The sequence below is a fragment of the Pseudophryne corroboree genome, unplaced genomic scaffold, assembly GCF_028390025.1.
Source record: "Pseudophryne corroboree isolate aPseCor3 unplaced genomic scaffold, aPseCor3.hap2 scaffold_874, whole genome shotgun sequence".
NCBI classification, from domain to species: Eukaryota; Metazoa; Chordata; class Amphibia; order Anura; family Myobatrachidae; genus Pseudophryne; species Pseudophryne corroboree.
Genome location: NW_026970453.1, coordinates 133,540 through 257,803, shown reverse-complemented (window position 1 = coordinate 257,803; position 124,264 = coordinate 133,540). Strand labels below are relative to the sequence as shown.

General features: G+C 42.2%; 1 protein-coding gene across 1 annotated transcript; it reads right to left on the bottom strand.

Annotated features, from left to right (window-relative positions):
• Nucleotides 1-4,533: 4,533 nt before the first annotated feature.
• Nucleotides 4,534-80,205, bottom strand: LOC135043679 (vomeronasal type-2 receptor 26-like). The gene is made up of 7 exons (XM_063955145.1): nucleotides 79,980-80,205; nucleotides 57,663-57,804; nucleotides 37,470-37,761; nucleotides 26,626-27,414; nucleotides 24,876-25,091; nucleotides 21,428-21,551; nucleotides 4,534-5,438 (listed from the first exon to the last, which is right to left on the bottom strand). The coding sequence occupies exons 1-7, from the start codon at nucleotides 80,203-80,205 to the stop codon at nucleotides 4,534-4,536; spliced, it is 2,694 nt and encodes an 897-aa protein (XP_063811215.1).
• Nucleotides 80,206-124,264: the final 44,059 nt, after the last annotated feature.

Genomic DNA, 124,264 nt, shown 5'->3' with positions numbered 1-124,264 from the left:
TTATGAATCATCTGAATCTTATGATCCTGGAAATGGACTTAAAATATGGGAGAGACTTCATGGACCGTATTATGGGCACCTGTTTCATTATCAATGTCCAATGTGTTGTGGAAAAAATGTGAAATTATATCATTTTGTGTATGTTAGGTTTAATTTTTTGAGAGAAATAATGTTTTTCACTGGCGTAATAGATGTAGTACATGGATTCAAGTGATTGGACTGCTCTAGATGTCAATAATGTGGAGCTGGGTGGAGTTTCACATTATTGAAACTTCCTTTCCCCTTTTTGTATAGAAGATAAGGACAGGATGTCCTGGTTCCTTCACATTCTCTCCGCAGCGGGTATCCTGGGTGCCGGCAAATACGGACGCGCACTTCCGGTATAGCCGGAAGTGACGCGAGTCACAGGAAGTACGCTATGACCCGCACTCGGACGGGGATGGAACGCACTAATCGTTCCACACCATCCGGAGCCTTTTAACATTTAAAAAACTAATCATCCAAACACTTGAATCATGGCTTGTATATGGGGGTGACTCCATATGAAAAGTTATATGTTAAAGTGGTTTGAACCATTATATTGGCGATACCGGAAGTCTTTATATGTTTTTACTTCCGGGTCAACGGGGAACTCTCTGGAATAACTCTTTCAACTGTATGTTTTTTAAGAGATTTATATGTGGGACATGTTCATTGGCTATTGTACAATAATATGATGAGCCAATAGTGGGGTTATTATTAAATCTGAAGGGGTGAAAATCAATTAGAAGGTCACTTCCTGGTTTGATATGATTGGTCACCTACCAGTTAAATACCATTTGTGTGCACAGTGCCAATATGTCTTGACAAAGGCTCCATAAAGAGCCGAAACGCGTTGACAGATCTTGGTACTGTGACTTTGGAACATCTTTTTATCTATTCCGGGGACCAGAAGGTATTGTTATCACCGTCTATACATTTGGGGGTCCGGACTTCCCCTTTGTCCGGATGGTGGCTTATCTTTCCTTCTTGGGGAACCGTTTTTATTTTTGAAATATCTTAATGTTTGGAACACTGTTTTTTTTATTATCTGGACGTCTGTATTGAGTGTATTTTTATGGGATGTATACCAATACTTTTTAAAAATAATAACAAATTATAAAGAGACTTTTTTTCAACCATTGTGGATTGGTTTCCTTGGAAAGGGACATTACATATGGTTAATGGTCGGATCTTGTATACTTGGGGATCATAACAGTGGAACCCACAGAGGAAAAGAAACCCAGATAAGAGGGATATCTCCATTCACATGTGTGAGTAAGGGTACGCATCATCTTTAACAAGATAAAAGAAACCTTTATTAGGATTGCAAATATCTTGTTCACAAGTGAGTTGGGTACGCACACCTCCCATATACATTTAGTGGATGTCACACTGGGTTCCACAGTAAAGAAACCGTTTTATACACGTGGTGGGAACAAACACTGTGAGTTGGGTACGCTCCACACACTTCCTCCAATTTTCTGAGTGGGATTTTTTGAGGGATGAATGATATACGGTCATAAAACAACGCTACACATTGTATGTCAAATTCTCTTTCCCACATACTCATGAGGATTAAGCACTTCGGGAGGAATAGAAGGAGCAAGTTGGGTTCAAGTAAAGATACCTTTTGAGGCTTGTCCCCACCTCCCTCTCAAGTGAGTTGGGTACGCATCTTTTCAAAAACACGTTGGATAATTGCCCTATGTGAGACCACCACCTAAAATATATCTTGGAAGACACCAGTGTGGGTCCGGGATCCTTTGGTGAAGGGCACACGAGGTTTGGGATAAAGAACCTGTTACGTGCACGGTGTAGAATACTCCATTGTGAGTCGTGGTACGAACCCCAGATTCTCTGAGTTTCTCCTCTCACGGGTTCTGCGGGCTATATATATCAGAATAGACTTTAAACAATTCTACACATTTTGTGTTTTTTCTGTTTTTCATGCATTGGGACCTGAGTGGAGTTAATTGCTACCTCGACACTGAAGTGAGAGAAATAAAGAACATCATTGTGGATATAAAAGGAATGTATAATCCATTTCTCCTCTTTTAAACGCTTATACGAGTATTTTTTCCAGTTAAAATTGTTTTATTGTGTCTTGTCTGGGTGTGGTGACACCCTTTAGGGGAATTATATACGTTAAAGCTGTTTCTTTTTTGCGCATATCTCTAAGATAACTTCCTTCTGTGTTTTAATAAATCTAGTGCCCAGTACAGTTTGCCCACCACCATAATAGGCAGTGGAACATTGCGGCAGAAGTCCATGCGTTCCACCATGCGGCAGGTGGAATGCATGGCGGAAGTGAACCGTTCCTTTGGAAATAAACTATATGACTTATTCTTTGATGACTCCCTTTACTTATGAATTAATTTTAACCTGTATTTGAATGGTAGACTTTATTATTATTAGTGCAGTATCCATTTATTCCATTAATTCTCATAGACCAATCAGTAGGTCAAAGGAAGCGAGGTAACACCTATATGGGTATAAATAGACTAGATCCTCACTCTCCAGTTCACTTGACATTCAGGAGAGGAGGTAGCCATACAGGTCCAGAATTCTGTATTGTAAGTAATTACCATTGACTCCTAATTCTAAAGTACTTCTTCCATTTCTATTTAATTAATATAAACCTATACTTAATTTTTCAGTTGGATATTACCTATCCCTCTGGACTTTTTGTTTGGTGTAATTGACTTGGTTTTATTAAAAGTAAGTTGTCATTATAACCTTTGATATAGTTTAAATTTGGAATACCAGCTTATCCAGTTTTTATTTAATTTATTTAGATATTTTCCGGTATTTCCTTAATCTTGGAAGACAATTCATAATCTGTTATTGTCATTCCTAGAATTAAGATGTGAGTATTATGATATATAATAAAAGATGGTCAAATTACAAAGTAAATAGATCTTCATATAGATATATTCATTTCCCTTAGATACTTTCACTATACCTAATCTAAAAAGACTTCTGATTTTCAACAAGAGAAGTCTTCCAAATCTAATGTGAGTGACAAATTTTACTATTCATTATATATTTTGTTTAGGTTCAAATTAGATCGCAAATTGAATAAGATTTCTTTTCTTCTCAGAATTGTCTACTTCACAATATCCTAATCTAGAGTGAGAATTTCATATGGTCATAGGGGATCATCTTAAATTATATCCATAGTAAGTAGTTACCCTTACAAACCACATCGACAGAATTATAATCATCATTATGATCATAGAGAAAATCTATTTTTTCGCAATGTCTCATTTCTAATGTCTTCTGAAGGGTTGGAGATTCTCTTCATACATGATTGTTATCTTCTGAACTGTAGTAGTTTTTCATCTTTTGGATTCCATTTGCTCAATAACAGAATGATTATTTGTGCTCTTCCATTGCTGTTAAAAAAAAATGTTTAATTGAAATGTTAAAAAGAAATGTGTTATGTGATACCAATTGATGTTCTCTTCTTCTACTCTTTTGTTCTCTCTCATTTTCCTCCATCTACATCACCAGCTACGATCCGTACCCCTGATGAAGTCCATAAGGGAAGAAACGCGTTGGGTTTTATGAAAATATTTATGAAGTACTATGTTTCTGTGCAAACAAACAATGTACTTATAAATTATTGTACAATTGTATGATTTTCATTTATTGTTTTATTAAAATCATTGTTCTTTGGATCACGCTGGTTTTTAATACATTGAGTTAATAGTTGTGCACCCTCTGAATATTGTATGTGTATATATATATATATATATATATATATAGTATATATATATTTATACACGCTAGCATGCACAAGTCTGGTCAAAGGTTATGTTTACTCATATTACTTTTTCTTGATGAATATAAACTTTGGTTGCTCCCTAAAATCATTATCATGATTAGAACAAGACTTTTGGACTTTATTTCAAATGTATTATACTGTAGTTATTTTATCATATTACTTGTAAACACAAGAACATTTCATTTTCACTGCAGTCTCAATAGTTTATTGATATGCTTATGTACAGCATTTAGAGCTGGTTATTAATAATCTGGTATGTATGTTAATTATTTTTGTTCAATAATGTTTTTAGATAATATATATTTATTAATTGAATATTATGTCTTCCTTTTTTAAATATGAATTTCCTTTTTATAGTGTTAAAATCAATAATAATAATAATAATAATAATAATAATAATAACAACCATAACTTTGTCCGAGCCCTGGAAAGGCATACTGTAACTTTTAAAACTTTAGAAAAGTTGGCGACTAGAATGACCAAATTATGTTTAGCAGGAAAATATACCAAAGGAGGACACACTGATGAAAGCCAATTTAATCTGAAATGTACTGTATGTTATACTATAAAATTATAAATTATTTTGATAATGTTAAGGTACAATATCATGTGAAACATTATTTTGAATAAATATAATATATTTTTATTACATCACTACATTACTTCTTTATTTATTATTATTTTCCTTGGCCAAAGACTTTGGCACGCTAGTGTATATATATTTCTTATGGTTTGGTCTTTCCCAGCATCATTTTCCTGGAGTTCAAGTCAGTTCTGAAAAGTAGAATAACGAGCTTTGGGAAAAATATACAGCCCAGAACTCCAGCACATGAGGCCAGTATAGCGAATATCTCCACAGCCACTGCATATTTCCCTTTGGTGCTCAGATAGGCTGGGATCATTGCAATCCAGACACTGCAGAACACAAGCATGCTGAAGGTGATGTACTTGGCCTCATTATAGCTGTCTGGTAATGTCCTCACCATGAAAGCCAGAACAAAGCTCACAGTGGCCAAGATCCCCATGTAACCCAACATAGAGTATAACCCAATCACTGACCCCTCATTGCACTGAATGATGATCATTCCCTTATATGAGTGATGGTCATGCTCCTGGTAGGGAGGAGAAACAGACAGCCAGACACTACAGATCAGAACTTGGACAGAAGAGCAAACAATGACCACATAATTAGACACTTTGAGTGTGACCCACTTCCTCCAGGGACTGGGTTTGGTGGCTTTGAAAGCAATGCAGACAGTGATGGTCTTGGCCAGTACAGAAGAGACAGCTGTGGAGAAGAGTATTCCAAATGACATCTGTCTCAGCCTGCAGGTTATATCCACCGGCTGACCGAGGAACAAGAACACACAGAGGAAGCTCAGCAAGATTGAGACTAGGAGAATGAAGCTCATAGCCCGGTTATTGGCTTTCACAATTGGAGTGTTCCAGTAATAAATAAAAATCCCTAATATAAACAATGTTATAGCAGAGAAAGATAAAGCTGTTACTGTAGATATTTTCCCCACAATGTCCTGTTCATATGTCAGAAAGTCATATTTTTTGGGAACACATCTCACTCTTCTCTCATCCGACCACTCTTCATTGGAACATCTATGGCAGGTCTCACTGTCTAAAATGTAATAAAAATAGCATATTATCTGTGTGGCCAATACATTTTTCAACATAAAACAATTATAGAATATCCATCTTAAAATTCTAAATAAAACATCCAATTCACTGGAAATATTGATGTGCTTCTACCAAAAAATTTTCATCAGTTATAGTATTTGATTCACTGAGGAGCAGTTGTGTTAGTGTGGCGGTACACTCAGGTATGGCTTACCACTAAGAATCTGGCTGATGGTACACCAGCTCACACCCCCGGTCACTGTATAGCCACTGTTAGCAGCTAGATCTGTTCATTTCTGCCAACGAGCACCAAGGACTTGCTCGGTGGCTCCTCCTCTATTTTCGGGCTGCTGGGAGCGTGAAGGTCACATAATCACGCTCCTGCAACTGTAACGCTAAGGACCCTGTGGGCTGGCTGGCTTTGTGCATCCTTCTCAGTGGCAGATTCAGCGGGGGGAGGGTGTTATTTTACAACCTGTCCAGCGGCGGAATAGGGAGCCAAGGGAGGTTCTTAATCACCTGCCGATGCATTGCCCCAGGGGCCCCGCGCTTCCTCCATTACTAACAGCCTGGGGATATGGGAGAACACACACATGCCAGGGTATGGGCTGCCAGAAGCGGCCAGTCCTTGCCCTCTCACATGCCCTTTGGATGTAGGTATAGCGGGCAATCTCTGGGTCACACCCCGTTCCAGAGAGGCAGCCCTCACTACAACATGTGCCTGTAATGCAAATCACCCAGAGGAGGAAAGTACCAGCAGCAGCACAGGGGCCACTGCTCTCTTAGGCCACCCATGCACTTCCAGGTAAAAGGTAAGGAGGTATGAGGCACTCTGCAACTCAACCCACACTAACCAGCCCCATACTATTTCCCAGTGCAGTGTAGCTGTTTTGAGCAGGCATATTTAATAACATATGTAATAATTGCTAAATTATAAATACACAGTGTGGCCACAATAAAGTTATAATGCGTGTAGTTACAGTAGCCGTGTGTGAGGTTAGCATTACGTGATGTGTGTTGCTATGAACGTAGAGTATTTCTGATCATGTAACATCCATGTACCATACAGTATATTGCCACATAAATTGGTGGTGTGTTATGTGCCATTGGTAGCTTGTAAGCCACCCCACACCTGGCCATAGTTTCATCAGCACAGGCTCTCTCTGCAATTCTCCCACTAAGTGCAAATCATGGTGTCCCCCTGTCATTTCAGTCTGGATCTGCCCCTGATCCTTATATTCGGTTTGCAGCCACATCTCCTCCTTGCTGGCCTGGCAGGCAGGCAAACTGGAAACAGTGACAATGCCTGTCTGGGGCTAGGGGTGATTAATGCAAATGGTTAGGTCCCCCTCCTCACAAGCAAGGTGCAGTGAGTGTATAACTCTGTCTGTGTATAGGACATATACACATACGGAGTGTGGGGTTGGCTCTTCATTTCCAACCCTGAGGCACAGGCTGAGAGTCACAGAGTGAAGGAGGGGGGGTGCAGGTTGAGAGACACAGAGTGAAAGAGGGGGGGGTGCAGGCTGAGAGACACAGAGTGAAGGATAGGGGATGCAGGCTGAGAGATACTGAGTGAAAGAGGGGGGATGCATGCTGAGAGACACAGAGTAAAAGAGGGGAGATGCAGGCAGAGAGACACAGAGTGAAGGAGGGGGGATGCAGGCTGAAAGACAGTGAAGGAGGAGGGACTCATGTTGGGAGACAGAGTAAAAGAGGGGGTCAAGCTGAGAGATGCTGAGTGAATGGGGGGAGGCTGAGAGACACAGAATTAATGGGGGCAGGCTGAGAGACAGATTGGAAGGGGGCAGGCTGAGAGTAGCAGGGGGAAGATGATGGTGTGGCTGAGAGACGCTGGGGGGAGATGACAGTGTGGCTGAGAGATGCTGGGGAGATGACAGTGTGGTTGAGAGATGCTGGGTGAGATGATGTTATGGCTGAGAGATAATGAATGAAATGACAGTGTGGCTGAGAGATGTTGGGGGTGATGACGGTGTGGCTGAGAGATGCTGGGGGAGATGACGATTTGGCTGAGAGATGATAAAGGGAGATGATGGTGTGGCTGAGAGATATTGTGGGGAGATGATGGTGTGGTTGAGAGATGCCGGGGGGAGATGATGGTGTGGCTGAGAGATGCAGGGGGGAGATAGATGATGGTGTATATTGGAGATGCAGGCGGAAAGATAATGGTGTGGCTGGGAGATGCAGGCAGTGGAAGGTGACACAGGTGGCATAAGTCTGGTTGAAACTCTGTTGTATGACAATGACTTTGGTTATATTCTTACACAAGCAGGCATCTTCCGGACAATGTGATTTCTTACATGAATAGTGAATACCAACTGAAGACTGTGTTTGACCAGTGAGTATATATTTCTTCAGAGGTTGACCTTTGTTAGAAACCACCATGTAGGTAAGATGCATATCGAATGGAAAAGAATGTTCTCAGAGTGATGAGAAATGGGCTGTGTGTCATGTTGACATGCCCCATTTTCATTGGCCACACACATTTTTGTGGCACACAGTACCTCTAAGAAATGTTTTGTACTTGCACCACTGCTGAGGAGTATTATGGTTTGATTGAGATGGGATGTTCATAGGAGCAATAGGGCAACTGCATCCTGTACTGGACCCTTTAAAGGCTTTATGTTCTAATGATTTCTGACTACAAAGCAGTTTATATTCAAATAATAAGCTAAACTACACTGAAGATAAGCAGGGCAGGAGAGGATGAGTGTTGAGCAATGGGGGGGGGGGGGCTACATGAAACTGGTCTGCAATAGATGTAATAAGGGCTCCAGAGTTGCATTTACTCCTATACAACTACTCTTATTTGTCACAAGATAAATACAAAATTGTGTGACACTTTATGTATGATCCTATGTGGATGAATTTGTGTCAGTTAGAGACTGAGACTCTGTATGTGTGACTATGTGTGTATCTGTGTGGCCAAACTCTGTGCTCTTTTCTTGTTGGCCGCCAGCACATGAGTAGTGATAGCAAAATCTGTGACCATCTCTGAATGACCCCTCAGTAAGAAATATAAATCAGAAAGTCTTTATTATGTACTCATGGAAATACTGGAATTGGGTTAGTCTTGGCTGAACTGGAACAGGTGACTTCTTGAACAGAAGACAATAGGATCTGACTTAAACCAGACTGGAACTGGTGGAAACTGGAACTTGAGTCAATTTAGGAACTGACTGTTACTTGAACCGGACTGGAATCTGTGAGGACTGGAACTGGAGTCAGGTTATGAACTGACTAGCACTTAGACCATACTGGAACTCATGAGGACTGGATCTGGAGTCCATCTGGAAACTTACTGATACTTGATTCGGATTGGAACTGGTGAGAACTGGAACTGGAGTCAGCTTAGGAACTGACTAGCACTTAGACCAGACTGGAACCCCTGAGAACTGGATCCTGAGTCCATCTGGAAATTTACTGATACTTGAACTGGACTGGAACTGGTGAGGACTGGAACTGGAGTCAGTCTGGAAACTGACTTGGGAACAGATGTCAGCAGCACACTTAATTAGCAGATTGGATAGAGTTTGTAGTTTGCTGGAATCACAGTGCTGGAACAAAACATGTATTACTGAAGAGCAAAGCAGAGCTTCTGGAACAGATACTGAACTCAGGAGTCTGGAGCTGAGACAGCAGTGTTGTTCTGAGTCATTTGCTAGATCTCCCAGCAGTTATCCCCCTTGCCGGTCAGTGATTGGACAGTGAGTCATCTGACCGGACTGAGGCTTGCAGTTGGGCGGGGTGGAGATCAGGTTACTGCAAGTGTCATGGTGACACCTGTAGTGCCCAGGCTTATAACGGACTGGGCATTATTAAAATTTGTATTATTATGATTGATGTTTCGATGTACCAATGTATTATACCAGTTAAATGTCTTTGCATGATGAATGGTAGAAACTTAATTTATCTTCTGGTATTTCATTATAGCCACAGAACTTCAGAGACAAGATGCTAATTAGCACTAAGATCCTGTGCATGAGACATGAAGCTGTGTATAAACACCACAGTGGTCCACCCTGCAGCCTAGTAAAGAGACACTGGCTAACTTCCTTCCTTTCTTATTTTAAGAACGGTTCAGAATATTTACAAAGGCCTCATAATACAGCTGTAAAGAAAGCCATAAAGATGAAACACCCAGGTCAGGCACATTACCTGACCAGCTCTCTAAGCATCAAACATGCAATAAGAGATAAGAGCATCAGCCCCTGCTAGAAGAGCCCAGATGCCCAGTAAAAGCTGAGACTCAACTCATGCTGGTTTTGGGAGGGTTGAAGGAATCCCAGGATGGATGAGCTGCAGTATGTGTTAAATATGATAAACTCTTGCTGCAAATTGTCATTATATTGAGGTGGCATCCAGTTAAAGAATGGAGTGTATAATGTCTAGGATATACAAAGAGATCTCACTCATCAAGCATTTGATTCTACAGGTGATCTGAGCGTTGGCCCGTTTTCCTCACTTATTTTTATTTCTTGAGATTGTAATTACTTGTGTGACTATTAAAACTATTATATTCTTGTAACCTTTTTTTCTGTAACAATAAACTTTGAAGTTTTGACTTGGATTGAAAATCTTAATTTTAGTTCAGGAATTTGTGTTTCCACACCCAAAACCTCGAGAGGCTCATTTTTTTTAAATGTATTAATGATTTTGTGTGCGGGTGGGAGCAGAAGCTCACCCTGGGCGTGGTCCCTCATGGTCGCTTGGCCTGACTGGCGCAGCGACCGGTACTTCTGCTGGTGGGAGTTACCATGTGGATTTACCACACGTGCTGAGGTAATCAGTAAGGTGTCACGGGCAGCATTCTCAGATTGGCGTATCTGGAGAATAACCACACAGGAATTGTGACAGCACCCAATAACAAGGGATGGTTGAAACTCCACAGGGCACACACTGGAGAGAACCGCATGCAGTGAGGACAGCAGCAGGTACTGTAGAACTGAGAGCAGGAGAGCCTGCATGATCTTTGCAGACAAGCACACAGACACTTAGTAGTTGGTCTGTGATCATCTGCTCAAAAGAACTCACAGGTGAATAATCAGCCTGCACAGAGACTCAGCAATTAGTAACAGTCTCTTGCTCAGACTGAAGGTATTGCAGCTTTGAAACTTGTAAGCTCAGCAGATACTGGAGTCAGTGAACAAGGGCATATCTGTATAGAATTTTGAAGCAAGGCTGAGTGACACTCTGGGGATACTGCAGGATATCCTGCCAGTTAGGACAGGAGGCTGAGGTAAGTCGCAGGACAGGTTACTTGAACATCGGAGAATTATGTCAGAACCATGACAGGTGAGTGTGTATTGACCTGTGATATTGTAAGCTGTATAATTAGGGAGGTCTACAGGTACAGTCCATAGAAAAGCTCCATCCAGTGCTTGTCACTTCCTGTTGCTACATATGTTACCATGCTCATCCAGCCTGTGGATTGGCTGCACAGGCACATGCACCATGCCAAAGCACTTAGTATGCCAAGCTGCTACTCAGTACACTGCCCATGCATTCCTATGGTTGCATATCCTTAGATGTACACGCGCATCCTAGACACGGGGACACTTATAGATCACAGATTGCTGCAAATATGGCAAACTGCAGGCCAGATGAGCATGACTACATTTGTAGTTAAAGCAAAGCGTATCTGCTTACTATTGCTAGTCAGAGAGAAGGCAGCATGTGGCAACTTATCCTAAAGACTGAGAGCCAGCAATGCCTGGGACTGGGTGAGTATTAGTGGCACATTTAGCTGATCACAGTGTTACACTGGTTACTGGTCCTCTCTGCATACAGCGGTGATAACAAGAGATTACATTAATCAGGCCAATGGTGACTAATATGTATCATGTTACTGCTACATGTACCAGGTTCAACTGTCTCCATTCAGCAATACTGACATGAACCCAGAGCAGAAGAGGAGAGTGCAGACTGCCTGAGATGACTTACCTCCTTCCCAGCTTGTAGTATAGGTAGAACCCAGAGCAGAAGAGGAGAGTGCAGACTGCCAGAGATGCCTTACCTCCTTCCCAGCTTGTAGTATAGGTAGAACCCAGAGCAGAAGAGGAGAGTGCAGACTGCCCAGAGATGACTTACCTCCTTCCCAGCTTGTAGTATAGGTAGAACCCAGAGCAGAAGAGGAGAGTGCAGACTGCCCAGAGATGACTTACCTCCTTCCCAGCTTGTAGTATAGGTAGAACCCAGAGCAGAAAAGGAGAGAGCAGACTGCCCAGAGATGACTTACCTCCTTCCCAGCTTGTAGTATAGGTAGTTTCTGCTTTACATCTTTATATTCCTCCATCTGTCTCCCCATGTGTGCCGCCTCTCACCCACATGCACTCCTCTACACACACACCCCTCTACACACATAGCTCCAGTGGTGACTCCAACTCACTGAAAGAGAAGGGCTGCCGCAGGCGATTCTCCGGGTCTCCACCACTTTCTAGATGCCACTGTTGCCTGGGTCCCGGAACCTGCACTATGTATTTCACAGATGCCAGGACCCAGCGCATGTGCAGTAGCAGCAACGGCACTTCACATGTGAAAAACCACAGCTTCTATGGACTGCGCCAGCTGCAGTCCATAGACGTTGGCTAGGGCTGATGAGGCAGGGAGCGGACTTCCAACAGGAAGCCAGCTCTCTGCCTTTTGCAGCCAAGTCTGGCAGTCTTAGAGGGAGGAAACACCTCCCAGTGGGAATGACTGTGTGTCTGTGACTGGCTGGTAGGACTTCCAATAGGAAGTCACTGCCAGTTACAGCGAAGCCTGTGCAGTCTCATGGACTGTATCTGGCTCTTCACTGACAGTGGATTAAGGTGGCAGATTTTAACTGGGGGACTGCAGTCCTGTAACCCATAGGTAAAAACAGACATGGCAGACCTCCCAATTTTGTACCTGCAATAACATCATAATCAGGAGAGTAGGCAGGTACAGTATGTGCATGCTTTGATTATATGAATGTATGTTATATATGCTCTACTATGGCCATCTGTGGGATCTCTCTGTCTCCCCAAATGTTTCCTTCTCCCCAATGCATATTTTATCACAGTCACTGCATATAAAGACACAGCTGCTGCGCCTTTACTGAAAATCTTTGAATCAGGTCAAGAATACAGTTCTGTCCTGTCTATATTATATTACCCAGACTTATGTCTAATAACACAAACATGTATTTGCTGTATGTATATTGGGATATTTGGTGACTGTTAGTGGTGGTGAATATGGATGTGTGTCAGAAGTGACGCTGTAGATGCCGTCACTGATGGTGGTAAAGAGTAGAGCTGAGCGGGATCGGTTCTTTGAGAACGAAACCATACCAAACACCACATCCCGAGCCCGGATCGAAGTCCAGATCAGGTTTTCCCACCAGACTTAGAAACCAGAACGAGGCAAAACGTCATCATTCCGCTGTCGGATTCTCATGGGTTTTGAAATCCATATAAGGAGCTGCGCGTTGCCGCCATTTTCACTCCAGTCCTGGAGAGTGTAGCGAGAGGATGTGCCTCCTCAGTGTCTGTGTGGGAAAGTGGCATGGTGCATTGGGTGGCGACCTGCTCTTATGTGTCATTCCAGTGCTGTCTTGTGCTGCATCAGTCCAATGGTGGTGTCTTGTGCTGCATCAGTCCAGTCACAGTGGTGGTGTCCTGTGCTGCCATAAGTCCAGTGCTGCTGTATAAGTCCAGTCTAGAGAAAGAGTGGTGTCCTGTGCTGCCATCAGTCCAGTGGTGGTGTCCTGTGCTGCCATAAGTCCAGTGGTGGTGTCCTGTGCTGCCATAAGTCCAGTGCTGCTGTATAAGTCCAGTCTAGAGAAAGAGTGGTGTCCTGTGCTGCATCAGTCCAGTGGTGGTGTCCTGTGCTGTCATAAGTCCAGTGCTGCTGTATAAGTCCAGTCTAGAGAAAGAGTGGTGTCCTGTGCTGCATCAGTGCAGTGGTGGTGTCCTGTGCTGTCATAAGTCCAGTGCTGCTGTATAAGTCCAGTCTAGAGAAAGAGTGGTGTCCTGTGCTGCATCAGTCCAGTGGTGGTGTCCTGTGCTGCCATAAGCCCAGTGGTGGTGTTCTGTGCTGCCATACATCCTGTGGTGTTGTCCTGTGCTGCCATAAGTCCAGTGGTACTGCCATATAAGTCCAGTGGTACTGCCATATAAGTCCAGTGGTACTGCCATATAAGTCCAGTGGTACTGCCGTATAAGTCCAGTCCAGTAGTGCAGCCGTACAAGTTCAGGGGAACTGCCATATAAGTCCAGTGGTACTGCCATATAGATTCAGTGGCACTGCCATATAAGTCCAGTCCAGTGGTAATGCTGTATAAGTCCAGTGGTACTGCCATATAAGTCCCGTGGTACTGCTGTGTAAGTCCAGAAGTACTGCCATATATGTCCAGGGGTACTGCCATATAAGTCCAGTGATACTGCCGTATAAGTCCAGTAGTACTGCCGTTTAAGTCCAGTCCAGTAATACTGCAGTATAAATCCAGTCATACTGCCATATAAGACCAATGCTACTGCCGTATAAGTCCAGTCCAGTGGTACTGCCATAAAAGTCCAGTGGTACTGCCGTATTATCCAGTGGTACTGCCATATAAGTCCATTCCAGTGGTACTGCCATATAATTCTAGTGGTGCTGTCCTGTGCAGTATATTATTTTCTCCAAATAAAGGGGTTATTAATATTTAATCCAAATAAGTTTTACAGGGTTTGCCCTGTGTCATGTAGGGGTGCACTGTCCTGTGCTGCATACTGTAATATATCTCCAGAAAAATAATGAAGAACAAAAATTTGGAGGATAAAATAGGGAAAGATCAAGAACCACTTCCTCCTAGTGCTGAAGCTGCTGCCACTAGTCACGACATAGATGATGAAATGCCATCAGCGTCGTCTGCCAAGGCCGATGCCCAATGTGATAGTAGAGGGCATGTAAAATCCAAAAAGACAAACTTCAGTAAAATGGCCCAAAAAATAAATTTAAATGGTCTGAGGAAAAACGTAAACTTTCCAATATGCCATTTACAACACGGAGTAGCAAGGAATGGCTAGGGACCAGGCCTGTGTTCATGATTAGTGGTTCAGCTTCACGATGGAAGCCCTCATCCTTCCACTAGAAAAATGAAAAGATGTAAGCTGGCAAAAGCACAACAAAGAATTGTGCATTCTAAGATGGTATCACAAATCCACAAGCTGAGTCCAAGTGTGTCGGTGTTGCGATGCCTGACCTTCCCAACACTGGACGGGAAGAGGTGGCTCCTTCCACCATTTGCATGCCCTCTGCAAGTGCTGGAAGGAGCACCCACAGTCCAGTTTATGATATTCAACTTGAAGATGTCACTGTTGAAGTACACCAGGATGAGGATATGGGTGTTGCTGGTGCTGAGGAGGAAGTTGACGAGGAGGATTTGATGGTGATGTGGTTTTTTTTTTTAAAATCAGGCACCGGGGGAGACAGTTGTCCATGGGATGAATAAGCCCATTGTCATGCCTGGGCAAAATACCAAAAAAGCCACCTCTTCAATGTGGAATTATTTCTCCACAAATCCGTACAACAGGTGTCAAGCCATTTGTTGCCTTTGTCAATCCGTAATAAGTAGGGGAGAGGACGCTAACCACCTAGGAACATCCTCCCTTATACATCACCTGCAGCACATTTATTAGAAGTTATTGTCAAGTCCAGAAACTTTGGGTGAGAGCGTAAGCAGTCCACTGACACCTAAATCCCTTCTTCCTCTTGTACCCAAGCTCCTGCAAGCCACACCACCAACTCCCTCAATGTCAATTTCCTCCTCAGTCAGGAACGTCAGTAGTCCTGCAGGCCTTGTCACTGGCATGACTGATGAGTCCTCTCCTAACCGGGATTCATCCGGTGGATCCTTGAGTGGTATGCCTACTGCTGCTGCTAATGCTGCTGCTGTTGTTGCTGCTGGAAGTCTATTTTCATCCCAGAGGGAAAGTCGGAAGACCACATGTACTACTTCAATGAAGCAATTGACTGTACAACAGTCCTTTGTGAGAAAGATGATATATGACAGCAGTCATCCTCTTGCAAAGCGGATAACTGAGGCCTTGACTGCTATGTTGGTGTTAGACGTGCATCCGGGTATCCCTTATTGGTGCAGTGGGATTTAGACAATTGATGGAGGTAGTGTGTCCCTGGTACCAAATCCCATCTAGTGTCCGCTTCACTAGGAAAGCGATTCCCAGACTATACAGTGACATTAAAGAAAAGTGTCCTCAGTGTCCTACAAAATGTGGTTGTACCCAGTGTCCATTTAACCACGGACATGTGGACAAGTGGAGCAGGGCAAACTAAGGACTACATGACTTTGACAGCCCACTGGGTAGATGTATTTCTTCCCGCAGAAACAACAGCAGTGCCACCAGTAGCAGCATCTCACAAATGCCAGCTCATTACGAGGCATGCTACACTGTGTATCACCGGTTTCCATAAGAGACACACCACTGAAAATCTCTTATGGAAACTGAGGGACATCATCACACAATGGCTTACCACACTTAGACTCTCCTGGGGATTTGTGATATCGGACAACGAGACCAATATTGTGCATGCATTACATCTGGGCAAATTCCAGCACATCCCATGTTTTGAACATACTGTACAAGGACTCCCTGACGAAGACCCATATGGGTCGATACGCGTAGGAGCAACACAGATCAACTCAGTGGTTAACACATTCACTGTTCAACTTGACAGCTGTATTATCCACTCCACACAGCCCAGCACTTCTGGCATGCAAGTGACTCCGGAGGCGCACAGAGACAAGAACGTAGCTCGGAGTCACGTGACCGCAAGTCCTGACAACCAGGAAGGAGATTCAGCACGAGGAGACGGAGGACGCACGGTGAAGCAGAGTGGAGACGGACACCAGGACACGATCACAGGAGACACAGGTAAAAGCTCTGGTAAAAGGGGGGAGTACACGGCGGACAGTCCCGTTTCGGGTCTCCAAGCCGGTGTTACTTTCCCCCTCAGAGACATGACCGCGTCCCTCCGATCAGGCTGGTGGACAGCGTCTGTATAAACAGGCGTTTTTCCACTATTCCAGACGGAGGTCAGACAGCGGCCAGTCCGGAGCCATTCATTACCAATCCCTCTGAGATTCCCCCCGTTTACCCACCGGGGGTACCCCCTTTCACCTCAACGCTGCTGGATTAAAGAATCCCATAAAGGACATTTGCTCAGTATCACTGCTTGCAATAGACTCACACTTAACACAGAGGAACATCAATTCACTGTGGAGCATATATTAAATCAGTACTGTGTGGAGGAATACAGTTACAGACAATTTCTCAAACATCAAGTGTGTTAATAAAGAGGTGGGACGCCACGCTCTTTTCTAGCACAACACTTGGACGATATACTTGATTCCACTATATTTTGTGTATGCACGCATATACAAAACATTTTCAAAGTTTTTTGTTTTTGTAAGTTTTGTTAGCATAGTTGTCCATCATCCCTGCTAGATCACTAATATTATAATTATTATTTTTCTTCTTTCATTTTTTTCTTCTTTTTCTTTTTTCTTTTTCTTTTCTCATTTTTCTCATTATTAGAGTCAATAATTGTGTTTGCATTAACATTATGTAGCTTATCTTGATTATTTAATAAAACAGGTACATTACCAAACATTGCAAATTCATATACTTTCCAGGCGCAGTTGCAAAACCCCTTTTTCTTGTCATTGTATTGTAAGGTTGTGGGTTCAGCCTTATTTGCAATCTTGCTGCCACAACCGATACCCAAGGAAGGTGAGCGCAGGATATTACCATAATCGTATACTGTACAATTAATTTGGTGGTGCAGATTTTTTTGAAAAACGACAGGGACGTGCAGGAGATGCTGTCGGTGGCCTGAAAAATTGCGGGCCACTTTCGGCATTCAGCCACCGCATGCCGAAGACTGGTGCACCAGAAAACACTCCTGAACCTGCCCCGCCATCACCTGAAGCAAGAGATGGTAACGTGGTGGAATTCAACACTCTATATGCTTCAGAGGATGGAGGAGCAACAAAAGGCCATTCAAGCATATACATCCACCTACGATATAGGCAAAGGACGGGGAATGCACCTGATTCAAGCACAGAAAATGATTTCCGTGTTGCGCAAGGTTCTCCAACCCTTCGAACTTGCCACATGTGAAGTCAGTTCAGATACTGCCAGCTTGAGTCAGGTCATTCCCCTCATCAGGCTTTTTCCCTCTGAAGAAACAACCAGTGCCTTTTGGTTGAGAAACGCGTCAGGGTTCAGGCTTCGGGACTCCTGTAGCTGCCACGGATATCATCTGTTACTGAACTGCATTGCACCGCACTGAGATCTTGGATTTCAAGCCACCTGCAAGTGGCCTCCTTTTCCAAATGGGGGCCGTGGCCGACATCCACGAGTGAGCAGCGTTAAACAGCCAGCGCACGGGGACGCCCAGCACCACCGGTCTCATACTCACTAGGAAGCGGTAAGCATTCATCATTACCGCTAAACTAACATATGGAGAGTGGTTGACGGAGCCGCTGCAGTGCCGAGAATTTCTCTGTCTCACTGAGTGAATTAACTGTTGCCTACTAAATTTGGAAATTAACAGCACAGCTAATGGTATAAGAACTAGTTGATATTTATGTGCCTAATGGTCATCTGGATTTCCTTAAGGAACTTTGAGCAACAATAGTTCTAAAGAAGCAGCTTTATCTAATGATCTCCAAGTATAGGACTTAACACAATGCCTTGTTAAAAGTTAAAGAAATATCTATTCAAGCATATAATCCTATATGTGCCTAGCTTCTTAGGATAATATCGTGGAATCAGCAAGGAGTGTCCTGTTTTCATATTTATGTGATTTAATTTGTGGTTCATATGTGTGTATACTTATTCATCAATTATTGGACCTATTAGTCCTGGTTTTATTAATAAATATTTTAATCCATTTAGTCTGTTTGCACTCTCTGTGTGTCCTTTTGCAGAAGCAGCTGGAGAAATTGAAGGAGGAGCTAAGACAGAGCGATTCCGCTAAGTATGTGGGACTTGTGGATGGAGCCCTTCATTCGCTTTGCCAGTATTCAAGGGTGGTCAATCTGTTGAAATCAGAGCAGTACATTTTTGTACATAGCAACCACACCACACACACACACATTCACATTGCATACACGTGCATACTGTAGCACACCGCACACACATACATACTGTGTACATAGCACACCACACATACATACATACATACATACATACTGTAACACACCACACACATTGCATACATACACATACATGGAACACACACACATATACATTATATGGCACATTACACACACACACACACACACACACACACATATTGCAAGCATGCATACACATGAGTATACATAACATATCACAAACATATTATCCACACACATACTGTATCCATAGGACACCAAACACACATACATATCATACTACACATAGTACCCTACACATATAATACACATTGCAAAAGCATACATAGCATACCACACACACATACTGTACATACACATAAATAGCACACCACACACACATAGCTCAGCACACACATTGCACACACATACATAATACACCACACACATAATACACATTGCAAACTCATACATAGTATAACACACACATACTGTACATACACACACATAAAAACATATTTACCTGGAGGCCCCTGCATTTCAGATTGTGCAGACAAAGGAGCAACTGTGGAATGAGCATGTGCAGCAACTCCCCACCTCTCCGGTCCATGACATTCTGTTCTGAGGGTCAAAGCTTGCTGTCGCGATTGCAGATGCGATCGCAGTTTATTTTGAGATGAAGACACAGCTGTCTCCATCTCTGGAAAAAAAATCTGATCCATCAGGAGGGATTTCTGGGTACTCAGAACCATCACCCCCCATGTGCGCCACTGAGCTCCTCGTTCATTTTCTCCCGCAACTGGGGCTGCGAGGAAAAGGATAAAATTTCTGACGGTGGTGATGCAGGGCAGTCAGGAGCAAGTGTTGACATCTGGTCCGGACTGAAGGACCTGCCAACAATTACTGACATGTCTACTGTCACTGCATAAGATGCTGTCACCATTTAAAGAATGGTGAAGGATTATGTGGGTGACATCATCTATGTAGGCATGTCAGACAGTCCGTATGTATACTGGCAGGAAAAAGAGGCAATTTGGAGGCCCTTGCACAAACTGACTTTAGTTTACCTCTGTTGCCCCCCCTCCAGTGTGTACTCTGAAAGAGTGTTTAGTGCAGCCGGTAACCTTGTCAGCGATCGGCGTAGGAGGTTACTTCCACAAAATGCCGAGAAGATGATGTTCATCAAAAAGAATTATAGATTCCTCTGGGAAGACCTTTACCAGCAATTGCTAACAGAAAGTACACAGGGACCTGTGATAGTGGATTCCAGTGGGAATGAATTAATACTCTGTGAGGAGGAGGATGTACACAGTGAAAGGTGTGAGGAATCAGAGGATGAGGATGAGGACGACATCTTGCTCTGTAGAGCCAGTTTGTGCAAGGAGAGATGAATTGCTTCATTTTTTGTGGGGGGATTAATTGCTTCTTTTTTGTGTTGGCCCAAACAAACCAATTATTTCAGCTACAGTCATGTGGCAGAGCCTGTTGCTGAAATGATTGGTTTGTAAAAAAATGCATTTACCATACTCTACTGTCTCCTGAGTGCATTTACCATACTCTACTGTCTCCTGAGTACATTTACCATACTCTACTATCTCCTGAGTGCATTTACCATACTCTGCTGTCTCCTGGGTCCATTTACCATACTCTACTGTCTCCTGAGTGCATTTACCATACTCTACTGTCTCCTGAATGCATTTACCATACTCTACTGTATCCTGAGTGCATTTACCATACGCTACTGTCTCCTGAGTGCATTTACCACACTCTTCTATATCCTGAGTGCATTTACCATACTCTACTGTATCCTGAGTGCATTTACCATACTCTACTGTCTCCTGAGTACATTTACCATACTTTACTGTCTCCTGAGTACATTTACCATACTATACTATCTCCTGAGAGCATTTACCATACTCTACTATCTCCTGAGTGCATTTACCATACTCTACTGTCTCCTGAGTGCATTTACCATACTCTACTGTCTCCTGAATGCATTTACCATACTCTACTGTATCCTGAGTGCATTTACCATACGCTACTGTCTCCTGAGTGCATTTACCATAATCTACTATCTTCTGAGTGCATTTACAATACTCTACTGTCTCCTGAGTGCATTTACCATACTCTACTGTCTCCTGCGTGCATTTACCATACTCTACTGTCTCCTGAATGCATTTACCATACTCTACTGTATCCTGAGTGCATTTACCATACGCTACTGTCTCCTGAGTGCATTTACCATACTCTCCTGTCTCCTGAGTGCATTTACCATATTCTACTGTCTCCTGAGTGCATTTACCATACTCTTTTGTCTCCTGAGTGCATGTACAATACTCTACTGTCTCCTGAGTGCATTTACCATATTCTACTGTCTCCTGAGTGCATTTACCATACTCTTTTGTCTCCTGAGTGCATGTACAATACTCTACTGTCTCCTGAGTGCATTTACCATACTCTACTGTCTCCTGAGTGCATTTACCATACTCTCCTGTCTCCTGAGTGCATTTACCACACTCTACTATCTCCTGAGTGCATTTACCATATTCTATTGTCTCCTGAGTGCATGTACAATACTCTACTGTCTCCTGAGTGCATTTACCATACTCTACTGTCTCCTGAGTGCATTTACCATACTCTACTGTCTCCTGAGTGCATTTATCATACTCTGCTGTCTCCTGAGTGCATTTACCATACTCTACTGTCTCCTGAGTGCATTTACCATACTCTGTCACCTGAGTGCATTTAGCATACTCTACTCACTCCTGAGTGCATTTACCATACTGTACTCTCTCCTGAGTGTATTTACCATAGCAATTGTATACTCAATTACTCTCATACATCCCTACCTGTAACATTGGACATTTCTCCCTCAGAGCATGGAACGCAGTCATAGCAGCAGACATGAAATCCTCCTTTAGAGGCTTTTCTGTATCCAGGGGAACATTTGTCATTGCACCGAGATTTGGGGATCTGATACATGGAGAAATAAGTGAATCATTAATGAAATTAGAGATATAAATAACTTAGTACATACTGTATAATTGTCACAGAGTTTTGTACTAACTATCTAATGTATACGGCATTATTGAGCCTGGTTTCACACATCTGTCAACTTTGCATGCAATGAAACCTATTGTTTAGTTAATGTGACCTCATAATAAGTATGTTTGTGCCTTGGGTGGCTGATTTTATGCAGGTTGTTATAAGATGAAGGTCTACCTTAAAGCAGATGTCACTATCCTTACTTCACGGTGCCCAATTTGGAACAAAGGATCTGCTCACATGCCATCACTGCACAGAACATGAAGAAGTCATCAATGAGACACTCTGGTTGTAATTCAGACCTGAACACTGTGCTGCTAATTTTGCTGTCCTGCAATCAATAGTCACAGCCCAGAGGGAGTGTAAATTCACCCCGTGCAAGTGTGCGATTACGTGTGTATGCTGTGCGAAAATTCCCCTCATTCAGCGGACAGCTGCAAATCCGTTCACAACTCACACACCATCAAATGGTTTCTCCAGTGTGTGCAGTGTGTGCAGTGTGTGCGCATCCCAGGACTTACTCCTGCAGTGCGATGAGAACAGGCTGATCGGGGCCGGAGCTGACGTCACACACTCTCCTAGAAAACGCTTGGGTACGCCTGCGTTTATCTTTACACAGCCTGTAAACAGTTAGTTACCGCCCACAAATGGCCTCTTTCTGTCAATCAACTTGCGTACGCCCATGTGACCAAAATTTTTGCACTATCCTTTCGCTGTTTGGTGACGTTCATGCGCATTGTGGTACATACACATGCGCAGTACATCAATAATCGCCTGCTGTGTGAAAACGTACAGCAGCAATCAGATCTGAATCGGGCCCTCTATTCTAAATTCAGAAACATTCTGATTACAATGATTTCTATTCAACTACAGGACGATCTCAGTCCTCTGATTGTCTCTGATATACCGTCTATCTGATAAATGCTCATTTACCTTATGCATCAGTGGCTCTGGCTATATAAAATATTGATGTGTTTATCTCTCCTCCAGTCTGAGAGAAGAGGTGTTGTCCGGGCTCATAATTCTACAAGAGAGCCACCACTTGTCTGACCTGATGCAATATTTTACCTATGCATCACTTGTTATAAAACCTTGCCATATGTTCATTGTAGAACAAGTCTGAGTCTGTCAGTGTGTACCCACAAATAATTTTTCTGCTTATTATATGATTACGCTACAATTGTCACCAGGTGATGGATATTTAAACCAGATCTTTTTAAAATGTATTTTTTGGTATTCTCTGCTTTACACATACTGTATCTGAAAAATACTTTTCTTTTACAGTATGGTTACTGATTCCTGACCTAAGGAATAGATAAGAGATCTTATTACTTACGGTGCATACACATGGTGAGATATTGACTATCTCCGACTTTGCAATTTCTCTTAAACTCCTCCAGAACCCAGAAGCACCAATTTTGACTACGATATATGTAGCTTCAATTTTGACTAACTGCCAATTTTGAGTATACTTTATACTAGATAGTACACTATATAGTCAAGATTGACTTACCTGCACAGTGTATCCGACCCCGCAGGAGTGAGCATCATTATCAATGCCTAACAATGCGATTTACATTAACTTTCCCTGTGATCACAAGGCTAAATCTCACCATGGGGGTGATTCCGAGTTGTTCGCTCGCTAGCTGCTTTTAGCAGCATTGCACACGCTAGGCCGCCGCCCTCTGGGAGTGTATCTTCGCTTAGCAGAATTGTGAACGAAAGATTAGTAGAATTGCAAATAGAAAATTCTTAGCAGTTTCTGAGTAGCTCAAGACTTACTCCTACACTGCAATCAGCTCAGCCCGTTCGTTCCTGGTTTGACATCACAAATACGCCCTGCGTTCGGACAGCCACTCCCCCGTTTCTCCAGACACTCCCGCGTTTTATCTGGCACGCCTGCGTTTTTCCGCACACTCCCAGTAAACGGTCAGTTTTTCTGCCCAGAAACACCAACTTCCTGTCAATCACACTCCGATCACTTCAACAATGAAAATTCTTCATTTGGACGTGAGTAAATCTACTAAATTTTGAGCTAAAATACTTAGCACAGGTGCACTGTGTACCATGCACATGTGCATTTTCGCATTAATCGCTCCGTTGCGAAAATCGTCAACGAGCGAACAACTCGGAATGACCCCCCATGTGTACACACCTTTACAAAGAAATGTCTTCCTTCCAGTAGTCATACATACAGTATGTGCTGTATGTACATACAGATGTGTATATACATATCTGACCTAAGCAATATATGTGAGATCATGTTAATTATGGGCAGATATATGGTTATTATTAGCTTCTGACCCACAAAGAAATTTCCTAACATTGTGTCTCTGCTAATGGTCAGACATATGATCATTGCTGCACAGCCTCAACCCATTTAGGAGTGGGTTAGGTGAGATAATTGTCAATTGAGTAATTATAATCAGCAATATGATCACCTGACTAATTGGCTGTCCATCATGGGCATTATAAGACAGGAGGGAACCCGTGTAACCTCTGTTGTGGACCCCTCCTTTCTGACAGAAAGAATTCTCTGACATAAAACCAGAATCTACTACGCATGCGCAGGCCTCCCAAAACATAGCGCCCACACTTTATTCCCCCATCTCCAGTGCACATGCGCATATCACTCAGAAATGTTCAAGGCGGCCATTTTCCAAGTGATTTGTGCCCGCGTGCAGGACGCTGCTGGGGAATTCCGGAGGGGTAAGAATGTCTTTCTATGTTTTTCTGTTGTTGTTTTGTGTGACACGTGAGGTACTCTGTGTTTTTTAATGGAGAAATAAAAGTTAAAGTGACATTTTTACTAGTAGTATCCCTCATTTTCGGTGGCTTACTGCCCTAACAAAGAGAGTACTTTTCTATAAATCTGTACTATGGGCCTAATTCACACCTGATCGCATCAGCAAATTTGTTAGCTAATGGGCAGACACATGTGATGGTTGGGATCTCTCTGTATCATTGATATTCAGAGATCTCTGGGGGGCTTTATTTGCTTGAATCCATCCACATTAGGGACATAATCTTTATGTGAGAGTGGCCCACCTCTTGTACATGTAGCTGATGGGCAGCACTGATGGAGTAGTGGTTAGCATTACTGTCTCACAGCACTGAGGTCATGGGTTCAATTCCCACTATGGCCCGACTGTACCAACCAATATTAATATACACAAATCATTATTTTGTCAGAATCCTTCTATCAAACATGAACTGAGCAATAAGTGTGTGATCTTCCTGATATTCCCTTACCGTGCCTTTTTTCCATGTGATTTTTCCTGGTTCCAGATGGTAAACCTGGTCATCTTCAAAAGTGGTCAGGTGTTTTACATTAAACTCATAATAAAGGCCATTCTTGTATATAACCCAGTTTGCTAAAGACCACTTAGAGGGCAGATCTCCTCTCTCATTAAATATCATCTCTTCTCCAGTGGGATCTGTGTAATGGAGATTTTTCATGTAGTGTCGCTTTATAGGAAAACAAGAAAGAGGATGATAAATTAATAACATATACGTTGGTGGAGATAACTACATATGCACTTGCTTTGCTTGCAGCAGACATTGGGCTATAAACTGTAACACGTAATGATAATATTTCATGTAGTATAATAGTTGTTCTAACTATAAATGCAGAATTTGTGAGATATTGTGTCTTTCCTTTAGGGCCAGGAATGGTGTGTAATATATTATGTCCATTATTGGTAAATAGAGAGAACCAAGTGAGCTAAAAGCTACAATAAAGTAATCTCCATATTATTAAACTGTACTTACAGTTTAGGACACCACAAGTGGTAAAACAATAGATTTAAAAGTTGTAAAACAAGAGGGTAAAACAATAAGACAGTACTGGATATAACAATACAATATAATACAATAGACAAGTAACACATACAATAACACTACAAATCTCAACACAACCATAGATGCAAGGGGTGCTATGGTAATATTCAATGTAAGTTGAAACTTGTGCCTATTAATGTGGTCAGATAACAGGTCTAGATTACGTGAAGAAAAGAAAACAATGAAGGAGGTGGGTTTGGAGGAAGAAAGAACCAGGATGAGGTGTACAGTGTAATTGGTGAGCAAGAGACAGGAATCACGAATGGGAGAGTTGGAGAGTGCAATAGGGTATAGTAGACTAGATGGTGACATGGTGGACAAATATGCTTTTTATGAACTGGTGGGTTTTCGGCGCTTGCTTATAGCTAACCATGCTGGGGGATCGTCTGATCGAATGAAGGAGATTATTTTAATGGTATGGGCTGCATGGGAAAAATCTTGGATTCTAGATTGAGATGTGATATCCAGAGGGGAGGAAATGCAGTGATCATTGGATGACAGGAGAGGGCAAGAGGAAGTGTGTTAGGAGAAGAGGTTGGAGATGTAGGGAACAGTGAAGTTGGAAAGGGCCTTGTACATGATAGTGAGGCGTTTGAAGAGGATGCTGTATAGTAAGGGAAGCCAGTGAAGAGCTTGGCAGAGAGGTGAGGCAGATACCTATGGGAAGGCAGGAGAGATAAATAAGTCTAGCAGTAGCATTGAATATAAATTGGAGAGGAGCAAGATAGGTGCAGGGGAGTCCAGTTAGGAGAAGGTTGTAGTAGTGAAGGTGTATATGTACATGTATAATATGGGTGAGAAAGGGATGGGGAATGTACTGCTACTCAGGATGTGTTGATATACCAAGTAATTTTACTTATTTGTTGCCTTTATACAGATGTCTCCCACTTTGTTGTAGCTGCAGATGGCAGATTCATAGTGCTGCAATTGCATTCATCCGCAGCTGTCCGGCCCTTACTGAAAGTGAGTGGATAGTGGGTGTGGGCATATGGACACTCCTGCTATCCTATGAGTCACATGCTGCAACGCAACAATAGAGGGGGACACATCTGTATGTTATTGTCCACGGAAATTGAAAAAACAAAATTCCAGAGCAAATGGACGAAGTATAAGTCACAACCAAAAATCCCATCTTCATGCTGTTACTGTAGAGACAACTTACTATTTGTCTTATAGCAGACATATCAGATCTTCTCTTCCATTGTTTCATCTTCTGCACAGCGTGGGCCAGAGCATATACTGCCACATAGGAATAGTAAGGCTTTGTTTTCTTCATACCATGATATGATGGTAAAATAAGTCTTTTACCTGAACAGTTCACTGCAGAAAAATGATATACAAATTGATAATAATCATTTTTTATTGTATTTGAGGAAAGACAACGGAAAATCCAGAGCCAGATATCTTCCAATAGTGGATCATTTGGATGAGTAGATGGTACAATGTTGTTAATATTCTCATTAATGAGGGACATCTTTTTAGGGGACAATATGAAAATTAAACTACAATTTACTGGTTTAATGATGGCACGTTCCATATATATAATATCAGTCCCTGATTCATGCAGGATAAGAGTGATATTTTCATTTAAATTTTCTGATGCGTCAAAGAACTTTCCGAAATTCATAGAGAATAGGCCACAAATTATTATAACTCTAGCAGTTTGCTTCTCAATCTCAGTCATTTTCCTTCTGTTAATGTTGTCATCATTAGTTAGTTTGATGAGGAACTCAATGCAGATCCCATGTTTTGCCATCATTGTACTCAGCACCTGTAATTCCATGTCCCCGCTACCATCACCTGGTGTAATCACTCCAACCCAATTCCATCCGTAATGTAGCAGACACCTAACAATAGCTGTATAACGAACCCGATCATCTGGGACAATCCGGTAAAAGTTTGGATATAACTGTCTCTCATTTAGCACAGGGTCGGTGGTTCCATAATTTATCTGGGGAAACATAATATACTGGAAAATATTGTAAATGTATTTCAGATTTTATAAATTGCAAAAGTAAATGTGATGAGTGGAAAATGTTTAATAGAGTTCACACGTAGTGATTTACAGAATTACTACTTACCACCAAGAGGAGGTAATCATGGGGCAGTTTAAGGGACCCATTTATAAATTATTAGATCCCAGACCGGATAATTAGAATTTCTTCTCACAGCTATCACAACAATAAGAATCTCTATACTGCAGGGATGTATTTAGAAATACACCCAGGGACAGCGTCTCCATTACTGCGTGGCCCCAGTTTCCTACTCTACATTCCCGGTCATCAGATCATGCTTTCATGAGTGGCTATTACCATGGAGATCCCTCTCTCAGTAAAACCTGCAATATGTAGCTTATGGTCTACAATGGCTAATGCCATCTACAGAAGTACAAGCTCCAGAACGCTTCACATTGCAGAGTGTTATGATTCCCGTACTCCAGACCAGAGGAGATCTTATGGCAGAGGTCTGAGTACTGGGAAGATATGCTGGTTGTGGGAGCAGGAGAGCCTAGTAACCCCTGGCGCCCTAACTCCGTTGTCTCGCCCGTGTTATCAGAAATCCCCTGCGAGACTATGGTTGCTTGAGCCCATGGCAGCCGCGTTCGAAGGGCGGATTATGTCTGCCCAACCCCGATGCCCCCGCAGGTCTTAATGGGAGACAAAGGGAAATCCGAGACAGGGCGATAACAAGGGGCCCTCTGACTAAGCAACCAGGCCAGGGGTTACAAGCTAACTAACTTAAACCAAAGGTATGTGCGGACTAGCCGCCAGGGAAAAGGACAACCAAGGATCCACTGATCCGTTACTCCTATCCAGCACCGCTGGATACCAGAGTGGATCTGTGGGAGCGGAATCCTCCGCAAAAGCTCCAGAACACCAATAAACTAAATCATAAACAGTAAGCGGACAAGCCGCAACACACGGCTGCGCCGCGACTCACGAACACCACAGGATGTTAAAGGTGCTCGGTCAGACTCCAGGAAAAGATGACAAACTTCCGAGTACAGGATCACTGAGGACAGGAACAACCGGATTGAGCAGGACCGGAAACTCTCTGTAGCTGACACAGGCAAACAGGAAGCTATCACCGGCGTCTGTAAGAAGTCCTGAGAGTGCCTTTATTCAGGAACCCTCCAATCAGGACCCAGACAAGGTAATCTCAGGTAATGCCGTGCAGCTTGCATGCTGCACGGCCAGCACACCACAATGTAATTAGAACAGACCCAGCAACGGGGAACGCGGCCGAACGTGGCGTCCCCGTTGCTAATGTCAGAGCGGCTCCGTGCGCCCGGCGTCTAGCATTGCCAGGGAGCCGGCGGCTGTACGCGCACGGCGTCCCTGGTTGCTAGGCGCCGGGCCGCACCGACGAGCGGACCCCGGCGCCTAACACAGAGCTGGATAAACTGATACATTGCAGCTAACGCATTTGGAACCTGCAACAGATATCTGTTTACTCTAATGTACATCCTACTATAGAGTCTAATCCGGTAAAGTTATTCCCCAGAACTTGCTGTGACGCATGATGGAGATTGTTGCTTTACTGACCAAGATCACAGATCCTTTGGTAGGTTTTTGACATAGACAATGTGAGAAGTTAAATGCAAAATGATAACACAATGATTATGATAAAATGAGACATAAAAGCAAACACAGTGCACACCAATACCCCAGTATAATCCACCTAACAGAAACTAAACAGATGGAAACCTTATGTACAGTATCTGGGCTAACCTGCAGTCACAGCTCACTGGATCCTGCTTCTTACGTTATTGTCCTTCTGGCCCTGGCCCAGTGGGGTTGTGGTGCTCTGTTCACAAGAGAGTACCGGCCAGCATCTGCCTCTCCTGCTGCTGCAGGGACCATTGGTATCTCTTATTCCCTAGCTGCTACTACTGTGGCTCTGCTCTTGGTGACAGGCTGCCACAGCTCCTATAGGGACACATGCATCACTCCGTCTCTGAGTCACAGGACCATGTGCAGTAGTGTACTTATAATGGGTTCAGTGTGTGTGTTGCAGCCACAGGCCCCTGGGGTCATTGGGGCACACACTGCACACCCTGCACTCTTGTTTGTCAATATATATCCTCCAGAGTACTATGTCAGCAGCAGCACCACAGTAATCACTAGGAAAATGGAGCGACAGCCATTTTCCCAACATTTCAAGCATGTGCAGTAAGAAAATCTCTTGGAAAATGGCCGCCATGCCATTTTCCTGTAGACCTGCACATGCTCACTAGACTCTGGGACAGCGCTGGGGGCACAAGACAGAACCTGCACACAGGCCTCCTCTTCTCTTAATATCCCCCTGACCATGTGTAACAAATGTGACATCATGTTTGGCGGCAGAATCCAACACCCCTTTTTATAAAAGGAATTCTCTGATCACTGTATTTGTATTACAGTATGTTATAAGTACTTACCCAGCTCAGACAAGACAGGTTCCCAATCATTCTCATCTGGTTAAAGCTCAAATTTAATGTTCTCTCTTGAAGATAGCTAATCTGGAGCCTAGTGAACAACAGGACTACAATATACCTCTTGGAAATGTATAAATAAGTGACTACTGTACATAATGCTATAGTTTCCAAATAAAATACTGAGGATATCTTAGACATCTTAGATATATAATAGAATACTTAATAATGTTTTAACTATTTGATAGTAGAACCATCAATATTTGAATGATCTTTAAAATAGGATTATGATGACATACCAGATACTGAAAGCAAAGGTTCACATACTTTTTCCACTCACAGATATGTGATATTGGATCATTTTTTTCCCCTCAATAAAAATTTACCAGTGTCTACATTTGTATCTCATTTGTTTTATTTGGTTCTCTTTATCTACTTTTAGGACTTTAGAAAATTCAGAAGAGTTCACAATCATTCAAGCACCACTGTTTATAGGAAACAATGGGACTATTTATCGGACTTTAGAGCCGTATATCAATTCTTCTAATGTTTAAATGCATTCCCTGGATTTTTATTTTTTTTCTGCTTTTTATTGAAACATATGCATCAACACAAAATATTCAACCAGTAAATAATCCACATGCGTATCTGAGAATAAGGACAATGGATATTACAGTATATCTGAGGACTCATGCAGAGATGTAGCCATGCTCATCGTGCCTACATCTGCGTGGTGACAAGAAGCCCATCTAGGTCATATGTGCATCATAGACATGCACGTGCCAAATTTACATAAATGGGAGCATGTCTCTATGCTGGCGGGGCTAGGCGCCGGATCACCAAGCCATGCCATGAGTGCCCGCCTGCGATGTAGACGTGCTAGATGAGTGTGGCTACATCTGTAGTTCAACAAATAACAAAAGGCAAAAAATATAAAACATTACAGCAGAAATTTAGATAGAGGACAAACAATGGAAAAATTCTACCTAGCATGAGATGGAACTAAATGTAAACAAGCATTTAACACTCAGTGATAGAAAGATGCTCTGTTTCTTACACCATTCATTTATATCATTTTACTAAACATACAGTAACCTAGAGAAAGAAAGTTGTGTCTGCAGACTATGTTCTAAGAATAAACTGAGCAGTATTGTTAAATGCTAGAAAATGTGAGGATACAGTAAGTGTAAATTTATTATTAGAACAAGAAAATAGGAACAGGGTGCATAAAAACAAACATAAAGCATCTCTAAAATAACATAGTAACATAGTAACATAGAGATATATTTAATTGAAGTTGAAAGCTACCGTCTGTAGATGGCAGTTTTCGACATTTTAAGGTCGAATCGTGATTCGACCTACTCAATACAACCCAATTTTTTTTTAATTTGACTTGTTGAAAAGCACGTGGATCGGCAGAATAGCTGCCAATCCATGTGCTTGTGTCAAAAATGGGGCCAAAATTGACAGGATTTGGCCCCCTTTTCGACCATCTCAATCTGACATAAAAAAATGTTGGACTGAGATGTGAGACCCAGAGGAGGAGAGGGGGAGAGCCGCAGGGAGATGGGGGACAGCAGCGGGCATATAGGGGAGATCAGCGCTACCGCACAGCGCTGCAGCAGGATGTCACACAGCCGCGCAGCTCACGGTAGCTTCCACCCAGCTCCAACAAGTGAGGTCATGCTTGCTGGAGCTGGGTGGACACTGCCGTGAGGTTGAGTGGCTGTGTGACATCCTCCTGCAGCGCTACTGTATCGCTAATCTCCTCCGTCTGCCCACGGCGGTCCCCGCTGGTCTCCCCACGGCTCCCCATCCCCTCCTCCTCTGGGTCCCTCATCTCAATTCAACTTGAAAAAGTCGAATTGAGATGAGATTTGAATAGGAGTTGTCGGATCCATTCCGACAAATGCATGTCGGGATGGTTCCGACGCTAATTGAATATACCCCATAGTTTCTAAGGTTGAAAAAAAGACAATTGTCCATCGAGTTCAACCTATTTGTAGTCTCCTATGCAGGATTATTTGGGGCTAAAATTTTGGCTGATGCTGATGTCTGCTGTTGCGTTTTTATCCCTCTTTTTATAGTAACTATAGTGCGTGACTATGAACATAACCCTGAATATCCTTATCCATTAGGAATTTATCTAACCCATTCTTAGAGGTGTTGACTGAGTCCGCCATTACAACTCCCTCAGGCAGGGATTTCCAAGCACGTATTGTCCTTACCGTGAAAAAGCCTTTACGCCTTATTGTGCAGAATCTCCTCTCCTCTAACCTGAGCGGGTGTCTACGAGTCCTCTGTGCTGATCTAACCAAAAACAGGTCCCGTGCAAGCTCTGTGTATTGTCCCCTTATATATTTGTAGATGTTGATCATGTCCCCTCTTAGTCTCCTCTTTTCCAGTGTAAACATGCCTAGTCTTGCAAGCCTTTCCTCATATTCCAGCATCTCCATGCCCTTAATTAGTTTGGTCACCCGCCTCTGAACCTTTTCTAGCTCCAGGATATCCTTTTTGTAGTATGGTGCCCAGAATTGTACACAGTATTCAAGGTGTGGCCTCACTAGTGATTTATATAACGGGAGTATAACACTCTCGTGCCTTGCATCAATTCCCCATTTTATGCATGCTAATATCTTATTAGCATTCTTTGCTGCAATCCTACTTTGGGTACTGATGCTTAGTTTTATAACAATATTAAGGTGCCTTATACTGAAAAGAATAGTATAAAAGAGAATGGACAACAAAGCCTAATGCAGGACATGCACTGGCAGAAAAAAGTGTCAGACCTACAGACAAATTTTCTGACAGCATCAGATTTCTTGGCCATACACTGACTGATATTTCATTACAACACGCAGGTTTTTTTTGTCTGAATATCTACTGTCCTGTTGTGTTATTATTCCCTCAAAGGTAAAGGAAGATAGGGGGTAATTCCAAGTTGATCGCAGCAGGAAGTTTTTTAGCAGTTGGGCAAAACCATGTGCACTGCAGGGGGGGCAGATATAACATTTGCAGATAGAGTTAATTTGGGTGGGTTATTTTGTTTCTGTGCAGGGTAAATACTGGCTGCTTTATTTTTTGCCATGCGATTTAGATTTCAGTTTGAATACACCCCACCCAAATCTAATTCTCTCTGCACATGTTAAATCGGCCTCCCCTGCAGTGCACATGGTTTTGCCCAACTGCTAAAAAAAAACCTACTGCGATCAACTTGGAATTACCCCCATAGTGTTTGCATAAAAGCCTGGACTACAAAAGGGAAGTACTCCGTAGATGTGGATGAGTTTCAGCATGCTGCAAACACAATGGGCTCAATCCAAATAGATTCAAGACTGTGAATGTTTCTTGAAACTTTCAGACTTTGCATGAATGCACACACCCGAGAAATGAAAGATCTAAATTAGAAATTCCTCCGGGCAAGGGGGTGCAAATTTTCTACAAAATGCGATCTTGGGGACGGTCATGATAAAGTCGGGAGACCTTTCTGGACCCTAAAAAAGTTACTTAATTACCAGAATCATATAGAAGGCTGTTAGTGGGCATTAAGAAAGTACTGGAAGCTTTTAAAGAGTAAAATGGCTGATTTGTGCATTTTTATAAGTAAAAAAAAAAACATAAAAAGACTGCAAGTTTAATTTAATTATAAGGAAATTAATCTAAAAATGCAAAAAGGTGCTTTGAGGGTAATTTGAGATGATGGCTTGAAATGTAAAAAAAAATTGTAAACAAATTCTGAAAATCTATTATTTTTTGCAGAAATTACTTCCTTTAATTACATTTAGGGAACATTATATAATGAAAAAAATGGAGATATTTTGAGAATTTGAGCCCATTAATTTTTTTAGATTCCAATAATGACATGTAATTATTGGCACAATTGAGATAATTGAAACCGTCCAAATGCCTAATTAGTCAAAGGGGAAGGGGGTTGTCCAAGGGGGTCCTGAAGCAAGTCCCCAATATTTACCCTAACAGATACTGAGCTCACATGACAAACTTGTTACTTTATTATTGCAGTTTATCTGAGATTTGTAATTATTATCTTTGTGATTCACATATGTATAATAATAGAATTGCCTCCACATAATAATTATTATGAATAATTTTGAAGTGTGGCTTGATTCATTATTTTAGTAAAATACTACAGCTGTTAGTGATCTGCAATTAGGATCCTAGTGTAAATACTAGAAATGTTACAGAGCACTACACATTTACATCTGAGATTGCTGAGGGATAATACAACTAACTAGAAAATAACAGTGACATTTGGACCTCTTAGAATTTACATACACCAGTTACAGATATCCACATCTGCCAATTCTGTAAGGACATCTTGCTTAACATACTGTAACTGCATGGACTCATTTTCCAAGGACTGGTTCTATAAACTTCCTTTCAGTTAGTGAACTTGGGCTGAATATATTTTCATCTGTGTCTCACTTTGAGATTGCAAACACTTCTATTGGAGACTTTAGTATCTAGAAGTGCTATATTTGGATGCAGAACATCCACTTTGTCTATCTGTTGCTTTTTTGTTTTATGTGCTCACAATTGTGACAACCTTTTAAATTAATTAAATTTACTTTGTATATTTTTATCCATATAATAAGTGAGAAAGTGTGTGTCTGTTTGTTTGTCCTTTATGCCTGGCCAGAGTTTTGTACTTAGCTCCACCAAATTTGGTATTGGGGTGTAGTTTTACAGGATTAGATTTTGCCAAGGTATGAACATCGTCATATATACTATACAAACACTGTCACATCATCATGCATAAAACGAAAAGTTTAAAAGGGTGTTGGTAGCACCACCAACAGAATTATTAAACCAGTCACTAGCTACAGTAATAATTACAGAGGCCTGGAAAAGAAAAAACGTAGTACCACTGCACAAAAGTGGAAGCAAGGAAGAGGCAAGCAACTACCATCCACTAAGCCTTAAAATGGCCATACACTATACACTTATCTGGCAGATAATCTGTGTTTGGAATGAAAACCTGGTAATATATGAAAGCAACTGACAATCGACCATTTTCTACCAGACACTGAAAAATAGACAAAACCTGTTTGTGATTTAACCAATTTGTATAAATGACAGGTTTTGTCCATTTTCCAGTATTTAGGAGCAAATGATCGATTGTCAGTTGCTCTCATCCATTACCAGGTTTTCATTCCAACCACAGATTATCTGACAGATAATTGTGAAGTGTATGCCCCCCTTTACATCAGTAGTAGGGACATTGATAGAAACACTCCTAAAAGAAAGTTGTAGATTATCTCAAATCCAGCAATGTTAAGGATCACACACAGTATGGTTTTACTGGGAAGGTGATCATGTCAAACAAACCTAATTGACTTGTTTTACTAGATGAGTAATAGATAAAGGGGGACATAGATAATGTATGCGGTCAATAGATCCACAGTGTTTAGTTACATAGTCAATAGATGGACACCAAATGGTCGACATGCATTAGGACAACATTGTAAAAAAGGTAGATATGGTCATTAGACCAACCTATGATGGGCCAACAGTGTTTATTGATAGCTACGAAAAGTCGACAGGTTTATAGGGTTGACTTGACAAAAGTCAACACACATATGGTCAACATGATTTTTTTAAATTAATTCACTTTTTTCATCTTTTTCATACTTTAACATCCAAGTGGACTACAATTGGGAATAGTAACATGTGCCGAGCACAGCAGTAGTGGAGCAGGGCCACTTGCCCCATGCATGGTGAGCAAAAGAGCCATGCAAGGGGATGTGGTACACTAATTGGGGGTCCATGTGCTTAGACAGCAAAAATAGTGCCCAAAAAACAAGATTTTTCATGTAGACCTTCTAATGTGTCGAGCTTTTGTACCTATTGACCTTTTCTAGTATTAAATTTTCATAGGTCGACCATAAGATGTCGACCTAATGATTGTAGACCTTGTTACTGTAGATCTATTGATCCATAACCGTAGATGTAGCTTATCTAGACTTTAGTAAGGCTTCTGACACGTCTCCACATCACAGAATGCCTGGGATTGGAAACTAAAATGGTAAAATGGATAAGATCTTGGTTGCAGGATAGAAAGCAGAGTTTTAGTAAATTTAGTGCATGTACAGGAGAAATGTTACTAGTGGAGTACCCCAGGAATCTTCTTTCTCAAACACTTAATTAAACTGCAGCTGTTAATTCTGGGAACTGCAGAACAGCTGTTCTGTAAACTAGCACAATTCCACAATTCCATAATCCAAATCCAGAAAACAAACAGCACTTTTATAATTTCAGTTATATGCATCTTTAGTGGAATTTGTAATTCCATTCCTCCCAACATGACCCTCTCCAGGAGGGACAGAATGCTCTGCTCCTGGACTTCCCTCATAATTTATGATTGCCATCACCTGTGCTGAAACACCTTTCTTATCCATTAAACTGTTCAACACAGGTGCAGACAATCATAAATTAAGAGAAAAGTCCAGAAGCAGAGCATTGTGTCCCTCCTGGAGAGGGTCATGTTGTGAGGTATGTAATTTCCTTATATAATTTTAAAATATATAGCAATGTTTCTCTGCACAACTCTTAGAAAGTGTGGTATGTCCCAGGATTATTTGTATTCCAATATGCTCCAGACGTGAATCATAAAAAAACAAAGTAATTTATTAAAACAGCATAGTCTTTTTCAAAATGTAAAAAGGACAAAAGAACTTCTGTCCAACAATAAACAGAGTTCTGCGGTAATTGCTTCATATAGAAAATTATCTCAAGTTTACACATGTGTGCCTATATCATCATCATCTTATGTAAATAATAAAATATAAAGCCATATTTACACAAAGCACAGAAAATGGTGTTTGGACTCAGTATTGCAATTAGGGTACTGGTTTCCTTATATTAATATATTATCCATGTTAATATAATTTAGTAGAGATATGCTGTATCATTTTATCACTTGTTTTACTTATAAATATATTTTGATAATGTATCTGGATTAGATTTCTATATATATATACAATCTTTACATGTTTGTTGTTTGTAAAATCTCAGCAGCAGTTAAGAAATATACTGACATCTAGAGCTGTGAAAGGGAACTGCATGCAGCCATCATGATCATCCCTTTCTTTGACCGTCCTTTTACTACAGTACATTCCAATAACATCATATTTTAAGCAAAAAAGAAGTTTAGTGTGGGTTAGTCCACAGGACCTGGCATGCAAGATAGGCAATCTGGTGTTACTGAGGCAATGACTCGTCCTCGCATGTCCACCCTCAGACAATATATTCTCAGAAATGTGATGGTCAGGTACAGTGCCAAATTCCACTCTGCATAGCTGTGACACAATTATTAAATGGCAATTTTCATTTTGAAATTTTATTTGCACTCATTTTTTCCACTTTTGAAATATAATTACTGGCTTGCTGTCCATCTGTTATATTTGCAGTATTTATTTTGATTTAATGTACAGCTCCACCTGACTACCTATTCCAATTACTATCCTAATAATGTCCCTATGATAAGTACAAGGTGAGCTAGGGTTTTATGTCCAGGGTCCCATGCATACAATGCATATCTCTGGGCATAGTGAGAATGCTGGGAGGCCACTTACCTGTGGGTACTGGTACAGGCTCAGTAACTGCGCCATCGCATGACTTGTATGGAAACCGGAATCACCTATAAATCCAGCTACTTCCCCGTGTTCCATACATGAGTAATTAGGAGCCTCCATTGTTTCTCCAGACATTATCTGCAGGACATATTGTAAGGTATTCTTTGGATCCCCACAAGTGTTATATATGTGATACCCCAGAGTCACATTGGGGAGAAGATCGGGGTCATTGTTAATTTCATCAACAGCAAAGAGAAATGCCAGGATGTTTCTGTACTCCTCAAGGCTAATTCTGCAAGATGTTCAGAATGTGCTTCATTTAATAAATAATTATCTAATTTCATTATATTATTTCTTATGTTGAGTTGTGAAACTACAGTATGCAGTAAATAGAAACTGTATAATAGTCAGAACCACATAGGATGATAAATGAAAGAAATCAGGTGAAACATCATATTCAGCTGCGAGAAGAATGTGAGTGACCTAACAGAAAGATGGTCACTATGATGATATACACAGATCACCTGACTGCGCATGTATTTCACCTGGTATTAATCAGCCACTGAACGTGTGTTACCCATAGGTGTCCCGGATTATAGGTATGTTATGGCAAGCCTAGCCCTACAGGTTGTCCCTGCCAGTGTGAGAACACCTACTGCTTACTGTTACAGGACTCTGTGCTAGGAGACCACCCATCACTGATGGATGGCAGCCTCATTTGGGAGATGAAACATAAAAGGTATTGAGTGCATTATATGGCTTGGGAGCATTGGTGTATGTATAATGGGTGCACAGTCTGCGGTGCATACGGGCCCCTAGGATCCCAGTAAGCCCACACGGCACACCCCGTACCCATTTTTTTCAGTACTTACCCACCAGACTCCCATGCAGGAATCACCAGGAAATGTGTGTTTTATCCTATGGCATCATTGTCTGGTGTGGAAACTGCACTGCTAGTGAGTGGGGTGTGTTAGAGATCTCTTGGCCCAGATGCCAGAAGAATCATTATTTGCAGCTGACAACCATTCATTAATGCTATTATATAAGAGTTTTAAAAAGAGTAAGAGACATTTTATCCGACCTTGTCATCCTTCGTATAGTTTATTTATAAATGACTGTCCCAGAGGAGGTTTAGGGCAATGACGGCACGTACAGTACTGGCCGATTGTTTGATAGTTTCTTTCCATATGCTAAATGGTGAGAATGTACTAACTTATTTGTGTTTTAATTATGTATTTCTCTAAATATGTTTGTATTACTGTGATTGCTGTTACTGCACTAGTATGCCTTGTAGATAGAGAATACATTGTCAAATTCTTTGTGTTTTTAGTGATGGTAATAAATAAATTGCATGTGCACTAGACTCTAGGACAGCGATAAAGTAACCTAGTAACATACAGTACATAGTAATAAAGGGCCTCAGTCAGATCTGATTGCAGCTGAAAATGTGTTAGCAGATGGGCAAAACCATGTGCACTGCAAGTGGGGCAGATGTAACATGTGCAGAGAGAGTTAGATTTGGGTGGGGTGTGTTCAAACTGAAATTTAAATTGCAGGGTAAATATAAAGCAGCAGTATTTATCCTGCACAGAAACAATATAACCCACCCAAATCTAACTCTCTCTGCACATGTTACATCTGCCCCACCTGCACTGCACATGGTTTTGCCCATTTGCTAAAATATTTGCCGCTGCGATCAGATCTGAATCAGGCTCATAGTTGATGAGGTTGAAAAAAGTCAAATTGCCCATCGAGTTCAACCTGTATTATAATGCTTACCATATTCTGTATATAGCTAAAGCTTACTATAATGTCCCAACCTGTATTATAATGCTTACCATATTCTGTATACAGCTAAAGCTTACTATAATGTCCCAACCTGTATTATAATGCTTACCATATTCTGTATATAGCTAAAGCTTACTATAATGTCCCAACCTGTATTATAATGCTTACCATATTCTGTATATAGCTAAAGCTTACTATAATGTCCCAACCTGTATTATAATGCTTACCATATTCTGTATATAGCTAAAGCTTACTATAATGTCCCAACCTGTATTATAATGCTTACCATATTCTGTATATAGCTAAAGCTTACTATAATGTCCCAACCTGTATTATAATGCTTACCATATTCTGTATATAGCTAAAGCTTACTATAATGTCCCAACCTGTATTATAATGCTTACCATATTCTGTATATAGCTAAAGCTTACTATAATGTCCCAACCTGTATTATAATGCTTACCATATTCTGTATACAGCTAAAGCTTACTATAATGTCCCAACCTGTATTATAATGCTTACCATATTCTGTATACAGCTAAAGCTTACTATAATGTCCCAACCTGTATTATAATGCTTACCATATTCTGTATACAGCTAACGCTTACTATAATGTCCCAACCTGTATTATAATGCTTACCATATTCTGTATACAGCTAAAGCTTTCTATAATGTCCCAACCTGTATTATAATGCTTACCATATTCTGTATACAGCTAAAGCTTTCTATAATGTCCCAACCTGTAATATAATGCTTACCCTATTCTGTATTTAGCTAAAGCTTACTATAATGTCCCAACCTGTATTATAATGCTTACCATATTCTGTATACAGCTAAAGCTTACTATAATGTCCCAACCTGTATTATAATGCTTACCATATTCTGTATACAGCTAAAGCTTACTATAATGTCCCAACCTGTATTATAATGCTTACCATATTCTGTATACAGCTAAAGCTTACTATAATGTCCCAACCTGTATTATAATGCTTACCATATTCTGTATATAGCTAAAGCTTACTATAATGTCCCAACCTGTATTATAATGCTTACCATATTCTGTATATAGCTAAAGCTTACTATAATGTCCCAACTGAAGTGATGTTTTAATACTAATTAACAACTATAATTAGTGCTCTTCCTAAAATATAATTATTTTAAATGCTATATCCTTTGATATAATTTTCAGTTACATATTTGTCTAAACCATTTTTAAATGTATTTACCGAGTCCACCATTACCACCTTCTCTGGCAAAGAGCACCAAATCCTTATGGTCCTTCCTGTGATAACCCCTTTCTTCATTGGTCCTCTAGTGACGCTGCTGCCCAGAGCTACTCCGCTGCTAGCTAGAGAGGAGGGGGCCCAGACGGACCCTGCACACAGACCACCTCTATAGATAGGCTCCTGATTGGGTGACTGCATATCTTATACTAAGTGACACACTCTCCCTACATTGTTTCTATGGACACAGTGTAAATGAAAGATACTCTGTGATCGCTGTTGGCTACATATACTAATACATTGTCTCCAATCTCTATGGCTTTCTGTGATTATACAATATTAGCTGCCCGCTAGCCTGCAATACAGATACATTGTCTGACCACTAGGGGATAACTACGGGATCTCTCTGTTCTGCTGTCACTCAGACTAACCTCTAAAAATACTGTCCAGAGGGAAAGTTGCTAATAGTTATATTCCGCAGAATCTGAGCCTTTCTGGGATCATTTATTGGGTGATTGGAGAACAATAAAAAACATAATATTTGAGATGGGTTCTGCTAAATTCTAATACCAGCTGTTGGTTCTCTTCTCTGTAATAACAATATTATACTGGAAATTTTTTAGCAGTTGGCCAAAACCATGTACACTGCATGGGAGGCAGATATAACATGTGCAGAGAGAGTTAGATTTGGGTGGGTTATTTTGTTTCTGTGCAGGGTAAATACTGGCTGCTTTATTTGTACACTGCAAATTAGATTGCAGATTGAACACACCACACCCAAATCTAACTCTCTCTGCACATGTTAAATCGGCCCCCCCTGCAGTGCACATGGTTTTGCCCAACTGCTAAAAATTTTCCTGCTGCGATCAACTTGGAATTACCCCCTATGTAGAGTGCTGTTATTCCCCACATTGCTATCTGCAGACAAGTTACACTGTGTGTAGTATAATGCACCTTCCTGTATTTCCTGTACTTTATGTAGAGTGCTGGTATTCCCCACATTGTTATCTGCAGACAAGTTACACTGTGTGTAGTATAATGCACCTTCCTGTATTTCCTGTACTTTATGTAGAGTGCTGTTATTCCCCACATTGGTATCTGCAGACAAGTTACACTGTGTGTAGTATAATGCATCTTCCTGTATTTCCTGTACTTTATGTAGAGTGCTGGTATTCCCCACATTGTTATCTGCAGACAAGTTACACTGTGTGTAGTATAATGCACCTTCCTGTATTTCCTGTACTTTATGTAGAGTGCTGGTATTCCCCACATTGGTATCTGCAGACAAGTTACACTGTGTGTAGTATAATGCACCTTCCTGTATTTCCTGTATGTTATGTAGAGTGCTGGTATTCCCCACATTGGTATCTGCAGACAAGTTACACTGTGTGTAGTATAATGCACCTTCCTGTATTTCCTGTACTTTATGTAGAGTGCTGTTATTCCCCACATTGGTATCTGCAGACAAGTTACACTGTGTGTAGTATAATGCTCCTTCCTGTATTTCCTGTACTTTATGTAGAGTGCTGGTTTTCCCCACATTGGTATCTGCAGACAAGTTACACTGTGTGTAGTATAATGCACCTTCCTGTATTTCCTGTACTTTATGTAGAGTGCTGGTATTCCCCACATTGCTATCTGCAGACAAGTTACACTGTGTGTAGTATAATGCACCTTCCAGTATTTCCTGTACTTTATGTAGAGTGCTGGGATTCCCCACATTGCTATCTGCAGACAAGTTACACTGTGTGTAGTATAATGCATCTTCCTGTATTTCCTGTACTTTATGTAGAGTGCTGGTATTCCCCACATTGTTATCTGCAGACAAGTTACACTGTGTGTAGTATAATGCACCTTCCTGTATTTCCTGTACTTTATGTAGAGTGCTGGGATTCCCCACATTGCTATCTGCAGACAAGTTACACTGTGTGTAGTATAATGCACCTTCCTGTATTTCCTGTACTTTATGTAGAGTGCTGGGATTCCCCACATTGGTATCTGCAGACAAGTTACACTGTGTGTAGTATAATGCACCTTCCTGTATTTCCTGTACTTTATGTAGAGTGCTGGTATTCCCCACATTGCTATCTGCAGACAAGTTACACTGTGTGTAGTATAATGCACCTTCCTGTATTTCCTGTACTTTATGTAGAGTGCTGGTATTCCCCACATTGGTATCTGCAGACAAGTTACACTGTGTGTAGTATAATGCACCTTCCTGTATTTCCTGTACTTTATGTAGAGTGCTGGGATTCCCCACATTGCTATCTGCAGACAAGTTACACTGTGTGTAGTATAATGCACCTTCCTGTATTTCCTGTACTTTATGTAGAGTGCTGGTATTCCCCACATTGGTATCTGCAGACAAGTTACACTGTGTGTAGTATAATGCACCTTCCAGTATTTCCTGTACTTTATGTAGAGTGCTGGTATTCCCCACATTGGTATCTGCAGACAAGTTACACTGTGTGTAGTATAATGCACCTTCCTGTATTTGCTGTACTTTATGTAGAGTGCTGTTATTCCCCACATTGGTATCTGCAGACAAGTTACACTGTGTGTAGTATAATGCACCTTCCTGTATTTCCTGTACTTTATGTAGAGTGCTGGTATTCTCCACATTGGTATCTGCAGACAAGTTACACTGTGTGTAGTATAATGCACCTTCCTGTATTTCCTGTACTTTATGTAGAGTGCTGGGATTCCCCACATTGCTATCTGCAGACAAGTTACACTGTGTGTAGTATAATGCACCTTCCTGTATTTCCTGTACTTTATGTAGAGTGCTGGTATTCCCCACATTGGTATCTGCAGACAAGTTACACTGTGTGTAGTATAATGCACCTTCCTGTATTTCCTGTACTTTATGTAGAGTGCTGGTATTCACCATATTGTTATCTGCAGACAAGTTACACTGTGTGTAGTATAATGCACCTTCCTGTATTTCCTTTACTTTATGTAGAGTGCTGGGATTCCCCACATTGCTATCTGCAGACAAGTTACACTGTGTGTAGTATAATGCACCTTCCTGTATTTCCTGTACTTTATGTAGAGTGCTGGTATTCCCCACATTGCTATCTGCAGACAAGTTACACTGTGTGTAGTATAATGCACCTTCCTGTATTTCCTGTACTTTATGTAGAGTGCTGTTATTCCCCACATTGCTATCTGCAGACAAGTTACACTGTGTGTAGTATAATGCACCTTCCTGTATTTCCTGTACTGTATGTAGAGTGCTGGGATTCCCCACATTGCTATCTGCAGACAAGTTACACTGTGTGTAGTATAATGCACCTTCCTGTATTTCCTGTACTTTATGTAGAGTGCTGTTATTCCCCACATTGTTATCTGCAGACAAGTTACACTGAGTGTAGTATTGTGATATTGTGGTCAGCTAGTCACATAGGAGGATAGCGCTAGATTTCATTGTTTGGCTGTTTTTTCTCTATTTCCTAAATGTATTTTAACACATTTTCCATAGGAAACAAAACACATGTCTGTATTCTAAACACACAATATAATATATATGCACATAACAATACCATACACATAACAATTCAGAATATGAAGAAATACTTACTGTGCACAAAAAGTGAACATCTTAAATTTGTTTTTAACTTTTTTTATTGAAAATATTGTGGAATGAGCAGATATTAATCCTCCAATAATGATGTCTCCCTCTTGGTAATATTTATACTCAAACACAGATTTATGTGCAGCAAGGTGACACTGACTGGCTGAGTCCTGCGTTATACATGTCACCTGTAGTACCAGACACATATAATAGGCAGAGAACATGAGAGATAAATCCATCATACAAACCAAATCTTCTCATTGTGTAGTGTCACTGGCAGCTCAGCAGATCCTCAGTACAGGGGAGGTATACAGCCACCAGCAGCTTATATACACTATCTGGGACTGATATAGACTCCGAGCTACAGCTGCAGAGGAACAAACACCTGTAATAATTGCAGCATCAACTTCAAAATAAAATCTATATGTGATTGTGGTAATTAAATCTGTTTTATGTGCAGGATGAGAAATATATATTTAAAAGAAAAAAGTTAAGACTATAGTCAAAGTGTGAATAATATGGTCAATCTCTTTGGTGTAATACAATTATTCAATGCAAGGATGGCTCAATAGATCAAATTAATAATAAAGTGCTCGCACAATAGACATAAACCACAATGGGCAGCGATAAAATAACTATGGACATATACAGTGTAACATTTATTTTATGTAAAAAATGAGCAAGAGCGGTTTATGGCCTACAAAATAGATGGTGAGAGGAAAATACATTTTGAAAAAACTATTGGGAGGTGACAGTGAGCTGCCTGAGCGTTCTCGGTGGAGGGTAGGTCTATTTCTGTGTTATTTCAGTATGATATAGAACTTAACCTCTTTCAGAAGCACAACAGTCTGTCTAACCTTTTGCCCTCTCTCAGTGGAATGACAGTATACGGTGATGGCCATTGCCTTGATCTAATTTTTTTCAGACTTTACCAAATTTATGATTTCTTTATAATGCCTTTCCCTCTCTCTGACCACCTGCTGATCATCTGCAAGCTGTCCTCCACTACCTGGTCCTCATTGTACTAAGCATCTGTACAACTACAGCAAGCTCATCTCTATAAGTAATCAACATCTCTCCTCCTTTATGCAAAATATTTCTCCACAATTGCTACACACTCCTGTCCTGATCTGGAAATCACACATCTTAGTCTCACCCAAGCAGAAAAGCCTTGATCAGATGGCGAGAGCTACAGAAGTCTTTCATCTTAGCACTGGCCATGTTCTCTGCAATTGCACACTATTGCAGCCACCACAGAGCAGATCATCATTGGTGTAACTCATAGTGTCCCAGAATATATCACTATCTATCACTCGTAACAGGAAGGTCTGGCTATTCCCAAACAAGCAGAGTATTTCTTTTCTCACTTCTTGCAGGCTACTAACCCCTTAAGTTCAAGAACTTGCTTAGCCTCAATTCTTACTCTTCCCTCTACAGTAGTTATTATCACTAAACAATAATTTATTTTCTACACTAAGGACTACATTAGATTTACAAGCATTAGGGCCTATTCATCATCAGGGGACATACATCTCTATTATGTAAGTATCCAACTTCAGTTGCAACGGTGGATACTTAAATGCCAGAACAATTTATTCCAGTATTTAAGTAACACTCTAGTGAGGGAAAGGTAGTCTGAATATCTGTGATCCCTAACACTGCTACAGAAGTATCAGTTTTCCTTATCATGGTGGTGATGGCTGACTGTGCATCCTTTACCTGAGGTCTCAGTGTGATGGCGGCAGGGGGATTCTGCTCAGATGCCTCTTCACAACCCTAGGCATACTTCCCATAAGAAGCAGTGGGACACCAGGAACCAATGCCACCTAAAGATAACATTGATTCCACCAAGCAAACTCTGAATATGTTCAATGAATGGGACCTATTAAAAACATGCAGATACTAGCATTTCCTAATGTGTAACAGGTCCATTAGTGATGCTGAATCCATGTATGTGAAATATTGTCACCTTTCCCAAGGAAACACCTGACCAATTCCATCCCTGCACTAGCATAGTTTGATTAATTTGAGCCAAGATTTATAGAAGTATCTGCTTTTTTGTTCTACCACTTTACAACCTATCCATTTTGGGCCTGATTTAGGGAAGGACTATCATTGCAGTTGAATGATTTTTTTCTTCTGTGCACACATGAAAAGGCTTAGAAATTGGTACTGTGCACGCAAAAGCCCAAGTGTCTGATGGTGTTCACAATTGTGTTAACCATCACTAAGAGTTCAGAAGGAGTTTGTGATTCCTGGACTCTTCAAGGTGAAGACTGGGTGGGTTCTAGGTGTGTCGCTGGTGTGTCTGGGGACACTGCTGCATTCACTTTCATAGATCCACTGCTTCAGAGGCCATGTTTACTTGGATTTGTGGTGAGTAACTACAGTAGACTTAGGTTACCGCAAATGTTGTTGGTACAACCAATGTTGCATTGATGTTGGATTGTTTATAATTTCCATTACAATGATACAGACAATTGAGACTCAAAGTGGGCGTCTAAGCACTAGTGCACTCCATATCACGGAGTACAAGTGAAGGCTGAGATAAGTATTTGCATATTTCTGCAACTGGTGCTGACACAATGGCTGCAATCACAGAATCATTACCAACCATCACTAAGTCAGGAAATCTACCAAAATCAAACATTTTGGGGGATAGCCACATAAAATGAGTATCCCCAGGATGTAAGAATGGATGATTTCTACAGATCCCTCCAATATCTGCATTGGCCTGGCTTCTAAAATGTCAAAATATTATTCCAAAGCTTGAGCCCAGCAGCAAAGGCCAGCTTTAGACTTTATCACATATTTATTGAAGAGGGATCTATTTGATCCCTCCTAAATTGCCCTTACTCATTCATGAGCAGCTACAGTACTGTAACCTAGTATCAAGATATTTAGGAAAACAACTAGGAAAAGGAAGACAATGTGGTTTACAAAAGAGGAATCAACTACTTTAAAGCAAAAAAGATTGCCTTTAGGAAATACAAGAAGTCTCAAAATAATGTATAATGTATAATGTATGTTGCCAGATGGAAAGAGGATAATTTGTGCAAAGGTAGAAGCTGAGAAGACAATGGCCCATTTGTCTAAGGTAGAGAGATAATACTCTTTTTGGGGGGCACTCTTGTGTATGTAAATATACATAAAACGTAAATTGTATTTTTTATCTCATAAAACTATGTTTATCCTGTTTTTTGTCATACTCTAAAAAATGAGTAAATCACTGGAAGTATATTCCCTTATTTTTTCATCGCAGCTTAGATCAACATTAAGTGGTTTACCCTGTATCAATTTATTAAACACTTATCTGCATACTTTGTGTGTAATAGTAGTTTAAAGGTAACACAGGTAACAGCAAACAGAAGTGACAGCAAAAAATAACATGACAACTCCTAGCCAGATATTATCCCACTCAATACGTCACAGAGCATTGTATGTCATGTTCAGGTGTCACATTATATTGGTACTTGAGTCAATATCTCTGTGATCAGAATGGAGATTGTCAGTTCACACGTTCTCTTGTATCAAAAGCCTATTTCAGGTATATCTATGCCAATTATATTTTAGAACATCTGAGTTTATACTAGTGTCCACAGTTTAACCCTTGTGTCATCCTGCTTGTACAGTCTGGTAACTATTACACGACATGCATTGCCACAGAAAAATAAACAAAGTCTCTCACATAAAGGGATACATTAGTCAGCTCTCAGCACATGTAGCATAATGTAAATCCCTGAGAGCACAGGCGATATTCCAACCGCATGTTAGACTTGTCAGCATACACAAGTAAAATATGTCAAACAAAAAAGACAAGGCAACCGCAGAGGGAAAGGACATTCATAAATATAAGTACACTATATATAAAAGTACATTTGCAGAGGAGCCGGTAGTAACAGAACTCTCAAAACGGAAAGTGGATAAATCAATGGAACCATGTCGGATACATCCAAGCTCTAAATATGTGCTGGTAGCATCAGTAATATAATTATTCAACCAGTGTCTAGATACAGGTGCAATTCCAGAGGAATAGAAAAAAGTGAATGTAGGGTCTAATTCAGCATGGATCATTTATGTGAGAAATTGCAGTTGTCTGCAAGTATAAAGACACCGCCCTGGCAGTAACACATTGTATCAAATCACCAAACTCATCTTGTAACTATTGTGGGAAGTAACATCCTGTCATAGCAGGGTATCAAACCATATTTCATAAGGTGTCAATTTGTGCTTTTTACTAAAAATAAGGCTATGGCTAAACAGTCTAACCATGACTTATTTGTTTCTGCCATTAATATTTGTAACTTACATTTTAACATACATAATGGTGGTCATTCCGAGTTGTTCGCTTGCAAGCTGCTTTTAGCAGCTTTGCACATGCTAAGTCGCCGCCTACTGAGAGTGAATCTTAGCTTATCAAAATTGCGAACGAAATATTCGCAATATTGCGAAAAAACTTCTCTGTGCAGTTTCTGAGTAGCTCGAGACTTATTCTTCCAGTGCGATCAGTTCAGTGCTTATCGTTCCTGGTTTGACGTCACAAACACACCCAGCGTTCGCCCAGACACTCCTCCGTTTCTCCAGCCACTCCCGCGTTTTTCCCAGAAACGGTAGCGTTTTTTCAAACACTCCCATAAAACGGCCAGTTTCCGCCCAGAAACACCCACTTCCTGTCAATCACACTCCGATCTCCAGAACGAAGAAAAAACCTCGAAATGCCTTGAGTAAAATACCAATCTCCATAGCAAATTTACTTGGCGCAGTCGCAGTGCGAACATTGCGCATGCTCAATTAGCGGAAAATCGCTGCGATGCGAAGAAAATTACAGAGCGAACAACATGAGGGCCTATATACATCCTAAGACTCCTGCGTTACTTTTTATGACTTCTTGTACTTCCTGAAGTAGCTTTTTTAGCAGCTGTCTTTGTGCTTGCTGCCCTGCAAGGCCACACCTCTGGCCAATTTAAAAAATATGTCTGTACACACCAAGACATACTCATAGCCAGAACATTTAGGTAACTGGATAAAATCAATTTGTAATCTCTGAAATGGATAAAATGTCTGTGGGGTACTCTTTACTGGCACCTTAACTACTTTTCCTGGATCGTGCAGGGCACAGATTACACATCCTACTACATAGGCCTTTTCTGCCTGACTGAAGCCTGGTGCTATCCAATGTTGATTTAGCACACTCACCATTGCATCTCATGACTGGTGAGTATTTATAAGAAGTACCTGGGCTAAGACTGGGAACAGTGCATGTGGTAGACAAAGACGGTACTCAATCATCCATCTATCATCATGAGGTCATGCACCTAGTATTTTCCAAATGTCTACTTCTGTCTGTGGAGCCTGGGGAACCTGAGCCTGCAACTTTTAAGGCAGACCAGGTCCAATATCTCTGGTGTTATTGCCACCAGTATCAAATAATAAGGTAGGGGATTTGCTGTGGCCTGCTTGCCATCTTGGTCTACGAAGGAATTCTCTTTTACTTCTGGAGTATTGTCTCTAGTGTGTGCTTTGATCTCAATTACAGCTAAATTTTTAGATAATTGAAAGGCATTAACAGTGATCTTATACAATCTGCTTGCTTAATTGGCTTGCATGCGCAGCCCACAAAATCTCTAGTTTTCCATATAGGCCCATAATCATGTGCAATTCCAAATACATATCTAGAATCTCTGTAAATACTTACTGTTTGTCCCTCAGCACATATGCCTGCTGCTGCTAATGCACCAAACTCTGCTTCCTGACCTTAACTAGCTGGAGGCAATGGTTCTGTTATCAGAATCGCTGTTTCAGTGGTAACTGCATATCCTGTTTGTGTTTCACCATTTATATAGTATTGGGAACAGTCCACAAATAGATGTAAGTCTGCATTGGGGAGGGGTGTGTCAGAAATTGGGGAAAAATTGGATGTTTCAAAGTTCATTAGTTCAATACAATCATGGTCAAAAGGTGAAAAGTTGTGGTACTTTCTATTTCCCTTTCTTGACACTCCTCATCACCACAAGTGCCACTAGGAAAGGATTCTTCTTCTACCCTCTTTTGTAGCCTTTCTGCAGCAATGTAGCTGGGTTGAAAACTACATCTTTTAATAGTGAAATTTGATTGTGTGAGTAGCGCAACAATATTTGGTAAGTCTGGCAGCTAAGTGTTTAGTTTGAGTGTGATTAATTGTTTCTGATACTGCTTGTGATACTTGGGTGGTTAAAGAGATTCTAAGACTATGTCAGGAGATTTTTCTAGTAACAAGACTGCTGCTCTAACAGATTTTACATATGTGGGAGCTGCTCTGATCACAGGATCTAGGTTCAAAGAGTTATACCCAAGAGGCCTTTGTTTATCTCCATGCGTCTAAGTGAAAACTCTGTATGCATGTCCTTAAACTTCATAACAAAACAGATTGAATGCTTTTTCAAAATTTGGTGGTCCCAAGGCAGGGGCAGACAGAATGTCTTTTTTTCCAGCTGATTTTGAGTCATAGCAAAAAAAGAATACCCTTTCACAGCACCTGATTGATTAGCAGCCGGTCTCTACCTAATGGTGTCCACCTGCACCAATCAATACATTCACACTAAAAAAGAAGGTAGAGCTCCCAGCGCTCAATTTAACCATATAAAGTATATAATAAGTGTCAAATCTTCTAAAAATGAAGGAGTCCTGTGGCAGTATCAATGTTAGCCAGAGATTGTCAATTTGTTCCCGTCTGTGGAAGTATCCGAACTTTTCCCTTTAGACTGGCACTTACTTTTCAACCTCTTGTGCCGTACCTCAAATGGTTTCTTTACAATCACTCAGCACATATGGGTATACTTTCACCAAGGGGAGGAAATCCCATCAGTACATCAGCGGCAGTCTGGACACCAAAGCATGAGAAAGATTAAAAGTATACATATAAAGACCAGAAGAAGGAAGTATTCCCTATTATGGGCACACTCGGACTATGTGACAATGTTCTAAAAGTCAAATATCAGCAGTGATATTTGACCACTAATATTAAAATATAACTTTTATTTGTTATCTTAAAACATCTGCGAAAATATTGTGCATGTGAGAACAAGTGCAAAAATAATAAACAAATGTGAAATGAAACTAAAAATTCAGTCACTGCTGCCTTATCATTCTTCACTCTCTCAAGTGTTTAGAATGTATCCATATTTGTTGCAATAATCTTTTCCTTAATATCCTAATAGAAACAATGGTATCCTTTAAATGTACCTCTGTGAGAGCTGTTTAGGGCTGGGTTGTCATTCTTAATTGACAATCTCTCTCATTCTTGGTAGTGTGCACACCACTATTTCCAAGTGTAATAATCAGACAATATCATGTCCTATCTGGTACATGTAATTTGTCCTACATTATCCAAAATACCTATCTCACAGAGTTGTCCTTTGTAGCCCCTATTAAATAAATAAATAAATAAATAAGGAATTCCTCATATGATTATCTTCTACTGTATTGTCAACCTTTGCTTGAGATCACCTGACCAATAAGTTATATTACGGATATAATATCGTGCCAGTTGTGGTGATACTAATAATGGTCATAAACATGTGACACTACTAAACTAATTAGATTATAGAAACATGCTGTTTTTGCATGGTTATATTCTTGATCTTAGTTCATGTCACATGTATTCTAAGGACAAAATATGTTCTCTGTCAATTGTTCAGGAGTCTTGCCGGTTTGAAATAAACCCTATATAACAACAAACACTGTGCTATTAGGCAGCTTGTGCCCCCTGATCATGGCTTATATTCCCACATCCACACTTTGTCTAAATATTTATGTCAGTTGGAAGAATGTGACACATATGTACTTAGGGTGTGTATCCACAGTCACACCTTGATCTTAAATCTCTCCAGCTAGAAAGGTATGGCGGTAATATATTGCTATAGTGCGTTGTATCATGTAATGATAGAAACAGAGATAATATGTTGTCCTTCTCTCACGTACCCCAGCTTATACCTGCTGGTCGTGGCTTATGTCTACAAACCCACACATATAATCAGGGGTCCAAATAACATTCCCATTCAAGGTAATAGAACTGTGTCCCACACAATAACTGGTATTTGAAACTCAAGCTAAGTTCTTAATGTTAGTAGAGATGTTGACAATACAAAGATGTGGCGGCTACATGTTTGTGACACATTATACACTATCCATTATAAATGCTTTTCAATAATATTAATATGGTAATAGTGGATAGGTATATCTTAATATAAAGATGTCGTGCATTTCAGCATGCACCCATCTGCCGCGGCTCCCAGCTCCCAGGTTATACACAGTGTAATCATCGTCAGTGCGGGACCGCCTGGGGCACAGTTTGTTAGAGCCGCAGACTATAGCAGCATGCAGCCACTGACCGCCGCCTCCCGTTTCCCAGGCTACACACACCTCTGGCGGTGTCCGTCAGTGTGGGGCCGCCGGATGTATGTCCCGCTGCGGCCGCTAACCGCCGCCTCCCGTATCTCAGGCCACACACATTGCTGGCACTACTCTCTCAGGCAGGGAATTCCAAACACGTATTGTCCTTTCTGTGAAAAAACCTTTTTGCCTCAATGTGCGGAAACTCCTCTCCTCTAACCTAAGCGAGTGACCACGTGTCCTCTGTGCTGAACTTATAGAACACAGGTCCCTCCCAAGCTCTGTGTATTGACCCCTTATATATTTGTATATGTTGATCATATCCCCTCTTAGTCTCCTTTTTTCCAATGTAAACAGGCCTAGCCTTGCAAGCCTTTCCTCATATTCCAGCATCTCCATGCCCTTGATTAGTTTGGTGGCCCGCCTCTGAACGTTTTCTTTTTGTAATATGGTGCACAAAATTGCACACAGTATTCAAGATGTGGCCTCACTAGTGATTTATATAATGGGAGTATAATACTCTCGTCCCTAGCATCAATTCCCCATTTTATGCATGCTAATATCTTATTAGCCTTCTTTGCTGCAATTATACTTTGGGTACTGCTGCTTAATTTGTTATCTATGTGAACCCCTAAGTCTTTTTCCAGTACATAATCCCCTAATATTACTCCATTTAGTATGTAGGTGTAATTTTTGGTCTTGCCCTCACAGTGCATTACCTTACACTTGTCTGTGAGGAATCTCATTCTCCATTTTGCTGCCCATGTTTCCAGTTTAGTTAAGTCGTTCTGAAGAGACTCAGCATCCCCCTCCGTATTTATAACCTTACACAATTTGGTATCATCTGCGAAAATTGACACCATGCTCTCTAGACCTACTGTTAGGTCATTGATGAAAATTTTGAACAAAAGTGGTCCAAGTACAGACCCTTGTGACACACCACTTAGTACTTTAGTCCAATTTGAAAATAATCCATTGACCACAACGCGTGCTCCCAATTATCTAACCAATTCCTGACCCAAGTGCATATTGTGCTCCCTAGCCCTATTTCTTGTAATTTATAGATAAGACGCATGTGTGGTACAGTGTCGAAAGCTTTGGCAAAGTCTAAAAAGATTATATCCACCTCCTTACCCTGATCCAGGTTTGCACTTACTGTTTCATAAAAGCCAAGTAAGTTGGTCTGACATGATCTGTCCTTCACAAATCCATTTTGGTTCCTTTTAATGACCTTATTTGCTTCATGGAACTTTTGAATATTGTCCCTTAGAATACCTTCCAATACTTTCCCCACTATAGATGTAAGACTAACTGGTCTATAATTTCCTTGTTCAGCTTTGCTCCACTTTTTAAATATCGGCACTACCTCCACTATATGCCAGTCCTTGGGAACCATACCCAATTTAACGGAATTCATGAAGATCACAAATAAATGTCTTGCTAGTTCAGCGTGCACCTCCATAAGAACCCTCGGGTGAATTCCATCGGGATCAGGGGACTTATTAATCTTTAACTTTTTTAATTGGTCACAGACTACCTCCTCACACAAATAAGAATTTAGCAGTGGGACATTATTTTTGTTGAGATTTTGTGTTAGACCCAGCATTTGGACCTTTCTGGTAAATACTGTTTAAAAAAAACTTGTTTAGTTTGTTTGCTGTGTCATTATCATTTTTGATTAAGACTCCCCTCTTGTCCTTTAAAGGGCCTATACTTTCCTTCTTTAGTCTCTTATTGTTGATGTACTTAAAAAAATTGGGATTCGCTTTGCTTTCCTTTGCTACTAGTCTTTCAGTTTCTACTTGAGCCGCTCTAATTCATTTTTTACACATTTTGTTACAGTCCTTATAGTGTTGAAATGACTCTGCATCCCCCTCAGATTTGTATTTTTTTAAATGCTTATTTTTTTTTGTCAATTAATTCCTTTATATTTTTGTTAAACCACATTGGTTTGGGATTTTTATTCCTTTTTTGTTGCTGGTGGGAATAAATTGACGAGTATTACTAATTAGCAGTGATTTTAATACATCCCATTTCTCTGTAGTATTTTTTCCTTGAAACAGAATTTCCCATTCAATATCCCTTAATGCTTCCTTTATCATGTCAAAGTTGGCATTGCTAAAGTTTAGAGTCCTAGTTGAGCCAGTATAGGACTGCCTATGAAAACTGATATTTAATGTGACCATATTGTGGTCGCTGTTACCTATGGGCTCTCCTACTTCAATATTTGATACCAATTCCCCATTGTTAGTTAATACCAGGTCTAAGATTGCATTGTACCTAGTTGGTACCTCGATTAATTGAACTAAGTAATTATCATTTAGCGTGTTTAAAAACATATTGCCCTAGCAGTATCACATTAATTGATTTTCCAGTTTATCTCAGGATAGTTAAAGTGTCCCATCACTACTATATCTCCTACTCCTGCTGCTCTTTCAATTTGGTTCAGTAACAATTTCTTGTCAGACACATTAATACCAGGTGGCCTGTAGCATAACCCCAATAATAACTTCTTTATTCCTTTACCCCCGCATGCAATTTCTACACATAACATCTCAATAGTTCGACAGGTGTTGACATGTAGTAGCACCTTTGTGGTATACATCATTCGCTGTCCTTGTGGTCTTCTCTATGTAGGGAAGACCACAAGACAGTTTAAGGAGCAGATGGCGCTCCACAGGTCATCCATCCGACATGCCTTAGAGGGTGGAAAGGATGCCACAAATCAACCTGTGGCCAGACACTTTAAATTGCTGAACCATAGTTTGGCCACCTTGAGATATAAAATTATTGATGCACAACCCAAATGATTAAGAGGTGGGGATCGAGGGAAAGCTCTCCTGCAGAGGGAGGCAAGATGGATACATGGGTTGAACACCTTGGCCCCTAAAGGCCTTAATGAGCATCTCCCCCTCAATTGCTTTTCATGATTGTCTATAACGGCCCTCGGGTTGTGATTATGCAGGCCCTAATGACGATTTGTTAATATATGTGTGGTTATGTATAGACTATGCATAATTGAGCTTTGACTTCCAATTGGTTGTTTCATCATGAAAGTAATCAGTATTTATGATTTTGTATATAATATGCTTTGTCCTTGATTTATCTCTTATTGTCTGCCAAAAGAGTCCATGACATTTGTCCCTGAAGTTGGTTTATATGTTTCTGATGCCCAGCGTGTTCACACATTTTGTCTGTTTTGTTTATTGGTTGCTAGGTTACAGTCCGAGCTGCCGGGCGCACAAGAAGTGCGCGACGCCGTCTGGTGCCGTCAGCGGACCCGGCGCCCATGACGATGACCCGGCTGCATGAGGTGGGGTAAGTGGCTATTTAAGTGTTTAGTGTTTCTTGTACGTTTATCCTTATGACGATATTAAAACATCGAAACGTTGATATTTAAACCTGTGGCCGCTGTGTCCAGTATGACTTGAATTGAAAAGCCTGAGAGTGCCTCTGCCTTTGTACAGTATATATATACTGTATATATATACATACAGAGAGAGAGAGAGAATATAACTCATCCTGCCTACTGTACACAAGCACTCTTAGTGTTAGGTGCGTCTGTGTATAGAAGTGCTGAGCTGCAGCATTTGCCAACTCCATTCGTGCTAATCTATGATGCGTGAGTGCACCAAATATACAAGTGGTTGCGCCTAACAAGACGTGATTGCAGTAAAATGTAGCCACGATGAGCCTATGTATATTCTAAAAAGAATGAGAAAATTAAAGCATTCTAATGTAGTTATGATAGTACTTGGAAAAAGTATTAAAGGATTAAAATAAAAAGTTCATCCTTCCTCAAGAACCCTGTAAAAATGTGCCTAACTCATTTGAATGTACACTGGGCAGAGGGCTATATCCCAAATCTTCTCTGTTAGCACATTCAAATGTTCATTGATATGCTAGCTTCATATGTAAACAAGACAGGATATCCCCACATTGTAGCATAATAAAATGTTTCAATCAATACATCACACATAAAAAGAATACAAAGTACTCAAGTAAAAAAGGTGCCCAATAAGAAAAAAAAATAGCTTATCTTAAGGTTCCAAATGATAACAGGAAAAGAAACATCAGCAGTAGTAGGAGAGGATGTGCAGCAATAGAGTCCCCCAATGCATTGCATCACTTACACCCAATCAAAGGCTGACTTCATCAGGGTCAGTTTAGACCTGTCTCAGTCTATACATTAGTTTCAGTTTGCCTGGTAGGATCGATCATCATTAATCATATGCCATGAGCACATGCCAATGTCTCCTTAAGATGCATTCGTAAAATATACTACAGTATGTCCGAGAAATCCACAATAAATTATGGAAGTATTATGACTGTTGTGGATTTTTGTTAGTATTTGAAGATATTTTCTTCCTATAACACTTTTCTATTTCTCCATTCTTCTTCCATCCATTTACCATTATATCAAATGTTTTATGAATTGGGTTAAGCTTGGAGACTTTGTTATGAAATCATTGTAATTTGAACAATTTCTATATAAATGTGTATACTGGCCACCTGTCATGTTTGAAAGCCATCTACTATAATGGTAATTGGATGCATGTAGATAACTGTTACGGGTCCACAGATTTTGTGAACATTTTGGTCTTTTTTAAGGGTGTAAGTTTATCCTGGCTGCACGGAGGCAAGTTAGAGTTTGGTGCCCCCCTCCACACCCCATGACACAAATGAAAAACAAACATGGAGTGTGTTTGAATATGTGTGTGTGAATACATATATAAATATAGTGATTAAAAAGTCGCAGTACACAATTTTGTTTCTCAAATTGAGCAGGAAATGGGAAAACTGAATACTCCAGTAAGGTATGGGTGAGGTGGGCTATATTTTAGTTTATGTACTGAACATGGGCACCATCTTGAATCTAAGTCAGGTTTTTCAAATGGAATGGGGGTCGTGTAACATGCCAACAACATTGGAAATTGCTGAAAAATTTATTGATGCAAACAGATTTGAAATAACAGTTATTTTTCAACAGTTACAAGACTTTCTTCGTTGCAGGTAACTGAAGATGGCTTTGACAAAAGAGGAGATAATTGAGGTCATTTTGATGTCTGGAGAATGAAGTATCCATGTCATAGCTGCAGATTTTAACAACTGGTCATTGGATTGGCTGATGTGGTTCTGTGGAATGGCCACTCAGATCACCTGACCTCACACCACTTGACTTTTATCTGTGGGGTCATTTAAAGCAACTCATGTATGCAAAGAACATAAGAAACAGACATCATCTCCAGCAACACATTGAAGAGGCATGTACCAGCATTTCTTTGGAAATCCTTCTGCAAGTACATGATGATTGGATCCAGTGGCTTTGAATTTGTGTTGACCAAGAGGGACAACATGTTGAACACATTAAATGACTGTCCTTTATGGAGAACAGTTCAGCCTGTAATTACAACAAAAAAGTGTAGTAACTCTTGAATCATAACTACTATTTCAAATCTGTTTGCAGCAATAAACTTTTATATACACATTATACACCACAATAGCAGTACTCCTTATACTATCTAGTACTGGTGCCCCTTACACAGAATCCCAAATGGAATGAGTCAGTATTAACATTAAGCCACAGTGAATGAGCCGATATTCCAACATAATGAGCCAAAATTCACATTACGCCACATGGAATGAGGCAAAATTCACTATATGGCACATGGAATGAGCCAAAATTCACAATATGCTGCACAGAATGAGCCAAAATTCACAATAGGTCACACAGTATGAGCCAAAATTCACATTATGCCACACAGTATGAGCCAAAATTCACAATATGCCACACAATATGAGCCAGAATTCACAATATGTGACACAGTATGAGCCAGAATTCACATTACCCCACACAGCACAATACACAATTCAGGGAGAGAGAGAGTTACAGCAGGGACAGAGAGAATTACAGCAAGGACAGGTAGAGTGACAACAAGGACAGGGAGAGTGACAGTAGGGACAGGTAGAGTGAAATCCGGGACATGTAGAGTGACAATAGGGACAGGGAGAGTGACAGAGGGACATAGGGAAGCCGGATAACATTACCTAATGAGATGAGCAGCGGAGGTGCTGAAGGGACTGTGGTCGGCAGCTGTGCAGAGTGGTATAGTCGTCGGCGGTGGAGGAGCCCATGGGCAGCGGCAGTGGTGATGGTGAGAAGGAGGCCTTCCATGTGGTGGCATTGAGCAGAAGACCTTTGGTGTGGTGGTGGTGAGGTCTCTCTGACGAGTAGTCAGTTGCAGGCGGTGGTCAAAGGCGAGCAGCAGGCAGGGGCAAATGCAGGATCTTTAAAGAGGGGTTTCCCAAATGTTTACATACAAAGGGGGAGAAAAAAATGGCAGACACATAATGCATGGATACATGGCAGGGAGGCAAAGACAGAAATATGGAAAGACAGTTGTACAAATAAAATAGCAAATGCACACAGAGGTGGAGAGGAAGGAACTGACATACTGTACACAAACAGGAGATAGATGGAGAAAAAAATGCACAGAGGGAAGAAATGGGAAAACACCAAATTGGGAAGTGTAGGTGAGTGGCATAGTTAGAGGGCAGAGTGGCTGGCACAGACAGGACAAGGGCAGAGAAGCTGGTGCAGACAGCACAAGGGCAAAGAGGCTGGCACAGACAGGACATTGGCAGAGAGGCTGGCACAGACAGGACAAGGGCAGAGAGACTGGCGCAGACAGGACAACGACAGTGGTTGGTGCATACAGGGGAATGATTGACAGGCTGCCACAGTAGGGACAGGCAGAGAGGATAGTGCAGAAAATAGTAAAATAGCTGGTATAGGCTTGAGAAGAGCAGATAAGGATTATCATACGCTGTCACGACAGAGGATGAGCAGAAAAGGCTGGTGCAGATAGAGGATGAGCATAGAGCCTGGAACCAAGAAAGGGAAGAAAGGCTGGAACATAGAGATAACAAGCAGAAAGGCTGGTGCAGAGAAGATGGGAATGGAAGAGAGGCTAAATCAAACAGTGGATTAGCAGAAGAGCTGGCACAGAAAGGATTAGCAGAGAGGTTGGTGTAGAGGAAGGGAAGAAAGGCTTGTGCAGACTGAGGATGGGCAGAGGGGCTAGTAGAGAGAAATGGAAGAGAGGCTATTGTGGACAGGATAGGCAGAAACACTAGCGCAGCAGCAGGGTAGAGATGCTGGCGCAGACAAAGGATGGGTGGAAATGCTGGCACAGAGGAAGGTCAGAAAGACGGGCATGGTGACAGGGAAGAAAGGATGGGCAGAAAGGCTGGCACTCAGAGGATTGACAAAAGGGTTGGCATTGACAGAAGAAGGTCAGAAAGGCTGGCACAGAAGAAGGGAAGACAGGTTAGCACAGACAGGATGAGCAGAAAGGTTGGAATTGAAAGAAGATGGGCAGAGAGGCTGATACAGAGAAAGGAAGGGAAGAGATGCTGGCACAGAGGAGAGGATAAAAGCAGAAGGCTGGCACAGAGGAGAGGAAAAAAGCAGAAGGCTGGCACAGAGGAAAGGAAAAAAACAGAAGGCTGAAGGCTTGCACAGAGGAGAGGAAAAAAGCAGAAGGCTGGCACAGAGGAGAGGATAAAAGCAGAAGGCTGGCACAGAGGAGAGGAAAAAAACAGAAGGCTGGCACAGAGGAGAGGATAAAAGCAGAAGGCTGGCACAGAGGAGAGGATAAAAGCAGGAGGCTGGCACAGAGGAGAGGAAAAAAGCAGGAGGCTGGCACAGAGGAAAGGAAAAGAGCAGAAGGCAGAAGGCTGGCACAGAGAAGAGGAAAAAAGCAGAAGGCTTGCACAGAGGAGAGGAAAATAGCAGAAGGCAGAAGGCTGGCACAGAGAAGAGGAAAAAAGCAGAAGGCTGGCACAGAGGAGAGGAAAAAAGCAGAAGGATTGCACAGAGGAGAGGAAAAAAGCAGGAGGCTGGCACAAAGGAGAGGAAAAAAGCAGGAGGCTGGCACAGAGGAGAGGAAAAAAGCAGAAGGCTGGCACAGAGGAGAGGATAAAAGCAGAAGGCTTGCACAGAGGAGAGGAAAAAAGCAGAAGGCTGGCACAGAGGAGAGGATAAAAGCAGGAGGCTGGCACAGAGGAGAGGAAAAAAGCAGGAGGCTGGCACAGAGGAAAGAATAAAAGCAGAAGGCTTGCACAGAGGAAAGGAAAAGAGCCAAAGGCAGAAGTCTGGCACAGAGGATAGGAAAAAAGCAGAAGGCTTGCACAGAGGAGAAAAGTGCAGAGAGAGTCTGACATGAGCAGTAACAAAAAAAAGTACAGGAAGAAATGTACATGTTACAGGAGAATCTGATATGAGACCAGCGAGTGTCAGCAAAGTGTGGTATCCTGGCATGTTACTGTACCTGAGCCAGCTGGACAGTCTTTCAGTTCTCTACAGGGCTCATAGCAGCAGCGTGGGCCAAATACAGGAGGAGAGGGGGGAGCAGAGCAGGAGACACTTTGTAGACATAAAAGCAGCCTGGCTAATCTTGCTAGCACACTCAACGGCCGGACATTTTCTTCAACCTGTCTCCAGGATGCCCACTGCAGTGTGCAGCTCAAAGCTTGGAGGGAGAGGGGTACGGGACTGCAGTGCTGGGCAATTCCATTGTTCAGGGGCATCAAATGGCTGCGTGCCACGCCAGCTCCGCTGGTGGCTTTCTTGGTAACTGCGTGATTTGGATGATAGGGAATTGGCACAGGAGGGTTTCTAGGTACTTAATGAAAGAGCTGCACACTCTTTTATTTAATAAAAACCCCATCCGCGTTCAGGGGAAAGAAGTGCTGGTATGTCATACTGACACATACCGGCCCACTTCGACCATTGTGTGCTGCAGTGGAGGCTAAACTGTATAGGCAAAAGCCTTTCTATCCCCTATTGCAGGCATTAACAGGGTTCCTGGGACAGAGCCAGTTAACTCTGCAGAATCAGTGGGTGGGTGCTTCCCAGAGTGAGTCATACAGGTGCTGCTGTACTTGCACGTGCCCTTTAAGGCTTGGAGCCCGGAGGCAGGTGTCTCCATTGCCTCTGGGAGTTATGTTCCTGGGTCTTTCACTTTTCTACAAATATTGTGAGTTCCAACAAAATTGACACTCTATTCTTATTCCATGGGTAATATCCAGATTCTTTTTGTTCTTATTAATATATGTGTGTTTGCAAATTAAACAAGATTTTGCTATCTTTCCATATTATGATTATGTTGTCAGTGTGACAAGCCCATAATGTTAGGTTTGGGAAAACTTTTGTATTGGTCCAACTCTTCTTTACTGTTGTGCTAGAAAAATATTTGCATATGATGGAACAAATGTTGCACCCATAGCTGTACCTTTATTTTGTATATACAACAAATATAATTGTCTCATAAAAATAAGGTGACTCCTTTTATAATAATGTCTATTTGTGTTTGTTCCATTCATGAGATCTCTTCAAGAATTTTCATTAAATTATCACAACCTTTGATATGGTCCATACAGGTATAAATACATTTTATATCATATGTTGTCAAAAGGTAATCTTCCTTTCATTCACAGTCTTCTAAGTTTTTCCAAATATCTGTCATGCACGAAAGGTCAAAATAAATAAAAAATATTTTAATTAGAACAACACAATGTTGATTATCAACTCATACTGTTTAAAGCGTTGAAATTTCAATAAGTTGTAATATCATTAACTGAGTCATAACATTTAAAGGTTAAACAGGGCTTATGGAATAAACTCTGGAACATAAAGAAGTTCTTATAAAATGTTACAATAGGAGTAAAAAAAGCTGCAGTGGCAACAGTGTAATAGATATACCAGCTGTCTCACCAGGCATAGGACTTTAGGGTCACACTTTAACTACAAAAATCCTGTGGATTGCACTTAAACATCAGAAAACACTGCATTGAAACATCCTTTTTGTGTGCATTTTTTTTTATCAAGAATTAGCAAACGTGGCTCTCTTTGTGTACACAGCTTTATATGTGCAACTTTTAATGCAGAATGTTGTGCAATTGTTCTGCTGAGATGTATGACCTCAGCAAACTCACGCACCTACACTCAGTGATCTTCCATAATGATACCATGGATTTTTGCCACTGTATCTAACTTGGTGATCTCAACTGGGTGTCCGGAGCATGCTAAGTCTTAATTGCAGGTTTGACCACATTTAAACTTGTCTATCCAGAAATAGACAGTCATCAACACAGGAGTAAAGTCATCATGAACTTTGTCTAACTCTGCTCTGATATGCACTAATGTCGGCTTATTTAAATAAAAGTGTTTTATCACAGAATTTGTTTTTGATCATACTTGTGGCAACTACTAAACGGCTCACTTCAAACCACAACCAAAAGTGAACAATGCTTCACTTCTGGCTGTATTTCAGCCTGGGGGGGTTAAAAGAGTAGAACTTTGCAGGCATCACATCACCAAAGGGACTGTAGTGCCATCTCATAGAAATGTACTACACTTATCAAATCACCCTCAAAAAAGCAACAGAAGGCCTCCCTGAGTGTTGCAGCCAATTACAGGCTGCAGTGATTGATGGTAAGAACAGGTGTCACAATCCCGCAGAGGATCCACTTTACTTACATGTTTTGGCCCCAGGATTACCTCTTCACATGTGCAGAGTTCTGCTGTGGTCACGTGGGATGCTGGAAGGGATCTGATTGGATCTCTTTCAAGAAGGATATTGAAAGAAGCCCATAGGATTTTTTAGGGTAATGACAGCTTTTGCTGGTGCCAAAACCAAAACCCAGTGCCAGGGCTTAGTACATACTGTGTAGTATGAAAAATGTGAGCAAAATAAGTTGGCTGCATTTTCCCTAAGAACATCCAAACCATTATCTGAATTCAGAAACCACTGGCCAGGCAACAAATAACATTTCTAGGCATACCTTCTGGAATGGAGTTCAGATGAAAATAGTTAATTGTTCTAGCAGATTTCCTGGATGGGATCACAAGTGTCTACAAACGTGTTTTGGAGAATATTTGAGTTCCTCACTTATCTCCCTGCACCAGTGATTCCGTGAAATAACCAATGTTGACTACCCTACAGATGCCAATCTCACCGATAGTACATGTCAGGGGTCTAACAACTATATTTAATTTCATGTTCTTATCGGTGCACATTGTGGCAATGTTTGTTTTTTGAGACATTGTTATTTCTTACATTTATGCACTACTCCTGGCCTGCTCTATTATTTAGGCAATTGACATTTGCATTGATAGAAGTTATCGCATGTCACTGAAACATAAATTGCATTGTAAAATACCATTGAGAAATTTAATTTTATAGTCAGCGGCCATGTTGTTCTTCAGTAGCCATCTTGCTACTAACTTAAGCTTATTCAGTAACAGAATCTTATAGGTAACCAACCAGCTTTAGCAAGAAATTTTAAGAGGAACTCTTTAGTAAGAAACTGTGAAAGGAATTAACCCATGCAATGTGCTATAAAATATGGAACTATTTTACAAGTAAATCAGATAATCTTGAAATCACAAAGTTCTCCTGTGTTTATTCTCTTCAGCTGGTTCTGAACTCAGACCAGGGGTTCTGACACACATAAGAGGTCACCTAGCCCGATGACCCACTGAGTGTCCAAGGTTGGATCCCACAGTTCCAGGAGGTTCCACTGAGATATACTACTCTAAGCCAAGGATAAACACAGTGGGGTATATTTACTAAGCTCCCGATTTTGACCGAGATGCCGTTTTTTCATCAAAGTGTCATCTCGGTAAATCTCGGTCATTTACTAAACACTAATCACGGCAGTGATGAGGGCATTCGTAATTTTTTGCTAGTTCAGGTAAAAAATTACGAATGAATACACCATCGGTCAAAACGCGGCTGTTTAAGTATGAATCTCGGTCATTTACTAAGAAGTGCAAAGCAAAAAAACACAAAACACTGCCGTGAAAAATTACAACTCGTAAAAAAGTCCTAAAAAAAAACAGACCTGCTTTTTTTATCCGTGATTTGAGATGCATGCAGGGATCCATGAGATCCGTGCATGTATATCAGTGGGAAGGGGTGTGAAAGTGCTTATTTTTGCTAAAAAAAATTGCGTGGGGTCCCCCCTCCTACGCATAACCAGCCTCGGGCTCTTTGAGCCGATCCTGGTTGCAGAAATATGGGGAAAAAAATGACAGGGGTTCCCCCATATTTAAGCAACCAGCATCGGGCTCTGCGCCTGGTCCTGGTCCCAAAAATACGGGGGACAAAAAGAGTAGGGGTCCCCCGTATTTTTAAAACCAGCACCGGGCTCCACTAGCTGGACAGATAATGCCACAGCCGGGGGTCACTTTTATACAGCGCCCTGCGGCCGTGGCATCAAAAATCCAACTAGTCACCCCTGGCCGGGGTACCCTGGGGGAGTGGGGACCCCTTCAATCAAGGGGTCCCCCCCCCAGCCACCCAAGGGCCAGGGGTGAAGCCCGAGGCTGTCCCCCCCCCATCCAATGGGCTGCGGATGGGAGGGCTGATAGCCTTTGTTGTAAAATAAAAGATATTGTTTTTACTAGCAGTACTACAAGTCCCAGCAAGCCTCCCCCGCATGCTGGTACTTGGAGAACCACAAGTACCAGCATGCAGCGGAAAAACGGGCCCGCTGGTACCTGTAGTACTACCACTAAAAAAATACCCAAAAAAAGACAAGACACACACACCGTGAAAGTATAATTTTATTACTTACATACACACATACATACATACTTACCTATGGCCCCACGCAGGTCGGTCCTCTTGTCCAGTAGAATCCAAGGGTACCTGTTGAATAAATTATACTCACGAGATCCAGGGGTCCAGGCTCCTCGGCAAATCCAGGGTTAATCCACGTACTTGCCAAAAATAAAAAAACGGTGTCCCGACCACGAACTGAAAGGGGACCCATGTTTGCACATGGGTCACCTTTCCCCGAATGCAAGACACCCACTTTGCCTTCTGGCTAAGTGGGTTTCTTCAGCCAATCAGGGAGCGCCACGTTGTAGCACTCTCCTGATCAGCTGTGTGGTCCTGTCCTCACTGACAGGCAGCACACGGCAGTGTTACAATGTAGCGCCTATGCGCTACATTGTAACCAATGATGGGAACTTTCAGCTCAGCGGTGACGTCACTTTAGGTCAACCGCAGGGCAGAAAGTTCCCATCATTGGTTACAATGTAGCGCATAGGCGCTACATTGTAACACTGCCGTGTGCTGCCTGTCAGTGAGGACAAGAGCACACAGCTGATCAGGAGAGTGCTACAACGTGGTACTCCCTGATTGGCTGAAGAAACCCACTTAGACAGAAGTCAAAGTGGCTTTCTGGCATTCGTGGGAAGGTGACCCATGTGCAAACATGGGTCCCCTTTCAGTTCGTGGTCGGGATACCGTTTTTTTATTTTTAACAAGTACGTGGATTAACCCTGGATTTGCCGAGGAGCCTGGATCCCTGGATCTCGTGAGTATAATTTATTCAACAGGTACCCTTGGATTCTACTGGACAAGAGGACCGACCTGCGTGGGGCCATAGGTAAGTATGTATGTATGTGTGTATGTAAGTAATAAAATTATACTTTCACGGTGTGTGTGTCTTGTCTTTTTTTGGGTATTTTTTTAGTAGTAGTACTACAGGTACCAGCGGGCCCGTTTTTCCGCCGCATGCTGGTACTTGTGGTTCTCCAAGTACCAGCATGCGGGGGAGGCTTGCTGGGACTTGTAGTACTGCTACTAAAAACAATATCTTTTATTTTACAACAAAGGCTATCAGCCCTCCCATCCGCAGCCCATTGGATGGGGGGGGACAGCCTCGGGCTTCACCCCTGGCCCTTGGGTGGCTGGGGGGGGGGACCCCTTGATTGAAGGGGTCCCCACTCCCCCAGGGTACCCCGGCCAGGGGTGACTAGTTGGATTTTTGATGCCACGGCCGCAGGGCACTATATAAAAGTGACCCCCGGCTGTGGCATTATCTGTCCAGCTAGTGGAGCCCGGTGCTGGTTTTAAAAATACGGGGGACCCCTACTCTTTTTGTCCCCCGTATTTTTGGGACCAGGACCAGGCGCAGAGCCCGATGCTGGTTGCTTAAATATGGGGGAACCCCTGTCATTTTTTTCCCCATATTTTTGCAACCAGGATCGGCTCAAAGAGCCCGAGGCTGGTTATGCTTAGGAGGGGGGACCCCACGCATTTTTTATTTTTATTTTACATTGTTTAATTAAATAAAAAAAAAATAAGAACCCCAGCACGGATCACACAGATCCGGCCGAGATTGATTGTAAAAAAAAACGGCAGTGTTTTGCTAATCACTGCCGTAAAAATAGGTAAAAAAAAACGAATGACATCGTCATCGGAAGAAAAGAAAAACCCGAATACGACAGCTTAGTAAATCCATCGTAATCAATTCAAAAAGTTGCAGTTTTACACTGTCGATGTCATTCGTGATTGAACTTTGACCTTTTTTCGGAAATTACGAATCTTAGTAAATTTACCCCAATGTGAGAGGCTGAAATCCAGGACTCTGACTTTAACTGTGGTGATAAGGTTTGCTACTCACTAGACTCCATTGTCTTATGCCAGTGCCGTAAGTATGCATTTTAACGCTGTGTGCAAGAAACGGCATTGGCAAAAAATATATATAGGGGCTTGGCTTCATGGGGAAGGGGTGTGGCCACAAAATAATACCAATTCATACTACGGTGCACAGTAGTCTCCATTATCATATTACGCTGCACAGTAGCACTACTACACCAGGTAGATCCCTTTTATACATTACGGCAGACAGCGTCCCCCTTTTACACATTACAGCAGACAGCACCCCCCTTTTTACACATTACAGCAGACAGCGTCCCCTTTTTAAACATTATGGTAGACAGCGTCCCCTTTTTACACATTACGGCAGACAGCGTCCCCTTTTTAAACATTACGGTAGACAGCGTCCCCTTTTTACACATTACGGAAGACAGCGTCCCCTTTTTTACACACTACGGCAGACAGCGTGCCCCTTTTTACTAGTGATGAGCGGGTTCGGTTCCTCGGAATCCGTGCCCACCCGAACTTCACCTTTTTTTTACACGGGTCCGAGCGACTCGGATCCTCCCGCCTTGCTCGGTTAACCCGAGCGCGCCCGAACGTCATCATGCCGCTGTCGGATTCTCGCCAGACTCGGATTCTATATAAGGAGCCGCGCGTCGCCGCCATTTTCACACGTGCATTGAGATTGATAGGGAGAGGACGTGGCTGGCGTCCTCTCCGTTGTATTAGAAAAAAAAAACTGAGTGACTTAGTTTTAATTGTGGGGAGGATTGGGGACGGGGAGCAGCTGTTAGGGAGTACAGTGCAGGGTTTTGAGTTTAATCCGTTGTTTCTCTGCCTGAAAAAAAACGCTCCACCATATCTGTGCTCACTCAGTGTGCTGCACTGCTGCATGATATATCTGTGCTGAGTGCACTGCTCACACTGCCTAATTGTGGGGACTGGGGAGCAGTTATAGCAGGAGTACAGTGCACAGTTTTGCTGACAGTGACCACCAGTCCAGTATACGTTTGTCTGCCTGAAAAACACTGTGGTGTTTTTTTTTTCTTTCTTCATGCTAGTTTGTTTAGCAGTCTGCTGACAGTGTCCACCAGGTCCGTTATACAGTATATTATATATATAATTAAGCACTAAGCAGCAGTACGGTAGGCCACGGCTGTACCTACCTCTGTGTCGTCACTCATCGTCCATAAGTATAAGTAATACTATACTATCCATCCATCTACATTGTATACCTGTGGTGTTTTTTTTTTCTTTCTTCATACTAGTTTAGCAGTCTGCTGACAGTGTCCACCAGGTCCGTTATACAGTATATTATATATAAAAGCACTAAGCAGCAGTACGGTAGGCAACGGCTGTACCTACCTCTGTGTCGTCACTCGTCGTCCATAAGTATAAGTAATACTATACTATCCATCCATCTACAGTGTATACCTGTGGTGTTTTTTTTTTCTTTCTTCATACTAGTTTAGCAGTCTGCTGACACTGTCCACCAGGTCCGTTATACAGTATATCATATATATAAGCACTAAGCAGCAGTACGGTAGGCCACGGCTGTACCTACCTCTGTGTCATCACTCGTCGTCCATAAGTATAAGTAATACTATATTATCCATCCATCTACATTGTATACCTGTGGTGTTTTTTTTTTCCTTTCTTCATACTAGTTTAGCAGTCTGCTGACACTGTCCACCAGGTCCGTTATACAGTATATCATATATATAAGCACTAAGCAGCAGTACGGTAGGCCACGGCTGTACCTACCTCTGTGTCGTCACTCGTCGTCCATAAGTATAAGTAATACTATACTATCCATCTACATTGTATACCTGTGGTGTTTTTTTTTTTTGCTTTCTTCATACTAGTTTAGCAGTCTGCTGACAGTGTCCACCAGGTCCGTTATACAGTATATTATATATATAAGCACTAAGCAGCAGTACGGTAGGCCACGGCTGTACCTACCTCTGTGTCGTCAGTGCACTCGTCGTCCATAAGTATAAGTAATACTATACTATCCATCCATCTACATTGTATACCTGTGGTGGCTTTTAGTTGTGCGCAAAATATGGAGGACACAAATGTGGAGGTTAAAAAAATAGGGAAAGATCAAGATCCACTTCCACCTCGTGCTGAAGCTGCTGCCACTAGTCATGGCCGAGACGATGAAATGCCATCAACGTCGTCTGCCAAGGCCGATGCCCAATGTCATAGTATAGAGCAGGTAAAATCCAAAACACAAAAGATAAGTAAAAAAATGACCCAAAATCAAAATTAAAAGCGTCTGAGGAGAAGCGTAAACTTGCCAATATGCCATTTACAACACGGAGTGACAAGGAACGGCTGAGGCCCTGGCCTATGTTCATGGCTAGTGGTTCAGCTTCACATGAGGATGGAAGCACTCATCCTCTCGCTAGAAAAAAGAAAAGACTTGCGGCAAAAGCACAGCAAAGAACTGTGCGTTCTTCGAAATCCCAAATCCCAAAGGAGAGTCCAATTGTGTCGGTTGCGATGCCTGACCTTCCCAACACTGGACGGGAAGAGCTTGCGCCTTCCACCATTTGCACGCCCCCTGCAAGTGTTGAAAGGAGCACCCGCAGTCCAGTTCCTGATAGTGAAATTGAAGATGTCAGTGTTGAAGTACACCAGGATGAGGATATGGGTGTTGCTTGGGCTGGGGAGGAAATTGACAAGGAGGATTCTGATGGTGAGGTGGTTTGTTTAAGTCAGGCACCCGGGGAGACACCTGTTGTCCGTGGGAGGAATATGGCCATTGACATGCCTGGTGAAAATACCAAAAAAATCAGCTCTTCAGTGTGGAAGTATTTCAACAGAAATGCGCACAACAGGTGTCAAGCCGTGTGTTGCTTTTGTCAAGCTGTAATAAGTAGGGGTAAGGTCGTTAACCACCTCGGAACATCCTCCCTTATACGTCACCTGCAGCGCATTCATAATAAGTCAGTGACAAGTTCAAAAACTTTGGGCGACAGCGGAAGCAGTCCACTGACCAGTAAATCCCTTCCTCTTGTAACCAAGCTCGCGCAAACCACACCACCAACTCCCTCAGTGTCAATTTCCTCCTTACCCAGGAAAGCCAATAGTCCTGCAGGCCATGTAACTGGCAAGTCTGACGAGTCCTCTCCTGCCTGGGATTCCTCCGATGCATCCTTGAGTGTAATGCCTACTGCTGCTGGCGCTGCTGTTGTTGCTGCTGGGAGTCGATCGTCATCCCAGAGGGGAAGTCGGAAGACCACTTGTACTACTTCCAGTAAGCAATTGACTGTCCAACAGTCCTTTGCGAGGAAGATGAAATATCACAGCAGTCATCCTGCTGCAAAGCGGATAACTGAGGCCTTGACAACTATGTTGGTGTTAGACAAGCGTCCGGTATCCGCCGTTAGTTCACAGGTAACTAGACAATTTATTGAGGCAGTGTGCCCCCGTTACCAAATACCATCTAGGTTCCACTTCTCTAGGCAGGCGATACCGAGAATGTACACGGACGTCAGAAAAAGACTCACCAGTGTCCTAAAAAATGCAGTTGTACCCAATGTCCACTTAACCACGGACATGTGGACAAGTGGAGCAGGGCAGACTCAGGACTACATGACTGTGACAGCCCACTGGGTAGATGTATTGCCTCCCGCTGCAAGAACAGCAGCGGCGGCACCAGTAGCAGGATCTCGCAAACGCCAACTCGTTCCTAGGCAGGCTACGCTTTGTATCACCGCTTTCCAGTATACGCAAACAGCTGAAAACCTCTTACGACAACTGAGGAAGATCATCGCAGAATGGCTTACCCCAATTGAACTCTCCTGGGGATTTGTGACATCGGACAACGCCAGCAATATTGTGCGCGCATTACATCTGGGCAAATTCCAGCACGTCCCATGTTTTGCACATACCTTGAATTTGGTGGTGCAGAATTATTTAAAAAACGACAGGGGCGTGCAAGAGATGCTGTCGGTGGCCAGAAGAATTGCGGGCCACTTTTGGCGTGCAGGCACCGCGTACAGAAGACTGGAGCACCACCAAAAAAACCTGAACCTGCCCTGCCATCATCTGAAGCAAGAGGTGGTAACGAGGTGGAATTCAACCCTCTATATGCTTCAGAGGATGGAGGAGCAGCAAAAGACCATTCAAGCCTATACATCTGCCCACGATATAGGCAAAGGAGGTGGAATGCACCTGTCTCAAGCGCAGTGGAGAATGATTTCAACGTTGTGCAAGGTTCTGCTGCCCTTTGAACTTGCCACACGTGAAGTCAGTTCAGACACTGCCAGCCTGAGTCAGGTCATTCCCCTCATCAGGCTTTTGCAGAAGAAGCTGGAGGCATTGAAGGAGGAGCTAAAACAGAGCGATTCCGCTAGGCATGTGGGACTTGTGGATGGAGCCCTTCATTCGCTTAACAAGGATTCACGTGCGGTCAATCTGTTGAAATTAGAGCACTACATTTTGGCCACCGTGCTCGATCCTAGATTTAAAACCTACGTTGGATCTCTCTTTCCGGCAGACACAAGTCTGCAGGGGTTCAAAGAACTGCTGGTGAGAAAATTGTCAAGTCAAGCGGAACGCGACCTGTCAACATCTCCTCCTTCACATTCTCCCGCAACTGGGGGTGCGAGGAAAAGGCTACGAATTCCGAGCCCACCCGCTGGCGGTGATGCAGGGCAGTCTGGAGCGACTGCTGATGCTGACATCTGGTCCGGACTGAAGGACCTGCCAACGATTACTGACATGTCGTCTACTGTCACTGCATATGATTCTCTCACCATTGAAAGAATGGTGGAGGATTATATGAGTGACCGCATCCAAGTAGGCACGTCAGACAGTCCGTACGTATACTGGCAGGGAAAATAGGCAATTTGGAGGCCCTTGCACAAACTGGCTTTATTCTACTTAAGTTGCCCTCTCTCCAGTGTGTACTCCGAAAGAGTGTTTAGTGCCGCCGCTCACCTTGTCAGCAATCGGCGTACGAGGTTACTTCCAGAAAATGTGGAGAAGATGATGTTCATTAAAATGAATTATAATCAATTACTCCATGGAGACATTCACCAGCAGCAATTGCCTCCAGAAAGTACACGGGGATCTGAGATGGTGGATTCCAGTGGGGACGAATTAATAATCTGTGAGGAGGGGGATGTACACAGTGAAAGGGGTGATGAATCGGACGATGATGATGAGGTGGACATCTTGCCTCTGTAGAGCCAGTTTGTGCAAGTAGAGATTGATTGCTTCTTTTTTGGGGGGGGCCCAAACCAACATGTCATTTCAGTCACAGTCGTGTGGCAGACCCTGTCGCTGAAAAGATGGGTTGGTTAAAGTGTGCATGTCCTGTTTATACAACATAAGGGTGGGTGGGAGGGCCCAAGGACAATTCCATCTTGCACCTCTTTTTTCTTTCATTTTTCTTTGCGTCATGTGCTGTTTGGGGAGTATTTTTTGGAAGGGCCATCCTGCCTGACACTGCAGTGCCACTCCTAGATGGGCCAGGTGTTTGTGTCGGCCACTAGGGTCGCTTAGCTTACTCACACAGCTACCTCATTGCGCCTCTTTTTTTCTTTGCGTCATGTGCTGTTTGGGGAGTAGTTTTGGAAGGGCCATCCTGCCTGACACTGCAGTGCCACTCCTAGATGGGCCAGGTGTTTGTGTCGGCCACTAGGGTCACTTAGCTTACTCACACAGCTACCTCATTGCGCCTCTTTTTTTCTTTGCGTCATGTGCTGTTTGGGGAGTAGTTTTTGGAAGGGCCATCCTGCCTGACACTGCAGTGCCACTCCTAGATGGGCCAGGTGTTTGTGTCGGCCACTAGGGTCGCTTAGCTTACTCACACAGCTACCTCATTGCGCCTCTTTTTTTCTTTGCGTCATGTGCTGTTTGGGGAGTAGTTTTTGGAAGGGCCATCCTGCGTGACACTGCAGTGCCACTCCCAGATGGGCCTGGTGTTTGTGTCGGCCACTAGGGTCGCTTAGCTTACTCACACAGCTACCTCATTGCGCCTCTTTTTTTCTTTGCGTCATGTGCTGTTTGGGGAGTAGTTTTTGGAAGGGCCATCCTACCTGACACTGCAGTGCCACTCCTAGATGGGCCAGGTGTTTGTGTCGGCCACTTGGGTCGCTTAGCTTAGCCATCCAGCGATCTCGGTGCAAATTTTAGGACTAACAATAATATTGTGAGGTGTTCAGAATAGACTGAAAATGAGTGGAAATTATGGTTATTGAGGTTATTAATACTATGGGATCAAAATGACCCCCAAATTCTATGATTTAAGCTGTTTTTTATGGTTTTTTGGAAAAAACACCCGAATCCAAAACACACCCGAATCCGACAAAAAAAATTCGGTGAGGTTTTGCCAAAACGCGGTCGAACCCAAAACACGACCACGGAACCGAACCCAAAACCAAAACACAAAACCCGAAAAATTTCAGGTGCACATCCCTACTTTTTACACATTACGGTAGACAGTTCCCTTTTTACACATTACGGCAGACAGCGTCCCATATTTTACACATTATGGCAGACAGCATCCCCTTTTTTTACACATTATATTGCGCTCACTTAACTCACCAGTCTCCAGAGCTGTCCTGCTGCCTCTTCCTTGTTTCCTGTCTCCCCATTCTCTCTGCATCGCAGCAGTGTACTCTCCATCGTCAGCACTGCCTGCTCTCCTCTACTGCAGACAGCGATATCCTGTGCCCACTGCCCAGAGCCGGATTAAGGCTATAGGGGGCCCGGCGCACTTCAGACTAAGAGGCAGGCAGATGAATTAGATATATATATACAGGTTGAGTATCCCATATCCAAATATTCCGAAATACGGAATATTCCGAAATACGGACTTTTTTGAGTGAGAGCGAAATAGTGAAACCTTTGTTTTTTGATGGCTCAATGTACACAAACTTTGTTTAATACACAAAGTTATTAAAAATATTGTATTAAATGACCTTCAGGCTGTGTGTATAAGGTGTATATGAAACATAAATGAATTGCGTGAATGCAGACACACTTTGTTTAATGCACAAAATTATAAAAAATATTGGCTAAAATGACCTTCAGGTTGTGTGTATAATGTGTATATGAAACATAAATGCATTCTGTGCTTAGATTTAGGTCCCATCACCATGATATCTCATTATGGTATGCAATTATTCCAAAATACGAAAAAATCCGATATCCAAAATACCTCTGGTCCCAAGCATTTTGGATAAGAGATACTGTACCTGTATATATATATAGTGATCGGAGTGGGAATTTTGAAGTGAGGGTATGGAAATTTAAAGGGGTACAGGTTCCACTCTGGTGTGTACTGTTGCGCACGTCAAAGGCACGTGCGCTGAAAAAGGGGCATGTCCTTAAGAGTCACTGGATGAGAGGGAGTACACATGGTGGAAGAAAGACGGAGGGGGGTGGGGGCATTGGGTGGGAGGAGGACATAATAGGGAGAGGGACAGAAGAAGGGAGGGATGCTGGGTGGAAGAGGATCATATTGGGGATTGGGACACTGCGTGGGAGAGGGTTGCAGGGTGGGAGAGGGGCACCAGGTGAGAGGGAGAGTGCAGTGTGGGAGAGGACGCAGGGTGAGAAGGGTATGTGTAGGGTGAGAGGGGGGTGTACAGGGTGAGAAGGGGGTGTACAGGGTGAGAGAGGACGCAGGGTGGGAGGGGACGCAGGGTGAGAGGGGGGAGCACAGGGTGATAGAGGATGCAAGGTTAGAGGGATTCATACAGGGTGAGAGAGGATGCAGGGTGAGAGGGGGATTTACAGGGTGAGAGGTGGGTGTACAGGGTGAGAGAGGACACTCGGTAAGAAGGGGTTGTGCAGGGTGAGAGTGGGTTGTGCAGGGTGAGAGTGGGTTGTGCATGGTGAGAGTGGGGTGTACAGGGGTAGAGGGGGTGTACAGGGTGAGAGTGGGCTGTGCAGGGTGGGCGAGGAACATAGACATACGTATTGATAAAGCTGAATTTTTATCTTATATAATATCCTTTAAGAGGTCTAAGAACACTGTACGCTATCTACGTAAGAAGTACCGTAAGGGTACGCAAGTTGCGTAGCGATCGCTCAGCCGTAGTCGAGACGCTCAAGCGTCACGTTCGCTTACAGCTTAGTGATCACAGGCAGGCACGCTATTGGCTGCCGACTAACGTAATGATTAGCTATAGCGTAGCGGACGCTCGGGACCACGAGGAGATCACCAGCGATGCAGACGCTCACAACGTTAAACCTTTATATCTATACCTTCAGCAATGAAATACACAGTAAACCTTAGTGTGGAGACAATGTGTAAGTGCAACCTTGTGTAACCTGATTACCTACAAAGCTGCTTGAGCGTCACCGACGCTCAGAGAATACTTAACACTATAAAGAATACACAGATACCTGGCTTAGGGTCCGAAACCTATTATATGTATTATGACTATTACTTGCAAAAAGAATCACAGTACAAAGCATACACTACAGTATAACATAAACCAACTAACCAGATAACTGCACAGGAAATATAATACAATACAATATACTTAAAGGAATATACGAGAGAGAGAGAGAGAGAGAGAAAAGAGAGAGAGAGAAGAGAGAGAGAGAAGACGGCTCACAGTAAGACAATATGATTACGGAGAAAACTTACGCACAAGGGGAAACGATCGCAAGCGCCTCTGGACATCCAGCTTCCCGATTATCAGCAATGAGAACCGTTTGAAGAGAAGTGTAAGCTGGATGCCACAGGCCCGTCTTTTATGCTCCACACACAATGCAATCTAATGGTCCCTACAATCTTATCGTCCATTGGACACAGGAATTCGGCTTCGCATTATAACAAAAGGTCATAGGTTGTTTCATACAGGTGGGCTGTGACTGTTTCCAACTGTTCAGGTGGGTGGGAAACTAGGTTTCCCGCCGCATGATTAAGTAAGAACAAATAATAGTAAATGAACATAAACTTCTTATGTTCATAACTATTCGCACGAGCGATTGATCCGCTCCAAACCAACACCGGAATATTGCTATTTAAATACTCTTCCGATGGGTACCAAACACTGCCGTATGACTCCTGTTAGACCCTTCGTACAATGCAAAGAGGGATTCCTCCGTTCAGGGACATTCTATATTAACCAAACTTTCAGAATATATCAAAGGGACCATGATCTATAAACTACATTAATTGTGAAAATATGTAACGATTGGGTCGCACGCTACGACTACATACTCTTTACCGTAAATACGCATACCGAGTGCGAGCGGGTGCACGCAACAACGGGTATGCGCTATCACGGGAAAGCACACGCATGCGCAGCGCGGACCAGTGTGAGGTGCAAATATGGCAGCGTGTATAGGGATATTTTTCTGACTTTGACAGTCCACCCTTTGGCAGTCAATAATAACTGCCACCTTCTAAAACATTTCAAAAGGAGAAAAATATATGTCAGGGGTTAATTCATTTCCATGGTTGGGTAGGGGAGGAGAGAGGAGTAGGTGTGAGGAGGGTATGACCTAGTGAGATAGCAGAAGCATGTGTGTATGAGTCCATGTTTGGGGGGTCATGTATCATCGTGCCGTACGTGTTGTAAATCAAGCTTCGAGGTATTGCGAAGTATACATTTGAATTCCTTCTCATCCCGTATTAAGGGTCTGTGGATGGGCTGTCAAACTCTACCGAGCTCATTTCGGCTTTCAGTTGTAACAAAATGGGGAAGCACATTTTAGTTGATGATACATGAATAGGGGAGGTATGTGGTTGCTGATATCTGTGCCTGTATTTCCTATCGACTATGTGTGTCATTACCTGAGGGTTGTAGAGATGAAGATATAAACACTTATGGAAAATGCAGTGGTATTCTATGTCAGGTTAATGTACATCTGTCGGTCGAAGTTTTGTTCGGTATCAGTTGAAAGTCGTCTTCTTTGCGCTGTTTTGCTCATTAGGCGTGAGCAATAAGCTTTGTCAATGCCATCAGATTTACAAAAAATGTTGGGCTAGCGTAAGTTTAAGAATTCTAGGGAAACTGGGGATCCATGGCAAAGTTCATCAAATGTCCGTTTCTCAAGTGGTCAAAACTTCTTCTTTGGTCAATCCGTTGTCTGTATAGCGTCTCGTCAACTTCCTCGTCCAAGGGGGTCTTTTTATCTTGGAGAAAAGCAGAAAAACAGGTGAAAGAAACGGACCGTATAATCGCATTTTCATCACCTCATTGTTTCTATCGTTGGGTCGTAAATCAAATCCAGGTTAATTACAGTTTCCTCACTCCTCAAACTCATCACTCTGGTACTTTGTTTGCACCTCATTAAAGCCTGCCCGCATCTAAATATCAATCCAATCGATATAACGACACCTAAGATACATAGGAGAAACTTCCCAACATCCATTATGACTCCTTGAGCCCAGTCTCCTAAACCAGAGAACCAATTTCGCGGGTTCAACCATGACACCCAACCAGTCAGCTCATTACCCACAGCAGCAAGAGTGAGATTGTGTTTTCGGCGAAATTCCCACTTTAATTGGAGAATATCGTCCATCTTTTGGTCTATGACCTCTACCGGATCCTCGGTGCTATTCGTGATATACGTGCAACACTTCACGCCGTACTGTGTTGCCAATGTAACACAATATCCGCCTGTCACTGCTGTGAGGTAATTAAGAACCATTCTATGCTGTACCAGTTCTGTTTTATAGGCTTGAAGTTCTCTTCCAGTGTATCTAAACGTGTCATCATACATTTCAGTGATATTATCTAACAAATTGGCGAGTGCGGAAATGTATCTATAATTCATCACTCCTCGAGCGGTGCGAGTGAAATCTAACGCCACCAGAACCTGAATCCCGGTGGATTCATGGATCAGATCAGAGGCCGGATGCTCTAACCTTTCTGACAGTTGTCTTTTAACAAGGTGCTCGTAATGAGTGTGAGTATAAGGAGCTTGGGCACCACGGTGTATGTCTTTCATTTTGTCATGTGTTACAGTCATCACTTCAGGCAATACTTTTCCAATATAACACAATCCTTCAGAGTTTGGGGCAAGCCACTTGTACGCCTTTCTCCCGCATATGAAATATGCATCATCGGGGAGAACATATGGGACGGAGAAGGACATTACCATATTACACACCTTCCAGGTGAAATCTCCTAACCCTAATTCTTCCATCTGCTTAATACATGTATCAGGTTGTACGATATGTGCACAGTATCCTGGTGATACTTCTCCAACTCTAGTAATCCTATTTCCTAAGGTATATCTATACCTGAAAGATTTTCCTCTACTGGCTATGTGGCGTACAAGCTCTGTATCTGTAGGCATTCTATCTGCTCTGTGTGAAAAGGTCATGGTGTGGTCACTCCATGACACTTCCCAATTTCCCGGCTTTCTGGGATTGGAGATGTTAAAACATAATAGGGACCTATCCACGTGGTATTGGTGGAGCTTCAAACTAGGAGGGCTGGAGATATTAAACCTCCGGTCCACCGGTCTCCCACCATCTAACTCAAGTACCTCCCCTATCGTTAAAGGAAATGGTACTAGCCCTGATTTGCTATGACCCTGAGGTACTTGAGAGCATACCCAACAATCTGTTTTATTTAACACGCTACCCACTAAGGAGTGATAGTCACTCAATGGATGCTGGTCCATATGGTTATTAAAACTGGATTGGCATTATTGTTACAGAGCCTACAGATACGGTCTTTCTTCTTAAACTAACAATCCTTCAAAATGTTTACAAATAACATGGTTGTTAGATCGTGCCCGGTACTTGCCTTTGCTTGGTGATTGGGTTGCTATGGGAAATTTACACCTCCGTCTCAGTCATTAGAACCTTTCTGGATCCTTCCTCGACCTCACTGGTACTCTCACCGAAACAGACTGCTCTGGTCAACATCAGGGTCGACAGGAAGATCCATATCACAGTCTCTTGGGGCAAGTCCATCTTACAGGAGGAGAAAAGAAGAAATTTGTAAAGGGGGGTATAAGAAAATCAGTTTGAGGGGGAGAGAACTTGTTACGATAATAAGTTCTCTCGTCTTGTTGTTCTTCTTGTTCTGCTGTCCTCTCGAAGGTGCTGTCTCTCAGTCTTCAAAATGAACATTCTGGTGATGCAATATTCCTTCCTAAGCAGCGATCTTTCTGTAAGGAGCAAAAATCTGGCATTACCATTGGTCCAACTGAGGGGTGCCATACCATCTTCAAACCATGAAAACATGAGTGAGAAGAGAGAGAAAATAAAAAAACAAAAGAGACAGAGAACAATTCATGTGCATATATACATTACATAATTCGACAATAACCATCAATAAGAGAAGAGAAACAAAGCATTTTTAAACATTGTCAACATTAAGAAAACATTGTCAGCATTAGAAAAACATTGTCAGACTTATTAGGCTGTCATATCTACGTGTCTAATGGTCTCCTTGAGCAGTCCCTCCCCACCAGCACCTGCATTACTCCACTGTCTGTATCTGGCCAGAAATACATTGTGGCGTATAGGTCATGCTGGGGTTTGGTAGACTTCTGCAAGGACCAAGTGGATATGCAATGTGTGAATTCTTACCAATAATCGTCAGAGATGGGGATAGAGAGAGAGAAAAAAAAACATTTTTCACAAATACATTTACAACGTTTCACCTGGTCATTCCTGTGTCTTCAGTGAATGGCCTCCCATTTTATTAACCGTTACCTCAGGCTTACCTCCAGTCTTAATGATCACCTTTCTTGACTACTTACCATGGGTGTGGCTCAAAATCCTCACTATATGATCCTTGATTATAATGGTGTGTGTTGTAATTTTGCTCATTTCTTGGTCTAGGGGGTCTAACTTTATGTGAGTTATTACAGTTGCTGGCGTAATACCCTTCTCTTCTACAATGGTAACAAACCCTTGGCTTTCTCCAAGTGTCAGTGAACTGGGGTCTTGGCTGATTTGATGCCTCTTCAAACGCTTGGATGCTCATCACCCTCAACCGCTTTCCCTGTATCTCCCTGCTTCTTTGGGTATTATGGTTATGTTGTTGTCTAGGGGGTGCATATACCTTGTGTGTGCTTCTAGGCCTGCAATCTCTTGCATAATGACCTTCCTCCTGGCAGTTATAACACCTAGTCACCTTTGACTTACCCACAGGGACCTGAGGCTCCTTTGCTTCCCCGTGCTTGCTGATGTTCTGCTCATGATTAATGATGGCCTCTCTTAATGCGGCCACCGAGATATCTTTCCAGTCTGGGTTGGTGGTCTGTACCCTTATTCTTAATTCATCATTTAAACCATTTATTAATGCTTTACCCACTATTCCTTTATATTGTGCATTTGTCTTGATGTCTGTGATCCCAGTGTTTCTAGCCATTATTTGCAGTGTTCGATTGAAATAATGAGAAATACTTTCCCCTTCCCTTTGTCTTATGGAGAAGATTATGTTCCACTCGCCAATGGTTGGAAAATATACTTCTAACTGTTGGTTGATCTGCTTAATACATTCCTGATTGTGTTCCTCCGTACAAGGTGCCTCCGTGTCTAATTTACAATCAGCAATAAATTTCGCAGGGTCAACACTGGAGGGCAAACATACCCTCAGCACTGTCCGCCAATCTTTGTTGGTGGGTTCTGTGGAGTTTCCTAGTTCTTTAACAAATCTCTGACATGCTGCTAGATTTTTCCTAGGATCAGGAAATTCAGACATAATTGATCTCAATTCGGTCCGGGACCAGAGACAGCGCATTGTACTGTCCTTGACGGGAATGATTCTCTGATCGTCAGTCTTCCCATTGGGGACTGCAATCACCCTGACCGGATCAAACTCAGCTACATCATCTTGTGTTGGTCTTACAATATGTGGTACATCTGTAGGTGCGTGATATGAAACATTGTACGTACCTGTGGACACGACCTCACCTGACCCTCCGTTAGGGGGTTTGATTATTGCCTTTACCAATTTGGTCGCGTCCACCTGGATGTCTTGTGTGATGGTTGTTGGAAGGGGTGCCGACATCGTTCTGGACTCCCTTTCTTGTTGGTATTCCTGAGGGAAGTTTGACATGGGGTGCAACTTGCATAGGTTAATAGTTGTACATTCAACAGTATTACAATAATCATTGTTACATTTATTACACTTATTCTTATTATCTATACTACAGTTGCTAAGAGCGTTTTTATTGTTCACCCTTGTGCTTTTCTCCGCAACCACAATCCCCTCCATCGCCATGTCTCTCTTCTCAAGATAAGAGTCAGATAAGTCAATTAAATCTCTTTGTAATTCACCTTCCTGCTGCCATAACTGAAAATAATCATAATGTTTGCTTCGTCTCTTTGCTGGTTTTATGAGACATATCCTCCTCCTTAAATTTTGTAACACTTTTGGGCTAAAGCTGCCTATATTTGGGAACTTCTCCCCATCATGTACAGTCATTCTTTCCCATTCATCACATAAAACCTCTGTGTGACTTCCATATTTCTCACACATTACATACCTGGCCGATCCTACTGGACGGTTTACAGGGTCAACCCGAACCGAGGTTGATCGCCCCCTTCCTGAACAACTGGCCCCCATAACCTGCAGGCGTCCGCTTGCTCTACCTCTGATCTCTATATCAGGGTCTTCAGCGAACCCTTACAGAAAACCAAATTATTCACGATAGGTAGGCGGTGAAGTTTACCGAGCACCTCACTCGCTCGCCCACGCCGACCAATACGACCTGATCACACCGATATGGTGCTGGCGTACTCGACACAGGGCACCTATAAAAACCTTTGTTTTACTGGAACATGCGAGGGTTATCCGAAGAACACTTACTCTTTCCAGTAAAGGTGGGGTTGTTGGATAATTCCTGAGTGACCAGCGAACTTCCCTTCTCAAAAATAAAAAATTACACAAATCACGTCAGAATGTACAAATAGCGTTTGTGACCCCTTTACTCTAATGGTACTAGGTCAGATTACTAACTACTGTACACAATTACGTGCGGTCCAGTCGTTCAGTACACAAACAACTAAACTTATGTACGGAAAGACCAATGGAATCGAAAATTGCGGCTGCGAATTCCTTCAGCGAGCTTGTATGGCCTATATGGGTGTTGCACCAACCCTTTTTGGTGTTGTGCCTGTGGACTGTATAGCGGACTTCCTTGTTTACTGTACCTGGACCTGTTGGTCTACTATGACCTCCTGGTCTTGTTTCTATACGACCTCCTGGTCTTGTTTCTATACGACCTCCTGGTCTTGTTTCTATACGACCTCCTGGTCTGACCTTCTATACTAGTCCGCTATACTCTAATGCTCAAATGTTGTGTTTAACCAAGGATGCCTCCCTAGCCACCGTGCATGTCACTTACACGTATGTTCCTCACGAGTACTCGGTGATTTCTTTTGGTTCAACCTCCAAATTGTATAAATGTAAAAAAAAAACACTCACTCATCACATGTACACTTTTGCTTCTATTTCTATTTCTATTTCTGCGCAGAAATTTTTCCTTTAGCCCAGCTGTGTTACCAATTAGGAGCAGGATCTGTTAATTAAATTTCGGACACCAAAAATAGACTTGCGTTATTTATCGCCTGTTGCGCTATTTACCGCTTTGCGTTACTTATCGCGTTGCGTTAAAAATCAACTTTATCGTGACTTGAGCTACGTGGGCGTAACCGGACGCTCCGTTGCGTAATGTACGCTGCGTGCGTCTGCCTTTGGATTGCGTACACAAGTCTTTTGTTAGGGACACGTGTACGCAAAGCAAACGATCCACCGTAACACAATTTATACTTTTATCAACGTAGATGATCCCTGATCATCTACCACACACCACACTGACTTCGCCCTATCTCCCAGGCAAAACTGTGTGTTTGTCTACACTTTAACTATGTTACCTCTATTCTTAAACTATGAAATAACAGCAAATCTCTTTTAGCACTTTTATCAACTATAAAACTGGCAGACAGGATAGTGATATACGAAAAATGAAAAAGAAATGCAGATATATATGTATGCGTGCGTGTATACGCAAGACAGAAGAAAAATAGACAGTTTAAAAAGACACTAGCGTTTTGTTCTTACCTCCGGTTCCCGGATTCCTTCAGCACTCTTTATCTAAGCGAAGCAGACGCTTATCCCGTCAGCACTACGAGACAACCTCCCGCCCTTTGCTGAGGGATAATGTCTGCTGATTCTACCTAGTGCAGATATGTGAAGGACTGGACGGCCCCCAATTGATAAAGCTGAATTTTTATCTTATATAATATCCTTTAAGAGGTCTAAGAACACTGTACGCTATCTACGTAAGAAGTACCGTAAGGGTACGCAAGTTGCGTAGCGATCGCTCAGCCGTAGTCGAGACGCTCAAGCGTCACGTTCGCTTACGGCTTAGTGATCACAGGCAGGCACGCTATTGGCTGCCGACTAACGTAATGATTAGCTATAGCGTAGCGGACGCTCGGGACCACGAGGAGATCACCAGCGATGCAGACGCTCACAACGTTAAACCTTTATATCTATACCTTCAGCAATGAAATACACAGTAAACCTTAGTGTGGAGACAATGTGTAAGTGCAACCTTGTGTAACCTGATTACCTACAAAGCTGCTTGAGCGTCACCGACGCTCAGAGAATACTTAACACTATAAAGAATACACAGATACCTGGCTTAGGGTCCGAAACCTATTATATGTATTATGACTATTACTTGCAAAAAGAATCACAGTACAAAGCATACACTACAGTATAACATAAACCAACTAACCAGATAACTGCACAGGAAATATAATACAATACAATATACTTAAAGGAATATACGAGAGAGAGAGAGAGAAAAGAGAGAGAGAGAGAGAAGAGAGAGAGAGAAGACGGCTCACAGTAAGACAATATGATTACGGAGAAAACTTACGCACAAGGGGAAACGATCGCAAGCGCCTCTGGACATCCAGCTTCCCGATTATCAGCAATGAGAACCGTTTGAAGAGAAGTGTAAGCTGGATGCCACAGGCCCGTCTTTTATGCTCCACACACAATGCAAGCTAATGGTCCCTACAATCTTATCGTCCATTGGACACAGGAATTCGGCTTCGCATTATAACAAAAGGTCATAGGTTGTTTCATACAGGTGGGCTGTGACTGTTTCCAACTGTTCAGGTGGGTGGGAAACTAGGTTTCCCGCCGCATGATTAAGTAAGAACAAATAATAGTAAATGAACATAAACTTCTTATGTTCATAACTATTCGCACGAGCGATTGATCCGCTCCAAACCAACACCGGAATATTGCTATTTAAATACTCTTCCGATGGGTACCAAACACTGCCGTATGACTCCTGTTAGACCCTTCGTACAATGCAAAGAGGGATTCCTCCGTTCAGGGACATTCTATATTAACCAAACTTTCAGAATCTATCAAAGGGACCATGATCTATAAACTACATTAATTGTGAAAATATGTAACGATTGGGTCGCACGCTACGACTACATACTCTTTACCGTAAATACGCATACCGAGTGCGAGCGGGTGCACGCAACAACGGGTATGCGCTATCACGGGAAAGCGCACGCATGCGCAGCGCGGACCAGTGTGAGGTGCAAATATGGCAGCGTGTATAGGGATATTTTTCTGACTTTGACAGTATGATGATTTTGAATTCATATTAAAGCCTACCAGACCACTAGGTGCACTGCATTGCTCTAGCGGTGGCAGGAACTGGGTGCAGTGTGCACCCCACGATGTGGGAGCCCGGTGGCGGTGGCAGGAACAAGGAGTGAGCACCCCAGGTGGGAGCCCGGCAGCAGCAGGGACAAGAGCCGGCGCATTGCACATGGGCGGAGCTACAGCAGGGACGGGAGCAACATCTATAAGCGCAGCAGGAGGGCCACTTCCTCCGCCTCCTGCTGCACTCAGCTGCCCCGTCCTGTCTTCTATGCGGCGCTGGTGGCTACGAGTTTGCCTGCCAGTGCCGCAGAGATCCGGGAGAGCTGCAGCTTGGATTGGTGAAGATCCGACCTGTGGTGACTAACAGGGGCAGCGTGGCATTCTCCATCTTCAGCGCTGCCTGCTCTTCTCTACTGCAGGCAGCGCTGTCCTGTGCCCGCTGCCTCTCCCTCCGCCTCCAGTGTCCCGGGGGGTGTTTTCCATGCTGCTGATTTAACAACGGCTTTGGGGAGAAAGGCGGCTGAGATGTATATACATTACATTTTGTTGGTGGCTGGATGCGCCCCAGCTCACACTGTGCTGTGTGCAAGGCACACAGCGCACATACCAAGTTATGGCACTGTCTTATGCCCTCCATTATCTGTCTGAAGTAGCAAGTATGGATATCTATGTGTCTGAGGCTCTTGATGTTATTTTCAACATACTGTAACATGTCTATAAACATAAATCATTTTAGATGTAAGGACTGTAAAAGTGTATTAATTTTTTCCAAACAGCCGCTTTGTCTTAGATACCAATTCTTATTTGAGCATCATACACAAAGACCCCTTGTTCAGTATATTACCCAAATCTCACTGCATTATAAAGGTGGGTTGTTTTGCTTTGTTTTCTGGTTGACACAGAGCCAAAATATTTATGAACACAGTTGTACCGTTTCCTAAGGTACGGAAGATAGAATATACCTGAACATCTGGTCTCCACAGAAATATAAAAAACTTGATATTTTAGATAGAGTCCCCTAAATAGGGATGAGTTACTTTATAACAAGTAAAAGAAGGGTTTTGGTTAAATCTAATGGAAAATGAGTATGGGTAATTCTGAGAGTTAAAGACTTAAAGTAATCCAAAGTCTTATGGACATTATGCGACCAGTTTTAGGTCCTGAGGGGCATGAAAGGTCTGCCAGTTCTATTTAAAAACGTTGGCATAGACAAAAAATGCCATATTGGACCCAATTAAGTTACAACAATTTCATAAGTCATATATATAAAAAGTCAAAAGCTAAAGGGAAAGTTGTCCAATTGGCTCAAAGTGGCAGAACAGGTAATCTTAGAAAAGGAGACACAAGATTTCTAAGAGCAGATAGATTCAATGCATTGGGGAATCATCTGGGATGATTGTAATTTAAATTGTTCAGTAATTGACAATAATGGATGCTGCTGGAGGTGTTCAAATCCATATTGTAGATTTTGCAATTTATCCATGGATCATTTGTGATTAGTCTGTAAGACACCTTGGTCAGAGTCATGTAGACCTTGTTGTAGCACAACTTCCTTTACTGGTCACATAATTGATACAAAGGGATATACAGAAATTAAGAAAAATTGGATGTCATACAACAAAAAGCACACTTGGATGTGTAATTGTCCCACTGTTAAACTGTGGCAAGTGACAATATGTTATAAATGAAGCTTAAATAGGGATAATAGACAATACCTCAGTCAACCACCCTCCTATCATGTAGCCATTGCATCAGTACCACAAGCCTTTGTAATCACTCCTCTACCTGGCATTATCCAGTATTCCCACAAATGACTCCTGGAAGAGCAGCTGATGGTATAAACAACCCTGCAGTACCAGATAGACAGGTGTCTTGGCAAAAGCCCTGGTACCCTATGTATCAAGATGTAGCCCCACTGTCCAAAAATCCAGTGGGCTTCCATCAGTAGATGGACCACCTAGCATCAGCAATAGATGACTAAATGTAAAAGCATATTGTGAGACATGCCACCAGAAGACATAATACAAGGAAGAAATCAGTGTGTCCCAGAATATTACAGTCAATGCAAACAAAGACAATTGGTTTTGGATTTGGTTTAGATGATCCTTGGGACACACATACAGTATACTTAAAAATGCTTTCCTTGGTGTCTACAGCCAAAGTTACTCAAGACCCTTAAGGTCAGTCACCCAGAATATGCAACTTTGGCCCCTGAAGTCATTCTCACAATTCTTAGATCTATTTAAGATAACAACATTGACAGACGGAATAAGGAAAAGGCTATACAACCTACAGTATTTGTCTTGTGCAGCAAATGCCTCCCAAGTACAAACCCCAGGAAACCAGAGGGAACCTTGGTGCTTGCCCTAAAAATATAATGGCAGCTTCCGCAGATGTTAAAATGAGCCACAAGATCACAAACATGTATGAAACAGGGTATATATTAGAGATGAGCGGGTTCAGTTCGTCGAGATCCAAACCCCACCGAACTTCACATGTTTTACACAGTTCCGAGGCAGCCTCGAAACTTCCCGCCTTGCTCGGTTAACACAAACAAGGCCAAACGTCATCATCCCGCTGTCGGATTCTCGCAAGATGCGTATTCCATATACAGAACCGCTCGTCACCGCCATTTTTACTCATGCATTGTAGATTGAGCGGAGAGGACGTGGCTACATTCTCTGCCTGAAAAGCTCAATATCTGTGCTCAGTGTGCTGCATTGTTGTGACCACCAGTATATTATAGTAGTATAGTACAGTAGGCCATTGCTGTATCTTGCAGCTTCGTGTCAGACTCAGTTCTAGTATCCTGATCAGTGCTCAATATCTGCTGCATTCTTGTGACCAGTAGATAGTAGTACAGTGCTGTATTGTGGTGACCACCAGTATATAGTAGTACAGTACAGTAGGCCATTGCTGTTTCTTGCAGCTCTGTGTCACTTCTAGTATCCATGTCTGTGCTGCATTGTTGTGACCAGTATATAGTGGTACAGTGCAGCATTGTGGTGACCACCAGTATATAGTAGTACAGTACAGTAGGCCATTGCTTTTTCTTGCTGCTCTGTGTCACTTCTAGTATCCTGATCAGTGCTGCATTGTTGTGACCAGTATATAGTAGTACAGTGCAGCATTGTGGTGACCACCATTATATAGTAGTACAGTACAGTAGGCCATTGCTGTATCTTGCAGCTCTGTGTCACTTCTAGTATCCATATATGTGCTGCAATTTTGTGACCAGTATATAGTAGTACAGTGCCGCATTGTGGTGACCACCAGTATATTGTAGTACAGTACAGTAGACCTTTACTGTTTCTTGCTGATCTGTGTCACTTCTAGTATCCATATATATGCTGCATTGAAGTGACCAGTATATAGTAGTACAGTGCAGCATTATGGTGACCACCAGTATATAGTAGTACAGTACAGTAGGCCTTTGATGTATCTTGCAGCTCTGTGTCACTTCTAGTATCCATATCTGTGATGCATTGTTGTGACCAGTATATAGTAGTACAGTGCAGCATTATGGTGACCACCAGTATATAGTAGTACAGTACAGTAGGCCTTTGATGTATCTTGCAGCTCTGTGTCAATTCTAGTATCCATATCTGTGATGCATTGTTGTGACCAGTATATAGTAGTACAGTGCAGCATTGTGGTGACCACCAGTATATAGTAGTACAGTACAGTAGGCCATTGTTGTATCTTGCAACTCTGTGTTACTTCTAGTATCCATATCTGTGCTGCATTGTTGTGACCAGTATATAGTAGTACAGCACATAATTGTGGTGACCACCAGTATATAGTAGTACAGTACAGTAGGCCATTGCTATATCTTGCAGCTCTGTGTCACTTCTAGTATCCATATCTATACTGCTTTGTTGTGACCAGTATATAGTAGCACAGTTCAGCATTTTGGTGACCACCAGTATATATAGTAATACAGTACAGTAGGCTATTGCTGTTTCTTGCTGCTCTGTGTCATTTCTAGTATCCATATCGGTGCTGCATTGTTGTGACCAGTATATAGTGGTACAGTGCAGAATTGTGATGACCACCAGTATATAGTAGTTCAATACAGTAGGCCATTGCTGTATCTCTATGCTCTGTGTCACTTCTAGTATCCATATCTGTGCTGCATTGTTGTGACCAGTATATAGTAGTACAGTGCAGCAGTGTGGTGACCACCAGTATATAGTAGCACAGCACAGTAGGCCATTGCTGTTCCTTGCTGCTCTGTGTCACTTCTAGTATCCATATATGTGCTGCATTGTTGTGACCAGTATATAGTAGTACAGTGCAGCATTATGGTGACCACCAGTATATAATAGTACAGTACAGTAGGCCATTGCTGTATCTTGCAGCTCTGTGTCACTTCTAGTATCCATATCTGTGCTGCATTGTTGTGACCAGTATACAGTAGTACAGTGCAGCATTGTGGTGACCACCAGTATATAGTAGTACAGTACTGTAGGGCATTGCTGTATCTTGCAGCTCTGTGTCACTTCTAGTATCCATATCTGTGATGCATTGTTGTGACCAGTATATAGTGGTACAGTGCAGCATTGTGGTGACCACTAGTATATAGTAGTACAGTACAGTAGGCCATTGTTGTATCTTGCAACTCTGTGTCACTTCTAGTATCCATATCTGTGCTGCATTGTTGTGACCAGTATATAGTAGTACAGCACAGAATTGTGGTGACCACCAGTATATAGTAGTACAGTACAGTAGGCCATTGCTGTATCTTGCAGTTCTGTGTCACTTCTAGTATCCATATCTATACTGCTTTGTTGTGACCAGTATATAGTAGTACAGTTCAGCATTTTGGTGACCACCAGTGTATATAGTAATAGAGTACAGTAGGCTATTGCTGTTTCTTGCTGCTCTGTGTCATTTCTAGTATCCATATCGGTGCTGCATTGTTGTGACCAGTATATAGTAGTACAGTGCAACATTGTGTTGACCACTAGTATATAGTAGTACAGTACAGTTGTCCATTGATGTATTTTGCAGCTCCGTGTCAGACTAAGTTCTATTCCCTGGATCAGTGCTCAATATCTTTGCTGCATTGTGGGGACCAGTGTACTACAGTACAATAATCCAGTGCTGTTCTCGCTGCTCAGTGTCAGTTCTCCGTAGTATCATCAGTAATCAGTATGATCAGTTCTCAGTATAATCAGTGCGCTGTTAGACGTGCGCCCGTTTTCCGCCACTAGTGCATTGGGATTTAGACAATTGGTGAAGTTATTGTGTCCCCGGTACAAAATCCCATCTAGATTCCACTTCACTAGGCAGGTGATAGTGAGATTTTATCAATTAATATCAGTGATTTATAATTATTAATTACAGTGATCTTGCCAAATAATTTCAGTGATTTTGTCATTTTCTTCCAGTGATTTGGACCAATAATACTATTGATGAGAACGAATAATTCCAGTGATTTTGTCATTTTATTCCAGTGATTTGGACCAATAATACCATTGATTAGAACAAATAATTCCTGTGATATTGAGGTGTTTGTGTCGCTTAGCTTAGCCGTCCAGTGACCACAGTGCAACTTTTTTCCTCTTTTCTTTGCATCATGTGCTGTTTGGGGCTATTTTTTTAAGTGCCATCCTGTCTGACATTTCCGTATATGTCCAGTGGTACTGCCATTTGATATAATTCCCAACATTACTGCCATTTAATTCCAGTGATTTTGTCATTTTCTTCCAGTGATTATGACCAATAATACCATTGATTAGAATGAATAATTCCTGTGACTTTGTCATTTTCTTCCAGTGATTTGGAGCAATAATACCATTGATTAGAACAAATAGTTCCTGTGAAATTGAGGTGTTTGTGTCGCTTAGCTTAGCCATCCAGCGACCTTGGTGCACCTCTTTTTCTCTTTTCTTTGCATCATGTGCTGTTTGGGGACTATTTTTTTAAGTGCCATCCTGTCTGACACTGCAGTCCAGGTGTTTGTGCTGGCTACTTGGGTCGCTTAGCTTAGTCATCCAGCGACCTCGGTGCACATTTTAGGACTAAAAATAATATTGTGAGGTGTGAGGTGTTCAGAATAGACTGGAAATTAGTGGAAATTATGGTTATTGAGGTTAATAATACTATGGGATCAAAATTTTCCCCAAATTCTATGATTTAAGCTGTTTTTGAGGGGTTTTTGAAAAAAAAACACCCAAATCCAAAACACACCCGAAAGTGTCCCGCAATTTTTCTGGCCACCGACAGCATCTCTTGCACGCCCCTGTCGTTTTTTAAAAAATTCTGCACCACCAAATTCAAGGTATGTGCAAAACATGGGACGTGCTGGAATTTGCCCATATTTAATGCACACACAATATTGCTGGCGTTGTCCGATGCCACAAATCCACAGGAGAGTCCAATTGGGGTAAGCCATTCCGCGATGATCTTCCTCAGTTGCCGTAAGAGGTTTTCAGCTGTGTGCGTATTCTGGAAAGCGGTGATACAAAGCGTAGCCTGCCTAGGAAAGAGTTGGCGTTTGCGAGATGCTGCTACTGGTGCCGCCGCTGCTGTTCTTGCGGCGGGAGTCCATACATCTACCCAGTGGGCTGTCACAGTCATATAGTCCTGACCCTGCCCTGCTCCACTTGTCCACATGTCCGTGGTTAAGTGGACATTGGGTACAACTGCATTTTTTAGGACACTGGTGAGTCTTTTTCTGACGTCCGTGTACATTCTCGGTATCGCCTGCCTAGAGAAGTGGAACCTAGATGGTATTTGGTAACGGGGGCACACTGCCTCAATAAATTGTCTAGTTCCCTGTGAACTAACGGCGGATACCGGACGCACGTCTAACACCAACATAGTTGCCAAGGACTCAGTTATCCGCTTTGCAGTAGGATGACTGCTGTGATATTTCATCTTCCTCGCAAAGGACTGTTGAACAGTCAATTGCTTACTGGAAGTAGTACAAGTGGGCTTACGACTTCCCCTCTGGGATGACCATCGACTCCCAGCGGCAACAACAGCAGCGCCAGCAGCAGTAGGCGTTACACGCAAGGATGCATCGGAGGAATCCCAGGCAGGAGAGGACTCGTCAGAATTGCCAGTGACATGGCCTGCAGGACTATTGGCATTCCTGGGGAAGGAGGAAATTGACACTGAGGGAGTTGGTGGGGTGGTTTGCGTGAGCTTGGTTACAAGAGGAAGGGATTTACTGGTCAGTGGACTGCTTCCGCTGTCACCCAAAGTTTTTGAACTTGTCACTGACTTATTATGAATGCGCTGCAGGTGACGTATAAGGGAGGATGTTCCGAGGTGGTTAACGTCCTTACCCCTACTTATTACAGCTTGACAAAGGGAACACACGGCTTGACACCTGTTGTCCGCATTTCTGGTGAAATACCTCCACACCGAAGAGCTGATTTTTTTGGTATTTTCACCTGGCATGTCAACGGCCATATTCCTCCCACGGACAACAGGTGTCTCCCCGGGTGCCTGACTTAAACAAACCACCTCACCATCAGAATCCTCCTGGTCAATTTCCTCCCCAGCGCCAGCAACACCCATATCCTTCTCATCCTGGTGTACTTCAACACTGACATCTTCAATCTGACTATCAGGAACTGGACTGCGGGTGCTCCTTCCAGCACTTGCAGGGGGCGTGCAAATGGTGGAAGGCGCATGCTCTTCACGTCCAGTGATGGGAAGGTCAGGCATCGCAACCGACACAATTGGACTCTCCTTGTGGATTTGGGATTTCGAAGAATGCACAGTTCTTTGCTGTGCTGCTTTTGCCAGCTTGAGTCTTTTCATTTTTCTAGCGAGAGGCTGAGTGCTTCCATCCTCATGTGAAGCTGAACCACTAGCCATGAACATAGGCCAGGGCCTCAGCCGTTCCTTGCCACTCCGTGTGGTAAATGGCATATTGGCAAGTTTACGCTTCTCCTCCGACAATTTTATTTTAGGTTTTGGAGTCCTTTTTTTACTGATATTTGGTGTTTTGGATTTGACATGCTCTGTACTATGACATTGGGCATCGGCCTTGGCAGACGACGTTGCTGGCATTTCATCGTCTCGGCCATGACTAGTGGCAGCAGCTTCAGCACGAGGTGGAAGTGGATCTTGATCTTTCCCTAATTTTGGAACCTCAACATTTTTGTTCTCCATATTTTAATAGGCACAACTAAAAGGCACCTCAGGTAAACAATGGAGATGGATGGATTGGATACTAGTATACAATTATGGACGGGCTGCCGAGTGCCGACACAGAGGTAGCCACAGCCGTGAACTACCGCACTGTACTGTGTCTGCTGCTAATATATAGACTGGTTGATAAAGAGATAGTATACTCGTAACTAGTATGTATGTATAAAGAAAGAAAAAAAAACCACGGTTAGGTGGTATATACAATTATGGACGGGCTGCCGAGTGCCGACACAGAGGTAGCCACAGCCGTGAACTACCGCACTGTACTGTGTCTGCTGCTAATATATAGACTGGTTGATAAAGAGATAGTATACTCGTAACTAGTATGTATGTATAAAGAAAGAAAAAAAAACCACGGTTAGGTGGTATATACAATTATGGACGGGCTGCCGAGTGCCGACACAGAGGTAGCCACAGCCGTGAACTACCGCACTGTACTGTGTCTGCTGCTAATATATAGACTGGTTGATAAAGAGATAGTATACTCGTAACTAGTATGTATGTATAAAGAAAGAAAAAAAAACCACGGTTAGGTGGTATATACAATTATGGACGGGCTGCCGAGTGCCGACACAGAGGTAGCCACAGCCGTGAACTACCGCACTGTACTGTGTCTGCTGCTAATATAGACTGGTTGATAAAGAGATAGTATACTCGTAACTAGTATGTATGTATAAAGAAAGAAAAAAAAACCACGGTTAGGTGGTATATACAATTATGGACGGGCTGCCGAGTGCCGACACAGAGGTAGCCACAGCCGTGAACTACCGCACTGTACTGTGTCTGCTGCTAATATAGACTGGTTGATAAAGAGATAGTATACTACTAACATTATATATACTGGTGGTCAGGTCACTGGTCACTAGTCACACTGGCAGTGGCACTCCTGCAGCAAAAGTGTGCACTGTTTAATTTTAATATAATATTATGTACTCCTGGCTCCTGCTATAACCTATAACTGGCACTGCAGTAGTGCTCCCCAGTCTCCCCCACAATTATAAGCTGTGTGAGCTGAGCAGTCAGACAGATATATAATATATATAGATGATGCAGCACACTGGCCTGAGCCTGAGCAGTGCACACAGATATGGTATGTGACTGACTGAGTCACTGTGTGTATCGCTTTTTTCAGGCAGAGAACGGATATATTAAATAAACTGCACTGTGTGTCTGGTGGTCACTCACTATATAATATATTATATACTCCTGGCTCCTGCTATAACCTATAACTGGCACTGCAGTAGTGCTCCCCAGTCTCCCCCACAATTATAAGCTGTGTGAGCTGAGCAGTCAGACAGATATATATAATATTATATATAGATAATAGATGATGCAGCACACTGGCCTGAGCCTGAGCAGTGCACACAGATATGGTATGTGACTGAGTCACTGTGTGCTGTGTATCGCTTTTTTCAGGCAGAGAACGGATTATAAATAAAACTGGTGGTCACTATCAGCAAAACTCTGCACTGTACTGAGTACTCCTAATGCTCCCCAAAATTAGTAAATCAAGTGTCTCTCTAATCTATTCTAAACGGAGAGGACGCCAGCCACGTCCTCTCCCTATCAATCTCAATGCACGTGTGAAAATGGCGGCGACGCGCGGCTCCTTATATAGAATCCGAGTCTCGCGATAGAATCCGAGCCTCGCGAAAATCCGACAGCGTCATGATGACGTTCGGGCGCGCTCGGGTTAACCGAGCAAGGCGGGAAGATCCGAGTCGCTCGGACCCGTGAAAAAAAACATGAAGTTCTGGCGGGTTCGGATTCAGAGAAACCGAACCCGCTCATCTCTAGTTGAATCCCCTTAATTTAGAATGGTGCATGATGTAAGGGAAATAAACAAAATAATACAAGTGCCCCCATAGTACCAAATCCACACACACTGCTAAATGGCATACCACCGACTTCTTGCTGGTTCACCGTAATAGATATTGCAAATGCATTTTTCCCTGTTCTATAATTAAAGAAAGCCGGCAATTATTGGCATTTACACACCAAGAGGTAAAATATACTTGGACAAGATTGGCCGAGGGAGGAGCTAGTAGCCTGGGTGAATACTGGCACTTGTGTTAAAAGACTGGATGCCTAACAACCCAGTCAGAGTAATAATATAATATGTAGATTATATCCAACTTTGCACAGATACAGAGACAAAGTGTTTGGAATATACAATCTCTTTGCTTCGCTTTTTGTGTGACAAAAATTGCAATATATCAAAGGAAAAACAACAAGATTGTGCAGCCAAAGGTTGAATTTTTAGGGCACTGCATCTCCCCCCAAAGCTAAACACCTCACTGAGGATAGAAAACATTTTATACAACCAGCAAGTGTTCCCAACACATTTAAAGAACTCAGAGCATTTTTGGGACTCCTATCATTTTGCAGAAAGTGGATACCTTGTGTAACTAGAAAGTTACATATATTGTATGAAGCCCTTAAAGGGACAGTACAACAAGGACCATTAATACTTGCACAAGAACAGACTAATATGTTCTAGATCCTAAAAAAAATGAAATCTTAAATCCCCATTAGCACTATATGATTATAGTAAGCCATTTACATTGTTTTGTCATGAGTCACATTCACATGCTCAAGACATTCTTACTCAGACACATGAAGGCAAACAAAAACCATGTGATATTGTACTTGCCATCCATTAACTCTAATGGTACCACACAGTGTCACAGAAATCTTCAACCAGGCTCAAACAAAGCATTTGTCTGCTGCTAGACTTACTAAGTATGAAGTAGCCCTTCTCACACTAAGCAACATTACACTCAAAAGATGGACAATGTTGAATCCTGAGTCATTGCTCCTGCAGGAATAAAAAGATGGGAGCAGAGGATAATTCTATGCCTGATTCAGAAGTATCACAGAAGTATCACAGGAAGATCAAAATACACACACTTTTTTTTTTCCAGAATCACATGAACATGATTGTATTGAACTGATGAGACAGGAATAACTTTCTTTATCTGACATTTCTGATTCCCCACTACCAGACGCAAACCTTACACTCTTTGTAGATGGCTCCAGATAATATCGAAATGGAGTTCCCTACACAGGATGTGCTGTTACCCCCCACGCACAGTAGTAATCATACAGCAGCCAATTCCCAGCCACATGTCAGCACAAGATGCAAAACTGAAAGCTTTAACGTTAGCCTGCATTTATGCGGATGGAAAAAGGGTTTACATTTACACTGATACCAGATATACCTATGGAATTGCCCATGATTACGGCCCCATATTATAAAGCAGGGCCTGTATGGGGTCATCAGGAAAACCTGTTAAACATGTAAACCACATTAGAGCACTATTTACTGCATTCAAACTCCCATCCAGGCTTGCAGTGTTGTAGATAAAGGCACACACACACAAGAGACTATGGCCCTCATTCCGAGTTGATTGCTAGCTGCTTTCGTTCGCAGCGCAGCGATCAGGTAAAAAAACTGCAATTCTGCGCATGCGTATGGGGCGCACTGCGCACGCGGGTTGTACTTTCACAAAAGCCATTGCAGTTTCACACAAGGTCAAGCGATGCTTTTCTGTCGCACTGCTGACCGCAGAGTTATTGACAGGAAGTAGGTGTTTCTGGGAGGTAACTGACCGTTTTCTGGGAGTGTGTGAAAAAATGCAAGCGTGCCAAATAAAAACGCAGGAGTGGCTGGGGAAACGGGGGAGTGGCTGGCTGAACGCAGGGCGTGTTTGTGTCGTCAAAACAGGAACTAAATAGTCTGAAGTGATCTCTAGCTAGGAGTAGGTCTCGAGCTACTCAGAAACTGCACAATCTTTTGTTTGTAGCAGCACTGCGATCCTTTCGTTTGCACTTCTGCTAAGCTAGGATACACTCCCAGAGGGCGGCGGCATAGTGTTTACACTGCTGCTTAAAGCAGCTAGTGAGCGAACAACTCGGAATGAGGGTCTATACCTGAAGCAAATGGCAATAGATTGGTAGTCCATGCTGCACATGATGCTGCCCCAAGGTGTGCCCACTTATGTGGTAGAAATGAATTACTAGACTTGATATACTGACGATATATGTATTAAATATATATTATATAACTGTTTTTGGCTTCACTCAATAAACAATATGGAAACTTGCTTGAAAAAAAATGTACTATATTGTTATTTTATATTTACTATATAATATAGTAAAAATTTAAAAAAATTTCAAGCAAGTTTCCCATTTATTTATTGAGTGAAGCCAAATACAGTTATGTAATATATATTTAATACATATATTGTCAGTTTATGAAGCGCAGTAATTCATTTCTGTTCGTGTTGTTAATTTCTGGGGTTTTGCAAAAACTTTAATTATATGCAGCTGATGTTTATCTGACTTGGCTATATATTCCTTTTATTTGTGCCAGGAGTTTGGGTGGACATGGGTGGATATTCCACTCTAATACAATTATGTGGTAGATCGTAGCCCCAAGTTTGACCAAAACATACTCTAAAAGCTCCAGGCCCACGCCTAAGATGCTGAAAGAATGGCGTGGCAGAAATCAGGAGCTAAAGAAATTAATGGAGATTGGTGTGAAGGTCAATGTTTGTGTCTACCAAAAGCACTTTACTCTATTATGGCCATTTTTGTGCATGGGAAAGTGCATCAAGGAAGATACCATGGCAGCTATTACCAACAGATACTGGATAGCTCCAGGGTATGCACAAACTTCACAAGAATTTGTAACCATGTGCTTATTCTGTGCATTAAACAACTCTGGTAAGTCTGTCCCCACCCCACAGAAAAGAATTCCTCACACTCAGGGGTATATTTACAAAGCTACCGATTTTGACCGATTTGGTGTTTTTTGTTCAAAGTGTCATCTTGGGAATTTACTAAACGCAAATCTCGTCAGTGATGAGGGCATTCGTATTTTTTTTACGGCTGTGTAGTTAAAATACGAATGAATACACCATCGGTCAAAAATGGCTGTTTAGGTATAGAACTCGGTCATTTACTATGCATTCGGATTTGAAATCTCTACCGTGAAAATGCATTTGCGGGCGTGAAAAAATACAATTCGTAAAAAAATGCGGAAAAAATATAGACCTGCTTTTGAGAAGCGTGTTTACATGTGTTTCCAATTCTACATTAATCACACCTGAATTGTTTGACCTTTAAAAGGACCCAAGCACATTTTTCTAATCTCTCACTCTGAAATGGCTGCTGCTGGTGTAGTAATGATTTCTTGTTTGCTGGGGGATACCTGAGACTGCTCCATGAGGCTACAATAATCCAGGGCCAGGAAACTGAACATGGTCAGCAGGTTGTAAAGGTGCCGCGGAGGCGGCGCAAGCCTCATTTTTTTAGGGGGCATTTAAACTTGAACGCATTGGCCGATGACCAGGTTATACAGATGTTCCGGCTAAATAGAAACAACATTTTCCGTGTGTATGACCTTGTCAAACTGGACCTAGACCCTGAGACAGCACGCTCTCGCTCTGTCTCAGGCCTGCACAAACTCCTGGCTGTGTTGCACTTTATGGCTACTGGCAGCTTCCAGGCTGTGACAGGCGATGTAATTGGTATCTCCCAGCCCACCATTTCAAAATATTTAATTCATGTGAGTTAAAACATACATACACGTCTATGTCTAAGTGGTGCTTCTGTTATGTAATATAACACAGTATAGTATTTATAATAGTTCATGACACTCACCTTATATTTTGTAATGTCCACTCAGGTTTTGTATGTCTTGGATCCCCACATAGATGCCTCTATCTGCTTCCCTACCCAGGATCGCAGTGGCATGCAGTCAGGGTAGCTTTCTATGAGCTTGCTGGCATGCCCAATGTGCTGGGTGCCATAGATTGCACACACGTTGAGCTGAGACCACCTAGGGGCAGGCAATATATTTATACCAATAGACATCTGGGCCAATCCACTAATGTCCAGGTGGTTTGTGATGTAAATCTAAAAATTATGAGTGTTGTTGCGGGTAACCCTGGCAGCTGCCATGACTCCTTCATCCTCAGTCAGTCATCCCTCTTTGATAAGTTTGATGCCAGACAAATGCCTGATAGCTGGCTGCTGGGTTTGTTTCAAGTGTGTTGTGTGTATGTGTGGTAACTTCAACCTCGTCATTTTTTTTTTCCATAAACCACATGTCCTAATGTTGCATATATCTGTCTCTCAGGTGATGGTGGTTATGGCTGCTACTCTTGGCTGCTTACTCCATTGTCCCTACCTGATTCTCCTGCTGAACACAATTATAAAAATGCACATAAGTCCACGCAGAATGTGATAGAAAGATGTTTTGGGGTGCTGAAATCTAGGTTTAGGTGTCTGGATAAATCTGCAGGGCTTTTGTTGTATAGTCCCTCAAATGTGACTAGGATTGTGTTCTGCTGCTGTTTTCTTCATAACATGTGTTTGCGGCAACATCTGCCACATGTTGTTGATGAAGAAAACAGTCAGCAAGAAGGTGAGTTAGAAACATCTGGCAACAGTGTGAGTACAGATGTAGGGAGGCAGGTAAGGCAAGAAGTGATTCTGCGTTATTTTAACGGTAAGTAGTATTTATTCATAAATAACCTTGCTTAACCCCTATTATCAAATGTTTTATAGGTCTAAATCGGTCTAAATTATGTTTGTGTTGCGTTATTGTTTGTTATTTCTCATGTTGTTTACAGTTAGGCAATAAAATGTATAACTTACACTGTCACTCATTAGCAAATGAAACATTACACATATTGCGTATGATTAATTTATTACCTTAAACACAGGCATTTTGTGTGAATCAAATAGAAAATTTGTATTTTTCAATTAACATACTGTAGTTGTTGCTGCAGCCTTGATTATTTCTTTGTTTTTTTGTTTTCTGGGTGCAGAGGATTGGGATGGTTCATTGGTCCTGGTTCTGCTGGATCGTCTAACTGGGGAGGTAACTGAGGTCTGGCTTGGTGTGGTTGTTCCTGAGCTTAAGCTATGTTGGTGGGATGCCAACGCATTTAGGCTTTGGTTTAGGTTGTTGAGGCTTGCTGTGAGTTGTGTAGTTGCGGCAGTGTTGTTGGCAATGATTCGGGAGAGGTTTTCGTTTATTAATTGGTTGTGTTATATAATTTGTATGAGGGCTTGTCGCTGCCGCTGTTGGTCATCCATGATTCTTTTTTTTGCGTGCATTTGGCTGTTGTCTGTCCTCATCTGCTCCATTGAATTTGCAACTCTGCCAACTTGAACTATCAGACTGCCTGAGTTCTGACTGAGTCTAGGCAGATGATGGGGCAGACTGGCAAGGTATTGGCTGTGGGTGTTCAGACAGGCATAGTGTTGCACCTGTTGTGTGGCCCAACTGGACCAAAACTCTGGGCTCATTTGTGGCTGGGGTGGTGTTGGGCTCAATTGGGGGCTGTGGGATGTTTGGGGTGGTTGGGTTATGTCCTGCGGAGTGGTTGGCTGGTTTGGATCAATCGCTTGCAGGTGTAGTGTGTACGAATCCTGCAAGTCAGTTTCCTGCTGGGTATCCTCGGTCATGATGGGTGGTTCTGAATGGGGTTGAAGACAGCCACTATTTAGTCAATATTTAGCATTGGTCTTTTTATAGCTTTATGTCAACATGCATTACTTCTTAATATTCATGTTGGAAATGATAAATAGATTGTAAAATAAACTTAACAATTTAGCTCACCTTTTTGTAGAAATATGTGGCTTCTAACATTCCCTACTCAGTTCAAAAATGTTTCAGGAAATTGTTGGACTCTGAGCCATAATTAATGTGCTAACACGAAGAACTCTAACAAATACAAATAACTACATTTACATATTGTGTATGAAGCTTACTTTTGTAAAACACACACAATACAATAAATGTGTTCAGCAATACACTCATACATTGTTCAAGGCAGTCAGTGGTCTGGCCAAAACTTGAATCAATATAGTGCAAATAAATGTAATTTAATAATTTGGTTGAAAATGTCTTAAGGTGGCCTATGTTTAGAACTGGTGATGTTGGGGATGCAAAACAATTGGATTAGACTTAACATTTATGTAGCTGTTTCTAGCAAAAAAAAACAAAAAACAAAAATGGGTTGCTATGGGCAACATCACATCTGAAAAAAAAAGCTAACTAACGTTACCCCCATGTGCTTGCTGTTGGTGATTATTACAAGGATGAGTGTTTTTTTGTTACACATTTTTGTTGGCTGTGCACAAACAGTGGGGCAGATGTATTAACCTGGAGAAGGCATAAGGAAGTGATAAACCAGTGATATGTGCAAGGTGATAAAGGCACCAGCCAATCAGCTCCAATATGTAAATTACATTTAGGATCTGTTTGGCTCTTGCCTTTATCACCTTGCACATATCACTGGTTTATCACTTCCTTATGCCTTCTCCATGTTAATACATCTACCCCACTGTTTTTTAAAGTTTTTACAATTAATTGTTATGTTTACTCACCAGACAGCTGAGGGGATTGTGGTTCCTCGCTTTGTGGACTGGCCAAAATGGCTTGTGGTGGCTGGGACGACACTGTAGAGATGCGCCATTGTGGTGGTGAGGATGCGGCTGGAGATTCCGCCTCAAGCCGGCGTCTCTTGGTACCCATCTTATGGAGACTATCCGAGCCCTGTGATGGTCATCTTAGTGGAGGGGTGTTTGATGAAGAAGGTCCTATGTGATAAGATAAACATTAACATTCTGCTTTTCTATGTGTTTTCAGAATATGTGAATACACTAAATTGTTACCTGCTTCGCCAGCATCTGCATCTCTTGGCAGTGTGGGTTGTGGCCTGGCTGTGCTGCGTCTCTTTCGTTCTGTAGAAATATGAAGATTGTCCTTATGAACATTATATTATGTTTATATGTTTATGCAAAAACCTTCTTGTGATGAAAACATATGAAGAACCTGATGAGAAGTAAACAAAACTTTGCTTATGCTTTTCTGCCTGACTTCATAAGGTGTGTAAGCTTAAATTATGAAACAATTACACCAACCAATCCATATCCAAAGGTGCAGAAATCACAATATTATACTACTAAAAACACAACCGTGGTAGCTTAACACAACCAGAATATTGTTCTGTATTTAACATTTGTTTGCTGCTAACAACCAAACACTACCACCAAATATATGCGCAAAATTGTAAGCATCAAATTAAAATATGCATGAAAAATCACATCAACCACACAAAGGACAACCCAGAACAACACACAATAACCATAAGTCCATTAAAAATAAAAAAATAAAAACCTTACGCAAAACACATGACTCACACTTCATTTAAAGACACTCACAACAATTTACTTTAACAAAAAAGAAAAAGAAAAAACCCAAGGTCACCTGCTAAATTGACAATACAAAGGAGAAAAACATAACTATTTGTGATTAAAACTACATCACCAACACATTAGAAGAATTAACCAACTTACAATCACAATTAGCTAGAAGACATTTCAGACAACTAAGGACAAAGCACAGATGTTTTAATTATAAATAAATAAAAATGTAAAACTTACCATCCTGCCTTGGGCGATCCGAATCACGGACATGAGTCGTACCAACCACTTCTGTCGGAATAAGAATACGCACAGGCTCCTCCCAATCCCGATATGATGCTCGGAAGTGGTGTCCACCCCCTGTTTTGCAGGCTGATTTAGCCTCCTTAGACATCTAGCCTTGACAAGGCGCTTGATGTCATAGAATCGCTTACGACACATGTCCTCGGTCCTCCTCACCACACCCTCACTATCAACTGCCGCAACGACCTTCCCCCACAGAACACTCTTCCTGCATAAAGAAACCTTGGCAGCATCATGGCCAAACAGCTGACGATGATGCCTCATCAGCTCCCGCACCAATGCCATATTCTCTGCATAGCTGAATTTGACATTGCGGGCCGTCTTTGTAGTGGTGCGTGGCTGCGGAGCCACAGCACCATCACTGTCACTATCACTCGAGGCTGCAGCAGCAGCCTCCCCCTCCACCACACTCACCTCTTCCACCTCACTCACCTCCTCCCTCTCACTCACCTCCTCCCTCTCACTTACCTCCTCCACCACACTCACCTCTGACTGGGACATATTCAGGACATACAACAAATAACACTGAGAAAAAAAACACTAAACACACTCCTCCACTACCACTACACACCACACACCAAACACACACACACACACACTCACAAACAATGACAATAGACGTTAAAAAAAAACAAAGACAAAAATCTAGACAGACTTTTAAATAACTACACAACAAGTATGACAAGACTACTTACACACACAGTACAGCACTCAACAATCGCAAAGAACCTCCTCAAATCCTCCAAAAACACAACTTCCTCTCACCTTTCCACTAGCTAAACCCACGAGGTGCGGACGGTTTGGGGCAGTTTTATAGTAATGAGCACAGACACTCCTCCATCACGAAGCAAACCAATCACGGACGAGTGACAAAAACGAAACTTAGAAAAATACGCATCCGGGAACGGGAAAACACTGCCGTAATCGAAAAATGACGCAGTCGAAAAAAAAACTTACAACACGGCTGCAAATCCACAAAATCGGCCGCATTCTACCTTGGAAAACCATGAATGACTTTGACATCGAAAAATGGAAATAATCAAAAGACGACAGCATAGTAAATGAGGCGTAATAAATTAAAAAAGTTGCCAATTCACACATTCGATGTCATTCATGTTTAATCTCCCACCAAATCGGGAATAATACGATTTTTAGTAAATATACCCCTCAGTGTCCATTTCAGAGGACACAAATAGACTTTATCCAAATTCCCAAAAGCACGGGCTTTTAGTACATCCTCATTTGTATGGAACTCTTTTGCAACTGGCCAGATCGAAGAAAAGCAGATGCAAAAACAGTGGCATAGAAAATAATGACATAAAATATTTGTAGATATGGGGTTATAGAAGCAATAGAAAGTGACAGAGGGACACATTTTACCGGACAGGTGTTTCAGAATTTAATGAAGGATTTATTAATAATAGGCCTTATTCAGGTTTGTTAGCAAACCAAAAAAGTTAGCAATTGGGCAAAACCATGTTGCACTGCAGATGGGGAAGATGTAACATGTGCAGAGAGATTTAGATATGGGGGAGGTGTGTTCAAATTGAAATTTAAATTGCAGTGTACAAATGAAGCTGCCAGTATTTACCATGACCAGAAGCAATATAGCCCACCCAAATCTACATCTCTCTGCACATGTTACATCTGCCCCACCTGCAGTGCAACATGGTTTTCCCTATTGCTAACATTTTGATTTGCTAAGAATCTTCAATAACCCCCAATATCTGCCCTGAATATCCCATACAGACCCCAAAGTTGCATGTAACGCCTTAACAGTTCCCTCAAACTTAAGTTGCAAAAACTTATGGCAGAGACAAGGCTGACATGGGTTGCATGTCTCCCAATGGCATTACACTCAGTCAGGAACACACCCAGAAAAACACCAGTTTTAACATCTTATGAAAAACTTTTTGGTGCTGCACACAGACTAGGTTGTTATTTTGCACAGCAGCTACAGCATTCACATGGGGATATGTTATACTATGTGTCCATAATTCCAGTAGGTGGACCTCAGAGAGTGGCCACTTCTTAGGTATTCCCTCTTTTCACTGCCTGACCCTGCGCCTCTGCCACCCTAGACCACCTGGGATAAGATTCTGCAAATGTCCCCTGCATGGACCGATTCCGCGGACCCCTACCTGCACTATAATCCAGCTCCGTATTGTGGGATTCATTGTATGGCGCACCCTACAGTCTCGTACTTCCATACTCCACCCTGCACTTACAGCATGCTGAATGCTATCTGTGGCAGCTTTAACTGCATTGGTGGGTCCCTGGGCTCACCACCGATATCACTGCTCTGTCTCTCAGGGTGACTCTCTGGTCTGTGGCTGCCATCTTATCACTTAGGATCCACTGCTCCCTTGTATCTTTCCACTCCTTTGCATTGTGATTCAGCTAAAGACTATAAAGGGAAAAAAATGATTACCACCTGTGCCAGACCAGGATCACTACACCACAACTCGGGCATATTGCTGGACACAAGTAGTTTTTTTGGTGCTGACCAGAAGGAACTATGGCTGCCCCCAAATCTATGGGTCTGTGCAGGCTTCTGCCGGCCATCCGGTCAAGTGTTTGCCTGCCTACCCTGCTTTCCATCTGGAAGCTCACACCATTCACCCTTCTGCTCTTTACCATTGTCAACTGCTCCCAAACATTGTCAACTGCTCCCAAAAATAGCTACTCCCTGTTCCCCTCTCTCTACTTTTCATACAGATAATCAACTTCAGCAGCTTCTACATTGTTAGTTTTTCCTTTCCACATCTGGGCTGAGTGACTTTTATGGTTTATTGTTATCATTGTTATTTATTATATTTGATGACGCATACTTTACATATGTTCATGGAGAAAAAATGTGGCAAAGATCTCCAGGAATCTTATTGGTACCCAGCCCAAACTTAAAGCTGGATATAAGGATAAAGTGGTGCACTCTGACAACTCATTGTCCCCTACCTCACCTAAAGGCAGTGATTTCGTGGACTCCCTTTTTGACAAATATAGCCCTTTATCTGTGCAAAGAACTAAAGCAATTTCAAACATAATATAAACTCTCTTGGATGCAAAATTGGCCAAGATGACTGAGGCCTACTGCTGCAGCACAGTTGTCACGACATACCAAATGCCTCACTGAAGTGGAATACCATATGTCCACGTTGCAATATGAGCTCCATGAGGCTACCTCTCAGTTAACTTCTCAAAGCTCAACCCTGGCAGCCCTGGTGGACAAAATGGAAGATTTAGAGAAGAGCAGCAGAATAAAAAAAACTTTGCTTATTGGGCTCCCGGAATCCATACTTCCGAAAGATCTTCTGTCCCTCATTTCTAAATGTCTCCCAGAAACTTCCTTGCCCTCCTCTTATTTGTTGGAGAGGGCTCATCGTATTGGCCCTGAGAAACAGTCCTCACAACATTGTCACAGGCCAGTCATCTTTAAATTGGTAAATAATGTAGATAAAGTAACAATCTTGGAGGCATATAGGAAATCAAATGATCTATGCAATGAAGGCTCCAAATGACTTCTCTTTCAGGAATTCTATTTCCAGGTCTAATCAAAGTGGCGGGAGTTCTCTCCAGTGTGTATGGAACTCTTCTCCAGGGACATATGCTTTGCTATTTTGTATCCTGCTAATGTGAGAATTATCCATGCCAGCAAGCCGTACTACTTTGACACACCAGAAGCCACATGGAGCTTTATCAGCGCTTTACTCGCAGTCTCCCCTCATTCCCAAGTGGAGGATAATGACTGAGCTTCATACGGATGGATGAGAATCTCCTTACTACACATCTTTATTTGTTGTCTTAATGCTAACTACACTTTATACAATATTTTTTTCTTATTTTTGATGCTGCTGTTAATATATTTAGATCTATATCACCCATTTTGGGTGTCCAATAGAGTGGGACATGTTAGCTCACGCCCTCTTCTTCTGGCTCAAAAATTGATTTTTTTCTAAGCTTTCATTGTGTTTTTTTACATTACGATGGTTCTATGGACTATCAGCCTGGGTTTACAAATTGTTTTAAACTTTAGACAGGTTAAATATGTTATATATTTCTAGGATTTTTTCATGCACCGAGACACAGATTTATTTTACTTTGACTTTTCTAGGTCTGATGAAGGTATTTTCTATTTCTGACCACCTCCTGCTCACTGGGATGAGAGTTGGACATTTGTTTTACAGATTTGCCATACATGTTTTCTATAGACTGGGCATTGGTTAGTGATGGGAACACTGAGTGATAATAATGTTGCCACCAGTACAAAAGCTGCTTTCAAGCTAGTCTCTTGGAATATGGAGTGGTTGAATACTCCAATTACAGTAAATGGAAGTTGGTTCTGCAACATTTAAAAAAGTTTTATCCTGACATACAGTAGTGTTTTTACAAGAAACCCACTGGAGGTTGCATGACTTTAATACTTTACGTGACACCTGGGTTGGTGACTTCAAATGTGCCTCCTTTTCCACTAAATCTCATGGGGTCATGTTGTTATTTAATAAATCTTTACATTATGACATTAAGGATGAATGGATAGACCCTGAAGGAAGATTTTTATTTTTAAAAGTTGCTGTTGAAAGTGAATTGTTTACTCTGGCCTGTATATATGGTCCCAATGGCCAGAATGCTCTTTTTAATACATTTTTGTTGACCTATATGGGTGGATGGAGGGCTCTTTGATAGTGGGTTTAGATTTAAATGTTGCGCTTGATCCTTCGTTGGATGTTTCTAATGACCCCAGACACATTAACCCAAGCCATAGGGCCATGACTACTCTTTCATTATTCATTGACTCTTTACAGCTATTATACTCCTGGAGATTTTTACATTCTGTGGACAGGGATTACTCATTTTTCTTCCACCCTCACAATTCCTTCTCATGTCTAGATTACTGGTTGCAGGTTCCTTGCTCCATAGAGTTGAGAAATGCATCATTGCTGACATTTTGATCTCTGATCATGCCCCTATCACCCTACAACTCACCTTAATGACCCCATACCAATGCTCCTATAATTGGCATTTTCCATAGTCTCTTCAGAGGACCTTAAGCAGCACCTGTTACAATATTTTTATAACTACAGACAGGATAACATTTTACATACAGAGGACATCAAACTCTTTTGGGAGGCCTCTACACAGGTCCTCTGGGGCCACAGTTTATACTACACAGTTAGCAAAAGGAAACAGTGTCAAGAATGCCTATCACATGCCCCTCACACCATTATGACAGCCTATTGTAATCTACTAATAGACCTCTGCAAAGTCAATAGATTGATATACAAAGATGCTAAATGGGTGTATGATACATTTTGCACGGAACACGCCAAATTGCATTTATTGTTTCAATCTAACAAATATTTTAGATGGGGCAGGAAGCTACTGGCAAATTTGACAAAATTTTCTTCCACATCTTAGTACATCCCCTTCATTAAAACTGACCAGGGTCATGTAGTGAATGCCCAGAATTAAATGAATGCTATATTTCTAAAAGTCTTTGAGGAATTACTGTATATTGTGCCCCTCTTGACTACCCAACACAGCGACTGGACTTTTTCTCCAAAGCAGGCCTTACACCCCTTACTTTGAAAGATAGCAAAACTCTCATTTCCCTTATCTCTGAAAGGGAAATTGAACCGGCTATTAAATCTTTACCTAAAGGTAAAATTCCAGGGCCTTATTGCTTACCTGTTGCCTACTAAAAATCCTATTTCAACAAGTGCAGCCACATAGCTCTAAATGATTTATTTCTATTTTGACAGGTAACTCTGCCCCCCTGACTTTTACACTGCACGAGCGATTGTTTTAGCTAAACCAAACAAGGACCCATCTTGTTCTCCTCATATTGGCCAATCTCTCTCCTTAACCAAGACTTCAAAATTTTAATCAAAATTATGGCTTCCCATCTCCAACTAATTTTACCTAAATTGTTGCGACTGGCTCTAACTGGCTTTCTTCAACACCGGTATTCGGTACATAATGTTCCTACTCTATTATCAGCTATGATTAAATCACATAGCATCCTGTATCTTTAAAACATAATTGTTAGCAGTGATGCCGATAAGGGATTTGACATGGTCTCTTGGGTGCACTTAACCAGAATTCTCAAACATCAAGAATTTGTCCCTGAGTTTTTACATATTTTCCACACCTTATATCAAGACCCAATTGTATTTTTGACAGTTAATGCCAATAACATACGTACCTTTCACCTATTTTGGGGCACGCACCAAGGTTGTCCACTCTCGTTTAACCTGGCTCTAGACATTCTATTCTGGAATTTTATTGCAGAATATAGATGGCGGGGTATTAAATCATCTAATCCAAAAATGTAATTCTCTTCATTTGCTGACAACATCCTGATATATTTAAGTAATCCCCTGACAGCACTCCCTCACCTAAATTTGTATATAAGTATTATGCACTTATGTATATGAGAAAGCACCTCAGGTTATATCAATATATATGGTAAGAAAAAATTAGTGCTATTGTGGCCATGGCACCTATAAAAAGATTAGTTATAAAAGAAAACAACAATGTGTTTACAGCGCTTTTTTGGACCAATTTGGTGGTATGACATATGAGCTTCTCCGGAGGTTGTAAACCTAGCTGTTCCTACCTTCCAGTTGCTGCGGGATTCCTCAGCCTGAGTGTGGTAAATGCCTGTCCACATCTTCAGATGTTGTAGCACCTCAGCACCACTGCATCCAGGGGAGCGGGGAAGCGTGGAAGTTGGAAGATGATGTCACTTGGCAACTATCGGGTCTGCCGGAGTATGTTAATGTCCTCTGTATTGCCACTTTTCCTCACCTACACTCCATACTAGATTCATTGGAATTGGTATCAGGGTTCAAAATTAGTTACTACAAAACGGAAGCCTTGGCCTTCTTCCCCTCTGCTAAATCTGATTGGGGTACGTCACTCCTGTTTCGCTGGGCCACTGGTGATTGCCTTACATAACTGGGTATTAGAAACCACAACCATCCTTCTAAATTGTACACTTCCAATTATCCCCCTCCTCACTAGAACATATGCTGACTTTAACAAATGATCTCTCCTTCCATTAATCTACACGTCAGTGTCAACTATACAAGATAATCTGTTTCCCTCAGTTTATCTATATATTGCAAATGCTCCCTGTGTTACTACCTAAAAGTGCATTGGCACAACTCAATAAGGCTTAAAAAATGTGTATTTGAGCTGGTAAACATCCAAGAGTCTCATTTAAATGACAGCAACCCCGGTCTCTGGGAGGTCTGAACATACTGTGCCTCCAATCATATGCTCTAACACCAAACTACAAAATTGCCATAGACTGGATTGGTGGTCTACACACTAATGCTGATAGATGGTTGGAACAATCTTCTCTACTGCACTGGGTTTTAGTTTCCTAAGTACACACACCACCACATTCCCTGCCTGAAGATGCTAAGGACAATATCCTCTCTGCATCCACCTGTATGGCTTGGAGAGCGATATGCTTAAAATTAAAGGTTTCAAAATTTGTTTCCATTTTTCTTTCCTTAAGGGGTAACCAATCCTTTCCACCTCACATGACATCCCCGATATTCCATACATGGTATGATGGTGGATTATGGTATGTTCACCACTTCTTACAACCAAACACATTGACCCTTCTCACACACTCTCAAGAGATAGAAAAATATCCATCATTGGTAATCCCCCTGTTTCCCTTTTTGCAAGCATGTAGCTATATTCAATCAGTTCTCTCCTCTTTGACTCACTCAGATCAGGCGTAATTCGGGGAGTCCTTTCCCCACCTCTTTGATTCATGACCATTCCCGTCCAATACTCAACCTGTTACTGGGTCTATTATGCCTCTTACATTGTAAAATTGACTTATCCACCTTGATGATGGAGAGTTTACTAGAAGGTACTGATAAACTAGACAAATAACTTTTATCTGTCTCTTACACAGAAATGCACCAAAAAATATTGCATAGATCCTATCTCACATCTAAATTGAAATTCCTTATTAATGATGCCCCTTTTTCAAACTGCTATAAATGTGGAACTCCTGATGCAGACATAATTCATTGTTTGTGATATTACACGAAGGAGCAGAAATTATGGATCTCACTCTAATCATATACAGTATTAATAACACTTTACATCTAAGATTCACAATTGATATGGCCTGGGCATTCTGGGGCATATATCCCAAACCACCGTATTGCTCATTATCCAAAAGTAATAGAATATTGCTTAACAAATTGGCTGCAGCCACAAAAAAGACAATACTATCACAATGGATAACCTCAAACCCTATACCTATCACTTTGTTACTTCCACAAATCCAATGTTTATTCTCTATGGACGGGACTTATACAACACTTCATAAAGACAAATTTACACAGTTTTATTTGATATACGGCTTGCTTATGAACACACTTTATCAATAACAGTTAAGGAGGCTTTGAGGAAATGCTTTCAGTCCACCAAGTGGTATAACCTGAAAATACTTACTTCAGGCGCCCCATTCTGAAATGCTATGCAAATTCTTGTAATCATTGTGATCTTTGTGACTGTGTATTTTTCTTTATTTTTTACTTTTGTAGCACTGTGTTCTAGTGTCTTGGGCATGTACTGTTGACCTTTTTACTATTACCTGTTAATAAAAAATGAAAAAACTTATGTGTCCATTTTACAAAAGCAACTTACTAAAATACATGTTCAAGTGTTTTCTTCCATTGCAAATCCCAATCTTGATCCAGGTACTGTACTCATCATCTACAACCATGAAAATACATTTTATGAAAGCTCTTGAACCCAGATTTGAAAGGTCCATACCAGGTCCTGCTGACAAAACCCACCTCTGCAAAATTGGAAGAACGTGACACATGGATCCACGCTTCACACTGCAATTGTTTTAGAAAAGGTGAGTCAGCTTCTGAAACCTAACTGCTATTCACATAATGTTTTCTCTTACAGGACCCAGACCTGATAGATACCTATGGGTAGTAACTTTGGTCTCAGCATTTACTGCTGCAGAAATCATATTTGCAATACATGCTTCAGTAGGGTGGTCTCCAGACAATGAAGACCCATGCGCAAATAACAATACAAATCGTGTAGACATTTCAAAATTACGATGGATGCCCCTAAACCACACCTCTTTGATTAGTAATAGGGAACTGCATAGTAAGTGTATCGGATTGAGGGGAGAGCAGCATTTTATTTTGTAAACATGGTAAAAGTAATACTGAGGAGTGTAATGTCAAGTGCGTAATAAGACATAAAAATGCAGAAAATTTGTTAATGCAGTTACATAATATAATAATCCAAACTATAGTAAGTAATCCATGCTGGGTTCACCACACTTTGTGGAAATAGCTCTTCTCCATCACTACCCAGAGGTATGTTTTAAGGTCCAGGTGGACTATAATCTATAATCCAATATTGTACAAAAATTTAATTATACCTCGATGGCCTTTGATGCTGGAAAAGTGGAGGATAAGCATGCCAAGGCAACTTTCTTTATTCCCTACAACACCACTAGATTAAGCGCCTTTAATATCAAGAGGCAAGGAAATAAAACCAGGATGTGTATTGAATATTGTCAGAAACTAAATATCACTGCCCAATATTGCAAGTACAGGCAAATCAACCACTGTCACCCATCTTTACAGCACAGAGCCTCCCAAGTTATGATTAAACTAACTATGGGAACCATTTAATTTCCGCCTGCCTAATGTATATATAATGTAAGGATCCCAGGCCTATAAATGGTTACCCTTTGGCTCATTTAGTAACTGCACTTAAGCACAGATAACCACTGATACCGATGTATATTCCCATGATGGACTTAAAGCGCTTGTTTCCTCAAATCATCCTGTCAGGTTTGTATCTGTGTCTGTTCCCGGAGGGGGCACTAGTGGGTCACTGGTGGTGCAGTGGAGGAAACAAGGAGGCTGCAGTAATTTCATGTACATATGCGCAATGAGGTTATATTTATCACACAGAGGTATGAACAGCAACTGGAGCAAATGGCAATACAGATGGTATTTTGCAAGGAAACTGACAGAGGTATTATAAGAGTCACAGGTAATGGGCTGGTATGGAAACCAGTGTGATTAGCAAACAGCAATAATCGGCCTGGAAGCTGATGGTGAACACCGATGGTCAGCTTGGAAGCTGATGTTAAACAGGAACAATATGCAGTAGGCAAGTAATGCATTCGATGTCAGTAAATACAGGCAATGAGAAACTCCGGTAAATGGTTTGGAAACTAGATTCACACAGTCAGTAGATATGCACGAGTCCACAAAGCCAAGCAAGGCTATTGCAGGAGACAGTTGGTAAATACAAGCTGGTTGTTTTAAGTGCTGGATGCAACAGCACAATACTGAATGCAGATTAACAACACACAGGTGAGAATGGTAAGGCAGCACCTGGAGAGAGTCTTTTACTGCATGTAGAATTGGTAGCAGACTGTGGAAGGAGTTGTAGTAGAGCAGGATGGCTAGTGGCTGTAGTTCCACTGAGAAATTGGAGTTAGGAAATCACCAGAGACAGGAGATTGGAGCCAGCAGACGCTGTGCACTGGATGTGATGCATTGTTCAAGGCGATGAGACTGAGCCGATGTTCTGGATTTATATCCCCTGGTCAGCAGGCATTGGATGCTTGAATCATGTGTGCAGACACAGCACAGGATTGGGTGTTACAGGTCAGCTGACCGCAAGTGTCATGGTGGTGCTCATGCTGTACAGATGGCGGGCACACCACGTGCACACGCCGGATGGACTTCAGGGGTACACAGTGACAATGGGTACTATGCTCCATGGACAGGGTATTCATGCAGTAACAAGCTGGTGCCATGACCTCTGGAGACCTGCACACCAGCGCACTGGTAAGTGAGATACTACTGAATGCTGATTCCTGACACATCCATACCAACCCCGTAAACACAAAATAATAATAGAAAGTGTAAATACTGGCTCCTCCTACAAAACAACTATTTGGTACTGATTTTGGGACAATGGTGGGAGCAGCCACTAGCAATGTAATTACTTTGGGGATAGCAGGTACAGCCTTCAATGATAGGAAGTGTCTGTTAGACAATATTACTGGCATATATGATGACACCTTTAGATATGTGGGACATGAATTAAAAATGCAGTGAAAAGAAATCATGCAACATAGAGTAATCTTAGACCTCTTAAATGCTGTCAGGAGTGTATTGACTAACCCTTTTTGTCTACTCAGGTGTCCAATGTTGCACTTATTTCACTAATGAGACAGTCAACCAAGATTAAGTGATAACACAACATACTGTATGAATGAAATAAAAAATCTTAAATAAACATTTGTCACAGAACATCATATTGATTATAGCAAAAGGATTAGTTATTTTAATAATAACTTACAAAGTTGTAAATGTGTTAATATGGTTGGTAAAAAGGTTGCTTAGGCCCAACCACTATTACGATTGCTGGAACATATGATCAGCTTGGCAATAACCCCACCTACTACCAGACTATGGGGGTCATTCCGAGTTGATCGCTCGTTGCAGATTTCCGCTATGCTGCGATTTGTTGCTAACTGCGCATGCGCATGGTACGCAGAGTGCATGCGCTTAGTTATTTTACTAAAAACTTAGCAGTTTTGCTGTGGCTTCAGCAGCGCTTTTCAGTCGCCCTGATGATCGGTGTGTGATTGACAGGAAAGGGGCATTTCTGGGTGGCAACTCAGCGTTTTCCCGGCGTTTGCAAAAAAACGCAGGCGTGTCAGGAAAAAATGCAGGAGTGGCTGGGGAAACGGAGGAGTGGCTGGCCGAACGCAGGGTGTGTTTGTTACATAAAACCAGGAACTAAACGGACTGAGCTGATCGCAATTTGTGAGTAGTTCTGGAGCTACTCAGAAACTGCAAAGAATTATTTAGTATCAGTTTTGCTAATCTTTCGTACGCAATTCTGCTATGCTAAGATACACTCCCAGAGGGCGGCGGCCTAGCGTGTGCAATGCTGCTAAAAGTAGCTAGCGAGCGAACAACTCGGAATGAGGGCCTATGTACCCACAGCTTGAGCCAGACATATTTTCCATTTGCAGTGAAGAACTGAATCCTGGTGAACAAAGAATGTGCAAGAATTGCAAAGCAATTCTTGTTTACCTGAACATTAATTAGTACGATAATTAGTTTGGAGAGTACAGACTTGTGTTTCAACAGGGAATGGGTGGACTATTAAGAGCTGAGGGTCCCCATATGTATATAATACGCAGCAGTTTGTATACAGTATGTATGAGCACCTTTTGATACAACGCAAGACTGTGATCTCAGGCAGATAAAAGGTAATAGGCTATGTAATTAATAAAAAGATGAGAAATGTGATTTTATAGTCAGCAGCCATGTTGTTCTTCAGTCACCATTTTGTTACTAGCTTAAGCTTATTCAGTAGCAGAAACTTACAAGTAGCCTAGCAGCTTTACCATGAAACTCTAAGAGGAACATTTTGGCAAGAAACAGTAAGAGGAACTCTTTAGTAAGAAGCTGTAAGAGGAACTCACCCATGCAATGTGCTACAAATATGGAACCACTTTACAAGTAAATCAGAAAATCTTGAAACCACAGAGTTATCCTATGTTTATCCTATGTTCATTCTCACTAGCTGGTACTAAGCTCAGACCAGGTGTCCTGACACACATAAGAGCTCACCTAGCCGTTACCCAACTGAGGGTCCACGTTTAGATCCCACACCATATATTCATACATAGAGAAAGTAGTCCCCATCATGGATGCCTATGCCTCTACATCACCAGCATTTGCATCTGGTTTACTTCAAGTCATCATTCCTGAGTACTTGTATCTGCCTTATATTAGTTTTATATATGCTTTCTTGATGGTCTGCATAAGCTGCATTTGCATAAATACACCATACAAAATAGTGCCAGAAATCCGGGTTTACATATTGTGCCCGGAGAAGTTGGTGACCACACCCTTGTGTCTGTATTAGCAGCATGCTCTGGGCTGGAGTGGGTACACAGCTCTCTAACAGAGAGTCAAGTAAAGGTTCCTGGCAGTTTGGATGCAGATGGTCAGAAGCCTGATAAGGGCATCCCAAATATCAGAATCCCAACACTTTTTAGTTAGTATGCTAACATTACCCCTCACTTTTCCCCCAACCACAGCCATCACCCTCGTAGCCCAGTCCTAACCCTCCCATCTCACAGCCTAAACCTAACTCTCCCCTCACATAGCCTAACTCTCCACATTCTCCCCCTAGTGATTAAAATTAACACAACTGTCCCCACAGCCTAACTGTAACCTTCCCTGGCATACTTACTGTACATTTGGGATTATGACTGCTGAAATTCCGGCATCAGGATTTTCAGTGGTGTCGGGATTCCGATAACAGTCTTCTAACCATTGGCATCCTATCATCGGGATGCCAACTAAAACCCCTACTGGATTTATGTGTGCAGTCATGTGTTGTGGCACTTAGATTTGAATTTGGCACTATCATTCCCCACTTTGCTAATAGAGTACTGCCAGAATGTCAGGCTGTCTTACCTGTGCTCCAGTGTTACTAATACAAACTGCTCAGTGGCGGAACAAGCAAGCGGTGGGCCCAGGTGCGACAAAATGCTTTGGGCCCCCCCCCATCCAAGTCCACCCCGGGGGCAGTGCGCGCCGTAGGCGCGCGCAAAAATACATAGTGGCGTGGCTTCGTGGGGAAGGGGTGTGGCCACAAAATAATACCAACACAGTAGTCTCCATTATTCAAATTACGCCGCACAGTAGCACCACTACACCAGGTAGAGACCCTTTTACACCTTACAGCGAACAGATTCCTCTTTTTACACATTACAGCAGACAGCGTGCCCTTTTTACACATAACGGCAGACAGCGTGCCCTTTTTACACATAACGGCAGACCGCGTGCCCTTGTTACACATTACGGCAGACAGCGTGCCCTTTTTACACATTACGGTAGACAGCGTGCCCTTGTTACACATTACAGCAGACAGCGTGCCCTTGTTACACATTACGGCAGACAGCGTCCCCATTTTTACACATTACGGCAGGCAGATTCCTCCTTTTTACACATAGCAGCAGGCAGATTCCCCATTTTTACACATAGCGTCAGGCAGCCCCCCTTTTTTACACATTACGGCAGGCAGATTCCCCATTTTTACACATAGCGTCGGGCAGATTACCCCTTTTTACACATAACGGCAGACCGCGTGCCCTTGTTACACATTACGGCAGACAGCGTGCCCTTTTTACACATTACGGCAGACAGCGTGCCCTTGTTACACATTACGGCAGACAGCGTCCCCATTTTTACACATTACGGCAGGCAGATTCCCCTTTTTACACATAGTGGCAGGCAGTCCCCCCTTTTTACACATTGCGGCAGGCAGTCCCCCCTTTTTACACAGTGCGGCAGGCAGTCCCCCCTTTTTACACATTGCGGCAGGCAGTCCCCCCTTTTTACACATTGCGGCAGGTAGTCCCCCCTTTTTACACATTGCGGCAGGCAGTCCCCCCTTTTTACACATTGCGGCAGGCAGTCCCCCCTTTTTACACAGTGCGGCAGGTAGTCCCCCCTTTTTACACATTGCGGCAGGCAGGCACAAGAAAGAAAGAAGGAAAGAAAAAGAAAGAAAGAAAGAAAGAAAGAAAGAAAGAAAGAAAGAAAGAAAGAAAGAAAGAAAGAAAGAAAGAAAGAAAGAAAGAAAGAAAGAAAGAAAGAAAGAAGAATTATACTTACCCTCAGGCTCCTCGGTGCAGCTGCGTCAGACGACGATTCCCGGGCAGTAGAGAATGAGGAGGAGGGAGCCGGAGGACGGAGCCGCAGCAGCGCTTTGTTACTGGTGGAGGCGCTGCTGCTGCTGCCCCTCTGCTTCCCTATAGGCTGTTCTCGGAAGACAGCCTATAGGGAAGCAGAGGAGCAGCAGCAGCAGCGCCTCCACCAGTAACAAAGCGCTGCTGCGGCTCCGTCCTCCGGCTCCCTCCTCCTTCCCCCGTCTGTACCGCTGCTCAGCTCCTATCTCCGGGCGGCTGTGCGCTGCGGGCAGCGGTTGCCTGCAGCGCACAGCGGCATGTAATGAGTCAGTTTGACTCATTACATGCTTGGGCCCCTGGACAGAGGCGGGCCCCAGTGCAGTGCACTGCCTGCACTGCCGGTAGTTCCGCCTCTGAAACTGCTCAATGCTACTCCATGTTCTTTTCCAGCTTGATTCTGACTTTGCTTTCTGACTATTCCTTGATTACATGGGTGTCTGATTCCTCTGGACACTTAACTAGTACTACTCAAACACTGTGCCCTCTACATGTGTATAATCTAATTTTTTTAGTAGAGAAATGTCGAAGTCAAAAATATTACATATACAGCAAATACAAACTCCAAACAGATGGGTCCCTGTGCGTGCGCATACACGCAGCTTGCACAGCGATATATGGTAGCAAACGCATTCACACAGACAAGCCAGAAAGATATATTCAACACATATTTCATACAACCCATAAATTAAACATGTCAAGCACCAGACATTATAACGTATTTATATAGGAGAGTAATACCATCTCATATATGTGTATTATTGTAACGGAACAAGTTAAACATGTCATGCTTGGTGTCAAAATTATCATGGGAATGAGTGTGTTAATTTGATAGCAATGGGTAGATTGTAGCACATTGCAACGATTAGTTATGATTAAATGTAGAAATATGAAGCCACAATTCTAAAGTGAACAAAGAACTTCCTGGAAGACAGCATGCCTAATCCCTATGATGTCATCTTCAAGGCTGGACGTTGCTTGCATAAGAACTGTCCAATAACACATCATGAATGAGAGATCACCCTCCCCTGGACCAATAACAGAAGACTCAGTCCCAGACATGTACTTCCCCCAATACACAGTATATAGCTATTTTCCCTCACTCAAGAAGTTCTGCGTTGTTTTGTTAGTTGCTGTTGGGGAAGATTCAAAGATGGAGCAGACTGTGCATTGAGCATGGGACATGGTAAAGTATGCTGGCTGTAATTGATGCTTATGTAACTACAACTGCTTCTTGTGTAATTGTAACATTGTAACCATATATATACTGTACATGTGTTATATTGTATACCATTTTAGTATCATATATATAAATCTCTGAGTGTTGGACCTCAGTAATACAATGTGTGCAAATGTTTGTTTTCTCTTAAGGGATGTAGTGTTTGCGATGTACAGCGCACTTTTATCGTATATGGTAATAAAATGCGCCTTTCGTCCGCAGCATAAATTAACGCTGGCATTTTAAATATTTATTAGAAATAATCTGAACTTTTCAGAAAATTTACACAATGCACGTAATACACAATGACACACATGTAGTTCTACATCAGTCCCTTCATCTGGAGCTCTGAAAACCATATTTTTCTGTTTATAAATTGTCTTAAACTCATCCTGGATGAAACACAGATCTTAAAATTAAGGAAATAAAGATATCTGATTATAAAATTAAAACACAATCAAATATAGATGTTATTCTTGAAGTTGAAGACGCAATTATTACAGTTGTTTATCATTCTGCAGGTGCAGCTCTGATCCTATATCAGTCCCAGATAATGTATATAAGCTGCAGCACTGAGGAGCTGCAGAGCTGTCAGGGATTATAGTGACTGTGCAGAGCCTGTGTGTGTCATGTCCTGGTCTCCTGTACACTCTGCCTGTTACCTGTGGTCAGTTATCCTGCTGATAATATATAATGGGATTATAGTGACTGAGCAGAGCCTGTGTGTGTCATGTCCTGGTCTCCTGTACACTCTGCCTGTTACCTGTGGTCAGTTATCCTGCTGATAATATATAATGGGATTATAGTGACTGAGCAGAGCCTGTGTGTGTCATGTCCTGGTCTCCTGTACACTCTGCCTGTTACCTGTGGTCAGTTATCCTGCTGATAATATATAATGGGATTATAGTGACTGAGCAGAGCCTGTGTGTGTCATGTCCTGGTCTCCTGTACACTCTGCCTGTTACCTGTGGTCAGTTATCCTGCTGATAATATATAATGGGATTATAGTGACTGAGCAGAGCCTGTGTGTGTCATGTCCTGGTCTCCGGTACACTCTGCCTGTTACCTGTGGTCAGTTATCCTGCTGATAATATATAATGGGATTATAGTGACTGAGCAGAGCCTGTGTGTGTCATGTCCTGGTCTCCTGTACACTCTGCCTGTTACCTGTGGTCAGTTATCCTGCTGATAATATATAATGGGATTATACTGACTGAGCAGAGCCTGTGTGTGTCATGTCCTGGTCTCCTGTACACTCTGCCTGTTACCTGTGGTCAGTTATCCTGCTGATAATATATAATGGGATTATACTGACTGAGCAGAGCCTGTGTGTGTCATGTCCTGGTCTCCTGTACACTCTGCATGTTACCTGTGGTCAATTATCCTGCTGATAATATATAATAGGATTATAGTGACTGAGCAGAGCCTGTGTGTGACATGTCCTGGTCTCCTGTACACTCTGCCTGTTACCTGTGGTCAGTTATCCTGCTGATAATATATAATGGGATTATAGTGACTGAGCAGAGCCTGTGTGTGTCATGTCCTGGTCTCCTGTACACTCTGCATGTTACCTGTGGTCAATTATCCTGCTGATAATATATAATGGGATTATACTGACTGAGCAGAGCCTGTGTGTGTCATGTCCTGGTCTCCTGTACACTCTGCCTGTTACCTGTGGTCAGTTATCCTGCTGATAATATATAATGGGATTATAGTGACTGAGCAGAGCCTGTGTGTGACATGTCCTTGTCTCCTGTACACTCTGCCTGTTACCTGTGGTCAGTTATCCTGCTGGTAATATATAATGGGATTATACTGACTGAGCAGAGCCTGTGTGTGTCATGTCCTGGTCTCCTGTACACTCTGCCTGTTACCTGTGGTCAGTTATCCTGCTGATAATATATAATGGGAGTATACTGACTGAGCAGAGCCTGTGTGTGTCATGTCCTGGTCTCCTGTACACTCTGCCTGTTACCTGTGGTCAGTTATCCTGCTGATAATATATAATGGGAGTATACTGACTGAGCAGAGCCTGTGTGTGTCATGTCCTGGTCTCCTGTACACTCTGCCTGTTACCTGTGGTCAGTTATCCTGCTAATAATATATAATGGGATTATACTGACTGAGCAGAGCCTGTGTGTGTCATGTCCTGGTCTCCTGTACACTCTGCCTGTTACCTGTGGTCAGTTATCCTGCTGATAATATATAATGGGATTGTACTGACTGAGCAGAGCCTGTGTGTGTCATGTCCTGGTCTTCTATACACTCTGCCTGTTACCTGTGGTCAGTTATCCTGCTGATAATATATAATGGGATTATACTGACTGAGCAGAGCCTGTGTGTGACATGTCCTGGTCTCCTGTACACTCTGCCTGTTACCTGTGGTCAGTTATCCTGCTGATAATATGCTATGGGAGTATAATACAGAACTCGGCCAATCAGTGTCACCTTGTGGCAGAAAAGTCTGCATTTGAGTTTAAATATTACCAAGATGGAGACATCATTATCGGAGGACTAATATCTGCTCATTCCAAAACCATAGATTATCAATCTGCATATGACATGTCTACATTCCGCACTATATGTTTAGCGTAAGTCTTTCTTTGTGTATTTTCTATATTTCAACTATATACTGTAATTGCTTATTGGATTATTTTCAGGGGTCTTTCTGTTCGTTTTGTTATCCAGGAAAAAAATATTACAATAGTGAAATAGGGACACATATTTCCTTCCTGACATGCCTCCTATTACATACATGTACCGAGAGACACCACAACATGTATACAGCTACCACCAGGTGTCTCTCCAGGTGTGAGTGTGACTGACGCTGTGACGGTTCTGCAGAGGTGACAGTGTCACAGTGTCTCATTGCTGTATATGTCACACACACTGTGTAACAGTCACACACTGTATACTGATCAGTGACAGGTATATATGATGAGACTCTAGCAGGGAACATCTCTGCAGCCTGATAGATCTGGAGTGAGTATTACACTATAATGATCAGTGACAGGTATATATGATGAGACTCTAGCAGGGAACATTGCTGCAGCCTGATAGATCTGGAGTGAGTATTACACTATAATGATCAGTGACAGGTATATATGATGAGACTCTAGCAGGGAACATCGCTGCAGCCTGATAGATCTGGAGTGAGTATTACACTATAATGATCAGTGACAGGTATATATGATGAGACTCTAGCAGGGAACATCGCTGCAGCCTGATAGATCTGGAGTGAGTATTACACTATAATGATCAGTTACAGGTATATATGATGAGACTCTAGCAGGGAACATCGCTGCAGCCCTGAAAGATCTGGAGTGAGTATTACACTATAATGATCAGTGACAGGTATATATGATGAGACTCTAGCAGAGAACATCGCTGCAGCCCTGATAGATCAGGAGTGAGTATTACACTATAATGATCAGTGACAGGTATATATGATGAGACTCTAGCAGGGAACATCGCTGCAGCCCTGATAGATCTGGAGTGAGTATTACACTATAATGATCAGTGACAGGTATATATGATGAGACTCTAGCAGGGAACATCGCTGCAGCCTGATAGATCTGGAGTGAGTATTACACTGTATAATGATCAGTGACAGGTATATATGATGAGACTCTAGCAGTGAACATCGCTGCAGCCCTGATAGATTTGGAGTGAGTATTACACTATAATGATCAGTGACAGGTATATATGATGAGACTCTAGCAGGGAACATCGCTGCAGCCCTGATAGATCTGGAGTGAGTATTACTAGTGATGAGCGGGTTCGGTTCCTCTGAATCCGAACCCGCCCGAACTTCAGCTTTTTTCCACGGGTCCGAGCAGGCTCGGATCCTCCCGCCTTGCTCGGTTAACCCGAGCACGCCCGAACGTCATCATCCCGCTGTCGGATTCTCGCGAGACTCGGATTCTATATAAGGAGCCGCGCGTCGCCGCCATTTTCACACGTGCATTGAGAGTCATAGGGAGAGGACGTGGCTGGCGTCCTCTCCGTTTAGAGAAGAGAGAGACACAGTATTTTGGGGAGCATTATTAGGAGGAGTACTACTATACTGTATACTACTCTACTACTTGCTGAAGTGATATTTATAGAGTCATAGGGAGAGGACGTGGCTGGCGTCCTCTCCGTTTAGAGAAGAGAGAGACACAGTATACTATTTTGGGGAGCATTATTAGGAGGAGTACTACTATACTGTATACTACTATACTACTTGCTGAAGTGATATTTATAGAGTCATAGGGAGAGGACGTGGCTGGCGTCCTCTCCGTTTAGAGAAGAGAGAGACACAGTATTTTGGGGAGCATTATTAGGAGGAGTACTACTATACTGTATACTACTCAGACACAGTATTTTGGGGAGCATTATTAGGAGGAGTACTACTATACTGTATACTACTCTACTACTTGCTGAAGTGATATTTATAGAGTCATAGGGAGAGGACGTGGCTGGCGTCCTCTCCGTTTAGAGAAGAGAGAGACACAGTATACTATTTTGGGGAGCATTATTAGGAGGAGTACTACTATACTGTATACTACTATACTACTTGCTGAAGTGATATTTATAGAGTCATAGGGAGAGGACGTGGCTGGCGTCCTCTCCGTTTAGAGAAGAGAGAGACACAGTATACTATTTTGGGGAGCATTATTAGGAGGAGTACTACTATACTGTATACTACTCTACTACTTGCTGAAGTGATATTTATAGAGTCATAGGGAGAGGACGTGGCTGGCGTCCTCTCCGTTTAGAGAAGAGAGAGACACAGTATTTTGGGGAGCATTATTAGGAGGAGTACTACTATACTGTATACTACTCTACTACTTGCTGAAGTGATATTTATAGAGTCATAGGGAGAGGACGTGACTGGCGTCCTCTCCGTTTAGAGAAGAGAGAGACACAGTATTTTGGGGAGCATTATTAGGAGGAGTACTACTATACTGTATACTACTATACTACTTGCTGAAGTGATATTTATAGATTAGATAGTGTGACTGTAAGTGTATTATCTGACTTGTGGGGGAGACACTGACAGTGGGGAGCAGTTAGAGTCTGAGAGCAGGACTCAGGAGTACATATAACGTACAGTGCACACTTTTGCTGCCAGAGTCAGTGCCACACTGCCATTGTTGTGACCACACTGACCACCAGTATAATAATATATTTTGTGATTGTCTGCTTAGGACTCGGAGTACTAGTTGCAAGTTGCAACGTGACCTGACCACCAGTTTAATAATCAATTACCACCAGTTTAATATATATATAATTGTATATAATATATATATATATATAATATTGTATACCACCTACCCGTGGTTTTTTTTTCTTTCTTCTTTGTACATACTACTATAGTATAGTAGCTTACTGTAGCAGTCTGCGGTGCTGCTGAGCTGACAGTGTCCAGCAGGTCCGTCATCAGTCATCATTACCAATACCTAATAAATATATTATCTACCTGTCCGGCTGCAGTACTAGTGATATTATATATACATACATATATATATTGATTTCATCTCATTGTCAATCATCCAGTCTATATTAGCAGCAGACACAGTACGGTAGTCCACGGCTGTAGCTACCTCTGTGTCGGCACTCGGCAGTCCATCCATAATTGTATACTAGTATCCATCCATCTCCATTGTTTACCTGAGGTGCCTTTTAGTTGTGCCTATTAAAATATGGAGAACAAAAATGTTGAGGTTCCAAAATTAGGGAAAGATCAATATCCACTTCCACCTCGTGCTGAAGCTGCTGCCACTAGTCATGGCCGAGACGATGAAATGCCAGCAACGTCATCTGCCAAGGCCGATGCCCAATGGCATAGTACAGAGCATGTCAAATCCAAAACACCAAATATCAGTAAAAAAAGGACTCCAAAACCTAAAATAAAATTGTCGGAGGAGAAGCGTAAACTTGCCAATATGCCATTTACCACACGGAGTGGCAAGGAACGGCTGAGGCCCTGGCCTATGTTCATGGCTAGTGGTTCAGCTTCACAGGAGGATGGAAGCACTCAGCCTCTCGCTAGAAAACTGAAAAGACTCAAGCTGGCAAAA

Bases quoted from the DNA above. Each gene is read 5' to 3' on its own strand.
- LOC135043679 (XM_063955145.1), bottom strand. From the start codon at position 80,205: ATGGCTAGAAACACTGGGATCACAGACATCAAGACAAATGCACAATAT. The intron at 27,415-37,469 runs GTAAGTGGCCTC...ATGTTTCCCCAG, and splicing joins GCCTGTACCAGTACCCACAG to ATAAATTATGGAACCACCGA. The intron at 25,092-26,625 runs GTAAGTTGTCTC...TTTCCTATAAAG, and splicing joins TGTCTGCTATAAGACAAATA to CGACACTACATGAAAAATCT.